This window comes from Nicotiana tabacum, chromosome 9 (genome assembly GCF_000715075.1).
Source record: "Nicotiana tabacum cultivar K326 chromosome 9, ASM71507v2, whole genome shotgun sequence".
Taxonomy (NCBI): Eukaryota; Viridiplantae; Streptophyta; class Magnoliopsida; order Solanales; family Solanaceae; genus Nicotiana; species Nicotiana tabacum.
The window spans coordinates 124126543-124270721 of record NC_134088.1 but is presented as its reverse complement, the minus strand read 5'-3'; the positions used below and the strand labels follow the sequence as shown (position 1 = coordinate 124270721).

Here is a 144179-nt window from a genome sequence, read left to right as displayed (position 1 = left end):
GTATATTCCGGCCTTATCTTGACTTTTTCATCATTGTGTTTATTGACGACATTCTGGTGTACTCTCGGACTCGGGAGGATCATGAGCAACACCCGATGACTATGCTTCAGACCTTGAGAGAAAAGAAGTTATATGCAAAATTTTCAAAGTGTGAGTTTTGGCTAGACTTAGTGGCATTCTTGGGTCATGTAGTATCGAGTGAGGGGATCCAGGTAGATCCGAAAAAGATTAAAGCAGTGCAGAGTTGGCCCACACCTTCCTCAGCTACGGAGATCCAGAGTTTTCTTGGTTTGGCGAGGTATTACCGTCGATTTGTAGAGGGTTTCTCATCTATTGCAGCACATATGACCAGGCTGACCCAGAAGGGTGCTCCGTTCAGGTGGACAGGGGGGTGTGATGACAGTTTTCATAAGCTCAAGACAGCTTTGACTATAGCCCCAGTATTGGTATTACCTATAGGATCAGGATCTTATATTGTATATTGCGATGCGTCGCGGATTGGTCTCGGCGCGGTGTTCATGCAGGGCGTTAGGGTGATTGCCTACGCGTCCAGACAGTTGAAGGTGCATGAAAATAACCATCATGTCCACGGCCTTGAGTTAGCAGCTATTGTTCATGCCTTGAAGATTTGGTGGCACTATTTGTACGGTGTCCCTTGTGAGATTTACACCAATCATCGGAGTTTGTAGCATCTATTCAAGCAAAAGGATCCTAACTTGCGTCAGCGGAGGTGGTTGGAGCTGCTTAAAGATTATGATATCACCATTTTGTACCATCCCGGGAAGGCCAATGTGGTGGCCGATGTTTTGAGTCGTCGGGCGGAGAGTTTTAGGAGCTTAGCATATCTACCAGCAGCAGAGAGACCATTGGCGTTGGATGTTCAGGCCTTAGCCAGCCAGTTTGTTAGATTGGATATTTCTGAGCCGGGTCAAGTATTGGCTTGTGTGGTCTCTCGGCCTTCTCTTTATGATCGTATCAGGGAGCATCAGTTTACATCTGCGAGATCGTTAGGCTTCATGGCATATCGGTATCTATCATCTCTGATCGGGGTACGCGGTTTACATCACGATTCTGGAGGGTTGTATAACATGGGTTGGGTACTCAAGTAGAGCTGAGCATAATATTTCACCCTCAGACGGATAGTCTGAGCGCACTATTCAGATATTAGAGGATATGTTTCGTGAGTGTGTGATAGATTTTGGAGGTTCTTGGGATCGGTTCTTGCCTCTTGCGGAGTTTTCCTACAACAACAGTTATCAGTCGAGCATCCAGATAGAACCGTATAAGGCTATGTATGGTAGGCGGTGTCAGTTTTCAGTGGGTTGGTTCGAGCCGGACGAGGCTAGATTATTGGGTACAGACTTGGTTCAGGATGCCCTGGATAAGGTGAAGGTAATTTAGGATCGACTTCGCACAACCCAATCCAGACATAAGGGTTAAGCCGATCGGAACGTTCACAATGTTGCATTCATGGTTGGAAAGCGGTTCTTGCTCCGAGTTTCACCTTTGAAGGGCGTTATGAGGTTAGGGAAGAAGGGAAAGATGAGCCCACAGTTCATTGGTACATTTGAGGTGTTGTGACGAGTTGGAGAGATTGCTTATGAGCTTGTCTTACCTCCTAGTCTAGCAGGAGTTCATCCGGTATTCTACGTTTCTATGCTCCGGAAGTATCACGGTGATCCATCTCACGTGTTGGGTTTCAGCTCAGTCCAGTTGGACAAGGATCTATCTTATTTTGAAGAGCCGGTGGCTATTTTGGACAGGCAGGTTCGAAAGCTAAGGTCAAAGGATATTTCTTCAGTTAAGGTTCAGTGGAGGGGTCAGCCGATCGAGGAGGCGACTTGGGAGACCACGCAGGATGTGTGCAGCCGTTATCCTCGTCTTTTCACCACTTCAGGAATGTCTCTATGCTCTTTCGAAGACGAATGATTGTTTTAAGAGGGGGAGAATGTAAGGACTTGGCTGGTCGTTTTGAGAGTAATAGCCTCGATCCCCTATTAACTGCTTTCCTAGTATCCTTTTCTGCTTATGTGACTTACCGGGAGGTTTTGGTTTTGGTTTCGGAGTGTTTTGGGACAGTTAGTCCCTAAACAGAAGCTTAAGCCTTAGGATTTTGACCATAGTCGGAACTGTGTGAAGACGACTCCGGAATGGAGTTTCGTTAATTTCATTAGCTCAGTTGGGTGATTTTAGACTTAGAGGCATGTATGGATTGTGTTTTAGACGTTTGTAACTGATTTAAGCTTGAAATGGAGAAAGTCCAATTTTTTAAAATTTTGACTGGAAGTGGACTTTTAGATATCGGGGTCGGATTCTAATTCCGGAAGTTAGAGTATGTCCGTAATGTTGAATATGACTTGTGTGCAAAATTTGAGGTCAATCGGACGTGGTTTTATAGGTTTCAACATCGGTTGTACAAATTTGAAGTTTCAAGTTTATTAAGTTTGGATTGGAGGATGATTCGTGTTTTTAGATTGTTTGATGTGATTTGAGGACTCGACTAAGTTCGTATGGTGTTTTAGGACTGGTTGGTATGTATGGTTGAGGTCCTAGGGGCGTCGGGTGAGTTTCAGATGCTTAACGGATCATTTTGGTCTTGTGAAAGATAGCAGATTTTCTAGTTTTCCTAGTTGATGGTTTCCTTCTTTGCATTCGCGAGGGGTGTTCTACGTTCGTGAAGAGAAGCTGGAGGCAGGAGGAAGACTGTTCTTCGCTTTCGCGAAGTGGGTATCGCATTCGCAAAGGGTTTGTTAGTAAGTGCATCGCGAATGCGAGAAGGGCATCGCGTTCGCATAGAGAAAGTTAAGCGGCTGGGACCCCAGGCTTTTTGCCTACGCGTTCGCGATGTTGGTCCCACGTTCGTGTAGGGTTGAGCTGAGTGGTGTTCGCGTTTGCAAAGTGGGGATCGCGTTCGTGATGAAGGGATTCTGGGCCAAAGTAAGTTTGTGCTTCACAAATGCGAGGATCCTTCCGCGTTCGCGAAGAAGGATTTGCTTGGGCAGAATATAAGATTTAAAAAATGAGGGTTTCGCCATTTTTATCAAAACTTGAGTTTGAGAGCTCGGATTTGGGTGATATTTTGATGGATTTTCAGAGACATCAAATGGGTAATGATTCTTCACTTGATTTTGGTTATATCCCACTAATCTAACACTAATTACATCTTTTAATTTTGGATTTGGGTGGAAAATTTGGGGAAAATGGGAAGAAGTTTTTCAAGTAAGATTTTGGGTTTTGATTGAGATTTTGATATCGGATTTGGATAATTTTGGTACGAGTACACTCGCAATTCCGAGACGTGGGCCCAGGGAGGCTTGTTAGGGCGATTTTCAAAATTCTTGTTAAAGTCTTGATTTTATTAATTAAATTAGTCTATTATAGTTGTATTTATGGTATGAAATTGTTTTTGGCTAGATTTGGGCCATTTGGAGTCGGATAATCGAAGAAAGGGCATTCTTTCTGATTGATTGAGCTTGGTTCGAGGTAAGTGGCTTGCCTAACCTTGTGTGGGGAAAATCTCCTTAAGATTTGGTACTGTTGTGATATGTGAGCGTCATGTACGTGAGGTGACTCGTACGTATTGTTGTAAAAACCCGATTTACTTTACTGAGTAGTAACCTGTTTTTCCTTTAATTTGAGTTATACCGTTTAAATGAGTATTAGTCTGTTTTCATTCTTAATTAAGCTATTCCAATATGTGTAGTTATCATGTTTAGTCTAATATCGCATGTCTACGTGCTTTAACTGCTTATTTGAACTCTGTGCAGCATGCCTAGTTGATTTTCCTGCTCTTTTCTTGTTCTTTATCAGTCTTAATTTTAGGATTCTTGCTATTAACTGATGTATTTATCGTTTTGAGCTGTGTGTTTACTTTTGAGACTACGAGGCGGTTCCTCGGGAGTTCTCCCTGCACATTTACTTTTGAGACTACGAGGCGGTACCTAGGGAGTTCTCCCTGCATATTTACTTTTGAGACTACGGGGCGGTTCCTCGGGAGTTCTCCCTACACATTTACTTTTGAGACTACGAGGCGGTACCTCGGGAGTTCTCCCCTGCATATTTACTTTTCAGACTAAGAGGCGGTATCTCGGGAGTTCTCCCTGCACATTTACTTTCGAGACTACAAGGCGGTACTTCGGGAGATCCCCTGTTGTTTACCCCTGTGTTGTACTGCTATTTTTGTTGTGTTTTCCTTTTGTTAAATTCTAGTCTCTTAATATACTATTATATTTTCCTGCTTTATTTATTATATACTAGTGGGCCTGACCTGACCTCGTCACTACTCGACCCAGATTAGGCTTGACACTTATTGGGTACCGTTGTGGTATACTCATGCTACTCTTCTGCACATATTTTTGTGTGCAGAACCAGGTACTTCTTATTAACCCCGCTATTAGCTAAGAGTGCTTGATGTCGTACGGAGACTTCAAGGTATATCTGCCGTGTCCGCAGACCTAGGAGTTCCCCTCTATTCTCCCCTATGTCAAACACTTCTTGTATTCCTTTTACTAGACTCTGGTGTATAGAGATGCTATTTTCTTTCTGTAGCTTGTGACTTACAATGTTCCGGGTTTGGGGAAGACTGTGTATTTATAGAGTATTGGTTATTGTACATGCCGAGCGGCATTGTTACTAGTTATTTAGTTATCCACTGCTGTTAGTTTTCAAGGTTTACTTTTGTTTTATTATTTTTCGCAATTTGTTAGACTTACCTAGTCGTAGAGACTAGGTGTCGTCACGACGTTATACGTAGGGAGTTTGGGTCGTGACAGTAGGGGAACTACTAAAAATCACACAGTGTGATAAGCCTCCCGCGGTGATATAAGGAAAGATTGTGAAATTATTCTTGTGATTTGAGACTACGAGTCGGTACCTCGGTAGTGACTCTTCTAGGTACTTCTCTATTACTTTACTTGTGTTTGGTTGTTTGCTTCCTTGACTTAACATTTCTTGCTTTCTTCCGTGATGCATTATTTGCCTTGATTCTGTGTAATCAATTCGGCATATTCCTTACATGTTTCATTTCCATTGTTATTATTATTGCACCGTTAAATTATTCGTCTTGTTTCTTATTTATTCCAGTAGCGCCTTGACCCTACCTCATCACCACTCTACTGAGGTTAGGCTTGTCACTTACTGGGTACCATTATGGTGTGTACTCATGCTTGATGCTACGCTTCTGCATATCTTTTGTGCAGATCCAGGTACCTCATAACAGTCCAGACATCAGTGAGTTGAGTTCGTACTTGAAGACTTCAAGGTACAACTACTGGCATCCGCGGGCCTCTGAGTCACCCTCTATCTAATTCTATGTCTTCCTTCTTTTATTAGATACAGTTGTATATGAATGATTATGACACCGTTGTAGATCTTGTGATTCGATATCATCAAGGTTTGGGAAAATTCTAAATGCTGAGTTGTAGAGATTTCTTTATTAAAATTTTGAGTATTTGAGAGTTTATTTGTTCATTCTGTTATTTTCGCATGTTTGTTAGGCTTACCTATTCTTGGAGACTAGGTGTAATCATGACATCTTACGAAGGAAAATTGGGGTCATGACATCTCCTAATTGTTTATGCTATAATTAAAATTTATGTTGATCACGCTTTATTTATTAAATTTTTCGTGCTCATCCATATGTCAAACTAGCCAGTCCGTTGGATACCATTTTATTACGGCTCTGTCTTGTGCATATATTGGCAAATTTATTATTTTAGTACTTCTAGTAAGTAACCCGTGTTAGGAACATGATGTTAAACATGAAATATCACACTGCCTTTCGCTCTTCATCTTGTTCACGGTTTACAAAAATGGAAAACTTTTCTCGAAGCTTATTTTTCTCATCAGTTAGCTGTTTTTAGCGAGTATTATTTAATCTAGGGAATAATTTTTTTAATATTTAAAAGAACTGAGGGTATTTTAGTAAACTTATCAGTACATTACAATACAATACAATCAAGTCAAACAGCAAAATTATTATTTAACAATAGCAAACGATACAATCTATTACAACAATATATCCTTAAAACGATACAATACAATACGATATATTATAAAACGATGGGTAACAGTGATCCGTGAGTGTTAGTTCCTACAAATAAGCTATAATATTTACGTTTCTCTTAAGGAATGGCATTAGTTAGGTGCCATTTTTGTTAATTACTTACTACTGCCATGATTATATTAAATTTTGTTAAATGTTGTCTACTTATGTTTTTTGACCAAAAATGTGCCCATAATATCAAAATTAGCCCAGAATGACAAAATTGGCACTTTATCCCATTTTTTAGGAAAAAACTATTTCACTATTCTAGTAAGTAAGAGTTTCTTGTTGTAAGGCCCCGTTAACATTTTTTAATGATTTAAGATTTTAAGGTGATCCAACAGTATTCGGGAATAATATATTCGAGTATTAAAGAAGACTCATGGGATAGAACCATATCATTTGAAATGAAAATATATGTTTAAAGTGTGCTGGAACATACTAAAGAGTTTTGTGAATGACAAAAATTTGTGTGGAATTAGTTGGATACAATAAGTGGTAAGGATATCCCAATCCGCACAACATCCTACTTCAAATGCCTTCTTCTATCAAACTATAAGGGCTTAGGAGATGATCTACCTATTAAATTAAAACTCTTTGAGTCTAGTTTCCAACTCATCAAACCGTTCCTCATTTGGATAATTCTACCGAAAGTTATGGCCATTTTACCTTACCTATGCCATATGCGTGACAAGATGTGCGGCCACGCATATTAGAGGGTATTCTGCCTTAGGTGCGCGACTAGATGTGCGGTCACTTGCCCAGGTGCGCGACCGCGCACGTAGGAGCCATAAAAATAACCCTAAGGCCGGGGATTGAGAGTGGCTAAGTCATTTCTTCAAGACTAGGGCTTTCTCTCCATCACTCATCCGGCCAAGGCTTCCAATACACATCTAAGGTGAGTTTTTATGTTTGTTTTTATGATGATTTCGCTTCTCAATTACTAGTTACAACAAGGTTTTGATTGGATTCCATAGGATTTCTTCCAAATCTCAAGAACACCCCAAAAGTTATCTTTCAAGATTTGGTCTACAAGAGGTATGTCCACCATCTCTAACTAATTCATGGTGATTATTTATGTATGAATTATATGTTAGGACTTATGGGATGGTGATTGGAAGCCACAAATGCCTAACCTAGGTTGTTTTGGTATTGTAGAGATTGTAAAATGAATTAATTGATAAGAATTATGGGTTGGGAGTAAATTATTGGACATGCATGTGATAATGGAAGTTGTGGATGGCCTAGAGACTAGTGTGAGGTAAATCATTGGTGTGGAAGGTAGTTGTTAGGTGAAAAAAGTCCATTGGAGGAGGTTGTAGAAAGATATGTACATTAGATATTTGATAAAAAGTCTAAATGACTTAAAGTATAGAAATCTTGCTAATATTGGTACAATTGTATTGCATTGTTGTAGATTGAAGTTGTTTAGTGTGGTGAAATATCGTAGTATCATTAAGGGGCAAATTCCAGGTATGTTGGCTAAATTTCTCTCCTAGAATTGAATCCCATGATGTTCTTGTAATTCCCGAGTTATCCATTATAATTTAACTATTCCGAATAACCTTTGTGTTGAAAGGTATATGTTCAAAAGGTGTTCTAGATGCTCTTATCATATGATATTATCCTTCGAGAATTAGTTCAAAGCATGAGTTGGGTATAAAAATATTATGACTCCAAGTAGTGTTTCAAGTGAAGGCTATTATGCCAAATTGTGAAGGAAGTTTCAATGTGCTTAAGACTCTTAATTGCTCATAGGTGTACTAAAAGTCATGATTAGAGATTCTTTGTTGTCGATAATCTATAAAGTTGCTTTAAAGTGAAAGTAGTGAGTTGGGGATATAAAGTGTGGACACTGTTCCAAGAATAAAAGTTATACTTGTGGCCAATAGCGCCAATGAAATGAAATGATGTGTGAAATATTATAAAATGAGCCTTGATTCAACTATTCGAAATTGACTCCGAAAATAGAATTATCCAAAAGTTTATGTACTCAATGGTTGTTCTAACTAATGCTATGCTTGATAGGTATTTTCATTATGTTTTGAGTTCATACATATCCATGAGTTAAAATTGTGTATCGCCCATTTGGGGAAAGGTATTTCAAGAGTATTCTATATGATGATGTTTATGATGATAATCCTTGAAAGTAAAGAAATGAAAGTGCGTAATATGATATACGGCCACAGTTCCATAAATAAAGAATAATATGTATGGCCAAGGGAGCCAATAAAATAATGATGTTGTAAGTAGTTGAAAGTAATTGTGAAGTGATATATGGTGTAAAAGGTTATGAAATGAACGTATTTGTACTTATGTTTCCAATGTGTAATAAGCTATTATGCCCTCATGAGGAGAGGCTATGGTGTTCCTAAATATTTTAAATGTTCTTGATGTCCTATGATCACCCATGGCAAGTACAAGTAAGTGATGGTATGAACATGAAATGTGGTCGTTTTCCAAAACGAGAATTATGAGGTGTTGTATGTCCCTATGGTTTCAATCATAGTATGTATGCTACTAAAATAATTAATGTAGATGACTTCGATGTTAAGTCCCCAAGAATCATGAACTTATCTAATGACCTTAAGATGACAAGAGAATATATAATGAAGTGGAAGAGGTATGTCCTATGCTCAGTGACGATAAATATTATGGAAAACGTATTTGGGCCATGTGCCATTGAAATTGACTTATTGATTTACCATACATGTGCTAACATAATGAGTTATGTTCATCCATGATGAACATGAAGATGAAGTGTTCCAATGATCCGAGAACTTATGACCTTAAAAGTAGCACTAATCATGTCGCTTTGGGTTTATATATGGTCATGTGAATAATGATGTGTTATGATCCTATGGACGGTTGATGAAACGCATAGGTGTATTATGTAAGTAAACACTATGGACGGTCTATGAAAAGAATATGTGTATTGTATATGAAATTCTATGAACGGCCTATGAAATACATAGGTATATTGTGTAAGTAAACACTGTGAACGGTCTATGGAACGCATAAGTGTATTGTATATGAAATCTTATGAACGGTCTATGAAACGCATAGGTATATTGTATAAGTAAACATTGTGAACGGTCTATAAAATGCACAGGTGTATTGAATATGAAATCCTATGAACGGTCTATTAAATGCTAGGTATATTGTGTATGGAACCCTATGAACGGTCTATGAAACACATAGGTGTATTGTATATGAAATCCTATGAACGGTTTATGAAACGCATAGGTATATTGTATAAGTAAACACTGTGAATAATCTATGAAACACACAGGTGTATTGTGTAAGTAAACAATGTAAACGGACTGTGAAATGCACAGGTGTATGTGTATTGTGTGAGTAAATATTTTAAACGGTCTATGAAATGCACAGGTGTATTGTGTAAGTAAACACTGTGAACGGTCTATGAAACGCACAAGTGTATTATGTAAGTAAAAACTGTGAACGATCTATGAAACGCATAAGTGTATTGTGTAAGAAACAATGTGAACGGTCTATGAAACGCACGGGTGAAATATATAGGTGTTATATAAGAGAGGTATATGGACGGTCTAGTGAGACACATTGTTAACACAAATATTAGGTGCCACTTTCATTGTCCTTGTTTGTACATGTTGTTTCAATTACTTTATATTATGTATTCCACGCATAGTTCATATGGCTCAGTTAATCCTAAACGAAGTTTAAAATGATGTAAGCATAACGAGACTTGAAATGTGAATTTATGGGATATTTCGTAGTTCTTGATGTACTTCGTATGCCTCTTATTTGAATTATCATTATTTTATATGTTATTCTATTTGTCTTACAAGCGAGTACTATTCCACATGTACTCACGTCCCTTTTGTCGGGGGCGCTGCATCTTTTAATGGATGCATGTATACTTTTACAGGATGATATGGATCTTTAATAGGGATCTTCTGTGCAACAGATTATGGTAAGCCCGCTACAATTTCAGTGGGTATTCGAGTCTAGTTGGTTTTATGTACTTAGGTATCTATTGTCATAGAAGCTCCATTTACATTGTGGGTTATGTAATTAAGTTTTGAGTTTCATCATGTATTTATGTTCACAGATATTTATGAAGCTATGTACCCACCACGAGAGAAAAAGAAAAAAACATTATGGGCCATTGATTCAAATGTATTCGATATGAAAGTCAAGATATAATTATATTTTGATAAATCATGCATGATTTATGATAAGTGGTAGATGTAATTGAGGCTTTCTTGACTGGGTTCACTCGATTGAGCATCAGTCATGCTCCCCAAGTTCGTGGCGTGACAAATTTGGTATCAGAGCACGGTTTAAGAGTCATAAGGTGTCATGGAACTGTGTTAGTAGAGTCTCTCTTATTGGTGTGTTGCCGTCCACAGATATAATAGGGAGGCTACAATGCTATTTATTAAATGTTTCTCTTCTTTTTTTCCCCTATCGTGCGTTAGGGTTCCGAGTTAGACTCGGAGTTCCCTTGTTAATATCAATAAATATTTGCACACCGAGCTACGATATTGACTTTGGCATTGATTTGTTACCGGGCACCCAACCCATTTCTATTTCACCATATTGTATGGCCCCAGCAGAATTGAAAGAATTAAAAGAGTAGTTATAGGAACTATTTGATAAGGGTTTTGTTCGGACCAGTGTATCTCCTTGGGGTGCTCCTGTATTATTTGTGAAGAAGAAAGATGGTTCTATGCGGATGTGTATTGATTACCGCCAGTTGAACAAGGTTACAATAAAGAACAGGTACCCATTGGCACGTATTGATGACCTATTTGATTAGTTTCAGGGTGCCAGAGTATTCTCTAAAATTGACTTGCATTCAAGCTATCATCAGTTAAAGATTCGGGATCCAGATATCCCGAAGACTGCTTTCAGGACTCGGTATGGTCATTATGAGTTCCTTGTAATGTCATTTGGGCTAACCAACGCCCCATCAACATTTATGCATTTAATGAACAGTGTATTTCAACCCTATCTTGAATCCTTCATCATTGTGTTTATTGACGGGGTGTATTCCCGAAGTCAGGAGGATCATGAACAGCACCTGAGGACTGTGCTTCAAACTTTGAGAGAAAAGAAGTTATATGCAAAAACTTTAAAGTGTGAATTTTGGCTTGATTCAGTGGGAGTTTTGGGTCATATAGTTTCGTGCGAGGGAATCAAGGTAGATCCGAAGAAGATTGAGGCAGTACAGAGTTGGTCCAGATCATCCTCAGCTATGGAGATCCGGAGTTTTCTTAGCTTGGCAGGGTATTATCGCCGATTTGAAGAGGATTTCTCTTCTATTTCCGCACATATGACCAGATTGACCTAGAAGTGTGAGGAGAGCTTTCAAAAGCTCAAGACTGCTTTGACTACATCCCCAGTATTGGTGTTGCCTACAGGTTCAGGATCTTATACTGTGTATTGTGATGCGTCGCGTATTGGTCTCAGCGCAGTGTTGATGCAAGACGGTATGGTGATTGCATATGCGTCCAAACAATTAAAGGTACATGAGAAAAATTATCCTGTCCACGACCTTGATTTAACAGCTATTGTTCATGCCTTGAAGATTTGGCGGCATTATTTGTACGGTGTCCATTGTAAAGTTTATACCGATCCGTAGTCTACAGCATCTGTTTAAACAAAAGGATCTTAATTTATGGCAGCGGAGGTGGTTGGAGTTACTTAAGGATTATGATATCACCATTCTCTATCATCCCGGAAAGGCCAATGTGGTGGTCGATGCCTTGAGTCGTAAGGCGAAGAGTTTGGGCAGCTTAGCATACTTACTTGTAGTAGAGAGGCCTTTAGCCTTGGATGTTCAGGCCTTGGCCAACCAGTTTGTCAGATTGGATATTTTTTAGCCGAGTTGAGTTTTGGCTTGTGTGGTTTCTCAGTCTTCTCTTTATGATCGTATCAAAGAATGTCAGTATGATGACCCACATCTACTTGTCCTTATGGACATAGTTTAGCATAGTGATGCCAAGAAAGTCACTATTGGAGATGACGGTGTATTACATATGCAGGGCGGGCTATTTGTGCCCAATGTAGATGGTTTGCGTGAGTTGATTCTCCAAGAGGCTCATAGTTTGCGGTACTCCATTCATCCGGGTGCTGCAAAGCTGTATGAGGACTTGAGACAACACTATCGGTGGAGGAGGATGAAGAAAGACATAGTGGAATATGTAGCTTGGTGCTTAAATTGTCAACAAGTGAAGTATGAACATCAGTGACCGGGTGGATTGCTTCAAAAGTTAGAGATTCCAGAATGGAAATAAGAGCGGATCACTATGGATTTTATTATTGGACTCTCACGGACTCAGAGGAATTTTGATGCAGTTTGGGTGATTGTGGATAGATTGACCAGGTCAGCTCATTTCATTCATGTGGTTACTACTTACTCTTCGGATCAGCTGGCTCAGGTTTACATTCGCAAGATTGTCAGGCTTCATGGCATACCGGTATCTATCATCTCTGACTGGGGTACACTATTTACACCACGGTTCTGGAGAGTCTTACAGTGTGAGTTAGGTACTCGGGTAGAGTTGAGTACAATATTTCACCCTTACACGGATGGACAATCCGAGCGCACTATTCAGATATTAGAGGATATGCTTCGTGCGTGTGTGATGGGTTTTGGGGGGTGCTTGGGATCAGTTCTTGCCACTTAGGAGTTTGCTTACAACAACAGCTACCAGTCGAGCATTAAGATGGCTTCGTATGAGGCCTTATATGGGAGGTGGTGTCGGTCTCCAGTGGGTTGGTTCGAGCCATGCGAGGCTAGACTAATGGGTAAATACCTGGTTCAGGATGCTTTGGAAAAGGTTAAGTTGATTCAGGATCGACTTCGTACAGCCCAATCTAGACAGAAGAGTTATGTGTATCGAAAAGTTCGTGATGTTGCATTCATGGTTGGTGAGCGGGTTTCGCTTAGGGTTTTGTATATGAAGAGTGTTATGAGATTCAGGAAGAAGGGTAAGTTGAGCCCTAGGTATATTGGGCCTTTTGAGATTCTTGAGAGGGTTGGAGAGGTGGCTTACAGACTTACACTACCACCTAGTCTCACTGCAGTTCATACAGTGTTCCATGTTTTCATGCTCCGGAAGTATCACGGCGATCCATCTCATGTGTTAGACTTCAGCTTAGTCCGGTTGGACAAGGATCTATCTTACGTAGAGGAACCAGTGGCCATTTTGGGCAGACAAATTAGAAAGTTGAGATCGAAGAGCATTGCTTCAGTAAAAGTACAGTGGAGGGGTCATCCGGTCGAGGAGGTGACTTAGGAGACCGAGCATGATATGCGTAGCTGTTATCATCATCTTTTCACCACTCCAGGTATAATTCTAAATCCGTTCGAGGACGATCGTTTGTTTAAGAAGGGGAGGATGTAACGACCCGACCAGTCATTTTGAGAGTTGTATCCCCGGTCCCCCGGTCCCCCATTTAATGCTCATTTTGTACTTTATAGTTGTTATGTGACTTGGCGGGGTAGTCAGTTCGGGTCCGGTGAAGTTTCGGAATGAATTGAGACACTTAGTCTCAAGGATGAAAACTTAAGTTGAAAATTATTGACCGAATGTTGACTTATGTGTAAACGACCTCAGAATAGAGTTTTGATGATTCCAATAGCTCTGTATGATGATTTTGGACTTAGGAGTGTGTCCGGAAATTTCTTTGGAAGTCTGTAGTTAAATTAGGCTTGAAATGGCTAAAATAGAAATTTAAGCTTGGAAGTTTGACCGAGGAGTTGACTTCTTTATATCGGGGTCGGAATCCGATTTTGAAAATTTGAATGGGTATGTTATGTCATTTATGACTTATGTGCAAAATTTGAGGTCAATCGGACTTGATTTGATAGGTTGCGGCATCGAATGTAGAAGTTGCAATTTTTTAAAGTTTCATTAAGCTTGAATTGGGGTATGATTCACGGTTTTAACGTTGTTTGATGTGATTTGAGGTTTCGACTAAGTCCGTATGATGTTTTAGGACTTGTTGGTATATTGGTTGAGGTCCTGTGGGCCTCGGGTGAGTTTAAGATGGTTAACGGATCAAATTTGGACATAGAACAATTGAAACTTGTTGCTGCCTACTGATGCAATCGCACCTGCGGAATAAGGCTCGCATGTGCGAGCTCATAGGAGAGATCCTGGCATCGCAGAAGTGGATGGTCCGCAGAAGCGAATGAGGCGTTGCAGAAGCACGATCGCAGAAGCGACGCAATGGTCGCAGATGCGGCCTGGGCTAAGGGGGCCTTGTACCGCACAAGCGGATGCTTCATCACAGAAGCGAGTCTGCAGAAGAGAAGGTTCTCAGAGAAGCGGGAGATTTACCACAAAAACGGAACTGCAGATGCGGTTAAAAATTCCGCAGAAGCTGAACCTCTGGGCAGTGTACAAAAACAGAGGGTTCCGAGTTTTTGTCATTTTTGGACATTTCCAACACGGTTTTGAGGCGATTTTCAGAGAGCATTCACGGTAAAACTTGAGGTAAGTCACTTGTGATCATTGTTAGTCAATAATTTTGGATTATCATTGAGTATTTCGACTAGATTACATATTTTTGAGGTAAAATTAGAGGATTTGGGCCTAGGGATTTCAAAATAAAAATTTATGATTTGGAGGTCGAGTTGATGTCAGAATTTTATAAAATTGGTATGGTTGGACTCGTGGTTGAATGGGCGTTCATGTTTTGTAACTTTTGTCGGGATCCGAGATGTGGGCCCCACGGGTGATTTTTGAGTTGAATTTCGGTTTTTGTTGAAAATCTGTATTTTCATATGGAATTAAATCCTATAATTTATATTGACTGAATCGAATTAATTGTGACTAGATTCGAGCCGATCGGAGTCGGAAAATCGATGGAAAGGCATTCTTATTGACCGACTGAGTTTGTCTTGAGGTAAGTGACTTGTCTAACCCTGTGTGTGGGGGAAATTCCCCTAGGATTTGAAACTGTTGTAACATTTCGTGATATGTGAATGTCGTGTACGCGAGGTGACGAGTGCGTGCACGGGCTAAATTTAGAAATATCGGTTCTTGCTGAGTAGTCATCTTTTAAATTCTTTAACTAAGTTGCCTTAGCATATGTAGTGATCATGTTTAGCCTAGTATCACATGTCTACGTGCCTTAACTCTTATGTGCAATATGTGCAACATGCTTAGTTGAATTACCTATTTGCTTGATTTGATTTAAATCTTTAACTGTAAGATTTCTTGCTGAAAATTTGTTGTTCCTCCGACTACTTGCTGCATATTTTCTTTTGGAACTACGAGGTTGTTCTTCGGGAGATCTTCTGTACTGTATATTTACTTTTGGGACTACGAGGCAGTTCCTCGGGAGATCCCCATGTACTGTATATTTACTTTTGAGACTACGAGGCGGTTCCTCGGGAGATCCCCATGTACTGCAAATTTACTTTTGGGACTACGAGACGGTACCTCGGGAGTGCCCATGTTGTTTACCTCTAATTGTTATGTTGTTATCTTTCTGTAAATTTCGTTTATTTCTCAGTCACTTCATTATACTATTATAAAATTCTGCCTTATTTATTATTATTTCCAGTAGGGCCTGACCTGACCTGACCTAGTCACTACTCTATTGAGGTTAGGCTTGGCACTTACTGGGTACCGTTGTGGTGTACTCATACTACGCTTATGCATATATTTTTGTGCAGATCCAGGTACTTCCTATCAGACCAGGTATCAGTGAACTAGCTGTACAAGGAGACTTCAAGGTACATTTGTCAGCGTCCGTAGACCTCGGAGTCCCCTCTATCCTTATTATGTTGTCTTTGTGATTTCTCTTTAGACTCTGATGTAGTGAGACACTCAGAATAAATTCTTAGAAGCTTGTGACTTATTTCTACCGGGTTTTGAGAGTTGAAATTATTGAATTGCAGTTTTATAATAATTTCATATGTTGAGAATTTGGCTTCAGTTTTATTTTATGTATTTTCACAAAAATTGTGAGGCTTACCTAGTCTTAGAGACTAGGTGCCATCACGACATTCTACAGAGGGTGAATTTGGAGTCGTGACATTGCCCCAATTCCTTCCTAGCCTCAAAAGGTTTAGTAGGCTTCCCATTAATGAGTACAGAATAAGAAACAATTATAACAAACCCCATAATCCATTTTATAAAAACATCAGGGAAATTTAGACTAACAAGAATTTTCTCCAGAAAAACCCACTCAATTGAGTCATGGGCTTTTTGCATATTAAGTTTTAGCATGCATCTAGGAGAAATCCCTTTTCTACCATACCCCTATACTAATTCATGACTCAGTTAGATGTTATCAGCTATTACCCTCCCATGAACAGAAGTTGTTTGACTTGTATCAATCAAGGTGTCCATTACTTTTTGTAGCCTCCTAGTAATTACTTTGGATATCAACTCATAGAGCTAATTACTTTGGATATCAACTCATAGAGCATGGTACAACAAGAAATAGGCCTGAATTCCTTATTTGAAGAGGGGTGTTGTACCTTTGGTATCAATGTCACATTGGTGCAATTGATAGCTTTGAACATCTTTGTTGAGCTAAAGAACTACTGGATCGAATCAAAAACCTCATCACCAATGATGGGCCAAGCCTTTTTAAAGAAGCTGGCATTGAACCCATCACAACCTTGGAGCCTTTAAGTCAGAGATACTCTTCAAAGCCTGACAGATCTGATCCTTTGTAACAGGTTCAATAAGTTGGATTTGTTGTTCTCTATTTAGTAATTAGTATAGGGCCTTCTGCCATTATGCTAGGTTGGATGGCGGGCAATTGTGTGGAATTGGCACCCAGCAGTTCTTTAAATAATTATATACTCCATAATTCTGCTCTCATCTTTATGTTTAGCTCATAATCCTTGTAATATTTTTAAAAAAAAGTTACCTAACAAAGGGTTAGATTGAAATATTATACATTTATTTGATAAATAGCTATTTTATTGTACAATATCACTTGAAAGTTAAAATGACGATGAAATTGCCTGGTTGAAGTGGTTGTTACTTGTTACAGAGTATAATCCTCGCATTTACCAACATGTGTGTGGGGAAAGAGATCGAAAAGAAAATTAAACAATGTCTCCAACAATGGCCTTATAATTATGCTACCAAACTTTGGTAAGGTTAATACTTTATGAAATGATTAGTTAGAAAATAAGGGAATTTTGAAACGCCTCCGGGTCTTTTAGCCACTGCTGTTTTGTTTATCTCTTGCTACAACAATGCTTTATTTATCCCAAGCAAGTTGGTATCACCTATATAAATCTTTACTAGCCATGTCGTTCCCTTCAAGCTCATTGTATGTCCAACATAATATTAAGTAAAAGTAAAGGCGTGACTCCTAAAAAACACTAAACCCAAAGTAAATCGTATTGACGTGTATTGCCCTATTATTTTTTGCTATAGGTTTGCAAAGTAATGACTAGGATGCATGATTTATGTGTATGAGTTGTACTTATGTGTAATTCTAAAAAAAATTATTATCTTATTTTGCTCCTTTCGAAATGAATAGTATTTACAATTATGAAAAGAAAGAAAGAAATACATTAGGGGATAAATCTATATTATATTAAAAGCACGAAATCCCTTAGCGAAATGTTGTTCACCTTTTTTACCCTTTAAAAATAGATGTCACACTGGATAAAATAGTCATTTGCTTATTTTTCTAATATTAAAAAATAGTCATTTAATTAATTCCCTAACATTTAGGAGTTGTATAATAAATCTTTTCCTTATTTTAACTGCATTAACTATTCTAACATTTAGAACTTTAAAATCATTAATATTTTACCTTATATAAATTTTATACTTAAATTATTTATAAATAATAAATAAAATTAATAAAGGAGAGAACAAGAACATTAAAGAAAGAGGAAGTGCGCTTGGTGGATAACATGAAAGTGGTCCAACTTTTTTAAAACCTTTATACGTTGATTTATATGAAACTCTTCTATATTAGAATAATAAAAATATATAGAAGTCTATTCCACTAATAATAGTATTCTACATTATCATTTAATTTTCAAAGCTTTTAAATTATCAATTACAATTATTTGGAATATCGAACAAAAATCAATAACAAACTCCAAAACTATCAATTATTCCAACAAGATAATTTATGAGATCTTTTAACTTCTCTAGATTGTATTAAATTTAGCTGAATATAAGCGAGTTTCTTGACTATAATCATGGCTTCTAAAAGGGCATTTCAATTGTAGACTTTATTTATGATATAACGTGATTTTTAAATTTTTTTAGATTTACAAAGAATTTTCATTTGCTTTTATTTTGGAACATGTCATGCATGGATGATTTTTCACCTAATCGGTTTTTGACTATTTGAAAAAGAATTCTTATCGAATAAAAATATAATTGCAATTAAATACCTAAAATGATGAGCTAGCTAATTAATATTATTTAAATACTAATCTCACTTGAATAATGATACTTCCAAATTAAATAAACACTTCCCATTCTGCTTTCGGTCATTCTTTGAAATGCATTTTAAGTTGAATATTGAGTATTTTCGTGGAGTAGTTTCATTTTTTATTAGTTATATACGACCAATATTCATTATTTTTAAGAACTTATATTTTTATTTTATAACTCAAAGATAAATTTTAAATAAAGTTTTCGTTGAGTTAGGTACACGCGCAAAGCGCATACACTAACACTAGTTGTTAAAAAAGAAGGGCATGGTGTAATAGAAAAACTATGTATACTTAAGTCTCAGATCTGAAACTCGGTGTATCTTGTCTCGGTGGTGAACTTATTGACGAGTTGAATCGTCCAATACCTACTGCTACAACTCGAAGTTGGGATAAAAACTCATAACCACATAACAATTTGTATTAGCAATGTATAATTGTCACGACCCGGAATTTCCATCGTCAGGACCGTGATGGCGCCTAACATTTCACTTGCTAGGCAAGCCAACGTTAGAGAATCATCAAGCCAATTCTTATACATTTCAGTAAATAACAGCAACTAAGCTATAACGAGTTAAAATGAGTGCGGAAATTTATAACAGCCTCAATATATACACTACTACCCTGATCTGGAGACAATTCACGAACTTCTAAGATTTTACTACAAGTAAATGTCTAAAAGAAATACAACTAATTTTGAAAAGAAAGAAACAGTAAAGTACAATGTCTAGAAGGGGACTCCAGGGTTTGCGGACACCGGCAGATCTACCTTGGGTCTCCTGATGGATGAATCCAGTAGTTAACCTCACGATCAACCCGGACCAACACCAAAATCTGCACAAGAAGTGCACATTGCAGTATCAGTACAACCGACCCCATGTACTGGTAAGTGCCGAGCCTAACCTTGACGAAGTAGTGATGAGACTACGGCGGGTCACTCACTCTACAATGATGACCCAAACGGCATCGAACTTCCTCTGAGTCCGTGGGAGTCCAACAACGATGTAACGACCCGGCCAGTAGTTTTGAGATATCCTCTATTAACTGCTTCTCTCATATCTATTTATGCTATTGTGACTTGTCGGGAGATTTCGTTTTGGTTTTTGGAGTATTTTTGGACACTTAGTCCCTAAACGGAGGTTTAAGCCTTAGGTTTTGGATGGTAGTCAGAACTGTGTGAAGATGACTCCGTAATGGAGTTCTGTCAATTCTGTTAGCTCCATTAGGTGATTTTGGACTTAGGGGCGTATCCGGATAGTGTTTTGGAGGTCTGCAGCTCATTTAGGCTTGAAATGGCGAAAGTCGAAGTTTTGAAGATTTTGACCGGTAGTGGACTTTATGATATCATGGTCAGACTCCAATCTGTAAGTTGGAGTAGGTCTGTAAGGTTGAATATGACATGTGTGCAAAACTTGGGGTCAATCGGATGCAATTTGGTTGGTTTTGGCATCGGTTGTCGAATTTGGAAGTTTCAAGTTCTTTAAGTTTGAATCCGAGGATGATTTGTGATTTTAGCGTTGTTTGATCTGGTTTGAAGACTCGACTAAGTTTATATGGTATTTTAGGATTGGTTGTGTTTTAGGATTGGTTGGGGTCCCGGGGGCCTCAGGTGAGTTTCGGGTGGTTAACGGACTTGGAATGGAAGTTGAGAAATTTCTGAAGTTTGGTCTTTTGCTGGTGTGATCTCACCTGCGAGGGTATTAGCTGCAGGTGCGGCAGGTTGAGCACATGTGCGGAAAGGGTGGAGATCAGTAGAGGTCGCAAGTGCGATGGTTTCTCCGCACCTGCGAAAATGCACATGTGGACCAGTGGTTGCAAAAGCGGAGGCAGCCAGAGTTAGTCGTTTTCGCAGGTGCGCCCATATTTTTCACACCAACGGATGTGCTGGTGCGAGCCCAGGCTCCGCCAGTGCGGAAATGCCTAGGCAAAACCTATATTAGCGGGGTTCCGAGATCTTTGGCCATTCCTAACGTGTGGAGCTCGGATTAAGGCAAAATTTTGATGGATTTTCAGAGGAAGCTTGTGGGTAACGATTTTTAACTCCTTTATGGTTATATTCCACTAATCTATGGTTGATTTCATCATCTAATTAAGAAATTTGGTTGAGAAATTTAGGAAAAATGGGAAGAAGTTCTTCAACTAAGATTTTAGTCTTTGATTGGGATTTTGACATCGGATTTGGATGATTTTTGTACGAGTGAACTCGTGAGTGAATGAGTGTTCATATTTTGTGGCTTTTAACCGATTCCGAGACGTGGGTCCGGGGATATCTTTTGGGACGATTTTCTAATTTCTTGCTTTAGCTTTGATTTCATTAATTAGATTAGTTTCTTATAGTTGTATTTATGATATGTAATTGATTTTGGCTAGATTTGGGCCATTCAGAGTCGGATTTACGTGGAAAGAGCATTATTACGGATTGATTGAGCTTGGTTCGAGGTAAGTGGCTTACCTAACCTTGGATGGGGGAACTCCTCTTAGGATTTGGTATTGTTGTGATATGTGAGCGTCGTGTTCGTAAGGTGACGAGTACGTACACGTGCTATTTGTTGTAGAACCCGATTTATTTTACTAAGTAGTAATTTGTTCTTCCTTTAAATTGAGTTATACCGTTAAATGTGTATTAGCCTGCTTGCATTCTTAATTGAGCTATTCCAATATGTGTAGCTATCATGTTTAGTCCAATATCGCATGTCTACGTGCTTTAACTACTTATTTGAACTCTGTGAAGCATGCCTAGTTGATTTCCTGCTTTTCCTTATTCTTTATCAGTATAACTGTAGAAATCTTATTGTTAATTATTGTATTTATCGGTTTGAGCTGTGTATTTACTTTTGAGACTACGAGGCGGTTCCTCGGGAGTTTTTCCGGTATATTTACTTTTGAGACTACGAGGTGGTTCCTCGGGAGTTTTCCCAGTATATTTACTTTGGGACTACGGAACGGTATTCCGGGAGATCCCCCTGCACATTTACGTTTGGGACTACGAGACGGTATCTCGGGAGATCCCCTGTTGTTATCTCTGTGTATTGAGCTGTTACCTTCTATGAATTCTTTCTTGTTAAATTTCAGTCTTTATTTTACTGCGATATTTCATTTTTGCCTTGCTTTATTATCATATTCCAGTAGGGCCCGGACCTGACCTCGTCACTACTCTATTATATATATATATATATATATACCAGTAGGGCCCTGACCTTACCTCGTCACTACTCGACTGAGGTTAGGCTTGACACTTACTGGGTACCATTGTGGTGTACTCACGTCCTTTCCTGCACATGTGTTTCGTGTGAAGATCCAGATCCTTTTTACCAGCCTCGTCCTTAGTTGCAGTCGTTGCTATTTTTCGGAGAATTTCAAGGTACATCTGCGCGTGCCCGCATATCCTCGGAGTCCCCCTCTGTCCCCTATGGTGATTCTTCTCTTATTTCTATAGACATTGATGTATAGAACAGTTAGAACTTCGTAGAAACTTATGACTTACGGTGTTCCGGGTCTTGGGAGTGTCATGTATATTTTGAGAGTTGATTGTTGTATATGCCGAGCGCCATCTCAATTGCTTATTAAAATATTTGTTACTGTTAGTTGTTAATATTCATGTTTTTCATTTCTTTTCCGCAAGTGTTAAGGTTACCTAGTCGTAGAGACTAGGTGCCGTCACGACGATTCACGGAGGGATGTGACAGAAATTCATAGCGATACGCTCCCACTTCCACTCAGGAATCTCTATCTTCTGAAGAAAACCAACCGGTCTCTGATGCTCATACTTTACTTGCTGACAATTTAGACACCAAGCTACATATGCAACTATATCCTTATTCATCCTCCTCCACCAATAATGCTACCGCAAGTCTTGATACATCTTGGCGGCGCCCAGATGAATAGAATACTGGGAACTGTGGTCCTCCTCTAGAATCAACTCATGAAGTCCATCCACATTAGGTACACAAACACGACCTTGCATCCTCAAAACTCCATCATCTCCAACCGTAACCTGTTTGGCATCACTGTGCCGCACCGTGTCCCTAAGGACAAGCAAATGAGGGTCATCATGTTGTCGTTCCCTGATGCGCTCAAACAACGAAGACTGGGTGACTCTATAAGCTAGAACACGACTAGCTCAGAAACATCCAACCTCACGAACTGATTGGCCAAAGCATGAACATCTAATGCAAGTGGTCTCTCACCGACTGGAATATACGCAAGGCTGCCCATACTCACTAACTTCCCACTTAAGGCATCGACCACCATGTTGGCCTTCCCGGGATGATACAAGATGGTGAGATCATAATCTTTAAATAGCTCTAACCACCTCCTCTGCCTCAAATTGAGCTCCTTTTGTTTGAACAAGTATTGTAAAGTCTGATGATCCGTGAAGACCTCACATGATACGTCGTAAAGATAATGCCTCCAAATCTCCAGCTCATAAACAATGGCTGCCAACTCTAAGTCATGGACAGGGTAATTCTTCTCATGAACCTTCAACTGCCGTGACGTATACGCAATCACCCTGCCCTCTTATATCGGTACCGCACCGAGACCAACATGAGACGCATCACGATATACCGTATAAGATCTTGAACCTGTGGGCAATACCAACACCGGTGTTGTAGTCAAAACAGTCTTGAGCTTCTGAAAGCTCGCCTCACACTCGTCTAGCCATCTGAACGCGGCACCCTTCTGGGTCAACCTGGTCAATGGGGCTGCTATATATTGAAACCCCTCCACATATCGACGGTAATAGCCCGTCAAACCCAAGAAACTCCTGATCTCTGTAGCTGAAGTGGGTCTAGGCCAGTTCTGAACTACCTCAATCTTCTTAGGATCTACCTGAATGCCCTCTACTGATACAAAGTGCCCCAAGAAAGTGACTGAATCCAACCAAAACTCGCACTTTAAAAATTTAGCATACAACTCGCTGGCTCTCAGAGTCTGAAGCACAATCCTGAGATGCTGCTCATGCTCCTCTCGACTGCGGGAGTAGATCAAGATATCATCGATAAACACGATCACAAAGGAGTCCAAATAAGGCTTGAACACTCGATTCACCAAATCCATGAATGCTTCTGGGGCATTTGTCAACCCAAAAGACATTACTAGAAACTCATAATGCCCGTACCGAGTCCGAAAAGTTGTCTTAGGGACATCGGATGCCCTAATCCTCAAATGATGGTATCGAAATCTCAAATCAATCTTCGAAAATACCTTGTCACCCTGAAATTGATCAAATAAATCATCAATCCTCGGCAATGGATACTTGTTCTTGATGGTGACTTAATTTAACTGCCGATAATCTATACACATCCTCATCGATCCATCTTTCTTCTTCACAAACAACACGGGTGCACCCCAGGGCGATACACTAGGTCTAATGAAACCCTTATCAAGCAAATTTTGCAATTTCGGCGGGGCCATACGGTATGGCGGAATGGAAATAGGCTGAGTGCCCAGAGCCAAATCAATGCATAAATCAATATCTATGTCGGGTGGCATCCCCGACAGGTTTGCAGGAAACGCCTCTGGAAACTCACGAACAACTGGCACTGAATCCATGGAAGGAACCTTCGCACTAGAATCACGTACATAAGCTAAATAAGCTAGACACCCTTCTCGACCATATGCTGAGCCTTCACATAATAGATAACCTTGCTCGTAGAATCATCAGAAGTCCCTCTCCACTCTAATCGAGGCAACCCCGGCAAGGCTAAAGTCACGTCTTGGCATGACAATCTAATATAGCATGATAAGGTGACAGCAAATTCATACCCAAAATGACATCAAAATCGACCATAAGTAGAAAATCTACACGAGTCTCAAGACTCCTAATGGTGACCACACACGAACGATAAACACGATCTACAACAATAGCATCCCCCGCAGGTGTGGACACATACACAGGAGCACTGAAAGAGTCACGAGGCACAACCAAATATGAAGCAAAATATGATGACACATATGAGTAAGTAGAACCCGAAACAAATAGAACTGAAGCCTCTCTACTACAAAGTGAAACAGTACATGTGATAACAACATCAGGTGACTCAGCCTCAGGCATGACTGGAAAAGCATAACACCGGGGCTGGGGGCCACCACCCTAAACTACGTCCCTGAGACGGCCTCTAGCTGACTGGCTTTCACCTCTAATGGCCTGACCTTCACCTCTAACAGTCTGGCCTCTACCTCTGGCTGCCTGACCCCTGCCATTGGATGGCTGAGCATGTGGTGCAGCAACTGTTGTCGGAACCATGGCACGAGAACCCTGATGTTGTGGCGGGACACCCAATAATCTCGGACAGGTCCTCCTGATATGCCCATAACCACCACACTCGTAACATCCATCCTGGTATTGTGGCAGTGGAAACTGAGACTGACCCGAACGGGCCGTATGACCACTGTAGTAACTCTGAATAGAAGGTGCACTGATAGGATTTGATGGTGCACTATAGGCTGGCTGACCAGAATGGGGAACATAAGGACCACGACTCCCTGAAGCACTGTGGGATGCCTGGAGTGCTGAATGAAATGGCATGGGAAGATGACCTCTACCAAAAGTACCCCTACCTCCAGATGAGGCATCACTAAACCCACCGGAATAATGAGGTCTCTTGTCAGATCCCTGACCTCCCTGTGCAAGAACCAACTCGACTCGCCTGGCGACATTGGCAGCCTCATGAAAAGAAATCTCACTTCTGGTCTCCTTAGCCATCTGCAATCTGATAGGTTGAGCAAGTCCGCCAATAAACTTCATCACTCTCTCTCTCTCTCTCTCTCTCGATGGGAAACAGAAGAAAAGCATGACGGGCCAAATCTACAAAACAGATCTCACACTGAGTAACAGTCATACTGCCCTGCTGGAGACGCTCGAACTGACGGCGATGCTCCTCTCTCAATGTGATAGACAAGAACATCTCTAGAAAGATCTGAGAGAATTGGTCCCAAGTAAGAGCAGGCGACCCAGCTGGTCTGGTCAACAAATAATCTTTCCACCATTTCTTGGCGGAACCAATCATTTGAAATGCAGCAAAGTCGACCTCATTGGTCTCCAATATACCCATGTTCTGTAACACCCCATGACAGCTGTCAAGATATGCATGGGGATCCTCTAAAGTAGCACCACTGAAGTGAAATGGGAAGAGCTTGGTAAACCTGTCCAATCTCCACAAAGCCTCAGAATACATAGCTGACCCATCACCAGTCTGTGCCGAAACAACCGGCTGAACTACTCCGACTGGATGAGCTGCTGGAGTCTGATACTGGGGAGTCGTCTGCTCCGGAGTATGAGTAGCAGGAGTCTCGGATCCTCCTCCAGCCTGAGAGACGGCTGGTGCCATGGGAAATGCGTATGTCTGGGCCACACTCTCCATAAGGCCCACCAAACGGACCAAAGCATCTTGAAGCACTGGAGTGGCAATGAACCCCTCCGGAACCTGAGCTGGCCCGGCAGGAACAGTCTGGGTTGGAACCTCCTTGTCAAACTCTACTTGAGGCTCCACTACTGGGGCTGCTACTCGGGCTTTGGGCTGACCCATGCCCCTACATCGGCCTCTGGCACGGCCTCGGCCTCGACCTCTGCCCTCGTAAGAGCTGCCACTGGGGGATCTGGCTGCTGCTCAGCTGAGGAAGCGGTACGTGTTCTCTCCATCAGTTAGAGATAAGAGTAGAAGAGTTCAATCAGTATTGAGAAAATAAAATCGCACGACAAAGAAGAATATAAGTGAAATTTGTTCCTAAACTTCATAGCCTCTGGGAGATAAGCACAGACGTCTATGTACCGATCCCCCATACTCTACTAAGCTCGCTCGTGAATTATGAGACCTAGGCAACCTAGTGCTCTGATACCAACATGTCACAACCCGGAATTCCCATCGTCGAGACCGTCATGGCGCCTAATATTTCACTGGCTAGGCAAGCCAACTTTAGAAAATCATCAAGCCAATTCTTATACATTTCAGTAAATAACAGCAACTAAGCCATAACGAGTTAAAATGAGTGCGAAAATTTATAACAGCCTCAATATATACACTACTACCCGGATCTGGAGTCACAATTCATGAACTTCTAAGATTTTACTACAAGTAAATGTGAGAAAGAAATACAAATATTTTTGAAAATAAAGAAATAGTAAAGTGCAATGTCTAAAAGGGGACTATAAGGTCTGCGGACGTCGGCAGATCTACCTTGGGTCTCCTGTCGGATGAATCCAACAACTAACCTCACGATCAGCCCGGACCAGCACTAAAATCTGCTCAAGAAGTGCACAGTGCAGTATCAATACAACCGACCTCATGTACTGGTAAGTGTCGAGCCTAACCTCGACGAAGTAGTGACGAGGCTATGGCAGGTCACTCACTCTACAACATGTACGCAGTATATATGATAAAAACAACAAAAGGAAGACATGATAGAATAAAGCAATAATTTGCAAGAAATAACAACAACTCTTAGAAATAAGTCAACAATGTTCAGAAATTACCAATCCTTAAGTGCAATAAAGAATACCGTAAAGCTAACACAGTTCAGGGAAAGCATAAATACATAGGTTATGACGACGCGCAACCCGATCCCACTGTAAATCTCATATTCCTCCCTTATTTCCTCATAATAGCATGAACAACAGTGAATATAAACAAAAGTATTACGGCGTGCAACCCGATCCTACCATATCACAATGACACTATTACATTTCACCCTTATTCCACCAAACAATCCACCCTTATTACACTTGTTGCGGCATGCAACCCGTTCCCACCGTACAGTATCAACTCACGCTTATTCCACCTCAACATATCACCCTTATTCCACCTGTTGCGGCGTGCAACCCAACCCCACCACATCAATATTAATTACTCAGTATGTAAGGAAATTTCACAATTTAAATCACAAAAAACCTTCATAAATACCTAAACTCCAAACCAAAACAAATAGGAAACTTGTATACCATGAAAGTTCACATAAGTAACTCGATTGGTAGCTGTTATTGTAGAAAAACTTCACTAACGGCAAAAACTGATCCCAAGAACCTCTAAAGTCTATAACACAGGCGCGGAGCATATCCTCCAAGATCTGAATAGTACGCTCGGACTGCCCGTTCGTCTGAGGATAAAATGTTGTGCTCAACTCAACCCGCGTACCCAACTCATGCTGAACTGCCCTCCAAAAGTGCGAGGTAACCTGCATACCTCGATCAAAAATGATAGACACAGGCACACCGTGAAGACGGACGATCTCACAAATATAAATCTCTGCCAACCGCTCCGAGGAATAGGTAACTGCCACAGGAATGAAATGCGCTGACTTAGTCAGCCTGTCCACAATGACCCAAACTGCATCGAACTTCCTCTGAGTCTGTGGGAGTCCAACAATAAAGTCCATAGTGATACTCTCCCACTTCTACTCAGGAATATCTAACCTCTGAAGTAAACCACCAGGTCTCTGATGCTCACACTTTACCTGCTGCCAATTTAGGCACTGAGCCATATAGGCAACTATGTCCTTCTTCATTCGCCTCCACCAATAATACTTCCTCAAGTCCTGATACATCTTGGCGGCGCCAGGATGAATAAAATATCGGGAACTGTAGGACTCCTCAAGGATCAACTCACGAAGTCCATCCACATTAGGCACACAAATACGACCCTGCATCCTCAAAACTCTGTCATCTCCAACAGTAGCCTGCTTGGCACCCCCGTGCCGCACTTGTCTCTAAGGACAAGTAAATGAGGATCGTCATCCTGTCGATCTCTGATGCGCTCAAATAAAGAAGACCGAGCAACTATACAAGCTAGAACACGGCTGGGCTCAGAAACATCTAACCTCATAAACTGGTTGGCCAAGGCCTGAACATCCAATGCAAGCGGTCTCTCCCCAACTGGAATATATGCAAGGCTACCCATACTGACTGACTTCTTACTCAAAGCGTCGGCCACCACATTGGCATTCTCGGGATGATACAATATGGTAATATCATAGTGTTTCAATAGCTCCAGCCACCTCCTCTGCCTCAAATTGAGTTCCTACTGCTCGAACAAATACTGCAAGCTCCGATGATCAGTGAATACCTCACATGGCACGCCGTAAAGATAGTGCCTCCAAATCTTCAGCGCGTGAACAATGGCTGCCAACTCTAGATCATGAACAAGGTAATTCTTCTCGTGAAACTTCAGCTGTCGCGAAGCATATGCAATAACCTTGCCACCCTGCATCAATATCGCACCCATACCAATACGAGATACGTCACAATATACTGTATAAGATCCTAAACCTGTGGGTAACACCAATACCGGTGCCGTAGTCAAAGCTGTCTTGAGCTTCTGAAAGCTCGCTTCACACTCGTTTGACCACCTGAACGGGGCACTCTTCTGTGTCAATCTGGTCAACGGGGCTGCTATGGATGAAAACCCATCCACAAATCGACGGTAATATCCCGCCAAACCCAGGAAACTACGGATCTCTGTAGCTGAAGTGGGTCTAGGCCAGTCATGGACTGCCTCAATCTTCTTAGGATCCACCTGAATACCCTCTGCTGATACAACGTGACCTAAGAAAGCAACTGAACTCAACTAGAACTCGCATTTTGAGAACTTAGCATATAACTGGCTGTCTTTCAGAGTCCGAAGAACGACCCGAAGGTGCTGCTCATGCTCCTCTCGACTGTGGGAGTAGATCAAGATATCATCAATAAACACAACCACAAAGGAATCTAGGTAGGGTTTGAGCACCCGATTTATCAAATCTATGAATGCTGCTGGGGTATTTGTCAGCCCAAATGACATCACTAGAAACTCATAATGCCCAAACCGAGTCCGAAAAGCTGTCTTAGGAACATCCGATGCCCTAATCCTCAACTGATGGTAGCCAGATCTCAAATCAATCTTTGAAAACACCTTGGCACCCTGAAGCTGATCAAATAAATCATCAATCCTCGGCAATGGATATTTGTTCTTGATGGTGGCTTTGTTCAACTGCCGATAATCTAAACACATCCTCATCAATCCATCTTTCTTCTTCACGAACAACACAGGTGCACCCTAGGGCGAGACACTAGGTCTAATGAAGCCCTTATCAAGCAAATCTTGCAACTGCTCCTTCAATTCTTTCAACTCTGGCGGGGCCATGCGATATGGCGGAATGGAAATAGGCTGAGTGCCCGGAGACAAATCAATGCAGAAATCAATATCCCTATCGGGTGGCATCTCCGGTAGGTCTGCAGGAAATACCTCCGAAAACTCACGAATAACCGGCACCGAATCTATGGAAGGAACCTCCACACTAGAATCACGGACATAAGCCAAATAAGCTAAACACCCCTTCTCGACCATATACCGAGCCTTCACATAAGAGATAACCCTGCTGGCAGAATGGCCAAGATTTCCTCTCCACTCTAATCGAGGCAACCCCTGCCAGGCTAAGGTCACTCTCTTGGCATGACGATCTAATATAGCATGATAAGGTGACAACCAATCCATACCAGTATGACATCAAAATCAACCATGTCAAAAAGTAGAAGATCTACACGAGTCTCAAGACTCCCAATGGTAACCATACACGAACGATAAACACGATCTACAACAAAAGCATCTCCCACTGTTGTGGGCACATACACAAGAGCACTCAAAGAATCATGGGACACAACCAAATAGGAAGCAAAATAGGATGACACATAGGAGTAAGTAGATCCCGGATCAAATAGAACTGAAATATCTCTAATACAAACTGAAGCAGTACCTGTGATAACAGCATTAGATGACTCAGCCTCATGCTTGGTTGGGAAAGTATAACACCGGGACTGGGCCCTACCACCCTGAACTACGTCCCTGGGTTGATCTCTAGCTGGCTGGTCTCCACCTCTAACGGCCTGACCTTCACCTCTAATAGTCTGGCCTCTACCTCTGGCTGCCTGACCCCTGCCTCTGGCTGGCTGAGCAACTGGTGCCGGAACCATGACACGAGAACTCTGATGTTGTGAGGTACCCGTTGCCCGAGGGCAAAATCTAGCAATATGCCTCGGATCACCACAAGTATAACATAACTTTAGCTGTTGTAACTGGTGACCCTGAAACTGACCCTGTCGACCTGAATAATCATCCTGATAACTCTCGAGTGGAAGTGCACTAATAGGAGCTGGTGGTGCACTGTAGGCTAGCTAGTCGGAATAATCCATCTAAAGCCCACGACCACCTGAGGCACTATGGAATGCCTGGAGCGCTGAATGAAACGGCCTGGGAGGATGGCCTCTACCAAAAGTACCCCTACCTCTAGATGAGGCACCGCTGAACTCACCGAAATGACAAGGTCTCTTGTCAAACCCCTGATCTCCCTGAGTAAGAACCAGTTCGACTCGTCTGGCGACATTAGCAGCCGCCTGAAAAGAAATCTCACTCCCAGTCTCCTTAGCCATCTGCAATATGATAGGTTGAGCAAGTCCATCAATAAACCTCCTCCTCCTCCTCCTCCTCCTCTCTCTCTCTCTCTCTCTCTCTCTCTCTCTCTCTCTCTCTCTCTCTCTCTGTGGGAAGCAGAAGAATAACATGACGGGCCAAATCCACAAAACGGGTCTCATACTGAGTAACAGTCATACTGCCCTGCTGGAGACGCTCAAATTGACGGCGACGCTCCTCTCTCAATATGATAGGCAGAAATTTCTCTATGAAGAGCTGAGACAACTGGTCCTAAGTAAGAGTAGGCGATCCAGCTGGTCTGGTCAACAAGTAATCTCTCCACCATTTCTTGACGGAACCAGTCATTTGAAATGCAGCAAAATCGACCCCATTGGTCTCCACTATACCCATGTTCCGTAAACCCTCGTGACAACTGTCAAGATACTCTTGGGGATCCTCTGAAGGAGTACCAGTGAAGTGAATAGGAAAGAGCTTGATAACCCTGTCCAATCTCCATAAAGCCTCAGAAGACATAGCTAGCCCATCTTCGACTTGTACCGCAATAACCGACTGAACTAATCTGACTGGCTGAGCTACTGGAGCCTGATACTGGGGAGCTATCTGCTCCGGAGCGGAAGTGGTAGGAGTATGGGCTTCTCCTCCAGCCTGAGAGACTGCTGGTGCCATGGGAAATGCGCCCGTCTGGGTCACACTCTCCATAAGGCCCACCAAACGGACCAAAGCGTCCTGAAGTATTGGGGTGGCAATGAACCCCTCCGGAACTTGAGCTGGTCCAGCAGGAACAGTCTGGTCTGGAACCTCCTCGTCAAGCTCTATCTGAGGCTCCACTACTGGGGCTGCTGCTCGGGCCCTAGGCTGAGCCGTGCCCCTGCCTCAGCCTCTGCCCCGCGTAGGAGCTGTCACTGGAGGCTCTGGCTGCTGCTCAGCTGAGGAAGCGGTACGTGTTCTCGCCATTTGCGAGAGAATAAGAGTATAGGAGTTCAATCAAAATTGAGAAAGCAAAATCGCACGACAGAGAAGAAAAGAAGTGAAACTTGTTCCTAAACTTCATAGCCTCTGGAAAATAAGTACAGACGTCTCCGTACCGATCCTCCAGACTCTACTAAGCTTGTTCGTTAATCGTGAGACCTAAGCAATCTAGTGCTATGATACCAACTGTCACGACCCGAAATTTTCCACCGACGAGACCGTGATGGCTCCTAACATTTCACTTGCTAGGCAAGCCAACGTTAAAAAATCATTAAACCAATTCCTTATTTCCATTCAGTAAATAACAATAATTAACTAAGATGAAATATAATAAGTGCGGAATATCATAAAACTATTTTAATTACTACCACCCAGATCTGGAGTCACAATTCACGAGCATTCTAGAATTTACTACAAGTAATAGTCTGAAAGAAATACAACTGTCTGAATGAAAGAAAACAATAGGACATAGAAGATAGACATGGACTTCAAGGTCTGTGAACGCCGACAGATATACCTTGAGTCTCCGGACAGCAGACCAGTAGCAAATCTCGATCAACCTGAGCCGGTATTAAAATCTGCACAAAAAGTGCAGAGTGCAGCATCAGTACAACCGACCCCATGTACTGGTAAGTGTCGAGCCTAACCTCGGCGAAGTAGTGACGAGGCTAGGACAAGACTCCCACATATAACCTGAACAGTATAATCATTCTAGTGGCAACAACAGTAAGTAAAGCAATAACGCGGAAATAATGGGAAGGGGACATATAGTAGGGGAATACAACATAAAGAGTGAGAATAATAAAAAGACAGAATTAAACAGAAAATCCGTAAACGAATTGAGCAATTAAAACAGCAAAGGAAAACTGCACGGCATTACCATTTGTGCTTTTACTCTCAATCTCACCAAATAAATAAATAGAACGGCACGGCATCACCCTTCGTGCTTTTACTCTCTTCTTCACAATATAAATAATTCATGCACGGCATCATCCTTCGTGCTTTACACTCTTCCTCACAATATAATTAAATTATACACGGCATCATCCTTCGTGCTTTACACTCTTCCTCACAATATAATTAAATTATGCACGACATCACCCTTTGTGATTTTACACTCTTCCTCACAATATAATTTAATTTATGCACGACATCACCCTTCGTGCTTTACACTCTTCCTCACAATTCACATAATCAATAACAACGGATAAAGAGAAGTTTCACAAGAAATCAATATTTCATCAATGATTACCTTCACAATTTAACATCTCGACCTCGAATCAATATTCACAATCTTATCGATCTTGGTGGAACCGGATACAAGTCTCCCAACATTTCAACAACAACAATAAGCATGGATAACAAGATTTAAGACTACAATTTGCAAGAAATGAAATTTCACTCGCATGCTATGACTCGACCACAACGTATAGACGCTCGTCACCTCAACTATACGTCGTATTCAACAACAAAACACGTAGCAAATACTCATACAATACCTATTCCCTCAAGCCAAAGTTAGACACAATGCTTACCTCGCTCCGAAGGCCATTTAATTCTCAATCACAGCTTTTTCTTTGGAATTCACCTCCAAACCACTCGTATCTATTTAAAAATGACTCAATAATATCAAATATTGCTAAAGGAATTAATTATATTTCATAATTTAAATTTCACAAATTTTCCTCCAAAAAGTCAAAAAATTGACCCCGGGCCCACTTGGTCAAAACCCGAGGTTCTGACCAAAATCCTTTTACCCATTCATCCCCGAGGCCGAATATATAATTGGTTTTGGAATCCGACCCCAAATTGAGGTCTAAATTCCCGAAATCCCTAGTTTCTACCCTAACCCCTAATTCTACCATGAAACTCTAGATTTTTGGTTGAAAATTCAAGAAATGTAATGGGTAATTGAAAAAAAAATGGTTTAGAATCACTTACCAACAATTTGGGGAAGAAATGACTCATGAAAAATCGCCTCTCACCCTTTGGTTTTGAGAAAAATGAGTTTTTGGCTAAAATCCCGTTTTTGGATTCTGTTAAATGCTGGGCGACAGTGTTCATCGCATTCGCGAAGGGTACTGGCTGCCAAGCCTTCGCGTTCGCGAGACCCAGCTTGCGTTTGCGATGATCACTCCCCCTGGCCTTCGCGTTCGCAAGACATGGCTCGCGTTCGCGATGAAGCAACAACCAACCACCCCCAGGCCCCCACATGCTTCGCGTTCGCGTTGAGACAGTCGCGTTCGCGAAGGGTAAGTCCCCCATCACTTCGCGTTCGCAACCAGGCCTTCGCGTTAGCGACCAGGCCTTCTTCAGATGTCCGGTTTACTCTACGCGTTCCCGAGAGTACTTTCGCGAACGCGAAGAAGGACATGCCAGGACATAGACTCTGCAGAAAACCAGATTTCCAAAGTCCAAAACATCCCGTGACCTATCCGAAACTCACCCAAGCCCTTGGGGCTCCAAATCAAACATGCACACAGGTCTAAAAACATCATACGAACTTGCTCGCGCGATCAAATCGCCAAAATAACATATAGAACTATGAATTTAGCACCAAATTGAATGAAATCCTCAAGAACACTTAAAAATTACTATTTTCTCAACCGAAGGTCCGAATCACGTCAAATCAACTCTATTTCTCACCAAATTTCTAAGACATGTCTTAAATATTATAATGAACTTGTATCGGACTCCAGAACCATAATACGAACCCGATACTAACAATGCTAAATATCAATCGATTCTTAAAAACAAATAACTTCCAAACTTTTAATTTTTATCAAAAATTCATAACTCAAGCTAGGGACCTCTAAATTCAATTCCGGGCATACGCCCAGGTCTCATAATTTGATACGGACCCACCGGGACCATCAAAATACGGATCCGGGCCCGTTTACCAAAAATATTAACCGAAATCAACTAAAATTAACTTTCAAAGCAAAAATTCTTATTTTCATTAGTTTTCAACATAAAAGCTTTCCGGAAACCTGTCTGGACTGCGCACGCAAAATCGAGGAGGGTAAAAATGAGGTTTTTAAGGCTTAAGAGTGCAGATTCGAGTTCTAAAATATAAGATGACCTTTTGGATCATCACACTACTGCATTCGCGTAGAAGAAAATCATCTTGCCCCATTTTACCTTTCGAGATTACCTCCGCGAACGCGATGAAGGAAACACCACATAATAACTGAAGCCAAAAACCAGATTTTTTTAAGTTTCAAAATATCGCATAGAACTACGATTCGGACACTAAATCAAATGAAAATTTCAAGAAAATTTTAAAACTTTTATTTTCACAACCGAACGTCCGAATCACTTCAAATCAACTCCGTTTCTCACCAAATTCGACAGACAAGACATAAATATTATAGTGGACTTGTACCGGACTTCGGAACCAAAATACGGACCAGGTATTAATAAATCCAAACATCAGTCGATTCTTAAAAATCATAAATCTTTCAAACATTCAATTTTCAACAAAAATCAATAACTCGACCTAGGGACCTACGAATTCGATTTCGGGCATACGTCCAGGTCCCAAATTACGGTACGGTCCCAAAACACGGATCCTGGTCCGTTTGCTCAAAACGTTGATCAAAGTCAACTTAAATGAATTTCTAAGGCAAAAATTCTTATTTTTATCAATTTTTAACATATAAGTCTTTCCGGAAGAACACCCGAATTGCGCACGCAAATCGAGAAAGGTTAGAATGAGGTTTTCGAGACCTCAAAACGCATAATTAGGTTCTAAAATATAAGATGACCTATCGGGTTATCGCAATAATCTATATTATCTATATATCGAAAGGGCAAAGAGTGGTGATGTGGAACTTCTCAAATGATTAAAGTTTATATTGCACATAAAAATTTACACTTTTAGATTAAAGTTTGATGGACAATTCTGATGTGTGAAAACTCAAATGATTCACCGCTTAAAATGTACTAAAAGATTGGAATATTTCATTATAAAAAATATGTTTTTGCCATAAGAAACAGAAGAAAAAATAATAGGAGAATGTTTAATTTAATACAAAATTTATTGGTGTTTATATTGTCGACCCCCGATCTCTATTTTTCTTTTAATTTTGTTACTTCAATTATTGTCTTTGCACCGATGAGATAAGAAGTTAAAATTGCTGAAGTTTCAATATTTAAGATTGGCTATAGATTTGAAAAGTTATGACTGATATGCATGATTTATGTGTATGGGTGGTACTTATGCGTAATTATCTCTAAAAAAATAGAAAAAAGAATTATTATCTCATTTTACCCTTTCGAAAATGAATACTAGTATTTACATATATATATATATATATATATATATATATATATATATATATATATATATACAATCTATATCTATCTATACTACATTAAAAATACGAATTCCCTATCGAAATGTCGTTCGCCTTTTTTACTCTTTAATAATAGATTATATACTAGACAAAATCGTAATTTATTTATTTTTCTAATATTTTAGGAATTTAAAATCAACTAAAATATTGATTTTAAGATCTTTCCTTATTTGAATAAGATTTGCGGATTTCCTAGAATTTAGGACCTTAGGAATTTAAAGTTGTATTGCAATTGTCGTAAGTTTTCAAAGTTTATTAGAATTTTATACATGAATTCCATAATTATTAGAACGAAAATATTCTTAATATTTCGAGGTCCCAATTTATTGCACTTTGAAATATAAAATCCTAATTGGTGTGTAGGCATCCAGTTCCCAATGTCAAGATTTCGAATGTTTGTTTTACGTAACGGATTGGTTATAAGAGGGGATATTTCGATGGCATCATATTAGTTGGGAAAAAATAAAAGGAGGTGTATAACGATACTTTTTGAATCTTTCAGATATGTGTTAATATTAATAGGTCCAAGAAATATGAATTAAAATTAGATAAGACATTTAACACCAAATATCAAGGAAGTCTTGCTAATTTTGTCAGCCTTTCGTTAAAATTCATGATTTTTAAGTTGAACCAACTAATTTTTTGATACTTGGAAAAGATGATTGTTTTTGTTTTTGGTTAGATAATTTTATTTAAATTTCATTGTCTATTGAATTAGCTTGACATCTTAAAAGCTGACGGAACGGTGTAATCATAATATATAACACATAAAGATAAAAAAGAGTGCAAGATCAAGTTCCCAATTCAGTTTGCTAAGCCGAAAAAATCTTGGTGACAAGAGTATTACTTCTTCAGTATGTGGCGTTTATATTGATGCGTCAAGTGCTAGATATGCATATGTTTGTCAAGGTATAATTCTCAAAAATTATTCATCCTAGAATTTGATATATGAATTTATTTATATATTAATTTTTTTTTCAAGAGACAATGAATGAAAGGTGCAATTATTACTTCACAGTATGCTCCTTTAGACTATCTTTTTTATATATGAAATTGTTGAGTTCCTTGAGTTTAAAGGCCTCTTTTTTGATGAAGCAAGTAAGGTGTTCATTTCGGTAGAGAGATTAAAAAATATGCCAAAGTGTGTTATGCTGCCAATAGGTAATTTTTCCTCATGATTTTACAGACATGGAGTTATTTTGTTCAAAGCCAAACACGTTCTTTTTCTTCTTTACGGTTCAAATTTTTCAATGGTCTTTTGCATAGGCTTTATTATTTTGGTAATATGGATTATAAAATCAAGAAGCTCAAATAAAATATTAATCGATTTTTTATTCTTTAAAAAATAAATGCCATATTGAATATTCGTATATATTTTATCGGTAATATCTTGAAAAGTTAAGATTTTTTTTAGGACTCATTGACATGAAACTCCGATTCCTATTTTCTTGATTCTTTGTTTTTAATTTTCTTCTAATATTTATTTTATAATTAAAATATATTTTAATAATATTATTTATGTGATTTTTAAAAAGGTACGGGGTACACGCACTAAGACTAGTTCTAAAAAAGAAGAAAGAAAGAAACACATTAGAGTGTTTGGTCAATATTGTTCCTTATCTTTGAGGGTATATCTATTTTGATCCCTCAAATATAGCCTTGAGCATATTTAATCCTTAAGTATGCTAAAGTGGAGCACCTTTAGTCTCAATGACACAATGTGTTCAAAAACTAACGGCGTTACCCACTCTGATTCATGAAGCAAATCTTCTGCTCTGAAGCAAAACGTTTCCTCTCCTTTTATTGGATAACGCAAATTATCACTTTAATTTCTCATTTTTGATAATGTTTTCTAAAATTTTGACCTTGAAAATATCCCCTTCTATGCCAGTTTTCAATGAGAAAATGACATTGTATAGTCGCTGTAAAAATAATAGCCGAAAAATATATAAAATTTATTTATTTTTTGTATGCTAACATACAATATATATATATATATACACACACACAAACCCATATATAAATTTTATACATTTTTAGGCTATTATTTTTACAGCGGCTATACAGTATCATTTTATCATTGAAACTGGCACAAAAGGGGATATTTTCAAGGTCAAAATTTTAGAAGACATTATCTAAAAATGAGGAATTAAAGTGATAATTTGCGTTATTCAATAAAAGGAGAGGAAATATTTTTGCTTCAGAGCAGAAGATCTGCTTAATGAATCAGAGTGAGTAACACCGTTAGTTTTTGAACATATTGTGTTAGTGAGACTAAATATGCTTCACTTTAGTATACTTAGAGACTAAATATGCCCAGGATTATATTTGAGGGACCAATCAAAGATAAGAGACTCAAAGACACTAGGGGACAAATTGTTAAAAAAGAAGGACAGGGTGTAACGGAAACATTATGTATACTTAAGGGTGCAACATGAAAAAACAAAAACATTGGAGTTGGCTAAAAGTTATCCACTTAGGATTGCAAGTGAGTTTCCAGATCGTAGGTTAAAAGCTGTGTCGGTCGCCTCGTTTCATCTCCATCTTCATGTCTGTATTTCTTTTGGGCATTTTCCTATAGAATTTTTTTTTTCTTTTCCCCTTCTTCCTGAATTGGAATTTGGGTGGAACACTGATCCTAACAAACGCTGCTGGTGACTTCAGTTCTTCCATCTAAACCTCTTCCCAGGTACATCTCTCTCTTCTGTTTTTTTTAAAGATCCAATTTTTATCAGTCTTGTGTTGACTAATTTGATTGATTTTTTTTCTGGGTGTCTTAAAAAGTTACAATTATTATCATCTATAAAGCTTGTGGTTGTGGTGACTAATTTAATTGGATTTTATTCTGGGTGTCTTCAAGATTCAATTTTTATCTATTTCTTCAAGTTGTTTTTTTGTTCAGAGTGTATCATCCCTGCAGTATCTACACGCATCATTGACTGAGACACTCAGATTATACCCTGCAGTTCCCTCGGTAATGCATACATACATATAGTGAGAAGGATATTATATTCACAAACATAGATATCAATGTTTCATGCATATACCTCAAGATAATGAGTTTTTCTTGATGCAGGATGGCAAACTGTGTTTATCAGATGACACTTGGCCTGATGGGTTCAGAGTAAGGAAAGGGGATGAAATTTATATAGGGTGATGATGCAGAGGATTTCCTGCCAGAGAGATGGTTTGATGAAAATGGTTGCTTTCGACGAGAAAGTGCCTTTAAGTTCACAGCTTTTCAGGTAACACAGAACCTTACAATCTGACAATCATTAGGAGCTTGGCAACACCAAACCGAATTAGTTTTTCCTGTCCAGCCTTGAGAAAGAATCGATCTAATCTCTAAGGTTTACAGCCTTAAAAGATTATGATAGATTATGATTGATGAATGGTAAAATTTTGTGATAAACTTATCCAAAGATTTTTATGGAAAAAAGGTAAGCTACAAATCTAACAAAGGCACCAACCCAATTGAGAAAAGGAACAATCTTTGGTCTACCCAAGTCAATAAAATCAATTAATCTGTCATGGAAAATTCTGAGATTCTGCAGACACAACAAATTATTCTCACTAGGGCAATCTGTTCTTTCATGCTTAGAACTAAAACAACTTCAGCCAAAGGGCTTAAAGATGACCACATCCCTGTGCTTCTCTTCTTCCTTTAGTTCATCCAGAATCTCTTTTTTCAACTCTTCTTTCAGCTCCTCTTGTAAATCAGACTTCACCTTGTTTCTCACTTTAGGCTCCAACTTACCAATTTCTTCTTGAACCTTAGTTTCCACTTTTTCCTCGACAACAACCATAAGTTGTTTTGTAGAATGATCTTTGTAAACTTTTGATGCACTCAAGGCCACCTAATTACAAAAAGAAAAAATTACATTACTTGTTCTTAACATTGTTAAACATAGACACTGAGAAAAGGAGCTACCATTAGAATGGAAAGCCATGCCAGAGCGGTGCTTCCCTCTTCACGGCATGCGTCTTCCGTCGGCATAGCAAATGGTTTTCCATCCCCATACGCCTTTGCCTTCTTGCTATACTGGGAAGAAAAAATGCAAAATCAAGCTTGTTAGGTGATGCGTAACATTATGTAGCCTACACTGGATGTTATGAGATGATCTGGAATATCTAAAGAAAAATCATACATGCTTCTTGTACCGTTAATGAAATGTAAAGTTTTAATATGAAGGAACAAACTCTTCCTATGAACTAAAAACTGTATGCAAAGAGGGGAATATCAGTCTTGTGCACCTATTATATGGTGGAGTCCTATTTCATTTATTCAGTAGGATTATCTCTCACCAGTTGTAAAAATCCCACATATGGTGCAAAGCATAGAAGGAAGTTACAAACCAATTATAGCACAATTAGGACCGAGGTTTGAATAACCTATGATAGTATAACATAGAGTAACTATGCGGCAACTGTAAGTACTCATTTACTAAATAGAAGGTTGAATTTGCATCCTCCATGCTGTACCACACACCAGAGTTTATGGCCATCAACTCCAAGGCTCTCAAAACAACTATAACTTATATTTCTATGGCTGATGGCATATTGTGGAGCAAAACTTCTGAAGGTAAGAAGCAATAACACACAACAAGAAGCCCACTGAAATCCCACAAGTGGGGTCTGGGGAGGGTGAAGAGTACGCAGACCTTACCCCTGCCTAATGAAGGTAGAGAGACTGTTTCCGAAGGACCCTCGGCTCAGGGATCCCTCTATACAAAAAACAAAAAGAAAGGATCCGAACTATATAAAAACAAGCTCTATTCCTATAGAGAGTTGATAAACTCTAGCATGCTATCTTCATCATTTACATCTTGAATGTTGCACCAAAAAAAGCCAAAGCCCACAAACATCTATACTTTAGCATTTGTAAAGGGTCTTCTTTCCCTTCAAAACACCTGGAATTCCATTGTCCCCATAAGGCCCAACAAACACAAGCTGGCACTGGTTTCCTTATTCTTTTTAGTGACTACTTGGTAGAGCTGCAACCCCAGCTTAGCCAATAAATGAAAATAGCCATTTCTTATTTCTAGAAAAATTAAGTCTGACTTTGACATAACAAAAAGTTCTACTAACTTACTCTCCCAGATTACCACTGAAGACACCTCATTCCCTCAATTTCAGTTCCTCCTCTCGTAACTTATCCACATTGTGCCTTTCTCTCTATCGTTCGTAGAATTCTTGTAAGAGAGTAGTATCCTGGCTTCTATCAATGGTGCCACCCTCCCGCTTCGCTAGCTTTTGCTATACGATTAGACAACAAATATAAAAATGATGCCTTGTGGCTATCTCTGACTTCAAAACTTTGAAATGTCATCCAAACCCAATGGTTTGAAGAATTCTTCACTAGTTTGTAGGAGTAATACACCACAAAATATCAAGAGGAGCTGTTAATTAACATCACTCAAGCCACTCTACAGCAAATCCATATCAAGACATTGTATTGATCAGGGCAACCAGTCAATAGTAGGGTCCATGCTAAATTCGTAAGAGATGCATCAAATTGCTAGTGCTATACAAAAGAAGTCATGTAAGCTAAATCTATAATATGTCTTCCACAAAAATTGAATTCAACCTGGCTTGGTTGCATGGTCAACACCTTGATGTGTCCTAGTTATGTTAAGACTCAAATCCTCTTATATTCCCTACATGTCGACCTTTGTACCAAAAGTAGAAATCTCATTTCCCCTCCCCCCCCCCCCCCCCAAACAAAAAAAAACCCACCTTTGACCTTCATGTTAGTTTCAGCCGCTATATGGTACCATATTGTGTTGCTTACAAGCATTACTCTGCTTCTCTGTGCAGCGGACAAACTATTGAGCTCGATGATGTTACTCACTATCAATGTGTATGTGACTTCTGACTAGACTGTCAGCTTCGTACCACCAGAGATGAAGTATATGTACATGATTGTTTTTAGGCTCTGTTTTTATTATCTTCGGAGTTTGTGGCTCTTCATTTATCCTTGTAGAACAAAGCTAAATTGCTGATTTGTCCTTTTTGAATTTTTATGCAATCAGAGTATTGATTATATTAAGTTAATTATATAAATTTACTTTCCCAAATTTGATTAGGAAAGCATCAAATTGAGGCATGGTCTTTGCTGGCTCAGCGATCACCTTGGCCAAGGGTTTAACAGCATAGGTTTTCAGAACTTCTTTGCCAAATGAGATGAATCCTTCCAGTGGCATCCTGCAAATGAATAGAGAAATTGAAATTGTGATTTTTTCGTTCGTCTGAAGGATTCTCTGATGCTTGGGAAAGGGTGCAGTGGCCCTTCGTCTGAAGGGTTCCACTTAGAGATGGGCCTTTTGATTGGGCCCGACAAATGTGGCTATTTTTAATAGAAAAATGACATTTTATTGCCGCGGTAAAAATAATAGTTGAAAAAATATGTAAAATTTGTATATTTTTTGTGTGTTACACGTTTATAATGGCACGCAATGATTTAAATATTTATTTATATGAATGAAGAACAAAATTTAATTAATGAGAATTTTTATTTATAATAATACAACAATCATCTAAATGTCAAAAAAAAAAATTATTATTACATTAGCATAATATGTGAATTCAAAATGAAAGAACATTATCATAACTTACACAAATGATAAAATTTAGTCATGTTAGTTAGATAATTATGTATTATAATTTGAAAGTATTTAATATGATGGTATCTTAAAGAACACTTCTTTGTAGACGATATTTTTGTATATGTTTCCTTTTAATGCTTTAGTTACTCTGCCATAACCATCACTCTTGTTGTCGATATTGATATCCCTCCTGAAAGAACATATAATTGTTCGTATAATAAAATCTATTGCAGTGAGTATAGTTCAATATTTAGGATATTTCTCATATTTTATTTATTATAATTATAAAATATAAATATACTAAAAATTATTTTCACAAAAATTAAAAGGATATTTTTTACTTTCGGAAAACCAAAGTTGAATTTGGACATAAACATATATTTAGAAGTTTTGCATAGTGTTACCCACTTCTATTTTTTCTGTTTGTAAGCTATAGTACAAAATGATATATGTGGATCGAATATTCATAACAATTCTTGAGCATTTGGCTAGTTGAATGTATGGACAAGTTCTGTCACTGTACACCAACATAATTTTCCTGGCGACTGAAGTAAATTCTTAATTCCATAATGAGGTATAAACTTTCTTGCTGGCACACGCAGCGAATGATGTAACACTAATTCAATAAGTTCATCCGAACCCAGTATTTTTAGTGGGCGTTTGGACATTAAATTATAAAATTTAGGGGAAAAAGTGAAAAAAATTCAAGTTAAAAATGGTATTTGAAAATTAGTGTTGTGTTTGGATATGAATACAATTTGAAACTATTTTTGAATTTTTGTGAGTGCTTTGAAGTGAAAATTTTGAAAAATAACTTTTTGAAATTTTCAAATTTCCAAAAAAATCTCGAAATTCAACAAAATTGAATTTTTTATTGCCAAACACTGATTTTGAAAAAAGTAAAAAAAAATAAATAAAAGATTTTTTTTCTTTAATGGATTATGTGAAAATCCATTAAATATTCAATAATCTTAGATCTGAAACCATAATTTTTAAATTACAATAAATTCAATATTAAAAATCTTGCATGTCGAATTAAATTTAAATCTTGGAACCGTCGGCACACCAGGAGGTAAATAGGGAAAGAAGCAAGGGGAGGAATAATATAATGTCACCAAGATTTTGATTATGACATGTTCTTGGCACCATTCATTTACACTCATTTTCCACATGAAAAACCAAATAGATGCTACCTTCAACAACTCATAATTGGGTGTGTCTTATTTTGATTTTTTTTTTTAAAAACTACAAAATATTACCTGCTCGGAGGAGAAAATAACAATTAATGTCATCTTTGTCCTAATAATTGTTAAATATTTAAGTACTTATATCTAGATTAATTACGTATATACTTAATCCAAAAGAAAATAAAAGGACAAATTAAGGGCCCGTTTGGCCATAGAAAATTTTTAATTTTTTTCGAAAATTTTTCACTTTTGTTTCGGAATCAATGTTTGTCCATGAAAATTTCAAATTTCACTTGAAGTTGAATATCAAAAAAATTCGGAAATTTGAAAAACTTCAAAAAGTTATTTTTCAAAATTTTCACTTTAAATCACTCACAAAAATTTAAAAAGAGCTCCAAATTATATTCATGTCCAAACACAACTCTAATTTTTAAATATCTTTTTCACTTAAAAAAATTCGCTTTTTTTCTGAAATTTTACAATTATTATGTTCGAAACGCCCACAAAATATTGCGTAAAATGTTTTTGGGTGTTATTTTATTCCACTATAAGAACTTTCGTTTGGTAAAAGATTTTGTTTGTCTCAATATAAGAAAAGATGTTATGGTATATGAATATAAGGTATATGTCATAATCACATAAAATATGAAAGAAAAATCGAAACATGCTGTGAAATAAGAAACACAGTATATGCCATTACTATCATTCGTTTCTTTCTCATTCTTAATGAGACAATCCACACGTGACATCGAATCACAGCCTAATTGTTTTTTCCAATATTTTTGGATTTTATAGTTAACAGTTGTTATACACCTATAAAAGTATTTGACGATCAAATAATATTTTGGCCGTTATTGATAAAAATTATCCAAAAATTAATTAATTTTTCTTTTTTAATGTTACATATAAAAGATAAGAAATTTATTCAAATTTAAAATTTCAAAAGATATGTATATTTCACTAGTTAAATATTGAAAAAAGTTAATATATTATTAATAAATTCATAACTAATAAATTGAAGAATTTTGTAATTGTAGCTTGTTTCGTAGATTTCATTCTTTTACTAGCGATATAACGCGTGAATTAGCGAAGATTCGTGTCCAAATTTTTAGCAAAGGTATCCAATACCTTTCCCTTGAAGACAATGTAAGAACTTAACAATTAAATTTTCTATCTAACTATTTTTTAAAATTTATCCAATGAAAAAAATATCATGTGCAAATCTTCAAATCTTATACATGAACAATACTTCGTCCGATCAATTACATCTTTAACATTTTCGGACAAAGATGTCCGACCATGACCTAATTCTCCAAAGATGGTTTAATTGACTTTAGAAATTGTCCAAACTGTGTTGTTAAAGTCAGGATCCTAATCCAATTAATCCTCTTTGAAAAGAACCAATGAGTTTTACTGCTTTTGTTTGATGACAATATTTACTTTTGGAAAATATGTTAGCAGCCACAAGAGTATATGTCCTGCACAAAAATAAATAATGTTCTTGTACCTCCTATTTGAATAATTATTTTTATTTAAAGGGAGAAGGAGTATCATTTTTTATTAACACTCTTTACACAATAAAAAATAGCATTATGTAGTCAAACTAGCAACTTAGATCGATATCATAGCTTGAAGGTGAGGATTCTTTTCTTTAGTTTATTATATTTTCATATGATGATGATGATGACGTCTTGGTAACGAGAGGTAAACTATAAAAGGTAAAAATTTATTATATTTTCATAATCAAGAAAATATCGAAAACCTCTTCAAAATTCATCTCAATCATATTTCTTCGTACTTTCTTTTAATTTGAGGCATCTCTTTCGCACCTAGTTCAAATACTTAGATACTATTAACAAAGTGCTAAAATTCACAACTAAGAATTTATTCAGTTTCCACAAATTAAATCACATGCATGAACTTGTGTTAAGTGTTAACAAGGTTGACAAATGATCAGTAGACATACGTAACTTTTGGTGTTTCTGTTTTAGTACTCAACTATAGGTAATTAGAGTTAGATCTATTACTTTCTCCGTCTATTTTCACTTGTCCACTATACTAAAAACGGCAAAGGGCTAATTATACCCATGTTGTAATGATCCGACCGGTCGTTTTGCTTTCTAGAACTCTGTTCCCCTAAGTAAGACTTCTCGTACGTCCTTTTACTGTTTTATGACTTGCGGGGATGGTTGGTTCGGGATTTGGAATGGTTCGAATTGAAATCGGAACACTTGGTTCCTTAAGTTGGTCTTAAAAGGCTAAGTTTGACTTCGGTCAACATTTTGAGTAAACGACCTCGGAATCGAGATTTGACGGTTCCAATAGGTTCGTATGATGATTTCGGACTTGGGGTATATTCGGATCGAATTTTGGATGATCCGGGAGCGTCTTGGCGCCTAATAGTAAAAGCTGGTTCTTTGAAGGTTTTAGAAGTTCTTTAAATTTGGTTTGGAGCGGGTTTTGGTGATATCGAGGTCCAGAAATTTCGAGACCGGGAACAGTTCTGTAATGTCATTTAAAACTTGCACACAAATTTTGGTGTTATTCCGAGTAGTTTAAGTACGTTTCGGCGCATTAGGAGTAAATTAAAAAACTTGAAGTTCATAAGTTTGATTCAATTGGTTTTGGGGTGTGATTCTTAGTTTTAATGTTGTTTCGGGCATTTCGAGAGTTCAAGCGAGTCCGTTTTATGATTCCAAATTTATTGGTATGTTCAGGCGGGGCCCCGGGCCCCCCCGAGTGTTAATCGGACGAGGCTCAGACCAAGTTAAAAATTAGGAGCAACAGCTGAAGCTCCCAGCTGCTGTCATAATCGCCCATGTGCTTGGCCAGCCGCAGGTGCGAGCTCGCAGAAGCGAGCCAGAGCTCGTAGAAGCAGCCAAGGAAGGGCAGCCCAAGATCCGCAGGTGCGCCCCAACCTCCGCAGAAGCAGGACCGCAGAAGTGGGACCCCGTCCGCAGAAGTGGAGCCAGCCTGCCTGGGCACTTCCACAGAAGCGACAACGCAGGTGCGGCCCTGCGACCGAAGGTGCGAGATCACTGGAGGCAGTGAGGTCTCTTTTAAAACGGGACTTAGTCATTTTGGCTATTTTATTTCCATTGTTGTGAGATTTTTGGAGCTCTTAGAGGGAATTTTACCTAGCACTTTGAGGTAAATAATTTCTATAGAATGTGTGTTAAATACATCGTTTATGGGTAAATTATAATATGTAAATTAGTGACAATTATGGGTTTACGTGAAAACCTAGGGTTTTTTATAAAAAAGAAATTTTATCATGAAATTCGTTATGGAATCTAGTAAAAATCATATATTTGAGTTCATGAGGTTATGGGGAAAACAACATTTTTCAAAAATTTTCGGAATACAGGCACGTGGGCCCGGAGGGGGGGGGGAGTGAATTTTAGCAATTTTGCAAATAGGCTTGGGAAATCACTTTGATAGTTAGGATATGAACTTTTAAGCGTGTATTAATTATTTTAAATAATATTTGACTAGTTGCGAGTCGTAGCACAATCTTGGACCAGAAAGTAGGCTTTGAGACGAGGTAAGTCTCTTTTCTAACCTTATAAGAGGGAATTGTCCCTATAGGTGAATTGATTAACATGTGTTTCTATTTGTGGTGGCTACGTACGCACGAGGTGACGAGAGTCCGTACGTAGCTACTAATTATGCTATTGTACAGGTAGTCTAAGACCCATATCATGCTATACTTGAGATGTTTGCACCCTTAAATGTAAATTTAATTGCTTAAGAGAGATTGGAAACTTATAAAGGAATTTTTAAAAGGTTAAATTTCACTTACTTGAAGTTGTGAATTGAACACTTGACTGTTGTTGAGAATTTGTATTTCTTTAAAGTATTTTTCTTTGTGGAGCGGGCCGAACGCCTCAGTAGCAGATATATGCATCTATGGTTTGAGCCGTTCGACCCTCGGCAGTGCACATTTTAAATATTTATGTTAGATCGGGTCGTACGACCTCGGGTATAATTTGCGCATGATACATCTTTGGAATCATTTATAAATGATATTACTTCATTGGCTTGAGATATAAATTGTTAAATGATGAAAATAAATTCGGGACTTAGTACTTATGAAAGAATTATTTATTATTTCATGTTATTGAGTTTCCAGTATTATTCACGAAATCCATTCTTATTTGTAAATTTTGGCATAGTATTTTTAGCCCATAGTAAGTGTCGAAGTCGACCCCTCGTCACTACTTCTTCGAGGTTAGACTGGATATTTACTGAGTACATATTGTTTATGTACTCACGCTACACTTCTGCACTTGATGTGCTGGATCTGAGGCAGGTACATCTGGTTAGCAGTCCGGCACGCATGCTTAACTTCTGGTCCGAGACCACACGGTGAACTGCCCTTCCGAATCGTTCAGTAGCAGCCGGAGTCTCTCTTTTGATTTATTTTTTGTCTATTCTATTTCAGATAGTGGAGTAGATATCTTTTGTATATTCTACTAGTAGCCCACACACTTATGATACCAGATTTTGACACACGCTAATAGACTTATGATTTTGGATTTATTTTTATGATTACGATTTGCACTCAGTTGCTTTCGTTTAATTATTTTACATCTGTAAATTTCTAAATCTTTTAACAATGAGGAATGTTATTCACCTAGCAACTTATCAAAAATGAGAAACCACTAGATTGATCAGTGTTGGCTTGCCTAACAATGGTTTTGGGCGCCATCACGGCCTATAATGGAATTGGGTCGTGACAACATGGTATCAGAGCACTAGGTTCACGTAGATTTCACAAGTTATGGGCAGGCCTAATAGAGTCTTGCGGAGACGTCCGTACTTATTTTCGAGAGGCTATAGGGTGTTAGGAAACCACTCTTTATTCATCTTCTATCGTGCAGTTGGTGTACTAAGTTTCTTCCTCTTATTCTCTCACAGATTATGAGAACGCGCACGGCAGATGTTCCTGACCTGGGAAAGGCTGCTCCCCTGTTGTTAGAGGCAGAGGCAGAGGCCGGGGGAGGGCACCCGCCCGAGGTAGGGGACGAGGACGTCCCAGAGTTTCCCCAGTTGCACCACCAGCCGATCCAGTGGAGGATCTCATTGATGAGGAGCAGGGCGAGGTGCCCGCAGCTGAGCCAACCCCGGTTGATATCATGTAAGCACCAGGCTTTTAGGAGGTCATGAGCCGTATGTTGTGGTTCATGGATTCTATGACCCAGGCTGGTTTATTTTCAGCAGACCCAGCCACATCTCAGGCGGGAGGGGGAGAACAGACCCCTACTGCTTAGGCTCCTGGGCATGCAACTGCAGTATATCAGACCCCGGGCACACTACCCGTGGGCGGAGCCCAACCAGTTATAGCAGTTGTACCTGAGCCTAGACCAGCTGTGGCCGGTGAGCCACAAAAGCTACTGGATAGATGGACCAGGCTTCACCCTCCTGTCTTCGGAGATGAGCGACATGAGGATCCCCAGGACTTCATTGATCGGTGCAGGGACAAACTGCACAACATCAAGATATTGGAGTCCCATGGGGTGGATTTCACTACTTTCCAACTGGAGGGCAGGACCCGTAGGTGGTGGCAGTATTATCTTCTTTGCAGACCAGTAGGTTCTCCTCCCATGACTTGGGACAAGTTTACACGTCTATTCTTGGACAGGTATAACCCATCCTCTCATAGGAAAGAGTTGCGGTTCCAGTTTGAGCAGCTCCAGCAGGGCCAGATGTCAATGACCGATTATGAGGCGAGATTCTCTGAGTTGTCTCGCGATGCACTTATGATACTTCCTACTGAGGCAGAGCAAATGCAGAGGTTTGTTGTGGGGTTGTACTCAGGTATTCAGGCTACTATGGCCCGGGAGGTTGAGATGGGGACTTTCTATCAGCTAGTAATGGAGATTGCTCAGAGGATTGAGGGTTACCGTCAGAGGGGTAGAGAGCAGATGTAGCGGGACAAGAGGGTCCATTATTCTGGAGAGTTTAGAGGTTCCCCGGCTGGGGCAGAGGTTAGTTCGTGAGGGGTCAGCCCAGCAGGCCCACATATCCAGCATTGCCGCCTCCTCGGGGTGCTCCAGTGTGACCCTATTTCAATGCCATGCCGGAGAGTTCTTACCGCCCATCAGCTATTCAGGGTTCTTCCAGCGCCTGTTTCAGTGCCATGCCAGAGAGTTCTTACCGCCCACCAGCCATTCAGGGTTCTTCCAGTGGGTATTCAGGCCATCAGGGTCAGACTTCAGGACAACAGATCACCGCACCGAGAAGTTGTTTTGAGTGGGGGGATCCCGGTCATGTGCGGAGGTTCTGCCCCAGGCTTTGGGACAAGGTAGTATAGCAGGGTCATCAGCCCATGATTTCAACACCAGCCGTCCGGCCGCCTAGAGGTGGAGGGTAGGCGAGTAGGGGTCGTCCTAGAGGTAGAGGCCCGGTAGGGGGAGGTCAGCCAGCTACTGTTCAGACAGGCGGAGTCCAGCCAGTCGGCGCTCTAGCTAAGTTCTATGCTTTTCTGGACAGACCAGATGTCGTGATCACAGGTACTATTTCTGTCTGCGGTAGGGATGCTTCAGTATTGTTTGATCCAATATCTACCTATTCATATGTGTCATCTCAGTTTGCCCATTTCTTGGATATTCCTCGTGAGTCCTTGGGTACTTCTGTTTATGTGTGGAATACTACCGTAGAGTCTCCGGTGATTGATTCAGTACCAGTAGTTCAGGAGTTCTCCGATGTGTTTCCTTCTGACCTTCCAGGCATGCCACCAGATCTTGATATCGATTTCTGTATTAATTTGGTTCCAAGTACCCAACCTATATCTATCCCACCGTACCGTATGGCTCTGAAGGAGTTAAAGGAGCAACTTGAGGAGTTGCTAGAAAAGGGGTTTGTCAGGCCGAGTGCATCGCCTTGAGGTGCACCAGTGCTGTTTGTGAAGAAGAATGATGGTACTATGCGGATGTGCATTGACTACAGCCAGTTGAACAAAGTCACCATTAAGAATAAGTACCCGTTGCCGCGTATTGATGATTTGTTTGACTAGTTGCAGGGCGCTAGGGTGTTCTCTAAGATCGACTTGAGATCGGGGTACCATCAGTTGAAGATTCGGGACTCGAATGTTCCAAAGACTGCTTTCCGTAATAGATATAGCCATTATGAGTTCTAGTAATGTCCTCCGGCTTGACTAACGCCCCAGCGATGTTTATGGATTTGATGAACAAGGTGTCCAGGCCTTACATTGATTCGTTTGTCATTGTCTTCATTGGTGACATTTTGATTTACTCATGTAGCATGGAGGAGCACGAGCAGCATTTGAGAGTGGTGCTTCAGACCTTGCAGGAACAGAAGCTATATGCTAAGTTCTCCATGTGTGAGTTTTGGCTAGATTCTGTAGCATTCCTGGGGCATGTTGTATTAGGCGAGGGTATTAAGGTGGACCCCAAGAATATTGAGGCAGTTCAGAGTTGGCCTCGTCCTACTACGACGACTGAGATCAGAAGCTTCTTGGGGTTAGCAGGCTATTATCATTGGTTTGTGGAGGGTTTCTCATCTATTGCAGCACCTTTGACTAGATTGACCCAGAAGGGTGCTCCGTTCCGTTGGTCCGATGATTGTGAGGTGAGTTTCCAGAAGCTCAAGACAGCTTTGACTACAACGCCCGTTCTAGTGTTACCTTCCGGCTCGGGGATGTATATTGTGTATTGCGACACTTCACGCATTGGTTTGGGTTGTGTATTGATGCAGGAGGGGCAAGTTATTGCGTATGTTTCACGTCATCTGAAGCCCCATGAGAAAAATTATCTTGTGCATGATTTGGAGTTGGTCACGATTGTTCATGCTCTTAAGATCTGGAGGCATTATCTTTATGGAGTATCCTGCGAGTTTTAGATTGATCTCACAGCTTGCAGCATTTGTTCAGGCAAAAGGATCTTAATTTGAGGCAGCGCAGATTGCTTGAGTTACTGAAGGATTATGATATCACCATTCTTTATCATCCGGGCAAGGTGAATGTAGTTGTGGATGCCTTGAACAGAAAGGGAGAGAGTATGGGTAGCTTGGCATCCATTTCAGCAAAGGAGAGGCCACTAGCTTTGGACATTCAGTCCTTGGCTAACAGGCTGGTGAGGTTGGATATTTTAGAGCCCAACCGAGTTCTTGCATGTGTCTTTCCTCGATCTTCACTATTGGAACATATTAGGGCCCGACAGTTTGATGATCCACACTTGATCATTCTCAGAGAGACGGTACTATAGGGTGATGCCAAGGAGGTTACTATCGGTGAGGATGGTGTTCTGCGACTCCAGGGTCGCCTATGTGTTCCTAACATCAATGGCTTGAGGGAGAGGATTCTAGAGGAAGCACACAGCTCTCGGTATTCCATTCATCCAGGTGCTACGAAGATGTATCGTGACCTGAGACAGTATTATTGATGGTGGCGGATGAAGAAAGACATAGTCGAGTCTGTAGCTAAATGCCTAAATTGCCAGCAGGTTAAGTATGAGCACCAGAGGCCAGATGGCCTACTTCAGCATATGACTATACCTGAGTGGAAGTGGGAGCGCATTACTATAGATTTTGTAGTTGGGTTGCCGCGGACCTTACGGAAGTTCGATGCAGTTTGGGTCATTGTTGATAGATTGACTAAGTCTGTGCACTTCATCCCAGTTGTGACTACTTATACTTCAGACAGGTTGGCCCAGATTTATATTCAGTAGATATTTCGATTGTATGGTGTGCCTGTTTCCATCATATCGGACAGAGGCCCTCAGTTCACCTCACATTTTTGGAGAGCAATACAGAGTGAGTTGGGGACCCGAGTAGAGCTCAGCACAGCATTTCATCCACAGACCGACGGACAGTTCAGAGCTTGGAGGACATGCTCAGAGCATTTGTGATTGACTTTGGAGGGCTGTGGGATCTATTCTTGCCCTTGGCCGAGTTTGTTTACAACAACAGGTACCGGTCCAGCATCGAGATGGATCCATTTGAGGCTTTATATGGTCAGCGACGTCGTTCTCCCATCGGGTGGTTTGAGCCCGGCGAGGATAAGTTATATGGTACTGATTTGGTGAAGGATGCCTTGGAAAAGGTAAAGTTGATTCAGGAGCGACTTCTCATGACACAGTCTATAAAGAAGAGTTACGCGGATCAGAAGACGCGTGATTTATCATTTACGGTAGGTGAAAAAGTTCTAATAAAGATTTCGCCGATGAAGGGAATCATGAGGCTCGGGAAGAAGGGCAAGTTGAGCCCAAGGTTTATAGGCCTATTTGAGGTGTTGAAACGAGTTGGGGAGGTTACTTACGAGCTTGCTTTGCTACCTAGTCTATCAGGCGTTCATCCGATTTTCCATGTATCCATACTCCAGAAGTATCATGCCGACCTGTCACATGTGTTGGACTTCAGCACGATTCAGTTAGATGAGAGCATAGGTTATGAGGAGAAGCCAATTGCCATTATTGATAAGCAGTTTTCCAGTTGCGGTCCAAGAGGATTTCCGCGGTAAGGGTTCAGTGGAGGGGCCAACCAGTCGACAAGGCAACTTGGGAGTCCAAGGAGGACATGCAGAGCAGATATCCTCACTTGTTCAGTACTCCAAGTATGATTCTAAACCCGTTCGAGGACAAACGTTTGTTTAAGAAGTGGAGAATGTAACGACCCGACCGATTGTTTTGCTTTCTAGAAACTCGTTCCCCTAAGTAAGACTTCCCGTACATGCTTTTACTATTTTATGACTGCGGGGATGGTTGGTTCGGGATTTGAAAGGGTTCGGGTTGAAATCGGAACACTTAGTTCCTTAAGTTAGCCTTAAAGGATAAGTTTGACTCCGGTCAATATTTTGAGTAAACGACCTCGGAATCGGGATTTGACGGTTCCAATAGGTTTGTATGATGATTTCGAACTTGGGCATATGTTCAGATTGGGTTTTGGATGACCCGGGAGCCTCTTGGCACCTAATAGTGAAAGCTGGTTCTTTGAAGGTTTTAGAAGTTCTTTAAATTTGTTTTGGAGAGGGTTTTGGTGATATCGAGGTCCAAATAGAAATCCGAGAACAGTAATAGTTCTGTAATGTCATTTAAGACTTGCACGCAAAATTTGGTGTCATTCCGAGTAGTTTAAATACGTTTCAACGCATTAGGAGTAAATTGAAGAACTTGAAGTTCATAAATTTGATTCATTGGTTTCGGGGTGTGATTCTTAGTTTTAATATTGTTACGGGCGTTTCCAGAGTTCGAGTGAGTCCGTTTTATGATTTCAAACTTTTTGATATGTTCGGGTGGGGCAACGGGATCCCCGAGTGTCAATCGGACGAGTCTCAGACCAAGTTGAAAATTGGGAGCAATAGCTAAAGCTCCTAGTTGTTGTCATAATCGCACCTGCGCTTGGCCAGTCGCAGGTGCGAGCTCGCAGAAGCGGCCAAGGAAGGGCAGCCCAGGATCCGCAGGTGCGCCCCAACCTCTGCAGAAGCGGGACTCCATCTGCGAAAGAGGAGCCAGCCTGCCTGGGCACTTTCGCAGAAGCGGACTTTTGTCGGCATAAGCAACAACGCAGGTGCGGCCCTGCGACTGCAGGTGCGAGATCGCTGGAGGCAGTGAGGTCTCTTTTACAACGGGACTTATTTATTTTGGCTCTTTTATTTCCATTGTTGGGAGATTTTTGGAGCTCTTAGAGAGGAGATTTCACCTAACACTTTGAGGTAAGTAATTTCTATACAATGTGTGTTAAATACATAGTTTATGGGTAGATTATAGCATGTACATTAGTGACAATTATGGATTTAGGTGAAAACCTAGGTGTTTTTATAAAAATGAGATTTAATCATGAAATTCGTTATGAAATCTAGTAAAAATCATATATTTGAGTTCATGAGGTTATGGGTAACAACTTCTTTCAAACATTTCAAGAATCCGGACACGTGAGCCAGGGGGTGAATTTTAGAAATTTTGCAAATAGGCTTGGGAAATGACTTAGATAGTTGGGATATGAACTTTTAAGCGTGTATTAATTATTTTAAATAATATTTGACTAGTTGCGAGTCGTTTGACGCCAAATTGAGGGTTTAAGCACAATCTTGAACCGGAAAGTAGGCTTTGAGACAAGGTAAGTCTCTTTTCTAACCTTGTAAGAGGGAATTGTCCCCATAGGTGAATTGATTAACATGTGTTTCTATTTGTGGGGGCTACGTACGTATGAGGTGACGAGAGTACGTACGTAGCTACTAATTATGCTATTATCCGAGTAGTCTAGGACCCATATCATGCTATACTTGAGATGTTTGCACCCCTAAATGTTAATTTAATTGCTTAATTTAGATTGAAAACTTATAAAAGAATTTTAAAAGGTTAAATTTCACTTACTTGAAGTTGAGAATGGAACACTTGACTGTTATTGAGAATTTATGTTTCTTTAAAGTATTTTTCTTTGTGGAGCGGGCTGAATGCCTCGGTAGCAGATATATGCATCTATGGTTCGAGCCGTTCGACCCTCGGCAGTGCACAGTTTAAATATTTATATTAGATCGGTCCGTACAACCTCTGTATAATTTGCGCATGATACATCTTTGGAATCATTTATAAATGATATTACTTCATTGGCTTGAGCTATAAATTGTTGAATGATGAAAATAAATTCGGGACTTAGTTACTTGTGAAAGAATTATTTATTATTTCATGTTATTGAGTTTCCAGTATTATTCACGAAATCCATTCTTATTTATAAATTTTGGCATAGTAGTTTTAGCCCATAGTAAGTGTCAAAGTCGACCCCTCGTCACTATTTCTTCGAGGTCAGACTGAATACTTACTGGGTACATGTTGTTTATGTACTCACGCTATATTTTTGCACTTGGTGTGCAGGATCTGAGGCGGGTACATCTGGTTAGCAATCCGGCGCGCACGCTTAACTTCTGGACCACACGGTGAGCTGCCCTTCCTAGTCGTTCAGCAGCAGCCGGAGTCTCTCTTTTGATTTATTTTTTGTCTATTCTATTTCAGACAGTGGAGTAGAGATCTTTTGTATATTCTACTAGTAGCCCACATACTTATAATACCAGATCTTGATACAGGCTAGTAGACTTATGAATTTGGATTTATTATTATGATTACGATTTGCACTCAGTTGCCTTCGTTTAATTATTTTACATCTGTAAATTCCTAACTCTTTTAACAATGAGGAATGTTATTCACCTAGCAACTTATCAAAAACGGGAAATCATTAGATTAATCAGTGTTGGCTTGCCTAACAACGGTGTTGGGCTCCATCACGGCCTATAATGGAATTGGGTCGTGACACCTGTACTATGAAAAAATATTTAAATATACCCTTCGTTATACTTTTGGTCCAAATATACCCCTGCGTAATACTATTAGTTCAAATATACCCCTCTTCCATTAAGTTTGTCCAAAATAGATATCCAATCCTACGTTTCAGTAACATTTGATGAGGTGGATGCCACATGACATGCCACCTCAGCGCCCTTAATCCATATATAAAAGATTAAAATTTGGAATACAATATTTTTTATAGTAACGGTAATGGTGACAATAGTGGTAGAGGGGAAGAAAAATTTAGTGGTGAAAAATAAAATAAAAAGGAGGGGTAAAATGGGTTAGGGGCGCTGAGGTGGCAAGCCATGTGGCATTCACCTCATCAAATGCTAGTGTCACGTAAGATTGGATGTCCACTTTGGACAAACTTAACGGAAGAGGGGTATATTTGAACCAATAGTATAGCGATAGGGGTATATTTGGACTCAAAGTATGACGAGGGTACATTTAAACCTTTTCTGATAGTACGGGGGTATATGTAGCCCTTTTTCCGTACTAAAAAAGATGTCCATTTTTGGTTGTCCAATTTGTAATAAAAAGAGATAATTCACCGTTTTATACCTATTTTATCCTTATTATTAATACTACTGATCATTTCAAATTCATTTCTCAACATATTATAATTAGAGGTAATTTAGTAAAATTATTATTTTATTTATTATTTGTTAAGGGGCGTGCCAAGTCAAAATGGACAAGTAAAAATAAACAGAGAGAGTAAAAACCTTTGACTTAAAATTATACGAATTTGTTTTGGTAAAATTTTAAATTTTCCTATAGTCAAGAAGATGACACGGCCAAGGGCTTTGGTGGGATAAATATGATCTATCCGTTCTTAATTAAAAATTTCGGATTTAAGTCCTATGAATGAAAAGAATCCTGGTATAGAACATTTTTATTTAATTCATCTTAATTACGAGGAGCAAATTTGAATTAGTCAGGATCCTAATACGAGAAACCGGCACCGGCACTAGACGGAAAATTAAAAAATAAAAATAAAATAAAAAATAGGATGACAAAATGTGGAAGACAGTTTCCCCCATAAAACATAAATAGTGCACAGGAATTGAGTTAGGTACGAGTGGGGAACAACTTAATTATCAGCCTTAATGCCTTATCGTAAGATGACTCTATTATGAAAGGGACTCTTGAGAGTGATTTGATAAGTCATAGAATTTCCACAGTATAATATGGACTTGTCCTTATCACATTTTAAATTTCAAACGACCTTAATTATATTATTATAGTATAATTGGCTGAAATCGTGTTCCACTTCTATATTAGTCAATATATAATCTTTTGATACATAATCTTTTGACAAATGTATGTAAAAGAATAGTTGACTTAATATAGGTAGATTAATTTATCCAGGACTATCCAGTAAAATTAGCCTCTAAATTAGGCTTTTTTTTTTTTTTTTTTTCTGATTACCCTTAAAATTGGATAACAATTAAACTTATAATGTGGTTTTAAGGACATGTGATTTCACCTAATACCAATTGATAAATGTGAAGATTAATAACAGAAATTAACTATAAAGTAAAGCGAACCAGTATTACAACGGAATTCAACCCTCTAGCTAGGGTGCCCTCGAACTGATTGATACCAAAACAGCTAAAAATAAAGCAAACTGATGAACAAGAAAGTATAAGCTAAAGAGAGAGCGTTATATTAGCTTTTTTATGCGAGAACAATGTCCCTTACAAATGGTTAATACTCCCCTTTATATCGTAGAGGAATCCTACTTATGGTATAACTCTAATTACAGAAAAAAATCCCATGATTAGCTAATTAACCGTTCCTAATTTGATCAGTTCCGAAATTTTCGCCATGATCTTCGACCAGTCGCGGATATTTTGCCTTTCTGTTATTATATTATCTTTGATCTTGCTCGATGCATGTCTCATTTGGTCTCGATCGCTACTGTCCTCGATCTCGACAGGTACCTCGAATCCCGAACTTGGTATCTTATACTCGTACCTTGGTCTGATCCACTACGGGGCCGACCTTCGATGTAGCTCCCTAGTCCCGGTCAGATAGAAATATTGGGTGGGCTCGATTTTAACCGTATACATATAGACCTCTCATTTTTTGGAGTGTAATGACAAGAAACAAATTGAACCTTCGATTTTTACCTCGACCTGCCATGACGTCACCGCCGTGACGTAAGCGACAAAAGTGATCGAAACGTCCCGTCGACAGTTTCCCAAGTTATTAATGTGTATCAGTTGGTGGTCGGCCACTAGTGCCCTTGAACCGTCGCCGTGAATCCCATAAATAGGCACCTTTTTACACTCTTTCAAACTTTACCTTCAACCTTTTCTAATCTCCAAAGCTTTTTACATCTTCTAAGTTCTTCATCTGCAAATCTACGATTTTCACTGCTAACCTCTTCATAGAACACCAAATCTTATCATCTCCATCTATTTTTAACTTCAAATCCAAATGGCAAAAATGTCAAAAATTGTTCCTCAAAAGGAAAATGCTTCTTCATCGCGGCCGGCCGGCGACAAAACGCCGGTGGAGCCGCGCCCTGAGGAGTGTGTTCCCGGGGGGTGCGTCCTCACTTTCGACTTTAAGACCGACAAAACTTCGCCGGTCCCTAGTCGATGCGAGCCAATGTCTAGGTATATATGCTCGGTAACTGAGAGCTTCCTTAAGCAGGTGAAGAAAGACTGCTACTAGGAAGGCAAATAGGTGGTGATTTTGGCCCCCGGGGAAGACATCACTACCCACGTGGAAGTTTGCCGCAGGTATCAAATAACCCTAGGTCAAATCTATCCCTCATTTTGGCAGATTGTTATTCTGCTCTGATTTTTCGTGAGCAAAGTCGAGGGGATGCCTTTCACCCTCGATCACCTCATCAGGTTGTACAGCCCCCGCCTCTATCGAGGCGGGTTAATAAAACTTCAGCGTCGGGCTACCAAGGTGTTGTTCTCGAGCATAGATGATGATAAGGACCGAGGCTGGATGGGCCGGTTCGTTCAAATGAGGACTTCCGACCTAATCTCGGCCGAGAATATGTCATTTCCCGAGAAATGGAATATGAAACGTAAGTACAATCCCACTGTTAGCTCCTATTTATTGTTTTGCTCCTTTACTTTTTCTCATCGATATCCTTTTCCGTGATGTAGCGGTCGCTTGGATGCCCGGTGCAATTCTAACCTCGAGAGTTAGGTTCGGGACCTAGCCTCGACCTCTACGTATGCCGAGCGCTCATGGCACGATTTATCTGAGGGCCGATGGGAGGCCAAAAACCATGATAAGCTCATTTTCTACGTCTTTGATGATTTTGTTAAAGCATTTCTTACTTAATTTCCTTTCATACAGGCATTGGCAAAGATGCTGTCATGAGGCCCCTATATGGTGAGGAGGAGACTTCGATCCCGGCACCGAAACCGACGAAGGACAAAAAGAGGAAAAAGACCTCAACCTTCGAGGATCCAGAACCTAAGAAGAAGAAGGCTCGTAAGCCGAAGAAGAACATCATCCTTCTGATTGAAAACTCTGTTTGGCGTCTAAGGGAAGAAGATGAAGAAGAGGAAGAAGACGACTCCGGACTGGTGGCCCGAGTGGGAATAAGCACCAAGGCCCCAAAGGCCACTGAATTGATGAAGGCTACACAGACTCCATCTCGAGATGAGGGGATCTCAGGTAAAGACTTGGGCAAAGTCCCCGAGTCATCGAGGATTGAAGATGCCTCCCACCATAATGACCCAATGATGGGTACGGCTATAGGGGCTGGTCTCGAGGCCTCTCGAGATGGAGAGAATGCCCCAACTAATCCACTTAGGGAAATAAAAATTGGAGGCTCCCCGCTTCACCTCTCATTTTTGGAGGAGATGATTCAAGAGGCTCAGGCCTTGAAGGCCCCCTCCATCGAAGGGGGCCACGGAAGGGAAGACCTCTTCCGTGATTACTTTACTGGGGTCGAAGATGCTACCGGCCTGAGCGACTTAAAGGTCTCGAAGAATGACTCGGGTGAGGCATCGAGCCTTTTCAACGAAGCGCAACAAGCTCTGAATAGGGTAAGCCTTAACTCCCCTTGTTGGTATTACCCTTGTGTTCATTTTTTTCTTCCTGTCTAACTTATTTTCTTCTTTCTGTGTAGGCTTCAGCGCTTCATCGGGAAGTATTTTCTCGGTCTTGAGCTGAGCTAAGTTGGTACGAGGCCGACATACAAAGGCTTACCGAGGAGAGGAATGCCCTAAACCTTCTCGGTGGGCAAAAATAAGAAAAGATCAAGGACTTCCGAGCCGAGTTGGCCACGGCTCACAAAGATCAGACCGACCTGATCGAGCATGTAATGAAAATCTTAAAAACTCATGGGCTCGATTCGGGAATGGTGGCTAATATTTCAATATCACAGCTGCAGCAGAAGGTCGAGAGGATCGAACAATTCCGAGAGGAGGTTGACATGATGAAGGCGGAGACCTTGGAGTGGAAAGAAAGTATGGACCGCTTTGCTGCAGAAAAGAGGCTGCTCGAGCCCAATTTTTATCGGTTGAAAGTTAGCTTTTAGGCATGAAGGAGAAGAGCTCGGCTCAGGCAAAGGAAATAGAAGAGCTCGAGGTTCGGTTGGCTTCCGAACTTGCAAAGGCTAAATCTGAAGCCAAAAAGGCAAAGGCCGAGGCAGATGCGATCGTGGCCGTCTATCGGGCCGATGCTAAAGCCGCTCAAATCCAAGCGAGAGAGGCTGCCGAGACCGCTCAAACTCGAGCACATTGGATTGCTGAACTCGCCAAATGCCAATCCCAGGGGGAAACCCTCGAGGAGATCCACGCTCGAGGTTTCGATCTTACCGATGAGATAACAAAGGCTAGTGAATATGAAGTCGATGTTGGAGCGTTGGCCTCTTTCGATGATGATGGCAGCAAGAGCGGGTCCGATAATGGGGAGGACCTTGATGGAGGAGAAGTTTCCCCCGAGGAAAATTAGGAATCTTAGGCCTTTTCGTTTTTGATTTTTTGTGCGGGACCCTGATCGGTCCTTGTAAATATCTTCGTATATATAAAAGATCTTTTTTCTCTTTTATTTTGTCTTTATTCTATTTCCTGCTTCGTGAAAATTCTGTTTCATTCATGCTTTATGAAATTTTGCTCATAAGTTCGAGGCTTAGGCAACTTGATCGAAGCCGGACTAGTGTAGTCTTAATCGAGCGAGTACTTGCTCAAACTCGGAGTAGGGTGACCCTTAGGTTTTAATTGAGTGGGGATGATTTCTCGAACTCAAAAATAAAATCACCCTTTAGGCTCTTGAATTAGGCCAATACGACCATAGTAAAAAGAATGTCTTTCTTTCCATTTTCGTCTTGAAAAGTTTATTGTTTAATTATATAAAATCAGTTGTACCTTAGCATGAAATAAGGGATTTGCTCGAGAGTTCGAACGATTCCGTACCCATTAGGGTTTTCGAGGGTCGATATTATCGAGACCCTTTATTTCATAATGCCTTAGCATAAAATAAAGAATTTGTTCAAGAGTTTGAACGACTTTGTACCCATTAAGGTTTTCGATGGTCGATATTATCGAGACCCTTAGTAACTAAACTGAGGGTAGCCTTTTTAACCGGTTTATGAAAATATTCGAAGGCCTATTTTATAACAGAAATCGAACATCTCCGAACCGTGTTAATTTGGCCGTAGCCTTTAGCTTGGGATTCGCCTTTTGGGCTTGTTCCCATGTTATACTTCGAACTTGTTCAAAGTATCAGTCCCCGAGTGAGGTGGCCATGGCCTATAAAGTCAAGGGTTGCCTTTTTAAGGTCTTACGATCTCGAGGTTTTAGTAATTCGATCATGTCAATTTTTTAGATGGAAGTCCCCGAGTGCGGGGTCAAATGTTTGAACTTTAGTTGTGAACAGCCCTTAAGCCAGTTTCCACAATAGATCACAAGCACGACATTGTAAAGTAAAAATTTTAATTTCTCTAAGGCATGAAATATCTGGCAAGGAAAAATTCTTTTTTCAATAGATTAACATGCGTACATGTTTGCCATTAGGGCTCGAGTAATCTACATGGGCATGGTTCGTTCGACCATTTGACCCTTAAGAAATTTACCTATCGAGACCATGTCGGCATGAAGTATTTTTCTTGTAACTATCCGAGGGTAATGCCCCCAGTATTCGAGGTTGATTGTAAAGGAGCCTCATATACTGTTGAATTGCTCTAAGTTAGAAGGAACGATGGTTGCCTCGTTAAAAACCTCGCCGAAAAAACCCATTTGGGACAAAAATTGGTCTGAGCGAAAAAGAGTGCAACACGTGCTTTCAGACCTAAGGACTTTGTGTTTGAAGAATCCTTTGATGTCTTCGATTAAACACCTGCAAATGGTTAGTATAAAATATAAACGAAAGTGGAGAAGGTCGTACCTTAGCAGTAATATCGTTTGAGGAGTGATATATTCCAATTGTTTGGTAATTATTTGCCGTTCATCGTGCCAAGTTTGTAGGATCCCTTTACAATGATATCGAGGACCTGATACGGTCCCTCCCAGTTCGGGCCAAGCTTTCATTCGTTTGGGTCTCGAGTATTGAGTGTGACCTTCCTCAGAACCAAGTCCCCAATTTTAAAGTGTCGAAGATTAGCTCTTCGATTGTAGTACCTTCCGATCCGCTATTTCTATGCGGCCATTCGAACGAGGGCAGCTTCCCATTTTTCATCTAGCAATTCGAGGCTTGTATTCATAGCCTCGTAATTTGACTCTTTCGTTGCATATCGAAACCTGACGCTAGGTTCCCCGACTTTAATCGGGATCAGAGCTTCGGCGCCATATACTAAAGAGAACGGTGTTGCCCCCGTACTGGATTTTGGCGTTGTTCGATATGCCCAAAGGACTTCAGGCAATATTTCTCTCCATTTTCCCTTAGCGTCGTTCAATCTTTTCTATAGATTTTGAATGATGGTCTTGTTTGTCGATTCGGCATGTCCGTTCCCACTAGGATGATATAGCGTTGACAGGATCCTTTTTTATTTTGTGATCTTCGAGAAACTTTATCACTTTGCTGTCGACGAATTGCTTTCCATTGTCGCATACAATCTTGGCAGGCATCCCGAATCGGCATATAATGTGGTCCCAGAAGAAGTCTATGACTTCTTTCTCTCTAATTTTCTCGAAAGCCTATACTTCAACCCACTTAGAGAAATAGTCAGTCATAAACAAAATAAATTTACCTTTACATGGGGCCGATGGTAGAGGGCCGACGATATCCATTCCCCATTTCATGAATGGCCATGGGGATAAGACTGAGTGGAGTTTCTCTCCGGGTTGGTGAACCATCGGCGCATACCTTTGACATTTGTTGCACTTTTGAACAAACTCTTTTGTATCCTTTTCCATATTGGCCCAATAGTATCCTGCTCTGATGACTTTGTGAACCAATGATTCGGCACCAGAATGATTTCCGCAGGTGACCTCGTGTATTTCTCATAAGACGTAGTCGGTATCTCCTGGTCCCAAACATATTGCCAATGGTCCATCGAATATCCTTCTATATAGTATTCCATCTTCGGCCAATGTGAATCGTGCGGTCTTCGTACGTAGAGTCCTCGATTCCTTAGGATCGATGGAAGCTTCCCGTTCTTTAGGTACTCGATGTATTTGTTCCTCCAATCCTAGGTCAGACTTGTGGAGTTGATTTCGGCGTGGCCTTCTTTGATTACTGACCTTGAAAGTTGTGCGACAGTCCCTGAGATAATCTCGTCGTCTTCGACTGATGACCCCAAATTTGCAAGGGCATCGACCTCGCTATTTTGTTCTCGAGGCACATGTTATAGGGTCCATTCTTTAAAGTTTAAACCGATGTAGAGTCACCTGTAATTTGTCCAAGTACCTCTGCATTCGATCTTTTCGAACCTCTAAGGCCCTGTTTAGTTGGTTTACCACAAGCAGGGAGTCACATTTGGCCTCGATGACCTCTACTCACAAACCTTTATCTAGCTCGAGACCTACAATCATGGCCTCATACTCGGCCTCATTGTTAGTTAACTTGGAAGTTTTGATAGCTTGTCTAATTGTATTACCTGTGGGCGGCTTCAAAACGATGCCTAGACCGGACCCTTTCATGTTTTAAGCGTCGTCTGTGAAAAGGGTCCACACCCCCGATGATGTAGCCGACTTTAATAATAGTTCCTTTTCGACCTCGGGTACGAGGGCTGGCGTAAAGTCGGCCACGAAGTTTGCTAAGATTTGAGACTTGATGGCCGTTCGGGGTCGATACTCGATATCGTACCTACTAATATCGACGGCCCATTTGGCCAATCGGCACGAAGGTTCGGGCTTATGCAAAATATTGCAAAGGGGATAAGTAGCCACCACACATATCGGGTGACACTGAAAATATGGTTTTAATTTCCTAGAGGCGCTTATTAGGGCAAGCGCTAATTTTTCTAAGTGTAGATATCGGGTCTCGGCCTCACCTAAAGTTCGACTAACATAGTAAACAGGAAATTTTGTACCTTGCTCTTCTCGAACTAGGACCCCACTTATCGCGATTTTCGAGACTGCTAAGTACAAGTAGAGTTGCTCGTCCGCTTTCGGGGTATGAAGCAGTGGCGGGTTTGAGAGGTGCCGCTTTAATTCTTCCAATGCTCGTTGGCATTCTGGAGTCCATGCAAAACTGTTCTTCTTTTTGAGCATTGTGAAGAACCTGTGACTTCTATCTGAAGACCTCGGGATGAATCAGCCTAGGGCGGCTATGCGCCCTATTAATCTTTGTATGGCCTTAACATTGTCCACGACTGTGATGTTTTCGATTTCCTTGATCTTATCGGGGTTGATTTCGATCCCCCGATTTGATACCATAAAGCCGAGGAACTTGCCTGAGCTGGCCCTGAATGCACATTTCTCCGGGTTGAGCTTCATGTTGTATTTCCTTAGTATATCAAAGGTCTCCTGCAAATGTGTCAAATGGTCCTCTGCTCGCAGGGACTTAACTAGCATATCGTCAATATAAACCTCCATTGATTTACCTATTTGTTCTTCAAACATTCGATTTACTAAGCGTTGATAAGTGGCACCAGCATTTTTTAGTCCAAACGGCATTACATTATAACAATAGGTACCGTACTTAGTGATGAACGAAGTCTTTTCCTGATCCTCCGGGTTCATTTGTATTTGATTGTACCCGGAGTAGTCATCGAGAAAACTAAGGATCTCGTGGCCGGCTGTGGCATCGATCATGCGATCGATATTCGGCAGAGGGAAAGAGTCTTTAGGACATGCTTTGCTTAAATATTTATAGTCTACGCACATTCTAAATTTATTTCCCTTTTTAGGGACTACGACTACGCTTGCTAACCATTAGGGATATTTTACCTCTCGAATGGATCCTTTTTTGAGAAGTTTAGTTACCTCGTCCTTGATGAATGTATGTTTTACCTCGGACTGCAGACTTCTCTTTTGTTTTATCGAGTAGAACTTCGGGTCCAAGCTCAGTCGATATGTAGTGATCTCCGGCGGGATCCCTGCCATATCTAGGTAGGACCAAGCAAAATAATTCATATTATTGATAAGAAATTTAATGAGTTTTTCCCTGAGCTCGGGGGTTAACCCTGTACCCAAGTATACCTTTCGATCGGGTAAATGCTCGATCAGTATGACTTGCTCTAGTTCCTCGACTGTCGATTTGGTGGCGTTGGAATCCTCAGGGATTATGAAGGATCGAGGGATCCAGTAGTCATCGTCCTCGTCTATTCCCTACTTCCCCGACTGAGTCAAGGCTGGTGGTTATGGTTGCTATTTAGCTTCCTGTTTTCTTTTGGACTCCGATCCCTTTGTTGACGAAAGCGCCAATACTGGTGTTAATTCGTCGACCGCGAACATTTCTTTGGAAGCATGTTGTTCCCCATTCACCGTTTTTACTCCATTCGGTGTTGGGAACTTCAGTATTTGGTGAAGGGTTGAGGGGACTACCCTCATATTGTGAGTCCAGGGTCTTCCGAGTAGTGCGTTGTATCTCATATCGCCCTCGATGACATGGAACTTTGTTTCTTGAATAGTTCCGGCTACATTTACTGGTAGGATGATTTCACCTTTAGTTGTTTCACTCGCCATGTTGAAGCCATTGAGAATCTGAGCTGCAGGTACGATCTGATCTTGTAGGCCGAGCTGCTCCACGACCCTCGACCGAATAATATTGGCCGAGTTTCCTGGATCAATTAAAACACGTTTAACCTGAATTTTATTCATAAGGATAGATATTACCAAAGCATCATTGTGGGGTTAAGAGATCCCTTCTGCTTCTTCATCATTGAATGATAAAGTGCCTTCTGGCACATAGTCTCGAGTTCGTTTTTCCCTGGTGATTGATACTTTAGTGCGTTTGAACACAAGCCCTTATGGAATATCGACCCCACCAATGATCATGTGAATCACATGCTGTGGTTCTTCCTGCTCTTTTTTCCTGTTTACATCCCTGTCTTTGAAATTGTTTTTAGCTCAGTCGCTCAAGAATTCTCGAAGGTGACCCTTGTTGAATAGACGGGCCACCTCCTCCCTTAGTTGTCTGTAGTCTTCGGTTCTATGACCATGTGTACCATGGTATTTGCATATTTGATTGCGGTTTCTTTGGGATGGATCGGTTTGTAGGGGCCTGGGCCATCTAGTATCTTTGATTCTACCAATGGCTGACACAATACTTGATGCGTCGATGCTGAATTTGTATTCTGATAATCGTGGTTTTTCTGTGGGATCGACATGATTATCGAAGCTACTTTTGCTCATAAGCCCTCGAGAGCTCTGCCCTCGATCGTTCCTTTGATCATTTCAGATAGGATTGCGTCCTGGTTGTTGTTTCTACGATATACGTTATATGGTTGATACCGATCTCTGTTCGACTGGGGTTCTCTGTCGATATCCCTTTGAGTTCTATCGACGGGCCTGTTTGGATAAACGGAATCGGAAGGGGTCCCTAATTGATCATCCTCGACCCTGATCTACTGGTACCGATTATGTATATCGGCCCAGGTTACCGCTGGATATTCAATTAAATTCTACTTTAGCTGTCGTGATGCCACCAAACTTCGTTCGTTCAAACCTTGAGTAAAGGCTTGAATAGCCCAATCGTCTGTGACCGGTGGTAGTTCCATGCGTTCCATCTGGAACCGAGATACGAATTCCCTCAACATTTCGTTGTCTTTTTATTTCACCTTGAAGAGGTCTGACTTCCTAGTCGTAACCTTTATTGCTCCGGCATGTGCCTTTATGAAGGAATCTGCAGGCATGTCGAAGGAATCGATGGAATTAGGCGGCAAATTGTGGTACCATATCATTTCTCCTTTCGACAAGGTTTCTCCAAATATCTTCAGTAAAACAGATTCGATCTCATCGTCTTCCAAGTCATTCCATTATATTGTGCATGTATAAGAAGTGACATGATCGTTAGGGTCGGTGGTCCCATTGTACTTAGGAATTTCTGGCATTCGAAATTTCTTCGAAATCGATTTCGGTACCGCACTTGGAGGGAAAGGCTTCTGTACGAATTTCTTTGAATCCATATCCTTTAGAATCGGCGGTTCCCCCGGTATCTGGTCAACCCAAAAATTGTATGTCTCTACTTTCTTGTTATTTGCCTTGATTTTCTTTTCTACCGATTCAATCCGTTTAGTGAGATCCTCGAGCATTTTCATAATGGCGGAGTTAGTCTGATTCATTGGCGTTCGACCTTTCCGGCACAGGCTCGGTCCTATGGACAACTTCTGGTTCGATCCTACTTGGTGTTCGGTGCAGAATTTGTAGTTGTGCTATAGCGGCTTGTTGAGCCTGTAACATTTCGAATATAAATTGGAGGCTAACTCCACCATCTTCTCCGCTCTGCGTACCTCGACCACCTGATCAAAATTCCCTGCGTACGCTACCTTCGGGATCAACACCCAAATTTGCATTTAGGGTGACATGTGAACTGATATCGACGGGATTTGCAGTTGGTGTTCCCTCGAGGTCAGCCTGAGGCACCTTGATCCCTGGGACGGCTATATTGTCATTTTTCCTGTGAAATCCGAGGCTGTTGTCACCATGTGTAGGCGTTGCTTATGAGTTTGACATATTTATCCTGAAAACAAAGATTCTTACAAGAACAAATGTAAAGCAGTGTGTGTTATTGGAATCAGTATTAAGCAATCACTATTATCCTTAGCCCCACGGCGGGCGCCAAACTGTTTACCCTTAAAATTGGATAACAATTAAACTTACAATGTGATTTTAAGGACGCGTGGCTTCACCTAATACCAATTGATAAATGTGAAGATTAATAACAGAAATGAACTATAAAGTAAAGCGAACCAGTATTGAAACGGAATTTAACCCTCGAGCTAGGGTGCCCTCGAACTGATTGATATCAAAATAGTTAAAAATAAAGCAAACCGATGAACAAGAAAGTATAAGCTAAAGAGAAAGCGTTATATTGGCTTTTTTATGCGAGAACAATGTCCCTTACAAATGGTTAATACTCCCCTTTATATAGTAGAGGAATCCTACTTATGGTATAACTCTAATTACAGAAGAAAATCTCATGATTAGCTAATTAATCGTTCCCAATTTGATCCGTTCCGAGATTTCCGCCATGATCTTCGACCAGTCGCGGATATTTTGCCTTTCCGTTATTATATTATCTTTGATCTTGCTCGATGCCTGTTTCATTCGGTCTCGATCGTTGTTGTCCTCGATCTCGACAGGTACCTCGAATCCCGAACTTGGTACCTTGTCCTCGTACCTTGGTCTGATTCACTACGGGGCCGACCTTCGATGCAGCTCCCTGGTCCCGGTCAAATAAAAAAATTGGGTGGGCTCAGTTTTAACCATATACACTTTCTTTTTTCTTTTTAAAATAATTAATCTTTTGGTACTCGAATTCAAAAGAAAGAAAGTAATGTTATTATATCTTGAGAGAATTTACTGTGAAAGTGTAATGAATTTCAATTAGTCCACAATTAACTTTCTATAACAAACATGGATTGGTGATCTGCCAAAGATGATAAATAACATGGTTACATTAATAAAAATACTTTGATAGTGTGAAGAATATAATACCATAGATAAATACTAACTTAAATTATACTAGAAATAGCGGGTAGCATATATGTTAGATACGTTCGACCAAGCCCATTATACTGTTGAATTATGTAACATTAAAGAAAATATTTTATTTGAAATCTTTGAAACTCTTGAATGCTCTTTACAATTTTTCTCACAATTCTCCACATCCATGTTTATAACAGTAATTAAGAAACCTATCCTAACTAGAAACTGAAAAACTTATTCTTTTTATAATTTTGACTACAAATTCTAATTAAACATGAATTAAATAAATTTGTAAATATTAAATTCTAAAAAATTTAGGTATCCTACTAAAAACTTTGGATCTATAATAATGTTTTCTCTATTGAATATTACCAAGTTAGTGAAATATATATTTTGAATTTGTTTTCACCGTTAAAGGTAGAAACATTCAAATTTAGTAGTCTACCAAGTATTTCCGAAGTAGTAGAGTAAAAAGAGTTTTATTAGGAGTTTGTTGCTCAACAGAATTCTAGAATTTACCTCTTAAAACTTTATAAAAGATAAACTTCACTTCTTATCACTTAATTATTCAATTAAGTATTCTTGCATTCTACTGTTCCTCTCTCCTTTAGCAATCTCTCCAAATTTTTAATTAATTCTCTTCCTCCAAAATCTTCAAGAATTAGGATTTCTTGTTCACGTCTTTATATTTATTTGTTTGATTAGTGAAAATAATGAGAGGTTTGAAGAACTTTCAAGTGTGAAAGTTTCTTGATTTTTCTTCCCTTTGCAAGATTAAGAGTAACATCCTTCTTCTTTTTTCATTCTCACCATAAATGACAAAAGGTTTTACTAACAATTTCATTAGCATTGTCGATATTCCTGAGAGTCAAGTGATTTACCAGTCAATTCTGACGGTTCAGCTTATCGATACACGTTCTTCGCCTTCACCAGAACCCAGTATTATCACGAATTTCTCAGCAACCAAGTTCCGTAAAAGGTTTAAATCTCTACTAGCCTTGTTAATATTAGTGTAAAAATTCTTTCTGCTGTGTGCATACAACTTAAATCCTTTTATAATATATTACAAAATAAGATTCTTCTCTTATCTTTGTCACATTTTATGAATATTAGTAAGATGTTATTATTATGACTTCATGGAAATTTCTCAATGTTTGATAGTATAAACACATATATAATACTTCACCTACAAGTAAACATTGCATGAATATTACAACCATAGATAGTTTCTTGCTTTTTCGTGATTGACAACAACATCTAAAGTAGAAAAATATAAACAAAGATGTCAAATTGTTAATCCTATTTTTTATCATTGAAATTGAAATATGACATTATCCAATAAATTTTACTCTTGCTTCAATTTGAGAGTTGGTGACATAATTGAACTTCTACTAGTAAATTTCATATGCTATTTTGATTAATGTTGAAAACTGTGAGAGACTGTTTCTATATGGTCAATGACGCATGAATTTAAAGAAATTAAGGGCCACGAAAAGACATAACCAATGACCGTTTTCTATGTATCTCCTTTCTATTCCCATGTGTTAGTATTATTCTCGTATTTTCTTATGCTTAGATCTTTACTGCTAACTATTGTTTCTTTCGTTTCGATTTTCTTATCATCTTATCTTGTTATTGTTACTACTTATTATTACTGTTTCTTTTTTCATCTTTCCTTGAGTCTATCGAAAATCGCTTATCTGCATTCACAAGGTAGGAGTAAAGTTTGCTTATATATTATCCTTTTCAGACCCTACTTGTGAAATTTCACTAGGTTTGTTGTTGTGTTATTGTTGTTGTTGAAAAGACATAACCAAATGGACTAAATATGAGGGGGAAAATAAGGAAAAAGAATAATTTTCACATAGGTCATGAAATCCACTTTTAGAGGCTTTCAATGAATCTGAAAACTTGTCCTAAATATATTATTTTGATCATTTTGAAAACGACCGTTTGGTTATTCTTTCTATATATTGAGCTATTTCCTCTATCAATTTTCATCAATCTTCTTCTTGCATGCATATACTTGCTAAGGCAAATATTCATAATATATCTCTGTCAAGCACTTCAAGTAAGTTTTTTTCTTTCCCAAAATGAATTGAGTTATTTCTGCCAATTTATACTCAGTACTACATACATCTGATTTTCTTTCTCTTTACATGGAAAGATTAACGATTTATGATAGCATCCGCCTTGTTTATATTGACATTATGGGCAGAATAGCTATTCCAATGCCAAAAATATTCACGATATTACACAATGTGTAAGGATATATATAGACTAGTCTAGAAAATTATTTCGCTAAGAACAATTACGGAGAAATATACTTGTTTAAATGTAAGTACATACACATATACATTGATAGTGTAATGAAAGTGAAAGAAACTAAACCTAATTATTAAGATACTTCTTGTTGTGGTTTTTTACTCCCTTTACGTTATTCTGTAATTTAAAGTATAGTATATAATTTGTTTTGCATCTGAATTTTACAGAGATTATCCCAAATGGCAACAATTGTGTCAACTAACGCCATGCAAGTACAGGTTAGGACTGCTTTTATTCATATTATTTTCTCTTTGCATTAGTGAAACCTTTCGTATTGTTAACCTTTATGTTGCTTGCATTCTTTTAAAATATAGTTGTATGGTGTTAGAATCTTTAAAAGTGTTTCAATTTTAAGGATTCAATACAAATAAGATAACAATATTAAATATATAGTCCGAGCAATTAGGTTAGAGACAATATTAATAGTGGAATTGTTGGACTTAATTGGAAGGTACAAATTATCACTTTTAAATAGCTCCATCTTATTTTTCTCTTAGTAAATGGCAGGTCCCAATTTCTCCTTTTAAATATTGGTGGGTTTTTCCTTTTTCATGATTATACTTCTAAGGGATTTCTAATTTAACACGTGCTTTTCATTGCACACGTTCTTATATATGAATATTCACAAAATAAACTAAAATAAAATAAGAACAAATATTAAAGGCATGGAAAAAAAGAATGAATTAACCTAGTTATTAATATTTTCTTTCTTTTATTGGCACAGACAAATGAAAAGAATTCAGCTGGAGTGCAAAATGGCCTCAAGCAGAGAATTATCATCAAGCTTAAAGTCTTTAGAAGCAAAAAAACTGGAGGATGGTATTCGGCATTTCTTTGTTTAGGTATATTTATCTTTTAACTTACCCTTCCCTCTCTCTCTCTCTTTTTGTGTGTGTGTTTAGAAAGCGAAGGTGAATTTAGGGCAAGTTCTGTGGGTTTAACTGAACTGACTAGCTACTTTCGGCTCGAGTAATATATGCATGCGAAAAAAATCAAATTATTTATATTATAATAGATCACACTCATTTTCAATTCACATACTCTAGATCCTGGATTCATCCTGTCTAATGGTTTCCTTTTAATGTAAATGTTACGCGTATTTTTCAAACATATTGTCGCACTTGTGTCCGATCCTCCAAAAACACAGAATTCGACACGCATCCATCCGCATTTCTGAAAAGTCTAAGCAACATAAAAGTTGAACTATTGGCTAAGGATATAATTTCCTTTTAAAGTAAATGTTGCGTGGACTTTCCAAAATCCAAATATGTCGTCGCACCCGTGTGTCAGACCCAACAAAAATTTACTACTTTTGGAGGATCCGACACGCATCCATCTGCATTTCTGAAAAGTACGAGGAACATTAAAGTTGAACTGCATATTGGCTAATGATCAATTTTTATATTTTGGTTGTTGCAGTAAACCAAGGATTAGCAACACTAGCTTTCTTTGGTGTTGGAGTGAACTTGGTATTGTTCTTAGTAAGAGTGTTGGGACAAGATAATGCAACTGCAGCTAACAATGTTAGCAAATGGACTGGAACTGTTTACTTGTGTTCACTTTTGGGAGCTTTTATCAGTGACTCTTACTGGGGTCGTTTTCTCACTTGTGCCATCTTTCAGCTTATTCTCCTCCTGGTAATGAAATATAGTACGAGTAAACTTTTTATTTTATCCTTAACAATATATTGTTATAATCATAGGAATATCATTTCACGTGTTTAAGATCACAAGTTATAAGCTATGTTGCCCGGACTCTCCAAAAATATCATCCGGTGAGTGTCGGATCCTCATCCGACACGGGTGCGGCATCACTGTTGGAGAGTCTTTACAACATAGGTTATAAGGGTATTTTTTATATGTGTCAAAAGTCTTTCTTTGTTTCATAAATTATGTGCACACTCAAATAGTACCATATAATATGGAATGGCGTAATACTAGATCTAAAACTAGTTAGTGCAAAGTTTCTTTTCTAAGTAGAGGATATCTATATAATATACTTTATCATTGTTATGAGTTTAACTTACACTAGTATAAAAAAAATACGCTATCAGATCACCTAAAACTTAAGTACGTCATTAAAATAAGTAGAATTACGTAGAAAATAAGATAGACAACCTACGATAACATGAGAAGAGAAAGTCTTGGAGCAACAGTAAAGTTGTCTACGCGTGGAATCAGCCACGATGCTTGTATCAGTGTATGCTGCCTACATCACATCCCTTGGGGTGTGACCCTTCCCCGTACCTTGCGTAAACGTTGAATGCTTCGTGCACCATGCTGCCCATTTAACCTACTATAACATAATAGATCACACATATTGCGCAGAACGTTTTTACATCGTCTGTGTATATAAATTAAATCCCATGCATTGTTACCAACTAACTTGATATGTGATTGATCCAGGGACTGGTGATCATGTCAGTTACATCTTGGATTTTCTTGATAAAACCTGAAGGATGTGGAGATGGAATATTGAACTGTGTACCCCCATCTCCTCTTGGCACTGCATTATTTTACTTAGCCATTTATTTAGTAGCTCTTGGCTATGGTGGTCATCAACCTACAATTGCAACTTTTGGATCTGATCAATTTGATGAGGCAAATCCTAAAGAAAAAATCTCAAGAGCAGCTTATTTTGGTTACTTTTACTTTGCACTTAATGCTGGATCTTTAATTTCCAATACTATTTTGGTATATTATGAAGATGGTGGTAAATGGACTCTTGGTTTTTGGGCTTCTACTGCTGCTGCACTTTTGGGCTTGTTTATTTTCTTGTTGGGCACTCCTGGTTATAAGTATGTTAAATCTTTTGGTAATCCTTTGCCACGTGTCGCTCAAGTATTCGTCGCCGCGGTTCGTAAATGGCGTGTGGCTAATGTTGAAGGGGAAGAACTATATGAAGTTGATGGCTCAGAATCAAGCATTAAAGGGACTCGGAAGATCCTCCATAGTAATGATTTCAAGTGAGTAGCTCTAACCCTTCGATCCATACTGTATGTCTTTTAAGATTTTTATACCACTCGGAAAGAGTTTAAAAGCTTTCGGTATAAAGTCAGACATCTCTATAATAACATTCCTAAATAACAGTCATTCACTATAAATGTCAAGTTTTTTTCTGTATCGATTTTTATGTTATGTTATAATATATGTCCTTTATTACAGTACTTCACTATATCCAACCAAAATATATCGGAACAAATGAGGTTGTTATAGAGAGTTTTGACTTTATAATATCTTCAGTGTCCAGGCTAGCTTGTGTGTGCATCGACTATTCTATCAGATACATATTATCTCCCACTAGTATTACCGAGTAACTATATTCACCAAATTCACCTTTTCTATCTTTGCTAGAATTTGAACCTCGGTCCCGTGATTTTTATCCACTTTATTGACCGTTAGACGGCATCCTTAGGTGATTTTAATGTTTAAATAACTTCTTATTTTGCCTTGAAAATTTGTCCAGGAAACTAGATAATGCAGCAATAGTGACAGAAGAAGATAGACAAAGACCAGCATTTAACCCATGGAGATTATGCACAATCACACAAGTTGAAGAAGCAAAATGCATAATAAGAATGTGTCCAATTTGGCTATGCACAATAATGTACTCTGTTATATTTACACAAATGGCCTCTTTATTTGTTGAACAAGGTGAGGTTATGGATGCAACAATTGGCCATTTTCGCCTTCCAGCAGCAAGTATGTCAGCATTCGACATATGTAGTGTGTTAACCTGCACATTTCTGTATAGGTTTATGGTCGTACCATTAGCTGGGAAATTAAATGGTAATCCAAAAGGATTAACCGAACTTCAAAGAATGGGAGTTGGATTAATTATCGGTATGTTATCTATGATTGCAGCTGGCGTAACAGAAATTTACAGGCTTAAACACGTAATCCCTGGAAAAGAAGCAAGTTCACTAAGTATTTTTTGGCAAATTCCACAATATATTCTTGTTGGTGCCTCAGAAGTTTTTATGTATGTTGGACAACTTGAATTTTTCAATGGACAAGCACCAGATGGAATTAAAAGTTTAGGGAGTTCACTTTGTATGGCATCAATGTCACTTGGGAATTATGTTAGTAGTATGCTTGTGAATATGGTTATGACAATAACAGCAAGAGGAGAAAGACATGGTTGGATACCTGAGAATTTGAATAATGGACATATTGATAGGTTTTATTTCTTGCTATTTGGTTTGGCTTTGGTTGATTTGTTTGCATTTGTGGTGTTTGCAAAATGGTATAAAGGTATTCAACATGAAGGAAGTGATGAATCTTGCACAAAGGATGGAGAAAAGGAGAGTCAAGTGCTTGATAAAGTTTGATTATCGGAAGAAGAACATGACAGCCCGTTGCACGAAGTATTTTGCATTTTCGCAGGATTTAAGGAAGGATCGCACCTCAAGGAAGTGTGATGTAGACAGCCTACCCTAATGCAATCATCAGCGGCTGATTCTACGGTTGTCAGAAGAAAGTGATTAAGAAATTCAAGTGCTCTCATTTCTATGTTTTTTTTAAAAAAAAAATCAGAATAATGTGTTTTGTTAGTGAAATAAACTGAAGCATGATCCTCTTATGTGATTATTATATTGACATGATTGCTTCTAATTTTCTAAATATTATTTATGCTAGAATTTTCATTTATGTGTTGGGATTTTCCATTGAAGTTCAATTCAGAAAGTGTTCACTGGTGCTGCACTTGCAATTACACGTCTTTGCTTTAATAATTTTTTATGTTTGATAAATTCTCGTTAGTTTATGTAAATTGGAAAATAAAAAGCTAAGTAATATGACCAGTTCTCACCTCCCCTAAAGCAACATTCGATTAACATCACATCACGAAGATTCTTAGGAAAATCCAATTAACATGCGACAAACAATTTATTTTTGCGGTATTTTACAAGGCTGCACTTTTTTTTAATTACATGTCTTTTGTCGAAATCATTACATAAAGTTGTATACAAAAACAAAGTTTTAAGTTTTTTTTTGTAAGAGGGTAAATCCGCAGCCGCTATAATCTCTGCCCTTCAGCTGAGCACTTTGTGCGCATTGGGTAAACCTCCCCCTTGTGTAATAGTCTGCAAACCGTGCGACAAGCTCAACTCAGAAGGCATTGAGGGGGAATTGATCCCAGATCATCCGTATGGATGACTGGATGACTGATCTCCAAACCAACTGGACAACCCGAAGGGTTTAACGAAGTTTTAAGTTGACCTATATATTCGTAGAGTGGATATCATTCTCCTTTCCCTCTCTTTTTTCATTTCTAGTTGATGGAGATGTTGTTCTGACTTGCAAATAGTAGGATGATAGTTTCCCAAAACATATTATAAACCTAGTATATGATGATTGATGACAAATGAGAAGTTGCTTGCCATATGATTATTAGCCTAATTAAATAATTCTTTTCTAAACCTTTTAGGTTTTTCTAAATTATTAATTTGTATATATTAATTAAAATTTTGACAGCATGCTTCAAATTCTGACAGGAAACTTTAAAATTCTGGCGCGGGGTTGTTTTATTAAATTTTTTCTTAACGGGATCAAAATATAAATGGTAGTTCTAAGAAGTTCCATCTAGCATAATTTCGGGGGAAAGTACACAAACGGGCATTCTTATGGCTGCTACTTAGGGATAGCCAATACTTATTTTTCTTAAAAATTTAAACTAAAAATCTTAATTTCAGGATAATTTAGGATATATGTGTCTTGAAAAGTTGAATCAAGATACATTGGCTAATTCTTAAATAGCATCCTATTTTCACTAGTTTACTGCTTTCAGATATTAAAACCCAACAACGATCTAAGCCCAGTAACATTATAGGCCCATAAATACTAGGCCCAGTTATTTCCCCGACTCCATTTCCGTCTTTAAAGACTCCAACAGACAACAACTACTACTGTTAATGCTGACTCAATTCCTCTCCAAAGGATAGCAACAAAAACCAAAAACCCCTTATACCCACAATTCTGTCAACTATTTTCGCATTTGTTCAAGGTTCATATCTCTCTCATTACCCTCTTACAAGTTTCAGTTTTTACTGCTTATCTTTTTTTCTGGGTATTGATTTCTTGAAATTATGCTTAATTTTTTGCTGCATTTGGTATAAACATTAGTCTAAAGTTTGTGTTATGTTTTAAAGTTTTCATCTTTGAGGGTTTAATTATGTAGTAATTCAAATGTGTACAAGTTTCAGTTTTTACTGCTTATCTTTTTTTGGGTATTTGCTGCTTGAAATTATACTTAATTTTGGCTGCATTTTGAACAGAACTGAGCTTAAGAATGTGTGTTGTGTTTTCAAATTTTCATTTTTAAGGGTTTAATGATGTAGTTTCTGGGGAATGTAAGCCCTTGCCATGGGTCTGTTTTGGATGAGATACTTGTCAAGAATGTTACCGTTATTAGTATGCTTAAATATTTTTTTTTCTAGTTGTGGTCTTGGTTTTATGTTTTGACGGGTGATGGACATAGGCGGATCCAGGATTTAAATTCTATAAGTTCAACCTTTAAGGTTATTAGCATTGCACCCCTTGTATTTTTAAAGTTATGGGTTCATATCGGCTAATTGTTACACATTTAGTGAATCTTTACTCATAAATTTATGCCTGCGACGAAAATATTGGGTTCAGATGAATCTGTGAACAATATGTTGAATCCGCCTCTGGTGATGGAGGGTGGAGTGTAGGAGATGATTTGGTCACTTGTGTAGTCATTGGTGTACAATTTATAGTGTTTACTACAAGACTGAAAATACAAAAAAAAAAAAAAAAAAAGAGAGAGAGAACTACGATATGCATGAGATGTAGCATTTGGTTTCTAATTTGTATGCATGAGATATTGAGAAAGTTGTTGAAGTTGCTTCTCTTGAAGTAATTAAGAGAATTATTAGTTCGGTTACCTACAATGGAAAAGAAAAAAAAGAACTTTGTGATGTTGGTGTTAGCTACAATCTATTTAGGTTTATGTATCCAATTTCATCTTCTTTTCTTTAACTAAAAAAACAGAAAGATGACTAGGATATGTAACTCATGATGGCAGATGATATATATTTAGGTGTATGTATCCTGTTTCATTATTATTTTTGTTTTATTTAAGGCAAGAAAGGGGTAGTATTTGTAAGGAGTGCTAAAAACAGGACATGGGTTCAAATGAGCTGATTTTACTTTGATTTTGAGGAAAGGAGCTTAGCTTTGGGAGTTCCAGGATTTTTACTTTTTCATATTTCTGGAATTTGAAGAAATAAGGCTAGTGATTTAGCTAACTGCTATGTTTTTTTTTGGTATTTCTATCATCAAGTGAACTGACTGCTTTTAATAAAAGATTTGAAGGTGTAATGTGCTATTGATGTAAGAGAATTCAGATCAGAATTGTCCGAGACGAAAACTGCAGCTTGCTTTACATTACGTTTCTTTATAAACCTACATACAGCTTGTACATTTCTGAATTTACTTGTGAAAATATAAGGTTGTAGCTTTCTGAGTGATACCGTTATGTTTTTGTCTGCTAGAAATGGCAGCAACTGCAGCTTCAAGCTTGCAAATAACGATAGCTAGGCCATCCATATTCTCTACAAAAAGAATTTCCAGTGTCTGCTCAATAAAGTTTAGTGCTAATACTAGAAAACAGTCATGGAATAGACTTGCCAGTAGCTCTTGTGTTTCATCCATTCAAGATTTTTGGCGCAATTTCACATCGACGTCTCAAAAGTTAGAGAAAGTTGTCACCAAGGCAAAATCAGAAGCTGATGAAAGCAAGGCTGCCTCTGGTCTTCCGATTGATTTAAAAGGTCAGGTTCTTTTGAATTTTTAGTTTTCAAAAGCTTTTCTAGATTTTGTGTGGTTTTAGATCTTAGGAGTGCGTGGAAGAGATGGTGGATGTTCTCTGCCGATCGACTTATTTTTTCTCCTCCCCCCCTTTAAACTTGGGATCTCCATTTTATTGGTAAAAAAAAAAACTTGAGATCTCCATTTTAAATGCTCTTTGCAGGTAAAAGGGCATTTATAGCTGGTATAGCTGATGATAATGGATACGGATGGGCTATTGCTAAGTCCCTGGCTGCTGCGGGAGCTGAAATTCTAGTTGGAACCTGGGTTCCGGTAAGTGAAATTTACAATTTCTTGTTGGATTTTAGCTTGAAGTCTCCTTATATATATTCAAAGATTTTGATGTTTTTGCATTTCCTTGAACAGGCCTTAAACATTTTCGAAACAAGTCTGCGACGTGGGAAGTTTGATGAATCACGCATGTTAGAGTCTAAACTTGTGATTATTTTGTATCATTGCAAAAAAGGCTTTATAACTAACATCTCTCTAAATGCATCTTTGTCAGTTTGCCAGATGGCTCTTTGATGGAGATTACAAAAGTATACCCACTGGATGCTGTTTTTGACAGTCTTGAGGATGTACCTGAAGATGTAATGTCAAAGAATATGGTTACGTGAAAATTTCTTATAGTGTTCCAATTGCATCTCCCTAAAACTGTTTTTATTCTTACCTTGCAGATAAAGGCAAATAAGCGTTATGCTGGTTCTTCTAAGTGGACAGTTTCGGTATGTAGTTCTCCTCATTCACACTTCTTTGTGCATGCCGAACGAAATGTGTAACTCTTGTTGCTTTGGCTCAGCTTTCTTAAGAACTAGATTTGGACATTCAATTAGCGTAACTACCGTGGTTATTATTAATACTTTCCTTAAACAAATTAAAAATATCCGTTTTTCTTATCTCTATATCTGGTAGTTTCATGTTTGTGTTGGTAATCATTTTAGGCTAGTATCAAGACATCTTCATCTTCCTGTTATTAATTGTTATGTCCTCTAAAGTTTGTATAACTCAGTTGCATATTTCTCTTGTTTATAGGAAGTTGCAGAATCTGTTAAGGAGGATTTTGGCAGCATTGACATTCTTGTACATTCACTTGCCAATGGGCCGGAGGTATAGCACTTTTTGAAATTGTAAACACTGCTTCTTCATATGTGATCTTTCTCATGAAATCATTCAACCATTAGGTGACTAAACCTCTTCTAGAGACATCGAGGAAAGGATACCTTGCGGCAATATCAGCATCAAGTTATTCCTATGTGTCTTTACTAAAGCATTTCCTTCCAATTATGAACCCAGGCATGTATTTTAGTTTGCCATTTCATTTATGTTTTCCTTCCATTTCTTGCTCCTTGTTTGTCCATCTATGCATTTATGTACTTCCCCAAAATGTTCCTTTTGAAATAAATGATGGTTTTATAACAGGTGGTTCCTCAATTTCTCTTACCTATATTGCGTCTGAGAGGATCATTCCAGGGTACACACTATTCTTCCCCTCTTCTTGCTTTATTGTTTTAAAATTTTATTTGTCGCTAGAGGAATCATTGGTTTGAAATATGTCATTCGCAGATATGGAGGGGGAATGAGTTCTGCCAAAGCAGCACTCGAGAGCGATACCAGAGTGAGTTGTTCTATATTCTCTGCCTGGCGGAAAAAAAAGAGAAGAGGAGAAACTATATGGTTTTCTCCCCTTGAATATCTAATATCCACCCAAATTTTATTGCATTTTATCATTGAAAGGAGTCATGCTAATGATGTAGGTGCTTGCTTTCGAGGCCGGAAGAAAAAAGAAAGTTAGGGTGAATACAATATCTGCCGGTATGTGTCCATTTATTGTCTTTTGGATTATGATTTTCTCTATATGATAACACCTCAACCAAGTTATAGAATAACCTCGGAAGTCTACCAAGAAGCAAAGCAACCACTACTCCAACTTTTTGTTCCAACTCATTTCTTTATGTAATGTTCCTTTCATGCAAATTCTTTTATTGACTAGAGAAACATATCTCTATCCAGGCCCATTAAGAAGTCGAGCCGCAAAAGCAATTGGTTTCATAGATATGATGATTGAGTACTCCATAGCCAATGCACCTCTACAGAAAGAATTATCAGCAGGTAAATCATCCGCAGAAGTTCTTACTAAAAATGTTTTCTTTACCGCCTCTCCCTAGGCTGTTGTTAATATGCTTTCTGGAAAAACTTCTTCTTGTATAGATGAAGTAGGAAACACGGCTGCATTCCTAGCATCGCCTCTGGCTTCAGCGATTACTGGTGCTGTTTTATACGTTGACAACGGTTTGAACGCAATGGGTGTGGGAATCGACAGTCCTTTATTTAAAGACCTCAACATTCCCAAGAACGAGGGATAGAAGATATTCCTTCTAGGTGAATTTGTATTTGTGTACAAGTCATTATGTTTTTTTTAAACTTGTTATGGTCAGAGCCAAGAATGGCTAGGCCAGCGGCCTCCACGAAATCATCTATTGTTGTATGATTGATATTTTATAGAGTAAATAGAAGTAATGAGTTTCCAGTAATCTTCTTTCACTAGGTCCCTAACCTGAAGGGGAGCCTTGGCGTAACTGATAAAGTTGCTTGACCATGAGGTCACGGGTTCAAGCCGTGGAAACAACCTCTTGCAGAAATACAGGGTAAGGCTGCGTACAATAGACCTTTGTGGTCCGGCTCTTCCCGGACCCCACACATAGCGGGAGCTTAGTGCACCGGGCTGCCTTTTTTTTTTTAGGTCCCTAACCATGTTTGCTGAAACAAAACTTTATTCTCCTTTTCTTTTGTTGATAACTTGGCATTATGTCCTAGTTGCTCCTTCTGTAGGCACATTCTAATCCACATTGAGGCTTGAAACAAATAATATATTGTGTAGGCACATTCTAGTCCACATTGAGACTTGAAAAGGTAATATATTTTGTCTAGGATGATTCAGCCAAAAATAGTAATAACAATTTGAAGCAGAGTATGTGTTTACGTTTGCGCCAAGGCTTTGGTTCAGTGGTAGTACATTGTGATATGTGAATTTAGCGCCCGTCACAAGTTTGAACTCTGCCTCGGGACAAGCCTAGTATTTAAGTGGAGAAAGGGTTATGGATTAGTCCATTATCCTCTGAGTTTCAAATCGTGCACCAATCGGCCCTTGGGGATTTCTCGATGGTAATTTATCGGTTATCGAAAAGAAAAGAAAAAACATGTGCATACTTTTTTGCCATTGTAACTTCATATTTTGGGCAAAATTTAACTATATTGTTCTAATGAGCTCAAAGCTATTGGGTCCTCTCAGTACTTCATAGCTAATTAGCTTTCAGCTTTTTAGGGGCCTTTATTTGCAGCTACTTTCAAATGCTTGTTAAAGAAATAAGAACCATATGAACTAAAAATTTCATATGAAAAGTGCAATTATTTTCAATTTTCTCAAATATTAATTATATGGTACAAAATGGAAAGAAAGTAACGAGAGATGGCAGAAAGTTCAAAATAAAACAATAAAAGAAATACTACTATGATTAGAAAGGGTTAATGATTTAAGAACTTTTAACAAGAAAATATTGATCAGTCCCTGTGATATGAAAGCCTCGGATCCAGCAGCTTTACATCCAAAAGAAACCACTCATTAACTAACTCTACCTTACCAGAGAACAAGGCAGCTAAAATTGATCCTAAGCAAATTAATGAGGTCTGCATTTCTTATGTACACCAAAAATAGCCTATTTGGTATATACAGAGATATCTCCAACCTCATAGCAACTTCCTCTTCAGGCTGACATTGCAAATGTTTGCATCACCAATTTCAGGGGAATCATCAACTTCTGAAGTTTTGCGTAAAACATTGCCACGGTTCCTTGAAAATTTCTTGACCCAAGTGACATTTAAAATTGGTTTGGAATTGTCGATTAGAACTGGTTTAGCTTCAGTAATGCCTGGATTCGCCGATATGTCCCTGTTTAGCATCAGCTCTTCTCCTTCTGCTACTGCATTCTTCATCAGCTGCATGCACATGCAATTTTGACACAATGTCAAACCGAGAGTTGCTCGAGTAACAAAGAAATCAATCTGGAAGCTTTCAAATGCACGTCATAGAAAATGCTAGGATCCTACTCTCTAAGTACCTAATATGGACACAGAAATATGATTTAGATATAATTCCCTACCTCCCAATCAGCAAAATCCAATCTGAAGACAAAGTGGTTGTATTTAACTTCACCAGACTTAACTGCAGTGGCATCGGGACCGTTCCTAGGAGCTGAGAAGGGAAAAACATTAGAAAGGAGAAACACACTATAGACCTAGAGGAATCAAGAAAGAGAAGGACAAATATAAAAGGAACTCTCAAAAAAAGATTCAGAAAGGTATCTTACAGACAAAATGAGATCCACTTTCATCCACGTCTATGAAAACCCGTCCATCTTTCACTAGAAAAGATAGTGCAAATAAATTCTCAATGCTTTGCGCAAAGGATTTTCTGTTCATTATGAGACTCTCAAGCTTAACTTGCTTCTTCTTCCTAAGGATCTGAAACATTGTTGATATGTTCTTGTCTGTATCTGTTTTCTCCTCAGCGTTAACTTCAAGCTGTGACAAAAGCAGATTATTGCATCACATTGGAATGTCATAGTAGCAACAAGCTAAATGAAATGCAAAATCAAGCAGTATTAGCCTTATTTCAGCTCCATTTACTAGATTCGATTTTATTTCATCTTGCTGTTATTCCTACTTGTTACAATTACCTTTTCTTTTTCGGTCGTTCTCTAGCCGAGGGTCTATCGGAAACAGACTCTCTGCCCTTCCAGGGGTAAGGGTAAGGCTACGTACATCTTACCATCCTCAGACCCCACACGTGGAAAACTACTGGGTTTGTTGTTGTTGTTGTTATTTACTATATTACCATATATATCGACAAGCTCTACACATGAGAGCTTTAGGAGATACTCATAGTATATCGAGTATCTACATGTATAAATCATGGAGTCCAGCTATGAATATCAAGTAAGGAAATTTTCTGAATGCACTCTAGTGTCGATATCATAAAACCTACTTAACTCTTGCCTGCACATGTCTGCAATGTTAACTGCATTTAAACACAAGTCATGAGATAGTTACACATACCTCCTTTGGACGAGCACGTGAGTGCACCTTTGTCCGTGGTCTACGTGTAACCTTCCGTTGCTTAACTTCACAGTTCATCGGTCCGAGCCTTCAGAAAAAGCAGAAAAGAACAGCACATAAGAATGCAAGAGCGTCTCATGCAACAGAGTAGTGTGCAGATTGTAAGAATTAGAAGTTACAAAGGAAAGCTTACATAGTGAGGCAACCTCCGGCGTTCCTAAAAATTGGTGAAACAGCAAGCCCAATATGTTTCCAAAGTGTATTAGCATTCAAAGAACGACCTTTTGAACCTTGACTCCCAAAAACATCAAGCAAAGAGGAAATGAATATATAAGGTGTAACACCAGTGGAATGTGATCTAACAGAAGCCGCCAAAGTTTTGGTGAGATCAAACAATGCCTCCGCATCTGCAACTTGCTCTCTTGGCTTTTTCACTAGCAATCAACACAACAAATAAAGTTAATAATCCATCCCAAAAATAAGTTTGCAAACAAACGTTCAACAAGAACTATTCAATTCAGCCTTCTAATGTTGTAAACTATACAAACTCTAGCTTATAAGTTTAAGGCCTCTCAAGGATACAATATTAAACAAGATAGTAGCACCAATCAATACTTCATTTAAAAAACTTGAACTTGAATTTTTCATGCTCGATTATATATAGGTAAAGCACCCTACATTGACAAACACTAGAAACATAACCGATTATATTTACCAAAATTTAGCTTTAGCTCCAGACTGCAAAAGGGAAAAAAAGAAACATGAACAAAGAAATAGTCTTAAATGTTAAGGACACACTTTTAAATTTTCGCAATTTTATTGAACGGTACCTCATACCACCAAAAAAAAAAATATGACAAGCAGTGGCGGAGCCAGAATTGTCATTAAGGGAGTCAAAACATAAAGAAATAAACTCATCAAGAAGTCAAGGGGTGTCATTATATAATATATATATATATATATATATATATATATATATATATATATATATATATAGCGAAGGGGTGTTGGTTGACACCCCTTGGTGTATGTGGCTCCGCCACTGATGACCAAGGTAAAAAACAAGTAGCCCTGATATCTAAGAGTTTCACTTTGAATATTCTTGAAATATGTAATCCTACTACGAACTCCATCACCTCCTTATAAGGAAAGCTAAAAGTTGTAATATTGAAGCGAGGACTTCCAAAAATCTCGATGCTTCCTTACCTACTGCGACATGTCAAGATTTTGTGTAACCTTTTTAGTTATTAATTTGAAGATGTACTTAGGAGACACTTTAAAGATTCTTCCAATGCCTTCAACTAGTAGCTCGCCATCCACCATGCCGGCGAATCCAGGATTTGAAGTTTATGGGTTCCTATTGTAATCTCAAATTAATATACAACAATAACTGAGTTGACAGTTATATATTTATAGATATTTAATGAATTTTTTAATAAAAATACAGGGTCTCCGCAAAAGTTACTGAATTCTTGGGAACCCAGTAACTATACTCTACATCCGCCACTAATGCCATCAGCTCCTACCCTCCCCCCTCCAAGAAACAAAAAATCCAATCCCTCATCCTAAAGGACAATGTTTTAACTTTTAAGTATGAACAAAGGCGGATGTGATGCATAAGGTACGGGTTAATCCAAAACTAGAAACTTTGGCTCAGATCAAAGTATGTGCGTTAAAAAGTATGCTAAATAAGAAGAAAAAAAAACAATAAATCAAATGGAATGTAGTAGAATCCCAAACTCAAACTCTTAATGTTCAAAACATCGATCGGCCTCTAAGTATGAGAACCATTGCATCTATATTCAGTATGAACACTAAACATCAATTTTTTCCTTTTTTAAAAATAAAGTTTACATATTTAAGCTACATTAAAATCACTACTACAATTGACCCCCAAAAAAAGTCACTACCATAAATCACAAAAAGAATTCCTGTTAAGATATTTAACATGTTTGTGACAGAAGAAAAAACTCTTTTACTCTCAAGATTGTAATAATGACATTCTTTTTTTTCTTTTTGCATGGCAGCGTAATCTTTATGGACAATGTTACAATGGTGGCTAAATACCGCACAATCACACACGAAACAAATAGAAAAAAACATAACAAGATTCGGATTTTGAGTCACACCACATGCTTATTAGGGTCAATCACAGTTTATATTTACTAGAATTCAAGATACAATTTTTTTTTTTTTTGGACCCCCAAGAAAACTCGCAGCCGCCACAGCCTATGTCACAACCTCTGCCCTTCGGGTGAGGGCTCTGTGCGATATAAACGGCACTAGGCAAACCCCGTGCGATAGGCTCAGACCCAGAGGGCATTAAGGGGAATCAAACCCGCATCGCCCGTGTGGACAACACCCTCTAAACCAACTGGGCCGTCCCTTCGGTACAAGATACAAAGTTAACAGACAACATTCTAAGTTTTTTAGCAGTGTTACCATAACTGCAACAAATGTAACTTAAGTTAAAACTTACTAGTTACTACTATTGTTTTCTTAAAATAAAACTTTCAAGCATATATATGCAAAATCTTGTCAATATTCAACGTAAAGATAAAACCTTTAACATCTAAATATCACACACACTCAATATATACTTAAAAAAAAAAAAAAAAAACTATCCATAATTATAGTAAACAAAAACATAGAGTAAAAAGGAAAACCAAAAATACCTTCATAATGAGAGTTTTCAATATCTTTCATAATTTCCTTAAACTTCTCAGAATCAACATTCCCTATTTCATCTTTTCCCTCTGCATAAAAATAAAAAACAATATTGTTTATATAAAGAGAAAAACAAACAGAGCAAAACAAAATAAAAAAACAAGAAAACTTTTCAAAAAAATTACCACAAATACGGTTTTGAATATCAGAGTATTTGGAGCGAACTCCTCTTGCTTCTGAAGTTGGTTGTTGAGTCAACTCGTTCAACTCATCATCATGTACAACAGTTTTTGCTGTATGTACTTCTTGATTTTTCTCTATTTGCTTCGCCATTGTTTTTGCTGAGAGAATTTGATCAACAAATTGTGGTGGCTTTTTAAAGGGAAACTTGAGAGTCGTTTGGTTTACCTTCTCAAGGAAGTTTATTTTAACAATCCAACTTCTTAAGCAAGTTTGGGAATAGTAAAAAATCGGGGGGAGAATTTCCCGCTTGTTTGTATATTTACCACACGTCCACAAAAACCGCCAAGGTAAATTTTGTTAGAAATTTTTACTGCCTCGTCTTATTTTAGGTTTTCTCCTTTTCTTGTTTCTTCAAGTATTTGTAACCCTAACCCTTTACGAAGAATTAACCCCCCGCCTACCCAATTTTCTTAAATTAAAATAGCCGATATAATATATATAAAATTCACGTATAATATATATATATATATATATAACTATGTATAATCTATGAATACCGAATAAAAAAAATAAATAGTAAATTTGACCGATTATTTGTGTAACAATCCCTAATTAACTTTATCCAACAAAACTATGAAATAATGGTTTAGATATTTTTCCACATCCCGCCTCCTTCTCCAAGAAAAAATCGTGAAAATTTACTTTTCATTTTAGTTTAGTTTAGTTTTATTTTTTTCCATTTAGTGATAAGATTGTATATCATCGTATGTATTGAGTATTTTTGTCCACCAAAACTTTAACATATTTGTATAGTTTTTTGAATAACCAAATTTTAATTTTAAAATATTGAATTTATCTAATCCAAAATGTTTCTACTCAATGTGAAGAAAAGGCTATGTTTAGGAGTAGATATATATTAAGTAAAGGGTTATCAAATGTTTGATCATATACTACTTATATTAGCTCTCTTGGTCAAAACAAAAGAGAGGTTACGTTTATGCAAAAGTTTAGGCAACTATACACTACTAAAAAAACAGCTCTTTTCCGATTAAAAAACGACCGAATGCGATCGATTTTGAACGATTATTGACCAAAAATCAATCGAATCAGATGGGTCCGAAAACTATTAGTCGGTAGTAAAAATCAACCGAACTCGATCAGTCAATTAAATTTCACAATCGGCTAAAAGAAACACCAAAAAAGCAAAAAATACTCCACTCTTTAACAACGGTTGAATTGAAAGAAAGCAACAAAAGAAAGAAATGTCTTCTAGGTCGAGCTAGCCTGTCGCACATGGCTTGTCTAATGCAGTTTACATCCTCTGTATGATTTGCAAGTTATTATACAGTAGGGGTTTACCTAGTGCGCACAAAGTACTGATCACCACATGGTGCTCACCAAAAGGGCAGAGTTTGTGACAGAGAGTGCATACATCGACTACTAGTTTTCTTTTAGTTCCAAAGTAAAACAAAAAACAAAGTAATTTTATATGGTTGAAGCATAACACAAGGAAGGTCCACTATTTCTCTAATCCTTTTTATTCATATTTTCTCTTATCCTCCTTGATCTCCTTGGCCCTCTACAATCATAATATTCATAATCAGGATCATTCTTCATTTCCCAATCCATACTTCTCACTCTCTCGCTTCTCCTGACTGATTCATCAGTTTCTCGAGCTCTCAACTTGTACCTTTTGCGCATCCTTTTCTCTGTCTTTTCTTTGACCAACATTGTGTTACCTTCTGCAGGTAATCCACACACAATAATGTCGCGACAAAATAAGGGTTTGGCATTCATTTCTCTGCGGACAATGTCTCTAAGTTCAAGTGCAGCAGAATGTTGAAGAGTTTCTTTTGGATAGTAAACTATGGCGTTGTTGAACATCAAAAGAAGATCTCTAAAGAAGGCAATTTCAAAGTTTGAATAAACAGCTTGTTCTAACTTGCTTTGAATGATTTGTAAATCCATATGTTGTCTAATTTGTTCAGTATAGTCTTTATTTCCCTGAAAAACAAACAAACACTTATAATAAGGAATAACCTACGTTTATGAAATTGTGTATTGTTTAAGCTATCAATGCATGAAATTGCATGGTATATATACTTATAGTTATAAATGTAACGACACTTATTTCCTAGCGCTAAAATGTTATTCAATAAATATTTATCTGCACGCGATGTTTTAAAATAAATAGAAAATTAAATAAGGAAAAAGAGTTACCTGACTGCGGAGGCGAGATTCAAAAAGACAACAATGCTTGTGAGATCCAAGCAAATCGAGGATTTTTGTTAAGCCTTCATCAATATTATTGGATTTTCTTTGAATTTCCTCCATTTTGTTAGATTTATCACCATCTTCTTCCTCCTTTAACTCTATTCTTTCTTCTGCTTCCAATTGGAACAAAAGGAGATAATTTTTTCTACATAAACATGCATAAGTAGAGAATTATTAGTCTTCACTGTGTAAACGAGGATAAAACAAAGAAATTTGAAGGAAAAAAGAGGGCAAATGCATCATTTTACGGGGCTATTGATGGGTGACAATTAAAGTTGTAGAGACGATAAATCTAATAGCCACTATAATTTTATAAAATCGGAGCCTAGAACCAATGTTGCTCGGACTCTTTAAAAGCCGGATGCATGTCGAATCCTCCAAAAGTAGTATATTTTTGGAGAATTTGGTACAAATGCGGAAGCCCAGTTTTAAAGAGTTCCAGTAACATAGCTAGAATATTTTCGCAGAGAACACTTTTTGAAAAGAAAATGCCATTGATTTAGTAGTAGATTGCACCAAAAATGAAAGGACATTCAAATGAAAACTTTATTTATTGGACATACAGAACTAACAGAAGTTATAAATAATCTTGCATAAGAGTACCCATCTCGATATATATATATATATATGAAAATTTCCAAAATTTTGATCTGGTACTTTGTTTAGTCATGTGAAAGAAGAACTAAACTAATCCTTAATATTAGCAATTGATCATAAATTAACAAGAACATGAAGACAACAATTCTTCAAGCTTCACACACACAAACAATTCTTCAAGCTTCACACACACAAAATTTTTTTGGGGGGATGAGGGGGGTTGAAACTTGAAACTAAAAGGCAACTATTTCAAATAATAAAAATAAAAAGATTAATCATACTGAATTGAAGCAGTTCTGAGTTTCACGTCCTCTCTCAAAGCAACTATATAAGCCTTTGTAAGTATATCCACCATAAACTTCACCAGCACACTCTCATCATCTTCTTTATAATCCATTTGATGAATACTCATAAAACGGTCTCGTAAATCTTGATACATAACCTGACATTCTGTAGGTGACAAGTCAAGAATACAACGACGACGATGAAAAACAGCGTCAGAAAACTCAACAGCCACCATTTCCCAATTGTTTAATCCATGGCGTTGCACTGAGCATGCTAGCCATAAATCATCTTGAAGTTTCTCCATTTTTTTTAAAGAAAAAAAATGTTTTTTTGATTGTGTTTTAGGAAAGTATTTCTTGGTGAAATTTCATGATTAATTTTCTACTTAAAAAGGTGATGATTTCTTGTATTAATGAGTAATGGTTAGATTTTGTGAATCTGATTTTACTCATATATGAATGAATCAAGGCCAGCTAATACAAATGTGAAAAGAAATAAGTGCTTTATTTTTTCTTTGTTTTCTTCTAAGAAATATATAATCGTCTAGATATATACTTTACCGTTCTTTTTTCTAATCTTATTAAATATTTTGTTCTTATTAATGTGAGAGTAGAGGTTAGATTTTTGTGAATCTAATGAAGAATTTATGGATATAAGACAACTAATTAGTGGGGATGAAACTTCTTTTGACCTTTTTTTAAAAAATTTTAAATGAAATTTTTTTAACTGCACCTATCAATATTAGACAAGATAGGAGGATGTACTTTTAAGTTTCAACACAATCTACAAACACCTACCAAATACAAATTTTGAAATTCTTTTTTACGAGGAAAAATTCTCGAAATTTAAAGGTGCAAGGTTAGATTTTGGTGGATAACTAGCTTTTGTCTATATTAATGTTGTAACTTGTGAGTTGTGACGCACGGAGATTAAATATTTAAAATATTAAAAATTAATTTATGTGCCCAAGGTCTCTCGAACCTTTTTTTCACAAATCAAACAACAACAAAAATCACCCTATCTTTCCCTTTCTTTTCCTTTCACTCCTATCTTCCTCACTTCCTAAACAAAGACTAAAAGATTATCAAACAATTATATACATGTATCTTTATAGCAGTCCCTATATAAGAACATTACGATAACGGTTAAGTTCTTTGTCGAACAGAATTTTTATGTTATATTATAATATATATTCTTTATAATAGCACTTCATTACAGCAGCTAATAAATGTCGGACAAACGAGGCAGTTATAGAGTAAACAAACAAGGTTATTATAAAGAAGTTACCATCCCTGGGGAGCATATAGCGCCATACGCTACAAAACTCGAGCACGACTAAGGTGCAATAAATGGCCTGCATATCGGGAGCCATCCTGCTCATATAACACCACAAACTATACGGGATCTCAATACGAGTGTGAATAATCAAACTGCCTCACAACCCACATAGCACAATAGAGACTAGACGGAAAGGCCGACAACAGAAATATCATCCAAGGCCCAAAGACCACTCCGAAAACAACGCTATGCTGAAATGAACACATTCGGCCTGATATAGAGCCCGCATTCACATTTAGATCCATCCACGGACCTCAAGCTGATTCTGATCGTACCGCACCGTGCTAATAACCTTTCAAGGATCCACAATAACCCTCGTTCCCCCGACACACAAGAACAATCGTCAAATCTGGAACAAACTTCCACAGTCCGCAACCAAATGAACCAAGCGCCCTTCAGGCATAAATTCTCACATTAGCGATAGTACCATAATCTCCATACTTGGTTTTAAATCTTTAATCAATCTAGTGACTATAGGTCACACTTATACCGTCTTCCCGTAGGATACACTCCCATGACCTTCCGCGCCAGGTAACAAGTCTGCACATCCATACCACCGGCCACACTAATGTTGTAAAGCAAATCAAGAAGCCACAAATTAGTACACGAAGCCTCTTACATAGGACAACGATCTCAGGTGACGCTAAAGACAATACCAGCTGATTCTAACCATCTGAATTCTTCCCTGATCATCCGAGCTCGTGACATTCTTGTCAACACCGAACCACAACCTTGATCCTCAGTTTCCAATTCTCCATGCCGCTCACTGCACCTAACATGCCAATACGTGAGAGTACTAGAATTCCATAATAACCCCTGATCCACTAATAGGATAAACACTTCATCATATAGAAACCTTTTACTTAGCTCATTTCAGAAGAACCAATGCAATACGCAACTAAATTTCAAAACCGCAGAAAATACAATTTCTTGTCGTAATCTAAACTGCCATAACTCTTCTGGAAATCCCTTTACACAACAAAGCCATACAAATCGAATACCTCCTAAATCAACTAAGATGTGGTGGTGCTCAAGCCCAAGTGTACAACCACAAACTACATGTATAACTTCACGCTGGAGAAACTGGCCGCTGCCATAACCGTGTTGATTCAACCATTACCAACCGAGCCACTTCTTTTAATTTACTCGGGACTTGCCCTAGAAATAATAATAGCTCCATTCAAAACATCATGAACCCAAATCCGCACTCATCCTGAGTGATCTTATTTCACGAGACCACGTTATCTCCAAAACCCATGAACTATCTCATACCCTCCTTATGCGCATATTCGCATCTTCAACTAGTACACCCATTCTAAAAATCCCTCTATGAATCCGAAGTTATTTTCTCCCATTCCTCCAATGCCACACCGCATACCGAAGAAACGTAGAACACTCCAAGCCACTTTTCATAATCCACTGCAAAGTTCAATACTTAACCATACTACTGGCTCGAAATTCTTAGGCACCGCACTTTGAATCTTTGAACCCGCTAGAACCATTGTTGAGAGTCACCCACTCTGACTTGTTCCCAATTATGATCAAACTCCAAGGCCATGCTAGCACATGAACACCTTCTCAAAGAAGTACTCGGCTGACTCACTTTCCTTGTACATTACATCTATACGAAGCATAAACTCCGAGTCTTCCCAAAGTCTGAACATGAATCGATAAGGCCAATTCCTCAAATCCTTGGCTCAAATCACCACTAATTTTCTCTTTCCTTAGTCATAACAACCCACCAATATGCCGATAACCAGAAACCTCACAAGTAGACAACCATGCAATCCAATTGTAGGCAGTGGGGCTCTCTCACTTAAGCTTGAAGCTACCATTATATGACCCTGGAACCTACCAAGATTCCTTCTCCCTTACCGACATGACATTACGCAATCAACCTGCCAAATTCCTCGAAATCCTTATGTTAACCATTTCATGAATGCTCTGAATCACTAGCCATATTTGCATATTCGACCTCTTACCAGATAGCCAGTAAAATTCTTCGTAGAAGCTTCATCAACACCACGCAATAGTTAACCTGCTCGTCGAAAATAACCCACATGTGGAAATTCCATGCCGACATCTTCCAACAACGCTGCATCGAGTACAATTACTACGAAATCAATAAACCATCCTGAGCCCATGCTCGTTCACCAGTTGTATAAGTCCGTTCACTCCTCATGAACATCAACTAAAGGTGCGGCAATACATTCCAATCCAAAGTCATGTTGTATCCTTCTTCATACCATGCAATGCCTTTCCGTCGTATCTAACCCCTCTCTGTATAGCAGCCAATATTCCAAATTAAGTTCGTAGGCTTAGTCACTGTCCACCATAAATCCCAAATCACTCTAACTTTCCCCCAGGGCGTGTGGCTACCCCACCACAGAACCCGTATGTTGCTCTACCGCTCTCCCACTTTGGTCGAGTTTTATAGATCGAAAGCTACCACGAACAAGAGGCAGCTACAACCGGGACGCATGTACATCTTCAATCCAGCTCCCATCGAACACAGCAACATCAGCAACCAACATCTGCACGCAAGGTGCATAAGTGTAGTATGAGTACAACCGACCACATGTACTCATTAAGTAACAAACCTAACCTTAGGTTGGAAGTAGTGACGAGCTAACAGAAAGGTCGTATCCAACACCAATATTCCACAACAGTTCATAACAGCATAGTACAATAACAAAAGAAGAATCTCAGAAATAAAAGGCTCAGTTCGTTCACAGTTCCAGAAAAATAGGCATTTCTTTTCAAGTATCTTAGTGAAAATCCAAATCTTTTACCGAAAAGCCAATATACGAGTAAGTTTGAAAACTGTGATTTTTCCTAAAACTTCTTTCAACAAATAGTAAGATGTTTCATTCTCATATAGCATGGGGAAGGTACTTCTCTATGCCTACATGTCAAGATACAGGTAAAATCATAAATGTCCCCAAAACTGGGCAGCAGAAGGAAATGCACCTCTATGCATGTATCTCAAGTACGCATGTCAAATGCAATGCATCTCGATGATGAGCTCATGTACTCATACTCTCAGAGTACTCAATCTCACTGTCTCGCATTCTCTCTCACTATGCTCAACACACTCACTCAGCGTTGTACCATACCCGCTGCGGCGTGCAGCCCGATCCCTATTTATAGTCGACTGCGCTCACCGGGGGTGTGCAGACTCCAGAGGAGCTCCTTTCAGCCCAAACGCTATAATCTGCACGGACAACTCACGTGTTTCACGGACAACTCATGTGCCATAATATCAATATCTAGAATCGCACGGGCAACCCACGTGCTATAATATCAACATCCTCACAAACAGGCCCCCGGCCTTACTAAGTCATCAATCTCTCCAGTCTCACTCATGGGCTCACAATGTCATAAAACTAGCCCGACCACAATAATATGATGTATCAATAAATAACTGAGACTGAGATATGATATAAATGTATGATTATGATTAAGTACGAAATATCAATTAAATCAGTGAGATGACAGTAAGAAACAAACACTATGGGTCCAAACAATATCGCTATAATGCCTAAACATGATATCTAGCATGATTGACAACTTAACTACTTTATCACATGGTGAAAACACGGATATCAACAAAGTAAGACCACTATATTGTGCCATGGAAACAACAGAGTCCTAATTCACATGGTGCACGCCCACACGCCCTTCACCTAGCATATGTGTCACCTCAATACCAATCACATAATACGTATTTCAGTGTTTCATACCCTCATCACTAAGATTAGAAGAGTTACTTACCTCGAACAAGCCAATTCCAACACCGAGCAAGCCAAGCGATGCTCCAAATGCCATACCGCGCGTTCCGACCTCCTAACAGCTCGAAACTAACCAAAAACAACTCAAATACATAAACAATGCTAAAGGAACCAATCCCGATCGAAAAAGATTAAATCTTGAATCCAAAGCCCAAAATCGGCCAAAAGCCCAACCCGGGCCCGCACCTCGGAACCCAACAAAATTTATAGACCCGATAACTCATTCAATTACGAGTCCAACCATACTAGTTTCACTAAACTCCGACTCCAATTCAATATTCAAAACTCAAAAATTCATATTATGAAACTTTAGGCCAAAACCCCCAAATTTCTCTTTAAAATACATAATCCAATTACAAAAAACGAAGGTAGATTCATGAAATATAACCAAAATCGAGTAGAGAACACTTACCCCAATCCTTGTGATAAAAATTGCTCCGACAATCGCCTTCATCCGAGCTTGAAAATATAAAAATGAAGCCAAAATCGTGAACCCTTGTATATAACATTCTGCCCAGCACTTCCGCATTTGCGGACAATTCGTCGCACCTGCGACCACCGCTTTTGCGGAAACACTTTGCACCTGCGCTTCCCGGCTTCCTCACCATTTTCGCTTCTGCGACTCCCTGTCCACATATGCACAATCGTAGGTGCGAAAATCCCATCGCACCTGCAACCTCTGCTGACACCCTACAACTCTGCACCTGCGCTCGAGCTGTCGCACCTGCGGCATCGTATATGCGCCTAAATCTCCGCTTCTGCGGTCTTCATCATCCAGCTCTCATCTCGCATCTACAACGCCTTTGTCGCTTTTGCGGCCATCGCACCTGCGCAAACCAACCGCGTGTGCGATCATACCAGAACCAGCAGCCTTCACCTTTGCACATGAAGTGAAAATAATCTGAACCTCATCCAAAACTCATCCGGGCCATTCGGGACCCCGTCCGAATATACTAACAAGTCCAATAACATAACACGGACCTATTCGAGGACTCAAATCATGCATAACAACATCGAAACGACGAATCACACCTCAAATTGAAATCTATGAACTTTGAAACTTCAATTTCCATAACCAATGCCGAAACCTATCAAATTACGTCCGATTGACCTCAAATTCTGCACACACGTCATATTTCACATTACAGACCTATTCAAATTTCCAGAATCGGATTCCGACCTCGATATCAAATAGTCAACCTCCGGTCAAACTTCCCAAAAATTCAACTTTCGCCATTTCAAGAATTCCACTACGGACCTCCGAATCACAATTCCGACGCACTCCTAAGTCCAAAATCACCCAATAGAGCTAACAGAACCATCAAAACTCCATTTCGGGTTCAAATTCACAAAAAGTCAAACTTGGTCAACTCTCCCAATTTAAAGCTTCGACAATGAAATCCATTCTTCCAATTGGATTTCGAATAACCTAAAAATCAAAACCGACGATTCACATAAGTCGTAATGCATCATATAGAGCTACTCATGCTCATAAACTACCGAGCGAAGTGCAAATGCTCAAAATGACCGATTGGGTCGTTACATTCTCCCCCACTTAAACATACATTCGTCCTCGAACGTGCCAGGAGTTGTTTCCAAGCCACTACATCACTATTTCATCTTACCACACACGTACCCGGGGGTGACCCCACGTCACCCTATCCCATATAGGCCTGATAACACCACATAATTGAAATTTTTTAATTCAACATAGCCCACAAGCCTTAGAATCCAATTTCCAACATCCGAAATTTCTTATAAGATCTGAAGCCCACAACCTACACACTGTATAAGTCTGAACAACCTATACTAAAAATCGTAACCATAACTCAAATACTCAAAACTCAAATACCATATAGCTCAAATGCTCGAAACAATGATTTCTAATCACAGTAGCTGCTCAAAACAACCCAATGTCGGTAATAAACCTCATATCAAACAAGACTTCATTCAAAAACCTTCGTACACTGCCAATGATGAAAGAAACATACATAACTCATAACCATTGATGAGATCAACAAGTCATGGTACTCTGTCTCCTTTGACAAGAATTATAGCAAATTTCTAAGCTGACTTTCGACATTATCCTTCCAACCATCCTGTAATCAATTCCGATAGTATCCTTTCTAGGTGTGACGACTTCATCTTATCAAATACCAGCTACTCTACTGACATGCTACACCAATACTATCTAAAGCCATAACCCGTGCAAGTCGTGCACCAATAAGCAACATTCCAAATGTACTCAGTCATGGAAAAATGACTCAGACAAGAGAACCGTTCCGCAAGCTCGACGGTTACCACCCCAACGCAATGCTAAGAGCCCATCACACACCGTAGAACTATAACACACGAATCTAACACAAGGGATCATATCTCAACATAACTCCGTTGTAATGCGTGACCCCATCCAAACACTGATCCATATGAAACACCTCAGCCACCGCGCTCAAAATCAATAACCACGCACAATCCGACATCAAGTACTCAAAGTGCACTATCATAACTATGGAGAAGCAAATGACACAATGTCACACAAACCGAAAGAACATAACCAATGCGCAATCAATCATGCATCACCCAAATACCCATCTCGCGTAAATTCTGCCATAAGGCCCCAATAAAACTGCACCGGTGTGCCTAAAACCAACGAATCACAACTCCTTGTAGCATAGAAGAGTAACTCATAGAAAATTCCAGAACACGAATAAGCTCAGCAACAACCGAATGACACATCCCTCAACAATAGCATTATGGAGCCAACCAATCCAACTCGGTGTAGAATACACACCCTAATTGGGACTACCAATGGACCCCCAAATCAACTCCGGGCACCCACAAATAGATGAATAAACCTCTAAAAGCCTACAATTGACTGAATCATAACACATACTATCATCTGTCTAGCTTCGGCTACAACTTCACAGTCCACAACCATGAAACAGTCTGCTCCTAAGAACTCCAGTCTCCAAATCTATAGAATACGCGAATCACCATATCTGATCCCAACTCCACCGCCAGAATGTCTAACTCATCTCTCATACATCTTCATCCCACAAGGAATACTTCTAAAATTCTTCCGTGCCATATAGCAAAATTTGAATATCAACAATCGATTAACCAGGAGAGTGACGCAGTACCAGTGAAGTATCCATAAATCAAAACACATTGCCCCTTCTGAAATGTATACTCTCATCAGGCCATACCGATTAGTAATATCATTTGCCTAGTCATCTGAAACCGTCCATGCTGCCTGTGAATTTATGTCCTTCCCTTCAAAACTGAACTGTGACCTTGCACATTCAAATCTCAATTCCATGCAATACACCGCGTCTACCATGCCATCCTGCGAAGAGTACAAGAATCTCATAATCAACTCTGAGTCACAAGTAGAATACATACCCGATCAGTCAAAAACTTTCCATTTGATCTCAACCCCAGAGAAAATTCCAATACGCACCATATTCCCCATGCCGGTAGGAAATATACCCCTCGAACCATGATAAAAACCATTGAGAGCTCTTCGAAACCCATTTGCACACAACCAAGATATCAGAATCAAATCTCTTTAACTCAATCCAGCCACGCAGGTCGCAAAAACCCAAGAGCATTGCCATGAATCGCCTGTGGAGGCTAGCCACATCATAAGTACCCAAAGAACCGATTATACCCGTTACTGTGCTGATCCAACCTACCACCACGCTATCCTATTTCTCTAAGTCCCTTCCAAATTGCCTTCAAATTGATACTTCTCGTTGCTGGAACACCACGATCCTTAACCAAAATTCACCACACAAGAGACCTTAGTATAAAACCACAACGCCCTAAGGCCCATAAGCCGTTGACTTCCCTCTTAAGCACCCCAAAACACCACAACCGCGACACCCACTTTAAAGAGACCTAATATGAACATAAATCTGCTTCGTTTACCTTCTTGATGCTGAAATGCATAATCCACAATGGTATAAAAATGCCACAAGTATCGATACCATCCAATGTAACTCTCAGTTTCTAGCCATATACAATTCTTGAAAAATCCAAATCGCTACATATAAATCTTGAATCCTAGAGCCATTCTCGAGAGTCATCCACTCTACTCAAATCTCAATTAAACCGACCAAACGGACCGAACGACCTGTGCTCCATTAGCACAACAACACCCAAAGAAGTAACGGCCTTAATACCACCGATCAAATTCATACTTTGTGTACACTACATCCTTCGCGAATAACCACTCAATTATTTTATGATTCCCATGATTTTCATATACTCCTAAAGTGCCATAACCTGTATCCAGAAATTTTCTTACTCGAGTCATTCTCGAACTCAACCTCTGTAAGTCATAACTAATCCACAAGTATGCCTCAGACCAAAATTAAAATTTAACACATAACCATAAAATCAAATTGTCAATAGCAGGCTCCCTCACTTGGCTCAAAGCCATAAATTAAAACACTCTATAACTCACAATATCCATACTCTATTACTGTCATAATACCGTAGTCAGTACAATAAAAATTCTTTTCAAGCTCATACAACGCCAACCATAAAGATACCTCAATCGACCGTTAAGCTCACATTCATTCTCTTAACACTCAGGTTAACTTTCTCAACCAGATTCAAATTCAAATCCCAACACATACGCCCTATCGGCAGAAAAGAAACTCTTTACTCACATTATAAGGAATACATATAGGGGATAACCCACCTGCTTAACCTTAAATCGGTATCTTGCTAAACCCTTTTGCAGTTACAATTACTATGAAATCACTTAATCTTTCTGAGTCTAACTCATTAACCAGACATGAGAATTTAATTTGCCCCAAAATTTAACAACGTGAAAGATCCTTCAAAGCATTAATACTCAAGACTGTACGTCACATCAAAACGAAAATCAAACACCCAATGGCCTTTCCTTTACATTTCAAATAAATCCTTCTCGTCACATTCAAATAATCTGAACACATCTCGCAGTCACATCACACTCACCACATAGTCATTCCACCGCTCGTCGAGCCACAAATTCAACTCGTAGGGACATTACCGGACATATTAGTCTAATTATACAAGTTACCACTGAGGCAACCGAGCTCAAGCTGCGGTCTAACCATGGCCTCAAGTCCTCTAGATTGGCCCTTCACCAAAACACAGAATACACATCTCGAACCTCGTTCATAGAATCACAAGCCACCGACGCACAACCGATACCGAGCGCTCACATGCGCATACGAATGCGTGGAAGGAATTCAAAGAGTTACGCTTCAAGCTAAATTAAGGCCGCACGATAAGGAAATAAAGATGGGAAGTATATCCTAAATATCCTGTAGCCTCTCGAAGATAGGTATGGACGTCATCAAACCGATTCGCAAGACTCTACTAGACACTTGCTTATGACTTGTAGAACCTATAAACCTAGAGCTCTGATATCATCTTGTCACGACCCAAAATCCAACTAGTCGTGATGGCACCTAACCCAACTCGCTAGATAAGCTACTTAACTACTAAACAATTCTAATAACAATAAATAAAGCAATTAAGTAAAGAAATTATCTGAATCTTATACATTCCCCAAGAACTGGTAGTACAAATCATGAGCTTCTAAGAATAGAGTTTACAAAGCGGAAATGCAATAAATACATCGTCTGTTTGAAAAGTACATAAACAGAGTTCTATAGATCTAAGGCTACCACGAACAAGAGGCAACTGCAACCGGGACACAGGTACATCTTCAATCCAGCTCCCATCGAACACAGCAACATCAACAGCCAACATCTGCACGCAAGGTGCATAAGTGTAGTGTGAGTACAACCGATCACATGTACTCATTAAGTAACAAACCTAACCTTACGTTGAAAGTAGTGACGAGCTAACAGAAAGGTCGGGTCCAGCACCAATATTCCATAACAATTCATAACAGCATAGTACAATAACAAAAGAAGAATCTCATAAATAAAAGGCTCAGTTCGTTCACAGTTCCAGAAAAATAGGCATTTCTTTTCAAGTATCTCAGTGAAAATCCAAATCTTTTACCGAAAAGCCAATATACGAGTAAGTTTGAAAACTGTGATTTTTCCCAAAACTTCTTTCAACAAATAGTAAGATGTTTCATTATCAGATAGCATGAGGAAGGTACTTCTCTATGCCTACATGTCAAGATACAGGTAAAATCATAAACGTCCCCAAAAATGTGCAGTAGAAGGAAATGCACCTCTATGCATGTATCTCAAGTACGCATGTCATATGCAATGCATCTCGATGATGAACTCATACTCTCAGAGTACTCAATCTCACTGTCTCGTATTCTCTCTCACTATGCTCAACACACTTAAATACTCAGCGTTGTACCATACCCGCTGCGGCGTACAGCCCGATCCCTATTTATAGTTGACTGCGCTCACTGGGGTGTGCAGACTCCGGAGGGGATCCTTTCAGCCCAAGCGCTATAATCCGTACAGACAACTCACGTGCTGCACGAACAACTCACGCGCCATAATATCAATATCTGAAATCGCACGGATAACTCACGTGCTATAATATCAACATCCTCACAAACAGGCCCCCGGTCTCACTAAGTCATCAATCTCTCCAGTCTCACTCACGGGCTCACAATGTCATGAAACTAGCCCGACCACAATGATATGATGTATCAATAAATAACTGAGACTGAGATATGATATAGATGCATGATTATGATTGAGTACGAAATATCAATGAAATCAGTGAGATGGCAGTAAGAAATGACCACTATGGGTCCAAACAATATCGGCATAATGCCTAATATGATATCTAGTATGATTGACAACTTAACTACTTTATCACATGGTGAAAACACAGATATCAACAAAGTAGGACCACTATACTGTGCCATGGAAACAACAGAGTCCCAATTCACATGGTGCACATCCACACACCCGTCACCTAACATGTGCGTCACCTCAATACCAATCACATAACATGTATTTCGGGGTTTCATACCCTCATCACTAAGAGTAGAAGAGTAACCTCGAACAAACCAATTCCAACACCGAGCAAGCCAATAGATGCTCCAAATGCTATCCCGCGCGTTCCTACCTCCGAACGGCTCAAAACTAACCAAAAACAACTAGAATACATCAAACAATCTAAGGGAACCAATCCCGATCGAAAAAGATCAAATTTTGAATCAAAAGCCCAAAATCGGCCAAAAGCTCAACTCGGGCCCGCACCTCGGAACCCGACAAAATTTACAGAATCCGACAACCCATTCAATTACGAGTCCAACCATATTAGTTTCACTCAACTTCGACTCCAATTCGATGTTCAAAACTCGAAAATTCATATTATGAAACTTTAGGCCAAAACCCCCAAATTTCTCTTGAAAATTCACAATCCAATTACCAAAAACGAAGGTAGATTCATGAAATATAACCAAAACCGAGTAGAGAATACTTACCCCAATCCTTGTGATGAAAATTTCTCCAACAAGCGCCTCCATCCGAGCTTGAAAATGTAAAAATGAAGCCAAAATCGCGAACCCTTGTATATAACATTCTGCCCAGCACTTCCGCATTTGCGGACAATTCGTTGCACCTGCGACCACCGCTTTTGCGGAAACACTTCACACCTGCGCTGCCCGACTTCTTCACCATTTCCGCTTCTGCGACCTCTGCTGACACCCTCCAACTCCGCACCTGTGCTCGAGCTGCCGCACATGCGGCATCGCATATGCGCCCAAATCTCCGCTTCTGTGGTCTTCCTCATCCAGCTCTCATCTCGCATCTGCGATGCCTTTATCGCTTCTGCAGCCATCGCACCCGCACAAACAAACCGCAGGTGCGATCATACCAGAACCAGTAGCCTTCAGCTTTGCACATGAAGTGAAAATGATCCGAACCTCGTCCAAAACTCATCCGGGCCATTCAGGACCCCGTTCGAATATACTAACAAGTCCAATAACATAACACGAACTTACTCGAGGCCTCAAATCACGCATAACAATATCGATACGACGAATCACACCTCAAATCAAAATCTATGAACTTTGAAACTTCAACTTCCACAACTGATGCCGAAACCTATCGAATTACGTTCGATTGACCTCAAATTTTGCACACATGTCACATTTCACATTACAGACCTATTCTAATTTCCAGAATCGGATTCCGATCCCGATATCAAAAAGTCAATCCCCGCTCAAACTTCCCAAAAAATCAACTTTCGCCATTTCAAGCCAAATTCCACTACGGACCTCCGAATCACAATCCGGACGCGCACCTAAGTCCAAAATCATCCAAGAGAGCTAACAGAACCATCAAAACTCTGTTCCGGGTTCAAATTCACAAAAAGTCAAACTTGGTCAACTTTTCTAATTTAAAGTTTCGACAATGAAATCCATTCTTCTAATTCGATTAACCTGAAAATCTAAATCGATGATTCACATAAGTGATAATGTATCATACGGAGTTACTCATGCCCGTAAACTAACGAGCGAAGGACAAATACTCAAACAACCGGTTGGGTCGTTACAATTCGCCACATGTATAAACTTTCAAGGTCTAAGTTTCACTTTCTCAAACCAAAGTGCTAAACTTAACCTTTCATAAGTGAGCAATCTTAGAAAAGTTGCAAAAGTGATCCTTCATTTTTCCATTTCTTCATTTTCACCCCCAAACTAAACATCCAATACCTGTCCCCAGATTCTTCCCATTCTCCCAAGTCATCAAAAAATGTCTGCAAATCCAACCATAGATTCTTGTACAGTTGAAACCAGTGATGGGATCAAACTCCATACCACAATCTTCAAACCAAACCAATATGAAGAAGAAGAAGAAGAAGAAAACTCATGGGGTGTGATTTTGGTGCACCCATATTCAATATTAGGGGGTAGTCAAGGTTTATTAAGAGGAATAGCAAATGGGTTGTCAAGAAAAGGGTTTAAAGCTGTGACCTTTGATATGAGAGGTGTGGGGAGATCAACTGGGAAACCTTCTATTTTTGGTTTTAAGGAAATTAAGGATGTGGTTGCTGTTTGTAAATGGTCACTTGAAAATCTGTCTGTGAATAAGATTTTGTTGGTGGGTTCTTCTGCAGGTATTCTTTTCTTGCACTTTTGAAGTTTGGAGTTTTTTAGAGTTATTGTTTTGTGTTGACAGTATAAAGAATTTTTACTTAAGTTAGACATATAATGATAATCTGAACATAGAGTTATAACTTGCTATAGATGGTTCTTTGGAGTTATGGGGTTTGCCTCTAAATTGACCTGTTTGATTAATATGTTTGATGTTTTTCATTGTGATATTTGTATTGTTCCAAGTAAAGAGTGCAATAGGGCTAGTTCACTTTATTTTAGATGCATTTCCTAATATTTTTAATAGAATTACTGAACTTTTTCTAGTAGACTTAATTGTTATCTGAATTCTCCAGTTTAGTGTAGTAGCATAAAAACAGCTAGATGCATTGAATTTTTTGGTTACAAGGATATATTAGGTGATTACTCTAAGTTGGGTGCATATATGTTAGTTCTTGAGTTGCATTTGATAGGAAACTGCTTCATGGTTTCAGTAGTGGGGATAAATTTTCATCCTTTTCCTAGTGGCCTAAAGATTAAGGATATTGTAGCCTTGAGTTTGTCGATGTTATTTGCCTATAAAGGGAGAGCTTTCTTCATTTCAACATGTATGTTGCTTGTTGCCGATGGATTCCCTAGAGAGCTTTTTCTGAGGTTCTATGTTTTTCTGCCTTTTCGCTGGAAACTTATTCTCCACGTTCCCTTTCTAGCAAAAAAGCGGCACATGGCATTAATAGAAAAGCTACAAACAAAAATTCTTACAAATAATGCAGCCGTAGCAAAGCAGCCAACGGCATTAATAACTAAAATGAAAGAGCTAATAGAAGATATTAATGGTTTAATTGGTGTCAACGACATAATAGTAATAACTAAAATGATGAATCTGATCAAGATATTAATGGTTTAAATTGGTATGGACCTCAAATATTAAGACCTTAATTTGCATGGATAAAGAGGAGACAAAAAAAAAAAAAGAATGTCACTGGAGGCCAGAAAAAGACAAGACACTTTGTGCATTTTATATTTCCTGGTTCTAGTTGATTCATGCTGCATTGCCCGGAAAGTGGTTTCTGCTAAGGAAATGCCATTGCTTTGCATATGAAAGATGATTTCTGTTTACCAATGTTGCCTGTTCTGCTGTTCATGTGTTAAAAAGATATTTTCTGAATAATTTTTGATAGTTCAGAAATATTTGCTTATGTTTTGGCAGTGTTATGAAATTCTGTAGAGAAGCCAAGCGCCTGACATTCCTTAAAGAAGTGTTGGCTGCGAAGGTTTATAAGCCTGGTACGGGATAAGACCTCATCACCAACGTTTGTGCTGCAATCCATTAGAAAATCATGCAGTTCTAAAGGGCTTAAGTTTTAAGTAAAGGATTATTTTTGGCATTCCTGATGTATAGAAATGCATGTGATGTTGTTAAGTGAGAATTTCCACCCAGGGGTGTCAAAATATAAAAAATTAGATATACACTGAAAAGTCAAAGGGAACCAACGTATAGTAAAACAAAAAAAGTTATCTAGCAATATGGTGTAATTTTCCGGCGAAGAGGTGTCGATTGACACCCTTGGGTTGAATATGGCTCCGCCACTGATGTTGTTAAAATACTTCACGTAGTTCTACTATGGCCATAGTTAAACTTACAGGGCAAAGTACTTGTTTCCTTCCAACTTTAATTGTTGTCCCAGGGTCTTACACCATATTGGTGGCTGAAAATCTTGATTACTTAAGCAAGATTCTGGTTAAGCTAAAAGCAAGTACATTTATGTTATTTCTCCCTAAATAATTTCCTATTCTAATTTGTTCACAAGAAGGTTGAGAGCTCCATGCCATTATCAAAGAAAAAGGTTGAGAGCTCCATGCCATTATCAAAGAAAAAGGTTGAGAGCTCCATGCCATTATCAAAGAAAAAGGTTGAGAGCTCCATGCTGCAGATACGTAGTGTCTTTGACATCTATGCTTTACGGATTACTGCTGCTCAAGTTCCATAATTGTTTTCTGTTGCTGCCACTATTATCGCCGTAGATGTTGGATGTTTTAACCCCCCCCCCCCGGGGCCATGAAGTATACCTCAAACATTTTAAGTTAAAATTAAGGAGGTGCCATAAGTGGAAAAGTACACTATTAATCATGTTGTTTTTTGCGGAAAGAAATGTTACCATAAAACAATCAAATTGATGAATTATGGGATTGAGCTTCAAACTAGTTTCACTGTTACTTTATCTCTGATTCTGTATGCAGCATCATTACTCAACTGAACTGAAGTAATTCTCAAGTATGTTATGAGTCCAAAAGCACGTGTCTGAACAAGTTGAGTCATAACATTCCCCACGTGGTAAATTCAATTATGCCAATGAATTATTTGTAGAAAGTTGTTCCTTTTAACTACTTGTCTGCTCCATGCCTCCAGAAATGCATGCAATAGAAGTAATTGTTATGTCAGAAATTATTTAGTTGTCCTTCCCTATTTCCTTTTGGTGTTGATGGATTTCCTTTTTTTTTTTTTTTTTTGCCTTTTGATGATTCATACTGTTTCCTCTTCTTTCCTTTTCTCTTGGAAGAAGGGAAGTTTCTTAAACTCACTGCTTTCCAATCCTCTCATATTATTCTCTCTGTAATCTCCTCATATTGAACTATGTTCATTGCCTTTTCTGGATAGTGGAATCAAGGTGTATCCAACTAAGTTTGAACATATCTAGAACAAACGCTTTGGTCCTTTCTAGTATTTTCAGGCCTCTTGATGTAGGACAGTGTAAGAATATGCAGTATGGGATTAAAGTTGTCTTTTTAAGTAATGGAAGACGGAAAGAAGAATGGAGGATAGAGTAAGACCACCTTTTTAGGTTAAGTCAACCACCCCTTAGTTTAACTGTTAGGAATAAGAAGAGTTGAAGAGAGCGAGCGATTGTCTGATATATGTAAGTGCTTGTTGCATTGCTTTAGTAAGCAATAACATCACATCGCTCTATCATATTCTCCAGCATACCATGTCAAATGCTATTTGACTATTTGAGCAGATTACCTGGCTACTAATAAATCTGTTCTTTCAAAAAATTTGTTCCTTAGGTTAGCTGTAACATCAGTTTTTTTTTTATAAGATAAGCTAAAAGGTTAGCTGTAGCAAAACATTTTTGGATGTGATACAATTCCTTAGAAATTTCGGGACTTCGATTTTGCCTGATTAGAAAGAATCTTCGGGTTAGTTAGGAGGATGGTATGACCATTTGTTTACTTTTGTCTCACTGTTTTATGTTGCATTACCATTTGTTGGAAGGATGGACTCTGAAAATTTATTTGTTGCTTGTCGAAAAGAAACAGAGGAAATAAGATTTGCATGTTTGATGTTCAACTTTCCCTTTATGACATATTTACCTGATAATGGTGGTGTAACCATTTCCCATCAATTTATCTCATTTTTTATATACGTTTTTAACAGGTGCACCAATAGCAGGATCTGCAGTAGAACAGGTTGAACAGATTGTAGGTTATGTAAGTATTGGGTACCCTTTTGGTTTAATGGCCTCAATCCTCTTTGGTCGACATCACAAAAACATATTAAAATCACCCAAATCAAAGCTCTTCATCATGGGCACACAAGACGGATTCACCAGCATTAAGCAGCTAAACAACAAGCTTAGATGTGCAGCAGGACGTGTAGAGAAACATCTTATCGAAGGTATTGGCCACTTTGAGTTGGAAGGGCCTGCCTATGATTCTCACATGGTAAATCTTATTGTAGAATTCATTGACAGTTTATAGGGTTTCTACCTGGTGTTGCATGGGAAGTGTTAGGCATTGTCACAAAATGGTGCTTTCTGGCTAGTCTTCTGATGGCCTTCCACTGAGCGGATATGTGGATGTACGCTATGATGATCCAGAGAAACGTGTGGTTTCTGAACCCATTGAGATGACGGCCCATGTTAAATTTCCGACACCTGATTCTTACAAGAGATATGGAATTGAGGGCTCTTTTTGTGGTTTTGGTAAAGGGTGGCTACTGCTTCCATGATCCTAACTTGTGTATTTTAGTTGCATTATTTTTTTTTTTCCTATGCAGATTAGGACTTGTATTTTTGGTGTTTTCTTTCAATCATCTTGTATGAGCTATAATAGTGTGTGCATTTAGAACAGCCTGCACAGCTTGGCAAGAAAAGGAATATCTTTCTTTGTTCTTTCTTTTTCCTTTTTGTAGAAGAGAATGAGTATAGTTAATCTCAACTAGTTTGGGATTGAGGCGTAGTTGTTATTGCTTTAACTGTTTTTTTCTCAGAAAAATGATACTCCCTCTGTTTCAATTTATGCGAGCCTATTTTCTTTTTAGTCCGTGCAAAAAAGAATGACCCCAATTCTTATTTGGAAACAATTTACCTTATGCAACGATTTATACTCACACAAAATATCTGTGTCTTATTTTACATCACACGTTCAAAATGTATTCTCTTTTTTTGAACTCCGTGCCCAGTCAAATAGGTTCACATAAATTAAAACGGAGAAAGTATTTTATGTTTTTGCTTCCGGAGATATTTTGTAACTTGTTTAAAACTGAAACATAGTTATTATTATTGTTTTTTTTTATTTTTTTTAATAATCCTAATATAGGTATTACTATGTGAACTAATCTTAACTTTGACGTGAGTAATTTTATTCTGCGGAAACATTAGTGAGGAGACAAGACTAGAGAGAAAAAATTCTCGCTAATAGGATATAAGTCTCAAACAAAAAAGCCTAGAGCATGCTAGCGAAATAGTCACAAAATTACAGTGGTACAAAAGTAGTGGAAATTATTATTTTACCTAAAAGATAAATACTTAACTTGCTATAATAAGTTAACGTACACTAATATAAAAAAAAAATATTTATTCTGTGAACATATATTAGTTAAATCCTTTTATTTTTTATTAATTAACTCAGTGCTCTCACGTGCTTACCACTCGCTTGGGAGTAGTTTTTCTGGGGTTAAAAAAACAAAAATACTAATACATAAGTTGAAAATTAACATCACATTTATTTATGTATGGTCAAAAACATATAATCTAATTTTTCTATTCCTTTTTCCCTCACCCAAAAACCAATCTAATAAAACATTTCAGCCTCCTATTTACAGACTTCAGCAAACACAGAGCACACTCTCATGGCGTCCAATCCAATTCCTCCTCCATCATTCAGACCACCAAGAACCGACCCATTAACCCAAAAAAATCTCATCATACCCGGGTCCAAATCCATTGACCCGAATTCTTCACTGAATCTTGAGAAGCTAAAGGAGAAAGAAGCAAAAGAGAGAAAAGAAGAAACCAATAAAAAGATAGCTTCACAAAAAGCCATATCCATAATTCTACGTAGAGAAGCTACAAAAGCAGTTATTGAGTATAAGAAGAAAAAGGGGAATTCTAAGAAGCTTTTGCCACGTACTGTTCTTGAAGCTCTTCACGAACGTATTACTGCTTTGCGTTGGGAATCTGCTCTCAAGGTTCGTGTTTTTTTTTTTGTATAGTTATTTTGAGTTTTTATTCTGAATTTTGCAACCCAAGTTGGAATTTTTCTGGGAACTGATAATTGTAGTGCAAACTTTCGTCTGGACTGAGGAAGGTACAATCATAACTGTATATGGTACAATTGCTGAAGCACATGTTGAGTTTTTAATTTTGGAGCCAAAGTTGGAATTATTCTGCGAATTGATAATCATTGTGCGTTTTTTGTTTGAGTGGTGCAATGTTTTGTTTGGACTGAGGAAGGTACTATTATAACTGGCTATTGTACAACACATTGGAAGCACTTGTTGATTTTTCTTATATCCTAATCTTGGAATCCAAGTTGGAATTTTTCTGGGAATTGATAATTATGGTGCATTTTTTTTGTCTGGACTGAGGGGTACTATTATAACTGCATATTGTACAACACATTTGATGCACGTATTGAGTTTTTACTTTTTAATGCTCTTTTTGTTTCTTCACTTTGGAAGCCAAGTTGGATATTTTTTACTGGGAACTGATTATGATGGTGCAGTTTTGTTTGGACTGAGAAATGTAGAATCATAAGTTTGTAACGTTTTCCTTTGTTCAAGTTGATTCATGCTGCATTGCTAGGAGAGTGGTTTCTACGAACCAAATGCCATTGCTGAGCATATGAAAGATGATTTCTGTTTACTGATTTTTTATGTTCATGTGTTACCAGACCCCACTTGTGGGAACTCACTGGGTTGTTATTGTATGTTTATGTGTTAGAGGAAACATTTGGTTATGTTTTGGCGGTGATTAAATTCTGTAGAGGTGCCCAAAGCATTATCATGATTCCCTTTTGGGCTTTCAGGTCTTTGAACTCCTCCAGGAGCAGCTGTGGTACAGGCCCAACGCGGGTATTTATATCAAATTAATCGTCATGCTTGGGAAATGTAAGCAACCCGAAAAAGCTCAATCCCTATTTGAGATGATGGTGGAAGAAGGCTGTGTCGTGAATCAAGAAGCTTACACTGCTCTTTTGTCTGCCTATAGCCGCAGTGGTCTTTTTCACAAAGCTTTTTCTATCCTAGAAGAGATGAAGAACACTCCAAACTGCCAACCCGATGTCTTCACATATACCATCCTGATGAAGTCCTGCCTTCAGGTTTATGACTTCGATAAAGTGCAAATCCTGCTTTCGGACATGGATTTTATGGGAATTAAACCCAATACAGTAACATATAATACACTCATTGATTCCTATGGCAAAGCAAAAAGGTTTGGTTACTTTTCAGCGTTATAGTTCTATTTCTGATTTTCCACCTTAGCTGACAAGAAAGTTTTAATTATGCACAACTGGAACTTGAGTTTTCTACCTAGTTGTGAAATGAGCTCCACGACGCTATCTAACTTTTGGCTTTGTGCTATCTTTGCTTACTAAAATGTTTTATACTGTTGATATCATTTTCTCAGACACAAGTGTGGGCATTAGTTTGTATTGATAGGGAAATTGATTCGGTTATTCTTTTAATTGCCAAAGGTTCAAAGAGATGGAATCCACACTTGTTGAAATGCTGCGGCGAAGAGACTGCAAGCCAGATGTGTGGACCATGAACTCAACATTGAGAGCATTTGGTGGCAGTGGGCAAATAGAAATGATGGAAAAATGCTACGAGAAGTTTCAGAGTGCTGGAATTGAACCAAGCATTAAGACATTTAACATACTCTTAGATTCATATGGGAAAACAGAAAATTATGAGAAAATGAGTGCTGTAATGGAGTTTATGCAGAAATACCATTTTTCATGGACGATAGTTACCTATAATATCGTAATAGATGCATTTGGAAGGGCTGGGGATTTAAAGCAGATGGAATTTCTTTTTAGGCTGATGCAGTCTGAGAGGATAAAACCAAACTGTGTTACTCTTTGTTCACTTGTAAGAGCATATGGGAAGGCTGGTAAAGCTGAAAAAGTCGGAGCTATTTTGCGATTCATTGAGAATTCTGACGTGGCGCTTGACACAGTGTTTTTTAACTGCCTAGTGGATGCGTATGGGATGATGGGATGCTTTGTGGAGATGAAAGGGGTACTTGAGATGATGGAAAGAAGCGGATGTAAGCCCGATAAGATAACGTACAGAAGTATGATTAAAGCCTATTCAGTAAATGGAATGAGTAGCAAAGCGACGGAGATGCGAAACCTACTTGCCTCATTGGAAAAGGCGCGATAGCTTCTTAGTTCAAAGGGCTAGGAATTCCAATGGACAAGAAGGTGTTTTTACGATCACATGCCTTTGGTACGATAACTTCTGAGATGCCGTTGTTGTGGCTTCAGATAGAGGTGCAAGAGTTCTCAGTCGCCTCAGTGTTGAACTGAATACTGTCAGCTAAGGAAAAGGATTGTCACTAAACAGCTTAATTTGCCAATGAACACAATCAGGTAAATTATTCAAAGTGCCTTGAAGATATACAACCAGGTCTGGTGTACCCTCTCTTTTGCCCTTTCAATCCCATAGGATTCAGTGCCTAAAATCTTGTTTTTTCCTGCATAAAATTTATCCCACACCATCATAGATTGTCCAATATAAGACACTGTAGTATGGTTGTTGTTAGATCTGTATGTAAATCGTCTAATGGTAATTTTTCCCATTGATCTTTTACCTGGAAATTTGTACTGACAAATAGGGGAGACGGACAAAATACCTTTTTCGACTTATATATGGATTCCCATGAACTCATTTTGATTTGCAGTTATTTGTCCATCAGCTTTGGTATTTATGCTGAGGTAAATCATGGTTCCATTGCTCTGCTCATTATTTGTGTTAGTTTTTGTGAAAATCTACCCGTGCGTTGTTCTTGGTTTATGGAAAGCATTTTGATTAGTTTTCTGGAAACCAAAGAGCTTTAATAAACGAGCCCTATTGCTCCCATTTTATCAGTTTCTGGCTTGCCATGTTAAGTGCAAAAGTTGGTTTTCCATACTATGAGAGAACCTGTACTACTTTTTTTAGCATTTGACCTCTGTGTTTTGATGTCTCTGAAATGTGTATTTAATGATCTTGTCAGCTGGAACTGGACTGTGGTTGAGAGGAGCAGTCAATGCAGCTTAGACCACCAACACAGAATCAGTTTTCCAAGGCCAAGATTATGCTAACTTAGGCTTCCATCCGTCTCTTGAGGCTCAATTGAAGCAGCAGTCAAACAATTGTCTTTCTCAAATGTGCCTAAGAAATATTCACTATGACAAACAACAACAAACCGAGTGAGGTAAGGTAGTGCTTACGCAGACCTTACTGTCATCGTGTGAAGGCGGAGAAATTGTTTCTGATAGACGCTGAATTAGGAAAAGCATAGTCACAACATTGTTGAACTATTCACTATGGCAAAATCATAGTTATATCTTTGAATGATTACATATCTAATTGGAAGGGAGCCTTGGCGTAACTGGTAAAGTTGCTGCCATGTGACCAGGGGTCACGGTTTCTAGCTGTGGAAATAACCTCTTGCATTGCAGAAATGCAGGGTAAAGTTGCGTACAATAGACCCTTGTGGTCCAGTCCTTTCCCCCGGACTCCGTGCATAGCGGGAGCTTAATTCACCGTGCTACCCTTTTATTACATATCTAATTGGACCATGATTTTGTCTTTGCTATTAACTTTCTTTGTTTTAAGAAAATTGTAAATGGCTTGGTGGTTGTTTTCAGCACGTATCTAGTCAATTCTAATCACTAATCCCTTGGAATATTCGTCATTAAAATCAAAATTATGTCAAACTAGGTAATGTAAAATGGGAAGAATTTTCAAACAGTAGCATCAATGGATTACCTGATGGGTACATTTACATATATAAAAATTATTAAAATTGTCCTAGCATTCCATCTCATTAAACAATGACAAGATGTCAAAGTTCCAAACAAAGAAAGAGAAAAAGATACAATGACTGTATAAAACCAAATTCTCACGAAACATAAAAGAGAAAATTGCAATTTTGGCTCCCTACCTATAGATAATCTCTAAATTTGGTCTTCATCTTATCGATTGAGCACACAACACATTTCCTTTTTGTAATTTCTTGAATTTAATCATTGACACCAACGTCTGAGTTAGTAACATCCTAATTAGCGGTATTATTACTTTTAGTCCGCATTAGAAACTAATTATATTTGGTAGCCGAAAAGTGTATAAAATTTGTATAATTTTTGTATATAATATACAAAATGTATATATATATAAATAATATACAAATTTATATATTTTTTCGACTATCATTTTTACAGTGGCTATACAATGTCATTTTTCCTCCTAATTATGCATCACTTTTGCTATTAAGTTTTAACAAACAAACGTGTAAGGAGATTTAGAGTTGGACATAAGAATTGTAAGAGAATGAAGTAGTTTTTCACATGCACATGTACCATTTCATCAAATCAATGCATAATATTAAAAAGGGAAAAAAAGCTTATATGCTCAAATAGATTAAGGAGGTCCTTAATTAGACAACCTAATCATTAAGAGGCAACAATACTAATCGTATTGTCAATGGTTTATCTCAAAGTTTAAGAGTTTTATTTCTTTCTTCAAGCATTCGCCATTCAGAACCCTCTAATTCGACTAATTTGAATTTGTACCATCGATAACTAGCTATCGACCTTTTATGATTCCCTATTAACCCTATAAATATATATAAATATATATAACCTTAGGTAGAAAGAGACAAAGTGGATTTTAACAAACTGAGGGACCAAAGTATCAATACTTTCACATAAAAAGAGTCATAGTTCTGGTTTGTCAAACAATACCTTACATTCTTAATTAAATGTTTCCAATTTGAGCTTTGGGTGTAGAGTCGCATTTGGAAGGAAGCTTATTTTTGACCTCCAAAATATAATTTTTTAGCGCGAGTCGAATTTGTTAAGTTTCAAAGCGAATACAAGTATGAGTTATAAACCAAAAAAAAAAAGAAAAAAAGAATTAACTTAAACATCCACTCACGTAACTACTTAAACTAAAAATGGTTGGCAGACATATAATATATGTATCATTTATGAATAGTATGTCAAACCTCTCAATTACAACGAGGGTAAAAATGATATTTTTTTGCTTATATAATGAACAGGGGCGGATCCAACCTATTACATGTGGGTTCCCGGGAACCCAGTAGCTTTTGTATATACCCTGTATATATATTACAAAATTCGCTAAATATCCATAAATATTTGATTGTGAACCCATTTACTTATTGTATATTTATTTAAGGTCGCTATAGGAATCCATAAACTTTAAATCCTGGATCCGCCTCTGATAATGAAGTGATGTTACTGAGAACATCTATTATAACATAATATGAAAAATTAGTTTCAGAAAAATATGGTTGCTATATTGAAATCCTAATATAGAAAATGACTGTTATAATAATCATAATTTTGTATAATAATGTATATTGAATAGGAGAATTAAACTGGAATTCAACTGTTATTTGTGTAGAGATGCAACCAAAAAAAAGTAATACGTACTACTACTACTACTATTTCAATTATGTCCCCTTTTTAAGATTAAAACACAGACAAGTATGCAAATGCTTTCTCGCATTTCAGCTTCATCCACCGCTCTCTTCCACCTCCGTTCTTCTCTTCTCCGACCCAGATTTTCTTTTCACCCAAACAACCCCTTTTCACTCCCAATTCAACCCCATCACCGCCGTCTATTATTTTCTTCATCTATGGACTCAGCTACTGCTTCCACCGTTGATTCAGTTGCTGACAATTTCAAGAAACAAAGTTTAGAAAATAATGATAGCAGCAATAGCAAACGTTTGTTGAAACTAGAAGAGCTTAATTGGGATCATTCTTTTGTTCGTGAACTTCCTGCTGATCTAAGAACCGATACCATCCCAAGAGAGGTCTTTTCTATTTTTGTGAAATCTTGATTGTTTTTTTTTTTTTAATTGAAGCTGTGATCTTTATTGAATTGTTGATTTGATTTGAAACTGGAAAGTTCCCTTATGTATTAGAACTAATTGTAATTTCGTTAACTTTTTATTGGCAATTGTTGAAAATGATTACAATTGAGAGAGTTAATAAGAGGGTGTTTGGCACCCAAGGGTGTGACCAGTGGTCAGCAAAGGTGTGACCCAGTGGTCAGTCAAGTGGCTTACAACCATGAGACCTAGGTTAGAACCATGATGTCTCAGGTTCAACTCCCAGAGACAAAAAACACTAGGGGATTCTTTCAATCTTTTTTCCGAGGCTTGGTGGATAGAGTTATCTGGTACCTCATGCTGGTGGGAGTTATTAGGTATCCCGTAGAATTAGTCAAGGTGTCCACAAGCCGGCCGGACACCATGGTTATTAAAAGAAAATTAAGAGGGTCTTTGGCTAAGCTTAGTTGGTCAAGCATTTTTTTTACCGCAACATCACCTTTCTAGTTTCAACACTTTTATCTGAACACGTAACTGCTTATTTGTAAAACCATCACTTAAAAATGTTTTTAATCACTTGAAGTTTATCAGCTATTTACAATCATGTCACCCGAGCGGCCTTTGAATATACTCGTGGATTATTAGCTATATGAGGAAGGTTCATCTTTTGCTAGTTTATGAGAGTTTCTTTGGCAGCATAACAAGAAAGTTGAAATATTGATGTTGGATATGTAATAAGTGCTGCATTCCCTTTCAATTATAATCTGAAGAAAATTTATTTTATTGCAAGTTATTCATGTTTGTAAAATTTGTGCTTGAAAATTGTCTTGATAGAAATTTCGTTGAAGTTTTATTCAATTGAGGTTCAGACACTAGGTGAACTTCTGTGAGTTTTCATTTGGCAATATTGAAATGGTTCACAAGTTTGATATTTTATAGACTTGTTTCATGGGTAGTAGCCGGATGAGGAAGATTAAAATCTCTACTCGTAGTGTGTCTGCATAGCAAGAAATTTGAAATCCTGATGTTTCATATGTATTAAGTGCTGCAGTCCCCTATGAATTTTTCTATGATGTAATATGATGTTGATTTTGTTGCATAGGATGGAAATTGTGTTGCAAGTTAGTTAGCCGAGTCAAATATTGTGCTTATGTAGGTATTGCATGCTTGCTATACAAAAGTGTTGCCTTCTGTAGAGGTGGAGAATCCCCAGCTCGTTGTGTGGTCAGAATCAGTAGCAGAGTTACTTGAGTTGGATCCTAAAGAGTGAGGTTTTAATGCTTGCTGAAGATTGTCCTTTCTAATTGTGTTGTGACGGAAGTGACACTGAATTCTTTTTAACCTTTCAGATTTGAGAGGCCTGGTTTTCCACTTCTGTTCTCAGGGGCATCACCTTTAGTGGGAGCGTAAGTGTCGCTTCTCTAGTTTGGATCTGCTTAAACTTTTTAAGTCTTATAACATGTTATGTTATATTTGCTTGTTCAGTGTGCCTTATGCCCAGAACTATGGAGGACATCAGTTTGGGACGTGGGCCGGTCAGCTAGGTGATGGTCGAGCAATAACTCTTGGAGAGGTTTTGAATTCAAAATCCGAAAGGTGGGAGCTGCAGCTAAAGGGTGCTGGGAAGACCCCATATAGCCGTTTTGCTGATGGTCTCGCAGTGCTTCGGAGTAGTATTCGGGAATTCCTCTGCAGTGAAGCAATGCACAGCCTTGGAATCCCAACTACAAGAGCACTCTGTCTTGTAACGACAGGAAAAGATGTCACTAGGGACATGTTTTATGAGTATGTTAGTTACTCTTACAGTTTTGGTGCCATTTAATCTGCCAGGATACATTGAGACTTTTGTTGCATTCTCTCTCTCTCTCTCTCTCTCTGTATATATATAGTTAAATTCACAGTATGTCTATCATTTTTGTTTTAAAATATTTTTGAGTCCAAGACTCTTTCGAAGAATGATATAAACACAGTTTTTACATTAAAATTGATGAGAACCACTTGTGAACTTTTTTCACTGAAGACTTGGAGTCTGAAAAGGGATCCATGTTATAGGATTATGCTCGGGATAGTTGGTCTTTTTGGTCCATTCAAGTGTGTTTTTGTTTCCGCTGTTGATGACTCCGTTTTTCCTCATGCAGTGGGAACCCGAAGGATGAGCCTGGTGCAATTGTCTGTAGAGTTGCTCAATCCTTCCTGCGTTTTGGTTCTTACCAACTACATGCCTCTAGGGGTAAAAAGGATCTTGAGATTGTGCGTACTTTAGCAGACTATGCCATTAGATATCACTTCCCCCATCTAGAGAACATGAGCAAGAGTGAAAGCATATCATTCAGCACAGGCGAAGAAGATGATTCGGCTGTGGATTTAACTTCAAACAAATATGCAGGTAAATATGTTGATCGTGTTGAAGTGGATATTGGGGTGGATTGTATCTGTCTTTGCTATATTTGATCTCCTTTTTAATACTGGATTGAGTGTGGTCGAAGAGTGTTCGTAATTGCCTCTTGATGAGCAGTCCTTGTCTCAACATTGCCATTGTCAGCAAAACTCTTAATGATCTTCTCATCTTTATGCGTCTGTGCCAGTTCTCCTTAATGTACTTCTATGTAAGTGGAAAAGGGATAATATAATGCGTTTTTGTGGCCATTTGTACGGGTTTGGTAATGATCTGCCAGGCTTCTGCAATCCAGCTAATGATTAGTTTGAGGCAAACTTCTATTTTCAGACTCCAAAATACTTAATATCGAGAAAAAGTAGTACTTTTTGTCATTAAAAGATACTACTTATCGATTACCTTACTATGTGTTAATATTTGTTATCTTGAAATAGATATAGGTGGATTGCCTCTTGATGCCTGTTCTAAATTCGAGTGATGGTAATTGCCTCTTGATGAGTAGTCCGTGGTCTCAATATTTCCATTCTCAGCAAACTCTTAATGATCTTCTCATTTTCCGTGTCACGTGGAAAGGGATAGTACTATTCTTTTTATTGGCCATTTGTGCAGTCTTGGTGATGATCTGCTAGGCTCTACCATCCAGATAAAATAGGACTTGGAGTTTATACATGCATTCTCGTCATAGTCCTAACTTCATTTTCATTATGTTCTGTGCCATTTGTTGTGTGTTCTTGTTACAGACTTGAAAAAATATATTTTTAGCTGCATACTTTGACTCCTTCACAAATTACTCTCCTCACATGCATTATGTATGGCACATTTTTTCAGCATGGGCAGTGGAAGTTGCTGAGCGGACTGCTTCTATGATTGCAAGGTGGCAAGGTGTTGGGTTCACACACGGAGTGATGAATACTGATAACATGAGTGTGTTAGGCCTCACCATTGATTACGGCCCTTTTGGATTCTTAGATGCGTTTGATCCGAGTTACACGCCAAATACCACTGATCTACCTTACAGAAGATACTGTTTTGCAAATCAGCCGGATATAGGTTTATGGAATGTTGCTCAGTTTGCTAAAACTCTATCTACTGCAGAGTTGCTAAATGATAAGGAGTCAAATTATGTCATGGAGAGGTGACATGAAATACTACCATCGCTTGTCGTTATCTTTTTTACTGTTGACTGACATTTTATCTATTGATTTTTTTAGGTATGGCATCAAATTTATGGACGACTATCAAGCTATCATGATGAAAAAGCTTGGTTTGGCTAAGTACAATAAACAAATGATTGGTGATCTACTTAAGAATATGGCTGTTGATAAAGTTGATTACACCAACTTCTTCCGATTGCTATCAAACGTCAAGGCCGATCCTACAATTCCAGCAGAACAGTTACTGATTCCTCTGAAAGCTGCTCTTTTGGATATTGGTATGGAACGCAAGGAAGCTTGGACAAGCTGGGTGAAATCCTACATACAGGAGGTACGCATAATTAACTTATTTTCTTTGAATCAGGAATTATCTTCTGCTTGAGCTCAGTCATAGTACATTTGTAAATCATGGCGACAAAGTCATATAATCTTTTTTTTAATTGTGCTCTGTTTTGTGTTTCTGTTTACTTGTATACTGTGTTCCTGTTCATAAGGATCTAGAGTGCTATTTTATTATGCTTTTAAATTTTGTAGAATAACTTCTTACTCACCTGCACTGTTTCCCGTAGAGGCGTAGACACGGGGCTGCTGTTGGTGGAAATGCCAAATTTCTCTCCAAGAAGATAACCTGCTTCATCTGTAAATCTATGTTATTTTTAGGGCTTCACTATCTCCGCGTCCCACCCCCTTACTCTCCCCAACCTCATACAGGATCTAAAGTCACTTAGTTTAGGATGTGTTTGATCTTATTATATTTATACTTTTAAATTTTTTTTTCTATATGTATACATAGTTCGAGTCAAAAGCAATAGGTACAGTTGAACTACTGAAGGCCCCCTAATGATGCAAAAACATAAAAAGAGTAAGGGAAAAATGGAGCCAAAAGTTTAAAGTAAGAAGAAGAGAAAAAAGTCGGATGTAGGAACTATAGCTTAAAGTAAATGTACAAGTAACGGTTGTATTATTGCTGCAGTCGACGATGATACTGGCACGAAACCGTTATCCTTGCTTACAATATGTGCTCAATTTACTCTATTTGGTTCAACTTTTCTATACTATGTACATCTTTCTTGCTGCAAGATGCTTAACTAGCCACTATTCTACTCTACAGCTGTCTACTAGTGGTGTATCGGACCAGGAGAGAAAGGCCTCCATGAATTCTGTAAATCCAAAGTACATCCTTAGAAACTACCTATGCCAAAGCGCGATTGATGCAGCTGAACAAGGCGACTTTGGGGAGGTCCGACGACTACTGAAAGTTATGCAATATCCATTTGATGAACAACCTGGCATGGAGAAGTACGCTCGTCTGCCTCCAGCTTGGGCTTATCGTCCAGGCGTAGGCATGCTTTCTTGTTCCTCATGAGTTGATCTATCTATTATGGAATACAAGATATTAACTTGTATATGTAATAGAAATTTTTAGTCTACGTTCTTGTAGTAATATGTAAAAGGTGTAGCTCTTTGTTCTTTATTGTCCTAGCCTATTTGGCCTTGTTTCTGGACTTCTGGGTTATAAAGTCTGTAGCATTTCCACTCTTATTTTTGTGCTGGAAAATGCGTTTTTTTTCCGTCTCATGTTACGGAAATGAAACTATTAAAGTAAGATGCCGGAACTCTTGCTTTCGTCTTGTCTTTACTCTTTCCCATCTTCCCGTCGCCTGTCGACTCAACTCTGATACCCGAATCTCCTTTTGTTTGAAGTTTATTGGACATGAATGAACCCGAACAGATGTACCCGCCGCTTCTTCTTTCTGCCGTATGGGTTCAGTTTCATAATGTTATTATCGGACTCCATTTATTAAATTTGGTCTAACTATATTACAAACTTATGTTTTTACTATCTTAATCTTATTATAGTAGACAAACTATTTTAATCTTATTATAGTAGACAACCGACTTTTTTAATAAAGAGAAGTAAACCTTTGATGAGTTTGTTTACTTTGAATAAAGAGAAGTTGGGACATACTAAACCTTTGATGAGTTTGTTTACTTTGAGCGTTGATGTAAGATCTGATTATTACAACAGTAAATGTCTTTTCTTTATATGCTAAACTTTTGACCTTCTTATTTTGCTTTTTTTTTTTTGGGTGAGTGAATGAGAGGACTAGGTGCAATATATTATTGTGCAGTCCTGCTTTTACAAAGACTTTAGAGCTAACGTAAAGCAGAGATGGGAAGAAGGTGCTTTTGCATCTATACCCGATTTTGGGGTCACAATTGAACATATATTCACTTTATAAAAAAGTTTGCAAGTGTACCCATTTTATCATTAACTTCAAACTTATCGGGTCTGAAGTTAAAAAAAATTAGTCTGAAGTGAAAATTGCACTTCAAATACATCAAGGTCAAATAGGTCTGAAGTGCAACCAATTGTTTTATGCACTTAAAACTAATAAGTCTGAAGTGAAAAATTGCACTTTAGATGCACTTAAGGCCAAAAGGTCTGAAGTGCAACAAACATTTTGTTGCTCTTAAGGGCAATAAGTTTGAAGTGAAATATTGCACTTCAGATGCACTTAAGGCCAAAAGGTCTAAAGTGCAACCAACATTTTTATGCACTTAAGGCCAAATAGGTCTGAAGTGCAAATTGCCCAGAAACAGAAATTTGTTCTTCGAATTATAACAATCCAATATACGATTTAACACCTAAATATACTCCAAATGAGCTAAAATTTGAAACATAATCTCCAAATATCATCAGGAACAAACCCCAATCATCAATTTGTCAAAATAACAATAAATCTAATGAACCCATTTTGCAATTAAGAAAAAGAAGAAGAAGAAACCCTAAGCAATAGAAAACAATAAAAGTGTCATAACATCTCACCGTTGTAAAACATCATAAACTACATTGAAATATGTTTACAACTGTCACGACCCAAACCAATGGGCCGCGACGGGCACCCAGTGCCTTACCTAACCGAGCACCAACGTAACGTATCTTTCTTATCATACCATCATGGGTAAATGGACCAGCAGTGACGTCATGAGATAACCAGAATAAAACATAAGAGAATACTAGACACTACTAAAAATCGGCCCATTTCCGATCGAAATATTCCGACCGAAAAAAGTAGTCAGAAATTTTCGACGGAATCGGTCGGAAATGGCATAAAAATATATTTTTCAAATTTTATTAATATTTACGGCGGATATTCCGTCTACACCTGTCGCAAAATTTGGCGAAAAATAACGCAAAAGCATTTGCGACCGATTCAATCGAAAAAATAATAAATAAATAAAATAAAAATAGATTGCAACCGATTAGGTTGAAAAAATTTTAAAAACCGATTCTGTCAGAAAAATAAAAAAATAAAAAAGTTGCGACCGATTCGACTGCAAAAATTTATTAAAATGAGGTCTTACTTCGTTGACCTCATTTGCGACCAAATCAGTCGATTTTTTTTTTAAAATTTCCGACCGATTCAGTCGGTTAGTTTTTAAAACCCCTCGACCCCTTTCTTTTTTTTAATCTTTTTTTTTCCTTCTCTCCTCGCTGAAAACCCCCTCCCCCAGGCATCACGGTGCTCCGGCGACAGACCTCTTTCTCCGGCGACACCTCTCTCTCTCCCCTTTCGCGGTCAGTTTTCCCATATCCCTCGATTTGTTCTTCTTTGTTTCCATTTAATGCTAAGCCTCATAGAGAAAAACACACTGTTTGCTGAAATTGATGTTTGTAATTTTCGTTTTTTCACAGTATCTTTGTTATCAAAACTCGAAAAGTCACAAAGAATTAATAGTAGAACAAGTTTGGGATGATTTACTAAGATTAAAATATCTACATTGAAATATGTTCATAAATGTCACGACCCAAACCGATGGGCCGCGACGGGCACCCAGTACCTTACCTAACTGAGCACCAACGCAACGTATTTTTCTTATCATACCATCATAGGTAAATGGGCCAGAAGTGACGTCATAAGATAACTAGAATAAAACATAAGGGAATACTAGAACATAGGACGACCCAACATGATATAGAAACTTATACATGTGACATACGGTCCTATAAGGCCGATATGATTTGTACACTCAAAACATAGGCCGATAAGGCCATACAAGTATCCATAAATATGACATCTATCTACAAGCCTCTAAGAGTGCATAAATATCATAAAGGTCGGGACACGGTCCCACCATACCAACTAATACATGTCCAAATCATACTACCAAGTAGGCAACTTCGGAGCAAGTGGAGTGCACCAACACCTTCCGCTGAGCTGATAGCCTACTAGGAGGACTCTCAACATGTCTATCGGAACCTAAGTGCATGAAACGCAGCGTCCCCAGGCAAAAAGGACGTCAGTAAAAATAAAGTACCGAGTATGTAAGGCATGAAAGCAGTATATACAAGACATGAAAGAAACAAGGAGTAAAGAACTCAACCTGTAAGTCTGAATAGCTATGTGAATCATGAAACATTTATAATGTCATGCATATGCGTATAAATGTCACATCATGCATATGTATGTGTGTACATAACATCATTAAGCCTTTGAGGGCATCCCATCATATCATCTTGGCCTCTGTGGGCGAAATCATCAATGTAGACCAGCTGATCAGGTGGTGGTGCGTATATAATGCCATCTGGTCATGGGTCAATATACATGTATAAATGAATGCAATGCATAATGAAGTAAGTCAATAAAATCTCTCGGAATGTCATGAGATCAATATGCCTTCGGTTAATATCATGAAATAAACTTTATCAACTTACGTACTTTTCGAGACCCATGAAAAGACGATAGAATAATAGGACACATGGGTAATCAAGAACATAGGCACCCCTAATACTTCTAAGAATAGAATCATTCGTGAAAGTTGCGTGCTTGCTCGTTGATCATGCCAAATAGAAAGAAGGGATAGCCTTAACATACCTTAACTCCATTAAGTCCTTAATACCTTCCAAACAATTCTTCAAACAACTCAACTCAATCTACCATAGCATAAAGAGATTCAAAATGAGTGTTGAGTAAAGACTAAGTCCGCAACTTAAACTAGTAACTTGCTTATGTAAATTTGGGAAGTATCTCCCCTGTAACAAGAGCCTCCTCCAATACAATATACAAAAAACAATGACCAGAGCAATCTAGCAATACATAATTATCAATAACAAGACATCATATAACAATAACAAGTCACAACTACTTCACGACGAGCGACAAGCTCCGATTGAAACCTATATACCCCATATCACCCCTTATAGACTTCTTAGTTTAACTTAAAAGTATCATTAACATGATAATTAAGTCATTCATCAATGATTCCAGCCTTATACCATATATTTATAACAAAGAAACTAATCTATAACTCCAACTATCCTCAATTAGCAACTTTATTCACTAGTTGATGTCTAGCCCGTCCATTTAACTTAATCAACATCAAGATAACCTTAAGCACATGCAATAACACAATATAATTACCTCCTAAAGTGGATTAAAGTCTAAATTCATGTTATATTTAGCTTACAATAGCCCAACACACCTCAATCACTCCATACCCAAAACGACAACTATAGTAGTGTCAAACACCCCGAAAATATTACAAAGAATGAATAATCCACCATTTCGCCATTATGTGGTGTTTCTCCACACCATTTCTCCTCCAAAACTCCATTAAACAGTAGCAAAATAGACAACCCCAAAATAATATGAAACAACTCACAAAACAGTCCACTACAAGTCGAATAACTCGAACTCACAGTTTTCGATCACCGTCCCGTGAGTTCTAACTATTAGGAAATGAATTTATCAACCTTCCTTGATATTTAAAATCTTAAATAGAGAAAGTAGGCATTTTCTTGACTATTAAATACATTCCAAAACTCAAACTACAAAGAAAAAGAGAGATGATATAGCGATACTTACGTCGTAGGGATCGTTCTAATGTTATCACTTCTTGATTTCGTACCCGGGATGTTATTCTTCTTTGAAACACTTGTAGAGATCTTAAGGGTAAGTTTATGGGTCTTATTTGGTCGTGGTTTCTAGAAAAATGAAGAAAGAGACGACATAAGGGATATAAATATCCATTTTGTTGAAAAGTAAAAAAGGTGCCACTTGGCACCCTAGCATTGCACCCTAGCATTGGCCCTTCTTCCAATGCTTATATCTTTTTATCCGTATGTCGTATGAACGAACGGTTAAAAGATTTGAAAACTAAATTTCAAGACATTCAATTTTGTATATAATATGTCCCAAAAAGACCTCATATAACACACGAAAGGTATTGCTAAAAAATCTTTAGTGACCCATCTACTTGTCACCTATGCAGTCTGTGCAGTCTCGTGAAACTGCAAATATCTCTCTACTCCGAAGTCATATCGACGAAAGGTTTAATGCGTTAGAAACTAGACTCGTAGATCCTCAATTTAATATATGGATCATTATGTAATTCTAAGTATATTAGGAGAATTCTACATTTGACCTAATATTCAGCACATTATGAATGTAACTTGTGATGACCTTTGCCAACTTTTGTTCCAAAACTCGCTTGACTTCAAAATGTAACACACGACTATCATACGACTAAAATAACTCATAAAATAACCTCCTTATCATGTTAAGAACCCTAGTATCACCCCAAAAGTATATGTTATAATATTCCCAACTTGTCGACATTCGACGAAACTTATTTTCTTCAATTTGCTTAGCTCCTAAGTCTTTCAACCCTCTTGGTTGTTGTTATCCATGATCTTAAAGATTTGTAACCTCCAAGGTAAGATGATTAACTTAATTTATGTACTTTCAAATACGATCTTATTTTTGAGCTTACATCAGTTGACTTATGATATACTATCAGGTACAAAAATATGGGGTGTAACAACAACCACCATATAAAATTATTGTCATCCGAAGAAGAAGGAGGAGGAGGAGGAGAAGAAAATGAAGGAGGAGGAGAAAGAGGTATATAATTGTTTAAAAAGTAGGTACAAGTTAAAACTTTTTAAAAAGTGGGTATAGATTAAATGGGGGCGACCAAATAGGGCGCCCCGTACAATTTTTATGGCAAAGTTGCATGTTGTTCATAATGGAAAGAAAGATCTTTTTACTTTATCTCCGTTGATTGAAGCTCTCCTAAGGCTACTATTTTTCCCTGATCGATTAAAATCACTTGATGGACGTTGCATATGATACGACCAATTTAATTTATCCTAATAAAAGACGTATCTAAAGGGTAATTCGGTGAACATCGCTGTTATACCCCTTTTCTACCCCCAAAAAGATAATGTGTGTTGATTGTGAGTTAAAGAGTTTTTCCAATTAAAGTGACAAACTTGAGTAGGGATTATTTTATTGTTCAGAGTCGCCACTTGGAATTGATTTTTTTTTTGGGTGTTCCAAGTCACCTTTTATTTGAATCCCTAGTCAAAGGAAGGTTTGACTCTATTATTATTGGTTTGCGAAAATAAAGTTCAGGTAAGGAATTTTGTTGACCGGGGAGAAGGTGTAAGGCATTCCCCGAGTCCCGTGGTTCTAGCACGGTCGCTTTACTGACTTAAAACTTGACTTGAATTAATTTTGAACAAACGGTGATTTATATAATTTTCATGTTTTACCTATCCGCTTTTAATACTTGCTTTATTAGAATTGATAAAGAATAACAAGGTATCGTAACCACACTACGCAAGCGAATGCGTAGTCATGACAAGGATTATTAGCACACTATGACTTTTGGAAAATTACTACATTTGAGAAAATTACTTTTTTTTGAAATTTATTAAAAGTTAACTATCGCGCTACGCAAGCGAATCAGCGATTTTAGGAAAGAATTAACTAAAACTAATGGTTATGGTGTGAGGTTATTGAACTAATTTATTGAATGTTAAACTTCACGCTACGCAAGCGATTCCGTGAAGTTAAAAACACACCTACTAATTGCCTAGCGTTTAAATTAATTTATTTGTTAAAAGTATTTATTTAATAAAGAAAACTAGTGTTTAAAAGACTGAGTCAAAACTTGTTTACTACTTTAAACTTGACAAATTCAAATTTTCCAGTAGCCTTGATGTTAAAAAAAAATGGTCAGCAAATTTAAACCAAAGATGATAGTGGCCTAAAATATTCTTAAAATTAATGTAAACCCAACTAGGACATGTAACTAAAAATAATGCATTAATGAACATGGATTTCTAGACATATAACTGAGAAACAAACATATGCATCAAGCTCAACCAAACAGAAGTTCAAAATAGCAATAACATATTTAAGAAATTCTTTCACTGGTTCTCTCCTCTCTCCCGCACACTCTTCACATACTATTCCCCAACTTCATTTCAACTTAACCAAGAAGAGAAGTATTACTATCAATTATTTTTAGCACTAAGAGAAAAATTAAAATAACAAAACTACAAATACATAAAACCAAGGCAAAAGAAAACTAAACTCTACATAATAATTCTATGAGATGTTTCTATTCCTTAACTAGATACACTTAACATAATGTTATTTGAGTTACACATGTAAAGAAAAACGGAAGATCAACCAAATATTACAGATGTACATGCTGAAATATGACTATATGAATAACATACTAAACATTCATTTATTCCAGTAAAGCACATCAAGCGTATCCATAGAGCTGAAAAAGAGCCATACCCTCATCCATTGAATATAAAAATCTGCATTGCAAAGTTTAAGAAAATACATGGATTGCAGAAAATAAATACAGCAGTGAATAAATAGAGCTCAGCAGGAAAAAAAAGCAGCAAACACAAGCAGAAAATAGCAGCAGTTTCATTTTTAAACAGCCCGAAAACCTTAGAAGAAACCCAAAACCAGCTCTAAAGAAGACTTATACTTTTCTAAAAGTTTGCACTCTAAAATTTACTCACAAAGCTCACCATTTCAGCTTACTAAAGGGTGCTTTAGTTGCTGATTTTTTACTCTCCAAGTTATATTTTTAGGGTGTGAAGACTGCCCAATAAATATGTGATCCTCGTCCTCAAGTAAGGAAATAACAGTCCCTTAAATAGGCAAATAAAGTCCCTTTTTTGGGATAGATTTTGGTTCACCAAAAATCTGTCCAAAAGACTGACTTTGTGTGCTAAACACTATTCAAGATCTGTCCCAAAGATGAAAGGACAGTCTGAAAATCTGCTGTGTCAGAAGCAAGGAGAAAAAATATCATTTCAGCCACCCTACTAGTAAAAGTAAGCTACTATTACCCTATTTTATGATAAAATAAATTAAACTTCAGATTTTAACCATCAACAACAAACTACTTGCTCAACACAAATCAAACTTGAACAACTATGAACTGACAAAGCATAGACGTGACTAAAAACATAATTGAACTAAGTATTCAAACCAACTTGATGGGAATGAATTCGATTTGTGCAAACTAATTACTAAACAAAAAACTAAATTCACAAACTAATGCTCAAAACAGAAGGAGAATCGTTAACAATCGGACAACGACTAACAACAACTAAATAATCGACTAACTAAGTGAACGATTTAGCTAATACACTAAAGATCATATTTAAATCAATAACAAATCTAACAAACCACTAAACTAAATAGAGATAACTAATTAAATAAACCTAACTTGAAACTTTAATTAACAAGAAACAACCAAAATAGAAAAATCAAAAATCAGAAACTAATCTACTAATATACAAAATCAGAAATTAATTAAAGAGATGACGATTATACCTAACAAGTATGCTTGAAGCTGTTCGAGCCACGAGAAGACGCAGGAGATGCTAAAAGGTGACTGCCCGACTCCGAAACGCACATTTCTTTCAGGTAGATGCTAGAACGAAATGAGTTTCAGCATCTCGCCAAAAGAAATGAGTGTATTTGAGTCAAAAAATAGCTAAGATGGGAGTTCAGGGCATTTTGGCGGTGGTGAGGCAGTGGAGCCGCGGCGGCAGTGAGGAGCGGGCCGGTGACGACGAGGATTTTGGGGGTAAAATGGATAGGAAAAGATAGATCTTGTGGAGCTCTATCCATTCATGTATGTGTTGTAGGGTGGTGTTATCCGGAGCTTCAAGAATTTGGACCAAAAAGTGGCGGCTAAAGTTTCCTAGATCTAAAATTCAAGGAGTTTGAGGGGTTTTTGAAGGAATTGGTTTGGAGATATGGGAAGAGGAGGTTGTGGAGATTACATGGTGTTAATTTGTAGGTGTTTGGAGGTGGTCCGCCGCCGATGGGTGATTTCCGCCGGCGGCGGCGGCGGCGGAGAGAAGAGAGAGAAAGAGAAGAGAGAAAGAGTTATGGGGAAATGAGGGAATTTTTCAGATTTTTGAAGCTTTGAATACCTCTTGAGAGATCAAATATGGACCATTAGATCAAGGGGTGATCAATGGGTGAGATTTGATCTTGGGTCACTTAATGAAACGACGTAGTTTTGAGGCAAAACTACGTCGTTTCAGGCCCTTTCAAGGGCAGCCCCTTATCTTGCACTTTTGGCCACTTTTGCTTTTAAATTTGGCCCAATTTCTTTCTTAATCCTACTTATTAAACTAAATTTACACAAATAAATAAATTAATTAAGTAACTTATTCAAATGATCAATTAACTAGATTAATTCACCAATTGAATAGTTAGTTAAAATGCACAAATAAAGAAAGAACTATTTTTTGGTATTTTTATGATAGGAAATATGCAATCAGAGACACTAAAATTAGAAAAAATAATTAAAGCAACAAAACACTAATGACTTTAGGAGGTGTTAAAACAATACAAAAATTAGGTATTCACAGCTGCCCCTCTTTGCTCGAGAACATGAAGAGTTTCCGTGCAAAGAAACATGAATGCCATGGCTAATTTTTGCTCACATATCACTCCAATGAAAGCATTTTTTTTAAAAAATGGTGACCGAACCCTTCTTCCGAGGTTACCTACATATCCTTGTTTAGAGGAATCAGGTCAGGGTAGTTCTGGGAAAATTTGGTAGCTGGGACTACCAGACACTAGATTTAAGACTGTTGTTGCTGTTACTGTTACTTGCTGCTTACATCAAAAGGAAAAGAGAAAGAACTACATATGTCTGCAAACTAAGAGTTACAAAATTCCTAATCTATGTGTCTTGTGGAGTCAAATCTTGATTCTTGACATGCTCGCTTGTGTTGACCTTAGATTGGATCTTGATGCTCTTTGAGGAAAATATCATGGCTCATTCTCGATTGCTTGCTTTTCGGATCAGAATTCGAGAAAATGAAACTCGAGAAGCTGGGCTGCTGATACATTATCCATGCTAACTCCAACTATCTTGTGACCGAAAAACTTCTTTATTCTGATGAGAAAGATGAAACTGCAATCTTTAATCGTCACTTCTGCTTAGGCGGCGGGGCCTACAAAGCCATCAAAGACGAACAAAACGAACAAAATTTTTCTGCCCCAATTTGGCACTAGGAAAATTTTGTGAGTTAGAGAAAGGTAAAGTATCTAATTTGTTGAAATGAAGACAACGGGAGTAGTATAAACTAACTATGTGAGGATATGCAACCACGAGGGGAAGTAACTTATGTTACCAAAGGAAATGGAATTAGAGGATGATACCCTGTATTACTGAAAAGGAATGTAACTAGAGGTTGGTACCCCATATTACCGAAATGAGTGTAACCAGGGGTTGGTACCCAGTATTACCGAAATGAGTATAATCAGGGGTTGGTACCCTGTATTACCGAAAGGAGTGTAACCAGGGGTTGGTACCCTGTATTACAGAAAGGAGTGTAACCAGGGGTTGGCACCCTGTATTACTGAAATGAGTGTAACTAGGGGTTGACACCATGTATTAATGAAAGAAGTGTAACCAGGGGTTGGCACCCTGTATTACCGAGAAGGAATGTAACCAGGGGTTGGTACCCTGTATTACATAAAGGAGTGTAACTAGAGGTTGACACCATGTATTACTGAAAGGAGTGTAACCAGGGGTTGGTATCCTGTATTACTTAAAGAAGTGTAACAGAGGCTGGCAACCTGTATTACTGAAAGAAGTGTAACCAGGGGTTGGCACCCTGTATTACTGAGAAGGAATGTAACCAGGGGTTGGTACCCTGCATTACTGAAAGAAGTATAACCAGGGGTTGACACCCTGTATTACTGAGAAGGAATGTAACCAGGGGTTGGTACCCTATATTACTGAAAGGGAATGTAATCGGGGGTTGGTACCTGTATTACCGAAAGGAAATATAACCAGGGGTTGGTACCCTATATTACCCAAATGAGTGTAACCAGGGGTTGGTACCCTGTATTACCAAAAGCAGTGTAACCAGGGGTTGGTACCCTGTATTACAGAAATGAGTGTAACCAGGGGTTGGCACCCTGTATTACTGAAAGGAGTGTAACCAGGGGCTGGCACCCTGTATTACTGTAAGAAGTGTAACCAGGGGTTGGCACCTTGTATTACCGATAAGGAATGTAACCAGGGGTTGGTACCCTGTATTACTGAAAGAAGTGTAACCAGGAGTTAGCACCCTGTATTACTGAGAGGGAATGTAACCAGGGGTTATACCCTGTATTACCGAAAGGATGTTGAATCCCCTGGGCGAAAAGGTTCTACCTAGGTTAAACTACGAAAAGCAAACCTGGGCGAAGAGTACTTCTACCCGAAAACATGAGATGGAACCCCTAGGCAAAAAAGTTCTACCTGGGTTATGCTACGTATAACAGTCTGAGCGAAGATTACTTCTACCCGAAAATATGAGCTGGATCCCCCTAGGCGAAATGGTTCTACCTGAGTTAAGCTACTATAAAACATCTGAGCGAAGAGTATTTCTACCCAGAACTATGAGCTGAATCCCCCTAGGCGAAAAGGTTCTACCTGGGTTAAGCTACGAAAAGCAAGCATGGGCAAAGAGTACTTCTCTCCGGAAATATGAGCTGGATCCCCCTAAGCGAAAAAGGTTCTACCTGGGTTAAGCTATGTGAAACATCCTGAGCGAAGAGTACTTCTACCCGAAACTATGAGCTGGATCCCCCTATGTAAAAAGGTTCTACCTGGGTTAAGCTACGAAAAACAACCTGAGCGAAGAGTACTTCTACCCGGAACTATGAGCTGGATCCCCCTAGGCGAAAATGTTCTACCTGGGTTAAGCTACAAAAAATAAGCCTGGGCGAAGAGTACTTCTACCCAGAACTATGAGCTGGATCCCCTTAGGCGAAAAGGTTCTACCTGGTTTAAGCTACGAAAATGGGAGGTATGGACAGTAATGATGCATGCTGCAAATAAAAGAAAGTGAAAATTTTGAGAAAACTTACCTTTGGTGACATTCGCCCTTTGAGAATCACCATTCTGCACTGCTTTGATCCTGCTTCAAATAAAGAAAAATTTGTGAGTTTTTAATGTGGTGGTCGGTTTGTGGCCTTGATGCCCTGAGTAGTTTGAATTCACCCCTCCGCTGTCGAAGAACTGATTTTGTTAGTGTGGTACCGAGGTTCCCGGATACTTTGTATCGCTTTCTATAGACATTGTCTTTCTAACGTTGCCCCTGGCTGTTTTATACCCGTATGTCCATGGTACCGCTAATCCTTGTCCCTAAGGCAAGGCAATTTTCCTTTAAAATCAAACTTAGTTGTCTTGCACCCAGAATCAATTTCTGTCTGTAGTGCTTATCAACTTTTCCCATGAAGCAAGTCTTGCTTAGGCGACCTTTTCAGTTTCTTTGAGACACTTTGTCCGCCTTATCAAAAGAGATCACAAATGGATTCCTGCCTTCGTCGATGCCGTATATGCTCCAAATTGTGCTCAGTATTACAGGGAAACTGTAGCCAGTTTTCCAGCCATTTTTTGCTTTGCTTTTGATGCAAGATTAGACCGAAAGGGAATCTAAGAAAAATTATGAAAAAGAATAGAAGAGCAATTGGAAGTGAAAAAAGGAATTGTGTCTAAATAAAAGGTGTCCCTTTCGGGGAGAGAAATAAGGAGACTTATCTGGAGATATGTGCCGACTTCAATGAATCATGACATGCATTTTGGACTGGACGCCTGATCTGACTGAGCTGTCCAATTCTCAAAATACTTCGCAAATGTTCATCTTGAAACTGTCTTGGTTGTGCTCATGCCGGAGCATCAAAGACCCTCATTCGGCTAGTAGCGCCCTTTGCGGGTTTTCGCTAACTGACCTCTCTAATTTCTCTAATCACTGTCGCTTTATGGTGCCCATCTGATTTTCACCAATAAGACTCTCGCATTTCTCTGCTCATTGTCACCTTACAGTGCCCTTACGGGCTTTCACCGATAAGACTCTCTCATTTCTTCTTTTCTTTTTTTTTTTTTTTACTAAGATACGACATGCGAAAAGTTGGCCAATGCCCTTGGCATGGGGACTTCAATTATTCTCAAAGATCAATCAGAAGTTCTTAACAGAAAAAGGCAAAAAAAAAAAAAAAAACTTGAACTGAATTATAACTTTTGGAACTGTTTCTACAGAAAAAACCGTAAGATAAAAACAAAATTCTGCCCCAGTTTTGGAGTATTGGGAATATGGATTTCTTGTTGCGATGGGATCGAACCCAGGGTAAGGCTGCCTACGTATTCTTTCGGAATCAGGTCGGAAGTAGTTCAATGACTCAGAAAATTTGTTGTTTGATTTTTTTTGTTGTTGTTGTAAGTACACAGGTTCCAAAAAGTGGAAAACAAGGTAGAAAAATACAGCTTAAAAGGGGTAACAAAAGAGTGACACTTGTTTGGAATAGCGAGCAATGGTAGGCTTCGTCATCTCGATCTAAGAAAATCATGCATGAAAGTTCTACAGTGGGTATATATCAGACATAATATCTTTTGACTGCATCTGCATTAATAGTCATGTCTGGTACCCGTCCTTCTTTATCTACCAAGTGCAAGGTCCCTTTTGGTAACACTTTCTTGATGATGTAGGGTCCTTTCCAGTTTGGGGCGAACTTTCCTTTAGCTTCTACTTGGTGTGGAAGAACGCGCTTCAGAACGAGTTGGCCTACCTCGAAGTGCCTTGGACGCACTTTCTTGTTGTAAGCACGTGCCATTCTTTGCTGGTATAACTGGCCAAAGCACACTGCTGGTAGCCGTTTTTCATCAATCAGCATTAGTTGTTCTAATCGGGTCTTTACCCATTCTGTATCTTCAATCTCCGACTCCACAATGATCCAAAGAGAGGGAATTTCGACTTCAGCCAGTATTACAACTTCCGTTCCATATACCAACAGATATGGAGTTGCACCAACAGATGTTCGAGTAGTCGTGCGGTATCCCAAAAGAGCAAAAGGCAACTTTTCATGCCATTGTGTGGAACCTTGGATCATTTTCCTAAGAATCTTCTTGATATTCTTGTTCGCCGCTTCAACGGCTCCATTGGCTTTTGGCCGGTAAGGGGTAGAATGGCGATGCATAATTTTAAATTGCTCGCATACCTCCTTCATCAAATGACAATTGAGATTGGCTGCATTGTCAGTAATAATGGTATTTGGGATACCAAAGCGGCAGATGATGTTGGAATGAACAAAGTCTACCACTGCTTTCTTGGTGACTGCTTTGAAAGTGAAGGCCTCCACCCACTTGGTGAAGTAATCAATTGCAACCAAAATGAATCTATGCCCATTTGAAACCTTTGGCTCAATTGGCCCAATAACATCCATTCCCAAGCAATGAAAGGCCAAGGAGAGGACATGGGATGCAACTCTGAAGGTGGCGAGTAAATCAGGTCACCATGAATCTAGCATTGGTGACACTTGCGAACAAAACTGAAGCAATCTCGCTCCATTGTAAGCCAATAATACCCTGCCCATAGAATCTTCTTCGCCAAAACATATCCATTCATGTGAGGTCCGCATACCCCCAAATGCACTTCACTCATGATCCGCTCAGCTTCTATGGCATCTACGCATCTCAACAAGTTCAAATCTGGGGTCCTTTTGTACAAAATTTCCCCATTCAGGAAGAAACCGTTGGCGAGCCGCCTTATAGTTCTTTTTTGATCTCCCTTGGCATGCTCTGGGTATTCTCTTGTTTTTAGGAATCGTTTTATGTCATGATACCATGGTTCACCATCTGGTTCTGTCTCAATTGTATTACAGTAACCGTTTTGATTCCTAACTTGGATTTCTAGTGGATCGATATGAGTGTTTCCCAGATAAGGGGGCATCAAGGCTAAAGTAGCCAAAGCATCGGCTAGCTCGTTGTGAAACCTGGGAATGTACCTGAACTCGATGGATTTGAATCTTTTGATCAAATCTTGTACACATTGTCTGTATGGAATAAGCTTGATGTCTCGAGTCTCCCATTCGCCTTGGGCTTGCCGGATAAGTAAGTCAGAATCTCCCATAACTAATAGTTCATGCACATCCAGATCGAGGGCCATTTTCAAACCCATGATACAAGCTTCGTATTCTGCCATATTATTGGTACAGAAGAACCGAAGTCGAGCCATTGCAGGGTAATACTGTCCAATAGGTGAGATGAGGATTGCCTTGATCCCAACTCCTTTGATATTGACAACTCCATCAAAATACATTTTCCATACATGGTTGTTGTCTGGAACCACTTCCTCTATCGAGTTGACCTCTTCGTCTAGGAAGTATGTGGTAAGTGGAATGTACTCATCATCAACTGGATTCTCTGCCAAATGATCGGCCAAAGCCTGTGCTTTCATCGCGGTGCGAGTGACATAGACGATGTCGAACTCTGTGAGCAGGATTTTCCATTTTGCGAGCCTGCCACTGGGTATTGGCTTTTGGAAGATATACTTCAGAGGATCCATTCTGGATATGAGGTAAGTAGTATAGGCCTAAAGATAATGTCTCAACTTCTGAGCGACCCAAGTCAAGGCACGACATATCCTTTCTAAAAGGGTGTACTTAACCTCATAATTGGTGAACTTCTTGCTCAAATAATATATTGCTTGTTCCTTTTTACCAGTTGCATCATGTTTCCCCAGAACGCATCCAAAGGAATTATCCATCACTGATAGATATAAAAACAAAGGCCTACCAGGTTTAGGTGGGACCAGTACAGGGGGCTTTGATAGATAATCTTTTATCCTGTCAAAAGCATTTTGGCAATCGTCCGTCCACTTGATTGCAGCATCCTTTTTCAGCAACTTAAAGATGGGCTCGCATGTGGTTGTGAGCTGAGCAATGAACCTACTGATGTAGTTCAACCTCCCGAGCAAACCCATGACTTTCTTTTTGTTCTTCGGGGGTGGCAGATCTCGAATGGACTTTATCTTAGATGGATCCAATTCGATGCCTCTCCGACTGACTATAAAACCGAGGAGTTTCCCAGATGGAACCACAAATGCACACTTGGTTGGATTAAGTTTAAGGTCATGCCTTCGAAGCCGTTCAAAGAACTTTTTCAAATCGCGCACGTGATCAGCCTGTGTCTTTGATTTTATGATGACATCATCGACAAATACTTCAATCTCTTTGTGCATCATGTCGTGGAAAATGGTAGTCATGGCTCTCATGTAAGTTGCACCTACATTCTTCAAACCGAATGGCATGACCCTGTAACAATAAGTACCCCATGGAGTGGTGAAAGCGGTCTTTTCTGCATCATCCTCATCCATTAGAATCTGGTGATACCCAGCATAGCAATCCATGAACGACTGTATCTCATGCTTTGCACAATTCTCTACAAGTATGTGGATGTTTGGTAAAGGAAACCGATCCTTTGGGCTTGCTTTGTTCAGGTCCCTGTAGTCAACACAGATTCTAGTTTTTCCATCTTTCTTTGGCACATGCATAACATTTGCCACCCATGTGGTGTATCGTACGGCTCTGACAATATTGGCACTCAATTGCTTCATTATTTCCTCTTTGATTTTATCTCTCATGTCCGTTTTGATTTTTTGTTGCTTCTGTTGGACTGGTGGAAAATCAGGATACATGGGAAGCTTATGAATCACTAAATCGGCACTTAAACCCGGCATATCATCATAAGACCAAGCAAACACATCTCTGTACTCAAATAAAAGTTGAATCAAGGCATCTCTGGTTTTTGGGTCAGTGTGAATGCTTATCTTTGTTTCTCTGACTTCTTCATGACCTCCGATATTAATTGGCTCAGTTTCATTGAGGTTGGGCCTAGGCTTGTTTTCAAATTGTTCCAACTCTCTTTTTATTTCCTCAAAAACCTTATCTTCATCATATTCGACCTCTTGATGCATTATTTTGAAATTAGACAGCCTTTTGAGATCTGGGCGTGAATTCCGCATGCATGTCATGTTATTAAAGCCGACATTAACAAAACTGAAATGGAAATAAAATGGCAGGAATTAGGAAAATGAAGAGATACAAAACTTAATACGAAACTGAACTGCATTTCACTGAATTTGAAAGGATAGAAGGGTTAACATCAAATTAAATAATCTTACTAAGATGTTTGGATTACAACCCTGAAAGTAACCCAAAGTACAAAAGAAAGAAGCTGCAAAAGCAAACTACCAAGACTCCTTCCTTGTGGGGAGAGGAGTTGCTTCCCAGTTGTTGAGCATGGTGTCCGGGCCAATTAGTTGCATATCGGCACGACTAGTGCCTTCACCAGCCTGGATCATATTCACTTCAGAAAACATCTGGCTGAGGCAATGGCAAATTTCATCAATGTTTGCCTGTGTTGAGGAATTTTGACCCTCTTTGAGTCGTGGCTTGACAAAAGTGTAGAAAATGTGAGGGATAGGTTGCTGCAAGACCCACCCGTGCTTTTTGCGGTGCTTGGATTTGTCTTTGTCTGCTTGTGTTGGCCTGAAGCCTAAACCAAAAGTACCCCTGTTACTGAACGGAGAAATGGGTTCTGAAATTCCTTGCAATGATGCCCCCAAGCCTTTTCCTGTCTAATAACCTTGTCTCATCATAAGTGCATCCACCGTTACAGATGTGGCGGAGAGACGAGGATGCAGAATGAGCTTTCCTTCCTCAACATGGTCCACAACAACCACTTCGAAAGCCTGATAGACAATAGACTCACATCCTTCCTTGGCCTCAATACATGGGATTAGCAGGTCTTTATAAATGGATGACTCGTCTTCTCCGTGACCAATAATTTCTTGCCTATCGTGCTCTAATTTGAGCATCTGATGCAAGGTGGATGGCACGGCTCTGGCCATATGGATCCATGGTTTTCCAAGAAGAAAGTTATAAGAAGTTTCCATGTCCACTACTTGGAAGACAATTTCAAAATCAACAGGCCCAATCATTATGGTGAGGTTGATCTCCCCAGTGGTATCTCTCGCTGAGCCATCAAAATCCCGGATGCGAACATTGCTGGGTCGGATTTTTTTTGTGTTGATCTTCATGCTCTGCAAGGTAGAGAGAGGGCATACATCTGCACTCGAGCCTTCATCAACCATGACTCACTTTATATAATGCCCCTCACATTTGACAATCAGGTGCAAAGCCCTATTATGCCCAGCTCCCTCCTCGGGAAGTTCATCATCAGCAAAGGAGATTTTGTTCACCTCAAAAAATCTATTGGTCATCTTCTCTAACTGATTCACGGTGGTCTTCTCTGATACATGTGCCTCGTTCAGGATTTTGATTAGTACACGAGCATGTTCTTCTGAGTGTATGAGCAAAGATAATAGAGAGATTTGGGCAGGAGTCTTTCTCAGCTGGTCAATGATTGAGTAATCCTAAACTTTCATCTTTTTCAAAAACTCCTTCGCCTCTTCTTCAGCGACCAGTTTCTTTATTGGTATTTGGCCTTCTCTGATTTGCTTAGCCTTCCTCAACTCTTCTGGAGAGTAACACCTCCCTGATCGAGTCAAACCTCCAGTTTTCCCCACTTCTTCTATGGTTTCCTTGCCTTTGTATGTTACTACAATTTTGTTGTAGTTCCAAGGGATGGTTTTCGTATTTGTTACACGGGGTTGTGTGGCAGGCTTGATTATGATTGGCTCTATTATACCCGTCGTACCGCCCTGATTATGCTTTGTGATGGGGTAACCTCCAAGGTCGTATAACTTTGGGCTTGGAACATTGGAGCGAACTTCCAACCTCGATCTTTTTGGAACAAATAAAGTTGCCCTCTCTGAGCTCTAGGCATCTTTCACAATCAACAGTGCATCTCGGCTTGGACTTACTTCCAGTTTGGTTCCCTCTTGAATCGTTACCACTGTCATTTTTGCTCGACCAAATGGCTTGTATTCACGATCTCAGCCAATCATTCCCACAAAATGAACATCATTGTGTACCGGCAACAGGTTATTGGTCACATTAGGAGGGTCCTCGCCATTCGTGACTACAATCAATTTTTCAACAATGAGTCTTTCTATGGCTCTTTTCAGTGTCCAACAATCATCAGTGCTATGCCTTGGAGCACCTGAATGATATTCACATCTAGCATTTTCTTGAAATCCATGTGAATCGGTATGCATATGGTAGGGAGCGATGAGTCCAATCACGCCCATCTGCTTCAACTTCTGGAACAAACTAGAGTATGATTCGGCCAATGGAGTAAATATTTCCACCGGCCTCTACTCTCGACCATAATCCTGCCTAGGACGAGCATTGTAGGGTTCCCGAAACTTTTGCTGCTGAGGTCGGGAGAATCTTGGAGCTAGTGCCCATACCTGTTGATTGGGAGGACACGCATAGGATTGAGCATTAAACACTGTATACTGTGGCGGTCCCATAGAGTACTGAGGAATTGGCGGGGGATAGTAATATTGAGGGTAGCTGGATTGCCATTGCTGAACTTGCATGTAAGGGAGCAATGTCCCTCTTTGAACTTTCCTGGATCCCGAAGTCATCATGGACCCTTCATCTTTCTTCTTTCTATTTGGCAAACTTCCCAACCCATTTTGGATAGCTTGGGTGGTGGCTTTGAGAGCAGCTTGACTTACAATTCTGCCAGTCTTGAGGCCATTTTCGACCATTTCTCCTATTTTGATTGCTTCCACAAAAGGTCTGCCCATTGCGGACATCATGTTCTGAAAGTAATCAGGCTCTTGGGCATCCAGAAAAAAATAGTGATCAACTCGTGGTTATCCATGGGTGTCTTAACTCTAGCCGCTTACTCCCTTCACTTGATTGCATACTCCCTAAAGCTTTCAGTCGGCTTTTTCTTCATATTGGACAGGGAATTGTGATCCGGCGCAATATCAATGTTGTATTAAAATTGTTTGATGAAGGCCTGGGCCATGTCATCCCAGACATGCCAGTGAGAGATATCTTGGTTAATGAACCATTCGGAGGCTACCCCACAAGACTTTCCCCAAAATAAGCCATTAGCAATTCTTCTTTTCCACCTGTACCCCTCAGCTGGTTGCAGTACCTTTTCAAATGGGCGATAGGGTCACCTTGTCCATCATACTTCTCAAATTTTGGGGTCTTGAACCCTGGTGGCAAATGGATATGAGGGAACATGCATAAATCACTGAACAAAATACTTTTGTGACCACCTAGTCCCTGTATGTTCTTTATGTTCTGTTCAATACTTTTCATTTTCCTGGCCATCTCATTCGGCTCAACAGTCTTGGCAGGCTTTTCATTTTTCACTGGTGACTCGTACTGAGGAGTTTGATTATATGGAGCAGAGACCCCGAAAGCCATATTTGGAGAGTAGTATTGGCCATCATAAACATGAGATGGTGGCTCATTGATTGGCCTCGTCGCAGGAGGTGGAAGAGGGATTGTGTATACCAGTGCACCAGACACGACTAGAGGAGTGTTCCTGACCGGTGTGACTGGAGGTCGCACATTAGAGGTACCAGGAGCATCGTGGAAGCTGTAGTTTGGCACATACCCTGGTGGTAGAATGTACTCGCTCGTTGTATGGAGCGGTGGTTGAGTAGCCAGGGGTATAGTGGAAGTTCCCTCTGAGGGACCCCAGGGTGGAGGTTGACCAGACACCCAATCTTGATATACATCAGACAATTGCTGTCTCAATTTTCTTATTTCCTCTGACTCTTGTTCAACTGACTGACCCTGGGGGTCGTCACGGATCAGCTCGATCTCATCATCGTTGGCCATTACTACTGTTCCCTTAGATCTAGTGAAGTAATGGTGTGTTGCCAGTTTCACCACAAACCAACCACCTTAAGCTTACTATATAAGAGACAACAAACGTGTTAGGGTTAAGCATTTTATAGATATAAATCACACGTAATGTGCCATGCTTATATCATTGTCACTATTTCTAACATGCTTTTGGAGGCTTCATGTTTCATTCCAGCTTATGAGGTTGCTTCTTATTAATGCTCTTATCTTCTTCTCTCCTTTTCTTTTCTTTTCACTCGCGCCTCATTTTTATCCCTCATCTTAGAATCATTGAAAAATATTTTAATCGAACCTTTTGTGGGTTGCCTACGTATCATGTTGCCGCATGAATCAGATCATTACGTAGTTCAGGAACGTAATAAATAAAATAGATAAACTAAATCTTTTTTTTCATATACAATTAATCCGACAAAATCTCCTAGCAATGAAAATATTTTTAATTTTGTTTTTGGGAATTGGTGAAAGAAAGACTTCTAAACAAGAAAGAAAATATTTTTGGATTTTAATTTTTTTGTTTTTTTTTTAAAAGGAAGAAAATATTTTTGGATTTGACATTTCAAAGAAACACTTCTAAAGAAGGAATTAAAGGAAAATATCTTTTTAGATTTTTTGAAAATTGGGGGCCGGAACCAATGAAGTTTGCCTATGTATCTCACATCCGGTGAGAATCAGACTCACGTAGTTCGATTAAAATTGACTATGTTATTATTATTATTATTATTATTTTTTTTTGAAAATTAATCTTTAAAAACCATATGCACTAGACCACATCATTTTTTCTCTGTTCGTTCAACTGATTTATGCTAAAGTCGGTCGACATGCAAGCCTCTCAAATAATGCAACAAGTAGCACATAACATGACATAATGGTCTCAACAAAGCATGTCCTAAAATAGAACTCGGCCCCTGTGTCGAGCGCTGCTAAGTCAAATGCACATGATGCAAATAAAGCGTAGCCTACTAGGGATATTCATTTCTTGTGGCTTGCTCTTCTAAGTTTGTAAATTCTAAAGGAGATGGTATCTAGACCTGGCTTACCCGGACGGACAACCCAAGCCGAGGAGCGTCAAGCATCACCAGTAGTAGAACAACACTGGCTAGCTAACGGCTCTCCCGCGTAAACATGTGTGACTAAATCCTTCACCAGAAGCTGGTAGGCTAACTAACTTTATCTCAAGACAGAAATTTTGTGATGCTGGTAGACAAACACAGCATAACTAATTATCAGAAGACTCAGAGGGATGCGAGAGAAGATACAATTTATATGTACAGTTCAACAATATCAAAGCGGTAAAAAGCGAACAAATAGCACATTAGGCCCAAATAAATCACAGTATATACAAAAATTAATAAAGCCAAATAAAGTAAATGTACAAGCTCGAATTCTTGAGACTCCCCAGCAGAGTCGCCAGAGGTGTCACATCCCTTTTCTACCCCCAAAAAGATAATGTGTGTTGATTGTGGGTTAAAGAGTTTTTCCAATTAAAGTGACAAACTTGAGTAGGGATTATTTTATTGTTCAGAGTCGCCACTTGAAATTAATTTTTTTTGGGTGTTCCAAGTCATCTTTTATTTGAATCCCTAGTCAAAGGAAGGTTTGACTCTATTGTTATTGGTCTGCGAAAATAAAGTTTAGGTAAGGAATTCTGTTGACCGGGGAGAAGGTGTAAGACATTCCCCGAGTCCCGTGGTTCTAGCACGGTCGCTTACTGACTTAAAACTTGGCTTGAATTAATTTTGGACAAACTGTGATTTATATAATTTTCATGTTTTACCTATCCGCTTTTAATACTTGCTTTATTAGAATTGATAAAGAATAACAAGATATCGTAACCACACTACGCAAGCGAATGCGTAGTCATGACAAGGATTATTAGCACACTATGACTTTTGGAAAAATTACTACATTTGAGAAAATTAATTTTTTTTTGAAATTTATTAAAAGTTAACTATCGCGTTACGCAAGCGAATCAACGATTTTAGCCAAGAATTAACTAAAACTAATGGTTATGGTGTGAGTTTATTGAACTAATTTATTGAATATTAAACTTCACGCTACGCAAGCGATTCCGTGAAGTTAAAAACACGCTTACTAATTGACTAGCGTTTAAATTAATTTATTTGTTAAAACTATTTATTTAATAAAGAAACTTAGTGTTTAAAAGACTGAGTCAAAACTTGTTTACTACTTTAAACTTGATAAATTCAAATTTTCCAGTAGCCTTGATGTTTAAAAAAGGCCAACAAATTTAAACCAAAGGTGATTGTGGCCTAAAATATTCTTAAAATTAATGTAAATCCAACTAGGACATGTAGCTAAAAGTAATGCATTAATGAACATAGATTTCTAGACATATAACTGAGAAACAAACATATGCATCAAGCTCAACCAAACATAAGTTCAAAATAGCAATAACACATTTAAGAAATTCTTCACTGGTTCTCTCCTCTCTCCCGCACACTCATCACATACTATTCCCCAACTTCATTTCAACTTAACCAAGAAGAGAAGTATTACTATCAGTTATTTTTAGCACTAAGAGAAAAATTAAAATAACAAAACTACAAATACATAAAACCAAGGCAAAAGGAAACTAAACTCTAC

General features: G+C 38.7%; 6 protein-coding genes and 1 long non-coding RNA gene across 10 annotated transcripts; 6 read left to right on the top strand and 1 right to left on the bottom strand.

Annotated features, from left to right (window-relative positions):
• The first annotated feature begins 38685 nt into the window (after positions 1-38685).
• Positions 38686-42244, top strand: LOC107823057 (uncharacterized). The gene is made up of 4 exons (XR_001656537.2): positions 38686-38884; positions 39098-39169; positions 39272-39440; positions 42013-42244. It is a non-coding gene; the product is annotated as an uncharacterized LOC107823057 (long non-coding RNA).
• A 27724-nt stretch (positions 42245-69968) lies between these two features.
• LOC107823056 (protein NRT1/ PTR FAMILY 7.1-like) lies at positions 69969-76221 on the top strand. 2 transcript variants are annotated; one of them, XM_016649644.2, is made up of 6 exons: positions 69969-70281; positions 71795-71845; positions 72352-72469; positions 73047-73264; positions 74033-74592; positions 75093-76221. In XM_016649644.2, the coding sequence occupies exons 2-6, from the start codon at positions 71807-71809 to the stop codon at positions 75955-75957; spliced, it is 1800 nt and encodes a 599-aa protein (XP_016505130.2). In that variant the 5' UTR covers positions 69969-70281; positions 71795-71806; the 3' UTR covers positions 75958-76221. The 2 variants fall into 2 exon arrangements, with proteins under 2 accessions (XP_016505130.2, XP_075078326.1); XM_075222225.1 differs by lacking the exon at positions 69969-70281 and adding an exon at positions 71185-71373.
• Positions 76222-77513: 1292 nt separating this feature from the next.
• Positions 77514-81987, top strand: LOC107809441 (enoyl-[acyl-carrier-protein] reductase [NADH], chloroplastic). Its single transcript, XM_016634076.2, has 13 exons — positions 77514-77630; positions 79141-79419; positions 79620-79729; positions 79823-79878; positions 79962-80046; positions 80134-80181; positions 80489-80563; positions 80638-80749; positions 80876-80927; positions 81020-81071; positions 81211-81268; positions 81467-81565; positions 81665-81987. The coding sequence occupies exons 2-13, from the start codon at positions 79143-79145 to the stop codon at positions 81817-81819; spliced, it is 1179 nt and encodes a 392-aa protein (XP_016489562.1). The 5' UTR covers positions 77514-77630; positions 79141-79142; the 3' UTR covers positions 81820-81987.
• A 961-nt stretch (positions 81988-82948) lies between these two features.
• On the bottom strand, positions 82949-87627 carry LOC107809436 (non-structural maintenance of chromosomes element 4 homolog A-like). Its single transcript, XM_016634071.2, has 7 exons — positions 87421-87627; positions 87244-87324; positions 84762-85002; positions 84569-84656; positions 83821-84034; positions 83614-83705; positions 82949-83449 (listed from the first exon to the last, which is right to left on the bottom strand). The coding sequence occupies exons 1-7, from the start codon at positions 87566-87568 to the stop codon at positions 83201-83203; spliced, it is 1113 nt and encodes a 370-aa protein (XP_016489557.1). The 5' UTR covers positions 87569-87627; the 3' UTR covers positions 82949-83200.
• A 16701-nt stretch (positions 87628-104328) lies between these two features.
• LOC107809440 (uncharacterized) lies at positions 104329-108967 on the top strand. 2 transcript variants are annotated; one of them, XM_016634075.2, is made up of 3 exons: positions 104329-104772; positions 108186-108425; positions 108502-108967. In XM_016634075.2, the coding sequence occupies exons 1-3, from the start codon at positions 104409-104411 to the stop codon at positions 108570-108572; spliced, it is 675 nt and encodes a 224-aa protein (XP_016489561.1). In that variant the 5' UTR covers positions 104329-104408; the 3' UTR covers positions 108573-108967. The 2 variants fall into 2 exon arrangements, with proteins under 2 accessions (XP_016489561.1, XP_016489560.1); XM_016634074.2 differs by having other exon boundaries at positions 104330-104772; positions 108186-108967.
• Positions 108968-109782: 815 nt separating this feature from the next.
• LOC107809437 (pentatricopeptide repeat-containing protein At5g48730, chloroplastic-like) lies at positions 109783-113820 on the top strand. 2 transcript variants are annotated; one of them, XM_075222223.1, is made up of 4 exons: positions 109783-110219; positions 111059-111465; positions 111728-112627; positions 113254-113820. In XM_075222223.1, the coding sequence occupies exons 1-3, from the start codon at positions 109881-109883 to the stop codon at positions 112416-112418; spliced, it is 1437 nt and encodes a 478-aa protein (XP_075078324.1). In that variant the 5' UTR covers positions 109783-109880; the 3' UTR covers positions 112419-112627; positions 113254-113820. The 2 variants fall into 2 exon arrangements, with proteins under 2 accessions (XP_075078324.1, XP_075078325.1); XM_075222224.1 differs by having other exon boundaries at positions 109796-110219; positions 111728-112664; positions 113254-113594.
• Positions 113821-115646: 1826 nt separating this feature from the next.
• LOC107809439 (uncharacterized) lies at positions 115647-121278 on the top strand. Its single transcript, XM_016634073.2, has 8 exons — positions 115647-116085; positions 117260-117369; positions 117453-117509; positions 117589-117888; positions 118242-118489; positions 119327-119633; positions 119710-119983; positions 120764-121278. The coding sequence occupies exons 1-8, from the start codon at positions 115756-115758 to the stop codon at positions 121016-121018; spliced, it is 1881 nt and encodes a 626-aa protein (XP_016489559.1). The 5' UTR covers positions 115647-115755; the 3' UTR covers positions 121019-121278.
• The last annotated feature ends 22901 nt before the right edge of the window (positions 121279-144179 follow it).

Bases quoted from the DNA above. Each gene is read 5' to 3' on its own strand.
- LOC107823056 (XM_075222225.1), top strand. From the start codon at position 71,200: ATGAATCTGAAAACTTGTCCTAAATATATTATTTTGATCATTTTGAAA. The intron at 71,846-72,351 runs GTTAGGACTGCT...TTATTGGCACAG, and splicing joins CTAACGCCATGCAAGTACAG to ACAAATGAAAAGAATTCAGC. The intron at 72,470-73,046 runs GTATATTTATCT...TGGTTGTTGCAG, and splicing joins TTCGGCATTTCTTTGTTTAG to TAAACCAAGGATTAGCAACA.
- LOC107809441 (XM_016634076.2), top strand. From the start codon at position 79,143: ATGGCAGCAACTGCAGCTTCAAGCTTGCAAATAACGATAGCTAGGCCA. The intron at 79,420-79,619 runs GTCAGGTTCTTT...TGCTCTTTGCAG, and splicing joins TCTTCCGATTGATTTAAAAG to GTAAAAGGGCATTTATAGCT. The intron at 79,879-79,961 runs GTTAGAGTCTAA...CATCTTTGTCAG, and splicing joins AAGTTTGATGAATCACGCAT to TTTGCCAGATGGCTCTTTGA.
- LOC107809436 (XM_016634071.2), bottom strand. From the start codon at position 87,568: ATGGCGAAGCAAATAGAGAAAAATCAAGAAGTACATACAGCAAAAACT. The intron at 87,325-87,420 runs GTAATTTTTTTG...ATTTTTATGCAG, and splicing joins TATTCAAAACCGTATTTGTG to AGGGAAAAGATGAAATAGGG. The intron at 85,003-87,243 runs GTATTTTTGGTT...GTTGATTGCTAG, and splicing joins TGAAAACTCTCATTATGAAG to TGAAAAAGCCAAGAGAGCAA.
- LOC107809440 (XM_016634074.2), top strand. From the start codon at position 104,409: ATGTCTGCAAATCCAACCATAGATTCTTGTACAGTTGAAACCAGTGAT. The intron at 104,773-108,185 runs GTATTCTTTTCT...CGTTTTTAACAG, and splicing joins GTTGGTGGGTTCTTCTGCAG to GTGCACCAATAGCAGGATCT.
- LOC107809437 (XM_075222223.1), top strand. From the start codon at position 109,881: ATGGCGTCCAATCCAATTCCTCCTCCATCATTCAGACCACCAAGAACC. The intron at 110,220-111,058 runs GTTCGTGTTTTT...TTGGGCTTTCAG, and splicing joins GTTGGGAATCTGCTCTCAAG to GTCTTTGAACTCCTCCAGGA. The intron at 111,466-111,727 runs GTTTGGTTACTT...TAATTGCCAAAG, and splicing joins TCCTATGGCAAAGCAAAAAG to GTTCAAAGAGATGGAATCCA.
- LOC107809439 (XM_016634073.2), top strand. From the start codon at position 115,756: ATGCAAATGCTTTCTCGCATTTCAGCTTCATCCACCGCTCTCTTCCAC. The intron at 116,086-117,259 runs GTCTTTTCTATT...GTGCTTATGTAG, and splicing joins CCGATACCATCCCAAGAGAG to GTATTGCATGCTTGCTATAC. The intron at 119,984-120,763 runs GTACGCATAATT...TCTACTCTACAG, and splicing joins TGAAATCCTACATACAGGAG to CTGTCTACTAGTGGTGTATC.